The sequence below is a fragment of the Pinus tabuliformis genome, chromosome 2_1 (genome assembly GCF_031772625.1).
Source record: "Pinus tabuliformis cultivar Carrire ecotype Pingquan chromosome 2_1, CPIR1, whole genome shotgun sequence".
NCBI lineage: Eukaryota > Viridiplantae > Streptophyta > Pinopsida > Pinales > Pinaceae > Pinus > Pinus tabuliformis.
The window spans coordinates 667,737,028-667,881,206 of NC_142299.1; the positions used below are offsets into that span (position 1 = coordinate 667,737,028).

Below are 144,179 nucleotides of genomic sequence, written 5' to 3' on the forward strand. Positions count from 1 at the left end.
AAAGGGAGATGAAAGGCCATAGATTTGCATGAGAGGGAAATTGAAGGAAAAATGAAGGAAAATGAAGAAAATAGAGGCCTCAATGATAAAAAGGCTTTTGCGGATAAGTTCACAGCTTTTGCAAGTTAACCTTTTTGACAGTTTTTGGTGGAGCTCTCTTCTATTTGCTCATTCTCTCACACTCTTGCACACTTAGAGAAATCTTGGAGCATTCTTGGAGCACTTTCACATTCACTTGGATTGGAGAAAGAAGACAAAGGAAAAGATGAAAACTCAAGGGAACAGTTGGATCAACAGCGACAACTGGATTTCTCTACAAGTAGCAAGTTGCATGTGTGATTTCCTTGTTTATTTATGGATGTGTGGTACATGCATGTGATTTTTTGGTTCTGTGTTTTCATTAGCATCGATATTTCCTAGATTGACAGTGGTTTTAGCCTTGCCTTGACATTTCTTGGATAGCCATGTGTTGTGGGTTTTTCCACTTTATTATTTTATGATTGGTGCTCAAAATTCCTTATGGCTATGAGTTGGAACAAATGCTCTAGAAGCCCTCGAATAACTTGGATTGAGTTACTAGTCCTGGAGCCTAGGTTGGTACAAACGATGTGGAGCCCTTGGTGGGTTGAGTTACTAATCCCTGAAGCCAGGTTGGACAAATGCTCTGGAGCCCTGGAAGGTTGTGGGTTGAGTTACTAGTTCCTAGATGATCCGGATTTAAACAAGAACGCAACAAATTACAGATATAACCATAAATACAAAGATTCAGCAGAAATAATGCTTCATTTCATTAATGTAAAATACTGAAATATGCTTACAAACAAAAATGGAAATAAACCAGCTAGGGCGATGGTAGCTTATCTCTAAGAAGTGATGTGGCGACTACATGCCTCCAAACTATCTTACAATGAGGCTCGAAGGCCTATTTATTGTTGAGAAACAATGGAAAACCCTAAACATCCAAAAACCTAACCCTAGGAGATGAAACACCAAACTGTGGGCCCCGTTTGGGTAAATTGGTACATCAACTTCCCGGGGTCGTAACTTTGGCATACGATCTCTGTTTGACGCGCACAATACCTCGCTAGAAAGATCTATCTGAGGACTACAACTTTGGGAAGAGCAACATCGGTCCATGGACCCATGTTGCTCCTAGTTTTCCCAAAAAACGTCGTTTAGGGCCTCAAAACGGCTCCAGAAGTTCAGGACCCAAAAAACTGCTAAAATAGTAAATTATGCTACAATTAAGGAAACTAAAAAACTAAAAGAGACAGTTGTGGGGGTCCAAGTGGGATAGGTGGGTGGCCACCAACATCCACCTGGATCATTCCTCCCCCCTTAGGAAGCAATGGTCCCCATTGCATTGAGTTCCTCCATGAGATGAGGAAACTTCTGCTGAACTTGGTCCCTGGTGAGCTGTTCTGCAACCTCTGATGTGTCCAGTAATGGTGGGAAGCTTGGTCGAGGGCGGTCCACATTGAACACTCGGTGCAAGTGAAGGAATGGGGGAATGTTGTGCTCCAAATCATTATTTCCCATAGCCTTGGTACTAGTGTAAGGACCATATTAAAGTGGTATGAGCTTCTGATGGGCTCTTGTAAGGCGTTCTTTCTGCAGATGCAACCAGACTTTGTCACCCACTTGAAACTTGTGTGGTACCTGATGTTGATCATGTCGTTGCTTGTACTTGGCAATTTCCAGAATGGAGCAGCGATATATCGACCCGTTGGGTAGAGGTTCTCTAGGAGTCAGATCGAATGAATGCTTGACCTAACAGTGCAACGGTACCCCTGTGGGTGAGGAGAAGATGTTCCTATCTTCTTTCATGACTGTATCCCTCTTCTGTTGTTGCTGCTGCGTGGAGGAACCCTTCGCGAGGGTCATGGATGTGGCGACAATCTTCCCCTTACTTTGGGAGTGAACCAGACAGAAAATGAATTTCCTAGTCTGGGAGATGAGCTTGTTGCATTTCTTAGCAGTGATCAAAGAGGTGGCGGTAGGTGGGGCTACCTCCGGTATCCTGTATAATGAATTACCCAAAGAAATAATAACAGCGCGAGGCCTTGACTCATACACAGCATGTCGCCTCCATAAGTATGGTTGGCCTAATAGTACATCATAAACATCCAGAGGTGCAACATCACACAATACCTCATCTGTGAAGGGCTTGATGCTGTAGGGAAGGCGGCACTACTGGCAGACTCGGAGATCTCATCCTTGGTGAAGCCACCCAATACTGTATGGTTGCGGGTGTGGTGTAGTCAGTAGGCCCAACCACTTCACGACCTCTACTGAAATGAGGTTCTTTTGGCTCCCACTGTCAATAATGAATTGCAGCGGCGAACCCTTCACCCACATCTGTGAGTGGAAAAGACGCTCCCCCTCCTCTAGATCTTCAGGCTCATTCTTCTGGACCTTGGCAGTGGCAACAGTGGTGCTGGGCTCTGCATCAATGATTTGCTTCCCTTTGTCATTCCCCTTGTCAGGTTCTGACTCAAGGTCGGAACATGCATCTGATTTTGAAGCCTTCAACTCAATCACCAGCGACTGCTTGGTCCGACACTCACTTGTGTTATCAGTGGGGCTCTTATGGAACTCACACCTCTTTCCTGTGTCCTTCTTTGACTTCGCGGTGTTGTTATTTTATTACGGCTTCGACGGGTTGTCTTGGGTCACCCCGCCTTGGCTTTATCCTTTGTTCTTCGGATTCGTAGATCCAAAGTCTCGCTTCTTTTGTTTAAACTTCTGCTCAATCTTGACAACGTATCGGTATGTCGTGCCAAGCGAGGAGATGTTCAGGAACTCCATCTCGTCTTGGATGTACTTGTGTAGGTAGCTGCGGTATTTGAGTACCAAATGCAGCTCAGAATCCTTGATACCCAACTTTGTGCGAAGGGTATGAAAAATATTTGTGAACTCCGACACATCTTGGTCCCTTCCTTGCCGCAGCGTGGTCCACTTTATGTATTTGTCCTCATAGCATTTGACAGGGTAATACTGCTCCTTGATGGCATGCCAGAATGAATTCCAAGTGGGTGAGGCTAAAAACAGTGAGTTCATACTTTCATCCTTCTGCTCATAACAGGTTTCCCACCAATCCTTGACGTGGGGGGCTGCTTTGAGAAGTGAAAAAGTGATCTTTTGTTGGATGGAAAAATCATGAACAAAAAAAATACCATTCTAACATATTTAACCATTTATCTATGGCATCTGCATCTATCTAACCCTCGAATATGGGGATTTCAAAATTAACTTGTACCTTAAAGGGTGTGGCATTTCTAGAGTAGTTGTTGGAAGCCAATGCGTCGCCTCTAGGTAGCCGCTGAAGGATCTGAGCAAAGTTGTCCATCATCACATTGCTTTGTCACTTGAGGGCTTCTTCGAGCAAGATTTTGATAGGATCTCCTGCCCCCTCATCTTTCTTGTCTTCCGCCATGGGAGGTCGTCAGGATTTGTGAGGCTGGCCTTGCAAAGGTTCGACTCGTTCAAGCCCTAACTCCTTATATCCCGACCTCGTTGGGGACATGCAAAGAAAAATAGAGAAAGAGCAGACTGCTATGATACCACTGATCTGGATTTAAACAGGAATGCAACAAATTACAGATATAACCATAAATACAGAGATGCAGCAGAAATAATGCTTTATTTTATTATTGTAAAATACTGAAATATGGTTACAAACAGAAATGGAAATAAATCAGCTAGGACGATGATAGCTTATCTCTGAGAAGATATGTGGCGGCTACATGCCTCTAAACTGTCTTACAACGACGTTCGAAGGCCTATTTATTGTTGAGAAACAATGGAAAACCCTAAACATCCAAAAACCTAACCCTAGGAGATGAAAAGCCAAATTGTGGGCCCCGTTTGGGTAAATTGGTACATCAACTTCCCAGGGTCGTAACTTTGGCATACGATCTTCGTTTGACGGGCACAATACCTCGTGAGAAATATCTATCCGAGGACTACAACTTTGGGAAGACAAACATCAATCCATAGACCCGTGTTGCTCCTAGTTTTCCCAAAAAAACATCGTTTAGGGCCTCAAAATGGCTCCAGAAGCTCAGGACTCGAAAAACTGCTAAAATAGTAAATTGTGCTACAATTAAGGAAACTGAAAGAGATAGTTGTGGAAGTCCAAGTGGGATAGGTGGGTGGCCACCAACATCCACCTGGATCGCTGGAGCCTTGGACAACTTGGGTAGAGATCGATCTGGTTGGTGTTAGTGATGTTCGACCATGAGGTGGAATCATTGGTTGAGGGTTGAGGTGTTTTGGCCTCTAGAAGCCCTGGTTTGGTTTGTATTGGTTTATTCCATGAGATCCCAAATTCATGCTTGAAATATGGCGTGAGGATGATTAGATGAAAGAGAGATTTGGTTCAGCCCATTCTATGGTTGGGTGTTACGTGGAAGCCCCTGACTTGGTTGGTATTTTCCTATGTTAACATGAGATATTTCCTTATTGTGATCTATGAGCATTGTATTGATTATGTTGGCGATATTATGGTTGAGTTTCCATGGTTTCTATGTTAGTTATTTATGGTTATATCTTGGTTATATGATGTGTACCATCTATGGCTCTTCTCATCAATCATTGATTTATTGATTGATTGATGAATATATGAATTAATAAGTGTTGTTGCAGCTATGTGGAGAGGGAATATGGCCTTCTTGGTGATCCTCAAATGAATCTCAGACTTATATGATCATATATGCATTCATGACCTATAGCTTCCATGTTTTCCATTTGTTTGACAAAATGTCTAGTGTGTTCTAGGCAGTCTAGGTCAAGTTTTGCCTCTAAGTTTGTATGTTTATCCTTGTCGTTATGTCTATTATGATTCCACACCCTCTAAACTAGACATTTTCGGTTATAACTGCATGGAAGCAGTGTCATTCGTGTTGTTTGAGCCCTATAACCGCACCCTTGCAGGATTGTGTGTGTAGTTCAGAGTTAAGTTGTGAGAAAAGTAGCTTCAGCTCAACGTTTGGTAACCTGAGGTGGTTCTTTGGCCCCTGAGTGTCCTGTAAGCCTCGAGGGGTGTCTGTGAGTTGTCAGTGTCTTTCCCACTTCCATAACTGAAGATTAAAGGTCAGGTCATGTCATAGTAACTTGTAGTCTCATGTTTCCCCTGGCAGGTCAGTGAAATTTTGTAAATATGGGAGGGGGTGGTCACTGATTGGTATCAAAGCTTCCAGGTTCAAACACTTGGAATGGATGTGCAAAATGTGTTTGTCATGCATGCATGTTAGTTGTCTATGTGTTTGTTATGCATGTGTTATGATGGTCATTGTTGTGGTTTTGTGTTGTCATGTAGAGTTTAATGATGTTGATGTTGAGATGATTGATATGTTGATTTCAACATATATACATATGTTGTGCTAATCTAGATTGACTATGCATACTAGATAGCCTCCCCTAAACTTCACTAAGTTATGTTGGTTATGTTTATATTTGATTATCTAACATGGTATGTTTACAAGAAGAAGATCAAAGATGATAAGCAAAATGGTGGATTATAGCTCACATGACTCTCCTTATAAATTAGATGAGAAACACATAGATGAGTACTCTGATGTCATAGTAGATACCTTGAGAATTTTAAAGGAGGAAATCAGAAGTTGCAAAGCGAATAATGACAAGATCATTCAGTCACAGGAAAGACTTGCGAGGGCACAGGAAAAACAAACAAAGGTTAATATAGTGATTCTTCAGAGTTTATCAGAATTGCAGAGACATGGACAACCACATATCAATTATGGATAGGAGGAAAGGAAAAATGGGGCATATGGTAGCATGTCTCATGGAGGGCACAGGTCGAATAGAGATGACACAGTCATAGCTGGTTGATGGATGGATACACCTGACAGGAGAGGTAGTGGTTATGGATTCTATTCTAATTATGGATCAGAGAGACATCATGGTCATTATTGTTATCATCCTTACAGGAGGAATAAGAAGGGGTACCTGTCGGATGAGTTCAAGAAAGCTAAGACTCCTACATTTGATGGAGAGCTGAAGAAACTAGAAGATGCAGAAGCATGGTTACTTGGGATGAGGAAGTTCTTTGAACTACAAGAATTATATAAAGAATATGAAAGCCAGAATAGCCATTTTTAGTCTCAAAGGGAAGCAAACATATGGTGGTAAGATGTAAAGCATGTTAGAGGTATCAAGATAGAGGAGTTGAGTTGGCATGAGTTCAAAATACTCTTCATAAATAAGTACTTGTCAAAGAGATACTATGATGGTAAGGCTAGGGAATTATATGAGTTGAAGATGGGATCTATGATAGACGAGGAATATACGACTAAGTTTTTGGAGTTGTTGAGACATGTACCATATCTTAAGGATGAGAAGATGAAGGTTCAAAGATTCATTAGTGAAATGCCATTAGCATTTAAGGATCAAATTGAGTATGATGAAACTCAAACATTGGAGGAAGCAATCGAAAAGTTGAAGCATTGTTATGAGCAGTCTAAGTGTAAGTCGAAAACTAAGCAGGGTTAGAAAGGTAATGCCAAGACTAAGGAAAAGTGGGATAAGAAGCGAGAAAGAACTCAAGATGCAGGTAATAAGGAGAATTCAATGCCATACAAGAAATTCAATGTAGTTAACAGAGGACAAGGATTTCAATTTGAGGAGCAAAACAAGGGTGATCACAGGAAACCTTTGCCATGTTGGACCTGTGGTAGAGAGCATCACAAGAGATATTGTCCACAACATGAGGGTGGAAAACCGCATATTTACAATGCTTAGGAGGCACAGACAGTTGGGGATGTTGGGGAGAACATTCCTTGGATTTATGCAACATTGTGTAATCTGCAGGTTGATCATCAAGCATCTATTATCGAGATGGAAGGTAAGCTTTGTGATCAAGTTGCTTTTATTTTGAATGACCCTTGATCTAATTATAGTTATATCATTCCTGACCTGGTGGATAAGTGTTGCTTGAATAAAGAAGTGCATGTAGAGCCTTCATTGGTACAATTGGATACAGGTATTAAGAAAAGAGTTTATCATTGGGTAAGATCTTGTGCATTTGAGCTAAATGATATGTCTACACCAACACATCTAAATGTGCTTCTGTTGGGATCATACAATATGTTGTTGGGTATGGACTGGTTGTACATACACAAGAATAAGGTAGATTACTACGATAAGGCTATTGAGTTCCTGGACAATGATGGGGAAAGGAGAATCTTGCAGGGAAAGAAGAAGCCTACATCAATGAAAATGGTTACAACTATGCAGGCAAAGTGCAGTAGCAGGAAAGGGTGTGTATTATTTGCAGTTCATATTTCCAGTGACAAAGGAAATGATGTTGAGGATGATGAAGTCTTGAAGAGGTATCCAATTTTGTAGCAGTTTCAGGATGTATTCACAGTAGAGCTTTTAGAGTATAGGGAAGTGGACTTTTCTATTGAGTTGATTTCGGGAGCAACACCAACATCCAAGGCACCTTACAGGATGAGCACTATGGAGTTGGTGAAATTGAAGTTGCAACTTAAGGAAATGTTTGATAAAGGATACATTAGGCCAAATGTGTCACCTTGGGGTGCACCAATGTTGTTTGTGAAGAAGAAGGATGTTAATCTCAAGTTTTGTATTGATTACAAGTAGTTGAACAAGGTGACTATCATGAACATGTATCCTTTGTTGAAGATTGATGACTTGTTTTATCAGTTGAAGGGAGCAATAGTGTTCTCGAAGATTGAATTGAAATCAGGATATCATCAGGTATGCATTGAAGAAGAGGACATCTACAAAACCACATTTCATACAAGGTATGGGCATTACGAGTTTGTTGTGGTTCCTTTTGGTTTGACTAATGCTCCAACTACTTTCATGTGTTTGATGAATAATGTGTCGTGTCCTTATCTAGACAAGTTTGTGATAATATTCATTGATGACATATTGATATATTCTAAGAATGAGGAAGAGTATGCAGAATATCTAGCAGCAGGGTTAAGATTGTTGAGAGAGCATCAGTTCTATGCCTAGCTTAGCAAATGCAATTTCTTTCAGACAATTACTTGGGACATGTTGTTTCCAAGGAAGGTATAGCAGTGGACTTGGAAAAGATCAAAGTTATCATGGAATGGTTAGCTCCTAGGAATGTGGATCAAGTCAGATCATTCATGGGACTGACAGGTTACTACAGGAGGTTCATCAAGAACTTCTCATAGATTGTCTATCCCATTACTTTATTGCAGATAAAAGGAAAGAAGTTTGAATGGACGGAGGAGTGTGCAGCTATTTTTTAGCAGTTGAAGCAGTTGCTTACAAATGCTCCAAACTTGAAGATTGCAGATCTAGACAAAGAGTTTGTGGTATGTACTGATGCTTGGAAGAGAGGACTTGTGGAGTCCTGATACAGGAAGGATAGGTGGTATGATACGATTCAAGGAAACTGAATTAGCACGAGTAGAACTATGTGACTCACGATCTTGAGTTGGCAGTTATCATTCATGCATTGAAGATGTTGAGACACTATCTTCTTGACAAAAGGTTCATCTTAATGAGTAGTCATAGTGGTCTAAGGTACTTATTTGATCAACCAAAACTGAATGTCAGGGAAGCTAGGTGGTTGGATACTCTCAATGAGTTTGACTTCGAGATCAAGTACATTAAGGGTAAGGAGAATAAGGTTATAGATGCTCTTAGCAGAAGAGTGCAAGTAAATCACATTGCAGTTATGAGTTCATATGGGATAGACTTGCAATAGTGGATCTTGCAGGCAGGACAACAGGATGACAAGTACCAACATCTTAAGCACAAGCTACAACAATAGAGTGCAGGTGATCATAATGTGGATTATCATCTCATGATAGATGGTTTGGTCAGATTTAGGGATAGGATTTGTGTGCCAGATGACAATGAGCTCAAGAAGCTTAACTTGAGGGAATTCCATGTCAAGTCGTATTCAGGTCACCCGGGATATCAAAAGGCTTTGACAGCCGCAAATAAATTCTACTACTAGACGAACTTAAAGAAATAGGTGGTTGTGTTTGTTGCAAGATGTTTGGATTGTCAGTAGGTAAAAGTAGATTTTAAGCATCCATGTGGTTTATTGCAACTGATTCCCATTCCATAATGGAAATGGGAGGTGATTTCCATGGACTTCATTACATGTTCCATCATGGTTGTGGTTGACAGGTTGACAAAGGTAGCTCACTTCATTGTGGTTAAGTCTACTAATTCAGCTAGTGAGGTATCTCAAGTCTTCATCAGGGAGATAGTGAGATTGCATGGTGTTCCCAAGAAGATTATATCTGACAGAGATGCCAAGTTCACTTCTAGGTTTTGGAAAGAGTTGTTTGCAATTTTGGGGACAAAGTTAGCTTTCAACACAACTTATCATCTACAGATAGATGGACAGATAGAGAGGGTTAATAGGATTCTTTAGGACATGTTGAGGATGTACATCATGCATCGACAGAGGAAGTGGGAAGAGTATCTACCACAGGTAGAGTTTTCTTATAACAATGGGTATTAGGAGTCCTTGAAGATGATTTTATTCGAGGAACTTTATGGGTGGAGTTGTAATACTCCTATCAGTCAAAGTGATCCAGTGAAAAGGGTGTTTATTGGACTGGATATGTTGGCAGAGATGGAATAGGAAATTCGGGTTATCAAGAGGAATCTAAAGGAAACACAAGACAGGAAGAAGAGTTATGCAGATCAACACAGGGTATTCAAGGAGTTTCAGGTTGGGGAGCATGTGTACTTGCGCATCAAGCCCAAGAGGAGCTCCTTGACGATTGGGTCATGTGCCAAGATGAAACCTCAATATTACAGGCCTTTTGAGATCCTTGAGAGGATTGGATCGATGGCCTACAAACTTGCATTACCTATGACAGTGAAACTCCATGATGTTTTCCATGTTTCATTGCTTAAGAAGTACATCCAAGATGTTGATTATGTGATTGATTGGTTTGTATTGTCGGTGGAACCAAAAGGAGAATTATATCTGGAACCTCAGTGCATACTGTAGTGGAAACAACTCATGCTCTGGAATAGATCAATCGAGAAATTTAAAGTGTAGTGGAATCAAAGGTCAATATAAATCCATACTATGTCGAGATAAATGCTCTAAAGTTGAATCACTAGTTACAGCAACTGGAAGTGTATTCCAACATCCATCAACTTTTGGAAGAATAGAAGATCTCATTTGCACGATTGAAATTAGAGGGCCATGCCCTCACTTGGTGGGAGAGCCACATAGAGACCCTGAAGTTGGAGGGAGAGCCACTCGGAGACCCTGAGGTTGGAGGGAGAGCCTCGAGTGACTAAGTGGGAGGACTTCAAAACCCTCATTACGTCACAGTTTTACCCCATTGGGTACTCAGAGGTCCAGTGGATCTGGTGGAACTACTTCATGCAAAATCCAAGGCAAAGTGTGCAGGAGTACACCACAGAGTTAAGAAAGATGGCCATAATGTTGGGTATCCCCCCAAAGAACCCAGATGTACTCCTAAAGTATTTGGGGGCTCTACATCGCCATATACAAGAGCAAGTGATGTTTTTTAAGCCCAAATTAGTAGATGGGGCTTGTGTATAGGCACAATACCTAGAGAACATGGGCCTAAATAGAGCACAAACAATTGGATCGAAGCAAAAGGAGCAACAAAATGTTTCTAAGGAGGGGAAGAAGAAGCAAAAAGGGGGTAAAGATAAAAAGACGATAGCCACAACACACCAGTGCAAAGATCCCAATAACCACTGCAACATTGACAACCATACAAAGGAGAAGTGCTAGAAGTTGCATTGAGGGCTAAACCCAAAGAACAAAAAGAAAGACAATAAGAAGAAGAATCTCATGGCCACGGATTCAAGCAACCAAGTTGAAAGAAACTTGGATGAGGATGGGAAGATAATTTGTAAATCAATGTAGAAGGAAGTGAATCTTAGTAGCCTTTAGCAATAGGGAGAGAAAGAAATGACCTAACTCTTCCATATAAAGATACAGGCCAAGAAGACCAAGATTGACGGCTTTGTTTGACTCAGGATAACAAGTGAATCTCACTGCAACAAAGTTGGTCAAGAAATTGGAATTGGAAGTTCATAATCATCCAAGCCCATATCTACTGGGCTGGGTAAATAAGGATGCAGAGCTTAAGGTAACAAAATAGTGAAAAATTAGGTTTGTTATCAGTGATGATTTTATTAATGAAGTAGAACTAGATGTAGTGCCCCTTGATGTATGTGGAGTCGTGTTTGGGAGTCTCTACATGTACATAATGCGGAGAACCAACCAATATCGGCCCGTTAAGGATGGAAAATAATTCATCATCAACACACACAAAGGAAAGTAAAAAATTTCCCTGGTAAGTGCCAACCAAGCCAAGAGATTGATCAGTTCTAGCAAGAAGTATGTTTTATTGTTTTTAAGAGAAATCAATCAATAGATGAGTCAGTAAGAGGCAAAGTATCCCTGGAGGGGTGTACTAAGAAATAGAAACAACAACTGGAGGAATTTTTGCATGCATACATGGATGTGTTCAAAGAGCCTAAGGGGTTACCACCTAAGAATGAAATGGAGCATGAGATCCAACTATTGTCGAACTCTCCATTTCCAAACATTTGGTTGTACATGCAATCTTTTATAGAAGCAAGTGAGGTGAACAAACAGTTACAATAACTGCTGGAACAGGGTGTCATTTGACCGAGTACATCACCATGTGGGTCACCCAACATCATTGTGCCAAATAAGGATGGGACTTGGCGGACGTGTATAGATTACAGAGCATTGAACAAAATCATGCTTAAGAATAGATACTCCCTTCCTAGCATAAATGATTTGTTGGATCAGTTGCAGCAAGCAAAATACTTCACCAAGTTGGACTTAAAGCCTAGATATCACCAAGTTTGAGTTAAAGGAGAAGACACCTGGAAGGTTGCCTTCAAAACTAGGCAAGGTTTGTATGAGTGGTTAGTCATTCCTTTTGGCCTATGTAATGCACCAACTATGCTTATGAGATTGATGTATGATGTATTGTGCCCTTTTATAAATTCATTTGTTATTGTCTATCTGGATGATATACAGGTATACAGTGCTACCTTGGAGGAGCACATCTCACATTTGACACAGGTGCTAGAGGCATTAAAGAAGCACCCACTACTATAAAATCTCAAGAAGTGTGAGTTCGCACAACAATCTTTGGTGTATCTGGGGTATGTGATAGGTGGAGGAGAGTTGAAGATATATCCTACCAATATGGAGGCCATCATGAAATGGTTGGTGCCTACTAATGTTTCTGAGGTCAACAGTTTCACTGGGCATCACAGTACCTGAGGAAATTCATAGCCTCATTTTTAGTAATTTCAATACCATTCCACGCCATAACAACAAGTGGCAAGAGTTTCCAGTGGGGAAAGGGTCAACAGAGGACTTTCAAGGAGCTAAAAAAGAAGATCATTCAAGCACCAATTCTAACATTACCAAAATTTTTGTGGCCCTTTGTAGTGGAGACAGATGCAAGTGGGCATGTTATGGGTGTTGTCTTGATGCAAGGAGGAAGGCTTGTATGCTACCATTCTAAAATATTTCATGGGGCAATTCTTAACTACCTTACCTATGATACTGATCTATATACCCTGGTGCAAGTTGTGAAGAAGTGGAAGCATTATCTAATGGGAAAGGGGACAATAATCCACACAAATCACCAGCCACTACCGTACTTGCTGACCTAGAGTAAGCTTCAACAGACCATGCATTACAAGTGGATGGGATTTCTACAATAATTTCATTTGGTGATCAATTACAAGAAGAGAAACACAAACAACTTGGCCAACATGCTTTCAAGGCTACCCACAAAAAAAATCACAACTTTGGGAATTCTTATGCACATGGAACCATTCATCCATGATTCATACTGAGGCATATTTAGAGGATGGGGACTTTAAGGAGGTGTTTTAATAGTTGCAGAGTCAGAGTCTTGTGCATGATGGTGACAACACCGTCGACTATAATCTCTAGGATGGGTTACTGTATAGGTTGGATAAGCTATGTGTTCCTAAACATGATCGATTGCAGTTGATTAGAGAGACTTACACCTCTGAAGTTGCAGGGCACTTTGGTGTAGGGAAGACTATGCCCAACTTGCAGAGGTATGTGTATTGGCCCTAGATGCAAGAACATTCAACTAATTTCATAAGAGGATGCATGATTTGTTGTACCGGAAAGCCTAGAAATAGGAAACAAGGTCTATATCATCCCTTACCTATACCCATTTATCCTTGGGAAAGCATTTATGTGGACTTTGTTGGAGTTTTACCAACAACCAGGAAGGGACATGACTACTTATTTGTGGTAGTTGACAGGTTTAGCAAGATGTGTGTTCTGATGCTCTGTAAAAAGACCATTAGTGGGAAAGAAGCAAAAAACTTGTTCTTTGGACAGGTTTGGGTGCACTTTGGAATACCAAGGAGCATTGCTTCAAACAGTGATATGAGATTTTTCAATGCATTGTGGGAGAAGATGGACACAAAGTTGACTAGATCTACAACATTCCATCCACAGACAGATAGGCAGACATAAGTAGTCAACATGACTTTGGTGCAACTTCTGAGGGGATACAACCAAAAGCATCCAAAAACCTAGGACAAAAATTAGGTATATATACAACATTCTTACAACATAGCAGTCCACACATCTATATGAAAGTCCCCATTTGAAACGTGTTTTGGATATTTGTCACCTTCAACTTTGGACATTGCATATCGACAATAAGGAGGAGTGAGGGAAGATCTTAAAAGAGACGCTTTGAGGGCTAATTTTTTTATAGACAATATCAAGCAGATCCTTCTACAGGTACAAGAGACACTGCAAAAGTCACAGGAGAAATATAAGACCAAGCATGATCAACATAGAACAAGAAAAATGTACAAGATGGAGACAGCGTACGGCTACAGTTGAACAAGGAGAGGCTATAGGGGCCTGGTAAGAAAATAAAGGCTCTGAGGTATGGTCCCTTTGAGATATTGGAAAAGGTGGGTGCTAATTCCTATCGACTCAGTTTACCACCATATATGTGCATTTATGCATATATGGGTTTTCCCTTTTGGGTTTTCACGTTAAAATCCTCTATGTCATATGTGTATGATGCTCATGGTGTTGTGATGTGTTCATGTGCTATTTTATATTGTTGCTACATGACATGTTGTTGATGGTCACATGAATGAGTTCCAAGTTAAAATACAAAATAAGAATTGGTATTAAAATCAAATTAACCGTACTACTCATACCCCCCCCCCCCCCACCCCCTCCCCCCCTGCTCTCAGTATTAGCATGGTTTCCAAGAGTTTATAATGAACTCTAGAAGCAAGGGTCAAGATCACAGATAAGGCTACTTTTAGCTTTGGACTATGAAAAAGGACAATTGAAGATGGTAGTTTTAGAACCTAAGACTCAATTTATTAAAACTACAAAGGACTATAAAGCAACAAAGTTCACCATTGATATGAAACAGAGACATGTAGTTGATCAAATGGACTTACATAGTCAAACAAAATAAATGTTATATAGGAGCTCAACAAGCTCTTCCCTCAATGCTTTAAAACCAGAGAAAATGCTGGAAAAATGCGACTAGTCAATTAAAATAGGAACACAATGCAACAAGGACCAAACAAATGAGAATTGATCATTTGGAACAATGTATAATCAAGTTGGGTGCAGACTAAAGTGATTCTTCCTCAATCCAAGCTCTCATAAAATCCAGAGACATAGAAATTCAAATACTCAAAAAAAAAAACTCACGATGCCAACTCTCGGACATGTTCAAACACATGAACTAGAAGCTATTGAAAAAGAGAAAGAACAATTGTTATCTTTGTTAATTGAGCAGAACAAACAAATTGGAAATCAATTGAGATCTTAATAAAAGAGAAGAATGAGCATGTTTGTCCCATCAAATTCATCTACACCAGCAACAACAGAACCAACAACACTAGAAGTTGATTCCTTAGAATAGTTGGTTGAGACAATGCCAAGCTTAAGTATTAAAGATTAGGAAATTGAAATCTAAAGAAACTACTCATCATAAAGAATTTTGAGATAAACAATCTCAAGGATGAATTAGTTGAAAGTAATGTAACCATCCATATTGATCAAGATCTTAAAGCAAGACTGCAAAGGGTAATAGATTGGTCAAGAAAATGGCTAATTGGCAAAGAATCTACGACTAAATCAAGAAGATCACTTTGGGTTGATATAGTAACTAGTGTTGCATAAATGTGGGAATCATTTGTGATTACTAGAGAAAAAATAGATCTACTTCATACATATGAGTAGTCTATCAACCAAATTCAAGCAGAATAAGGAGATAATCCATAGATTGCTACAAGGATAGTTAATTTTCTAAATTCAAGGAGTAGAGAACAATTGAGAAATGCAGATATTCAAGACAAAACCTACATTGTCATGGAAGTTAATAACACCAACACCAAAAGGTATTTTGTACAACAACTAAAGGACAAATGTTGTTGAAAATAACAACAAGAAATGTTAAAAATAACATCTAGAAATTCTAATTTAATTTGTCCTTGAATTAAATTAGGAATAAAATTGAAATTCTATTCTCATAGCAACTTGTAATAGTTAACTAAATTAATTTGACTTAGTTGGCTTAGGAAATTTGAGTTGGAAGTCTATCTATGATCATGTAGAGTGATCCCTAAATTTTAGGGGCACGGGTTGAGTTCTATTGAGTTGTAATTAATTAACTCGGTCTAACTGAGTTATAGTCAGTTAAACTAGTTCCAACTATTGGAGGAACTAGTAGGCGGTCTAGTAGTGGGGACAGACACCAGTGCAGGTTCACTGCTCCACCAGTTAATTGAAGATTCACTCATAAATAACTCATGCATGTTAGTTCAGAGGAAGACCCGGTTGAGATTAGAGTTCAGGGACATTGTACTATCAGTTGTATAATTTTATGAGTTGTACAGATGGTGCATGCAATAAGTAGAAGGCCTATGATGGATTGCGCAGTTATGGATGAGGAATTTCCTAATTAAATATGGGCTAATTCTCTCAAGAATTGTGCAAGGAAGTAGGGGCTTAATAGGCAACAAATTTGGCTAAGTGTTGGCTTGAGCTAATTTGTGAAGCAGAGAGATAGATTGTACTTGTGCAGGAATTGTTTGGGTTGAACAAGCAGTTGCTTTCCCCATAAAAATATTGTGTTATGTGCAATTGAAATTTTTCCTTTTCCGCTTATTATTTTCATCGATCAATTTTGGTTTCCGCTGAAGAGTAGAGTATATTCTTGTCTTGTGTTTTAGCATATCATATAAGTTGTTGAATATAAAGTAAAAATCTACATGATATCAAAGATGAAGACAATATAGAAAAGGAGAATTCAAATTTGTTGTGCAGGAGAAATCAAATTTGCAAGTTCATACTTCAAAGTTAGCAATATGTAATTCTATGGTTTGAGACTTGAGTATGCCTTGTGTCGACCAGTGGAATGGAACTTGATGATTATATGAAGACTCCATGCCCAAGGATGTACCAAAGGACACTTGTACCATCAAAGATCATCAGTCAACAGAGTTTTTAAACTCTACTTATATTTCTCATCTTCTTTCTTATACCCAGATTCCACACCCCGCGAGGAATTATAATAAGTGATACTAGTAATGATGAGTTTTGAGTCTGTAACATGCCTAGGATGTTGGGACTCGATCAACAAACAAGTACACCTTGGAGTGTTTTTTTTTATCTTGCTAAATATTCCTTCTTTTTTAAAGGCAAATAATTTTCTAGTTTTTTCCCTCACTTTTAACCTCAAAGCCGGGGTGACGGTTTGAAGGTTGAGCTCCTAACACATCTTAGTGTCTAGATTCGATGTATATTACCATACTAGATCACACAAAAAAATCGTGGAATTTGGTTAGGTCTAGGTAGTCATTTTTTATTTATTTTTTTCGATTTTCTACAAATCTAAAATTTCAAATAAAATTGTATTTAAATTGTAATAACTGTAGTCTAAAGAAGTTGTAGAGGGTATGAGTAATAAAAATTACACCTCTCACCCTCAAGTTTCTACTATGACACACTTTGAGGGGTTAATAATGTGTTTTGGACCCTCAAAACCCACATTTCCTAAGTTAAGTGGAAATTGTTGCATTTAACTAGGCTAGAATTAAATAAAAAAGAGAGAAATAAATTAGTCTATGTGACAAAATGACGTGGAAATGACTTGGAAATTATCCTAAGTCAAAGAATTGAGTCAACAGACATGTGGAAGATGACTGAGCACATTGCATCATAAATACACCATTATTTGGCAAAATCGAATTTCCCAGAGATAAAGTAGTAGTTGCACATGTGGAAAATTGAATTTATTAGAAGAACTCATGCACTAAAGTAATATTCTATGGAATATTTAGACTGAGGATTTCGTGGGGCCTTATCTCACTATTAGCTCGAGTGCTTCTACATTTAGCACTTCACATGGAGGATTACGAGTTTCACTTGGAGGAGATCACACGGTTCTTAAGGATCTGTGCAGAGCATCTTTGGGATCATCATCTAAGGTGGAAACACTTGGTTCGAGTTTGATTTGGTTTGATGGGAGTTATCTCATTGCTTTGGTTCACTCATGGATATGTTTACTGTGCTATATAGAGAAATCGTTTTTCTTTGGGTGCCACATGAGGAATTCGATTTGCCTTGGTGACTCTATTATCTCCACTTGGAACTCGACTTGCTCTTTCTTGGGATTTTCTCCAAGTTTATTTGTCACATGCATTCTTCCTTAGGATTTTCTCCCAACTCTCCATATAATTAGGTTATGGGCTCTCATATTATATCATGTAATGCAAGCTATTGTGCTTAAGGATACACTGCAGAATTGTATTCACTACTTGCAATATAATACAACAGTCTTTGGGGTAAATCGTGATGGTGTTCTTCTCTTTGCATATGTGGTAAATTCTTGACTTGTTGTTATGCTTCTACTCATTTCCTCATGGCATTGTTTCTTTCATTCTTGTTTCAAGTTATGTTAGTATGCAACTATCTCATATCAGCATTAGAATTACTTTTTTTCTTTAGGAAAATAAAATTTCTAGTGGATGTTAGATGTATCTTTAGGAACTCTTTCCACTCCACTTATTTAATTTCATGTGGATTTAATGATTTGTGGTGAAGTTTTGTAGAGGAGTCATTCTCTGGTCAAACTTCTCAAGTGTGAGGGGAAATTCTCAAAGGAATCAACCCATTCTTGAAAAATATTCAAGGAGAACCTGCATGTATTGAATTCCAAAGTCTCATCTATATCTTATTTATGTCTTGCAGGGATTTTTTCAAGTTTCTTAAAGCTCTTATTTATTGCATCAAAATATCAAACTTAAAATAATTTTATTTTTTACGTATTGCACTTCATTTATCAATATTTGGCTATTTCAAAGAGCCAAGTCATGGTTAGTCAAAGATGAGAGCTTGCGCATACTCTTTGGCCTAATCTCTTGTATATTATTTTGTAATATATTTTGTATTTTTCCTGAGCTAATATGGCCTAGTCTCTTGTATATTATTTTGTAATATATTTTGTAGTTTTCTTGAGCTAATATTTGTTGTGTTGTTGTATCCATTTCTAGCATGTTCTCTTGCAGCTACTTGTGAGATTCATCATCAAAAAACTACTTACAAGTTTGCATGTAGGAACTTGGGGCTCAAATTTAGTGACTACTTCCACCTTAAGGCCGAGTTCTTCTTGGATAAGGTTGTGTTCTTCTTGAGGGAGGTCGAGTTCTTTTGGCCATCTCCTTCTCTCTCTTGGCTGTGGCGATAGAGGAGGCTTATCTTCTTTTCTTCTTCAAAAAAAATCTGCATTTTGTTGAGCCTTTGAGGGCCTCAAACTGCAAAAAATTTCAGCTTAGAAAGGTCTATGGTTTGAAGCCAAAGTGTTAAGACTTTCCTTGGATTTTAGAGAAAACTTCATTGTCTTTTCCTTCTTGTAACAACTAATAAAATTTCTGATTTTGGGAGTGTGGGTTTTACTCATTGATATCCCTATCTCTCCACATTTTGAAGATTCTTAATGGTTTGATTTTATTAGTTTATTTCATTTTACATGCATATCATCTAATTGGGAAATTAACACAACATGCATCACACTCATTTTGCATGCACTTTAATTTAATTTACAACACATTTTAAATCCATACCAAGTTCAGATTTTTTGCATGCATGCACTTTTTACTTGATCTTGTTTGGCTTGAACATAGTTCCAAGTTTACTTATGCTTCACCATTAAACACATCTTACATGCATCAAGTATTTGGACAAATTTTCTCCATAAAGTAACATTCTATTTCATGTCAAGCAAGTACATTTCAAGTTGAAGTTAATTTTCATTGTTTGGTTAATTTACTTACATGCCCCAAGCATCACTAAAACTTACCTCCAACTTAAGTTGGTTGAATAAACTTTTAAGGACCCTCTACCTCTATTGACTCCTCATTGTGAGATCCAAATCTTTGGGCGAGGATGAGGTCTGAGGACTAGAGTTCAATTGTAATTCTGCTTTAGCGTTAGTTAATAAAATAAACCAAAAGCACCATTTCATTACATTTACTTTACTTGCAAAGTTCTTAAATTTCTTGCTATCTTGATGGTTAAAAGTTTCACATGCAAATCTTATGTCAAGAAGCATTTTGGATGCAAGCATTGTAATCTCTTAATTCTGCAACAAGTTTAGTTTAACTTTCTTGTGCTTGGAAATTGGTTTACCCTTGAAGCTTAATTACATATTGTCATTTTGATGGTCATTGATCTCACTTTCAAGTACTCTTATTTTGTTGCAAACTTAATTGCATGTTGTCATCTTGGTCTAACATTTGAGTTCTTTTTATCATCTCATTCTCACAAGTAGATTTCTAATTGTGTCATTTTGAGCAAGATAGTTCCCATGCTTTGATTCGTAAACTTGTTCATCTTAAAAGCATTGATAATATCTTGTGCTAACAGTTTATTGTTTCACTTTTCAAGATTACTTTAGCTTTCCATTTGAAAGCATTTCACTTCATTTTAAGCAAATACAATTTCATTTCTTTAGATAAATATATTTAAAGGCATTGGTTGGATGCTCATGTATTGATGGTAATCATATTTATTTGATTTCATATTTCTTATATCACATTTGGTTATAAATCTCCAAGAGTGGTCCATAATATTATAACACTCTCCTAGAAACTCACATCTTTATCTTAGTTTTCCTTTAGGGACTGCCACCCTTAGCTAACATAGGAGATAGCTTAAATGAAGAGAGTCGGGATTAGTGTGATAGCCCCTTATCTGAGTTCCTTGCCACAAACCACACCTTATGGAGTTGAAAGATTTTCTAACTAATCTGTAGGTAGGTGTAGGCACAAGAGTAACACCCTGGAGGGAAACTCGAATTACATAGCTTGGAAGGACATGATGGAGGCAGTGTTGGAAGATAATGGCCTCAAGTAATTCATAGATCATGATATTCTGAATCCTCTAGCATCTGATGCTAAAGATATTTTTGAATGGAGAAAGTGTGTGGAAAAAGCGAGAAGGATTATCCAGGAAGGAGTTCAAGATCACATTGTCTTGAATCTCCACGGTAAGGAAAATCCATTTGCAATGTGGAAGGAATTGATAAACCTGTTTCAAAATAGCAATGACCACAGGAAGCTAACACTGAAAGACAAACTAAAAAAGATCAAAATGGAGAAGGGCGACTCAATTCCGAATTACTTGACCAAGTTCACCCTGTGTCAGGATGAGCTTGGAAGTGTTGGGATTACTATTTCCGAAGATGATCTGGTGAGTTTAGCACTTCTAGGACTTCCCAAGAGCTGGCACAGTTGCTAGGACTCAGTTAATGGGAGGGAGAAGCTACCAGAGTGGGAGTGTTTGTGCTCTAACTTGGTATAGGAAGAGATCCGGTGGAACACCAAAGACAGATACTCATCAAAGCATGATGATGAGGAGAATTGTGCCTTAGCGGGTAAGGAAAATAAAGGGAAGGGGAATTCATCCCATTCCAAATCAGATTCTTGTCAGGGTGGCAAGAAGAAGGACATGTCGAAAGTCAAATGTTTTCACTGTCACGAGCTAGGACACTTTGCCACAAAGTGTTCGCTCAAGGAGGCTAGTAAGAAGCCCTCAGAAGAAGCGGCAGGTGAAGCTCTTACTTCACAGTTCGAACTAGACTTTACCCTCATCGCTTGTATGGTGTTGGGTTGTGTCATATTCTTTACACGACTAGCCCACGGGGGGGGGGGGGGGGGGGTTACAAGGGGGGCAGTATCCCCCCCAGTACGTTGCGTCGGGCGCTGCAAGAGGGTCATGGGGGGGTGCCTAACACCCTTGTCGGGGTGGCAACCCCCCTGCACGAGGTTCGGGGCAGTGCCCTGCGAAATTTTTTTTGGACCCTATATTAGGTGGGCAAACCTACCTATGGTTTTGTGCATGGATTTCGCACACGGTTTTCAGCGCGATGGTTTTCAATCCATGGTATTTTGTAGATCTGGTCAAGGGAACTATGGTTATGTTCTAATCCAGGGTTAATGGATTGGATTTTATGGATGCTTCTGCATGTATATATATGTATTGTAACATTGAAAGGAAAATAATGAAAAATCAATTTGATAGTCCCGATTTTGGGATCTAGGGGAAAATCTGTGTATATTTGTTTTATGTGTTATGCTCTCGCCATTGTTCATTTTCAGTTTTTAGAATTTGTTGCAGGTAATTTTTGTATGGGGTTAAAACCTACATTTGGTATCAGAGTTGTTTTGGATTCAAGGGGATGCCTTTGCTACTGAGGGGTTTTGCTCAGGCCTGTGGTAGATCCTGTTTAGTAGGAGATTTGCAGGATTGATTCTTATGGTGAAAGAAGATGGCGAGTAGTGGAAAGATAGAGATCGAGAAATTTAATGGTCAGAGTTTTGAGTTGTGGAAACTCAAGATGGAGGATCTACCGATGGATAAATATCAATGGATCGTGGTAGATCTAGGTACTAAACCAATGACGGTGTCTGATGAAGAATGGAAGAAGTTGGATCGGAAGGCAAAAAGCACAATACGATTATGTGTCTTTGATTCAGTATTGCTGAATGTAATAGGGGAAGTTATGACGAAGGCTTTGTGGGACAAGTTAGGGACTTTGTACCAATCTAAGTCTTTAGTGAATAAGTTGTTCCTACGGAAAATGTTGTATAACATGAGAATGAAAGATGGAGACTCGATGACAGAGCATATGAACGCATTTAACACTGTGGTAAGCTAGTTATTATCTGTTGATATTAAAATTTTAGATGAATATAAGTGCATCAATTTGTTGTGTTCTCTACTAGATTCGTGGGATAGTCTGGTTGTTGCAATAGGTAGTAATGCAACTACCTTGCAGTTTGATGAAATAGTCTCATCCTTGCCGACGGAGGAGATGCGACGAAAAAAATATGGAGAGCTAGAATGGTGATGCCTTGTCTGTACAAGGACGGTCCCAGAATAGAAACAAAAATAAGTCCTCAAGTGGGAGATCTAAATCTCTAGGAAAACCTATAAAGATGTGCTGGAAATGCAGAAAGGAAGGGCACTACAAAAGGGCTTGTAAATCTAAAGCTCCTGAGAAAGGAAAGGGATCTGATGATGCTCCTTCTGCAGAGGCGAAAACCACCTCAGATGAAGGTGGGGATGTGTACTTGACTTCTTCTTCAAGTACACATGTAGATCATGAGGCATGGTTGATTGACTAAGGTGCATCCTTTCACTTCACCCCCCATAGAGTGTGGTTCTGTGAGTATGAGAAATATGATGTTGGTGATGTCTTCTTAAGGGATGACAGGATGGCTAGAATCATTGGTCACGGAAAAGTCAAGTTGAAGTTGCAAGGTGGAAGGATTAGAACACTTCCGGGTGTTCTGCATATTCCTGCATTAGCTAGAAATCTGATTTCTGTAAGAAAGCTAGATGATGCAAGTGTAAAAACAATGTTTGAGAAATTACCTGCAAGATGGTTCGAGGAGCATTAGTATTGATGCGGGGAGTTCGGATTGGAACTCTGTACAAGCTGCAAGGTAGCATTGTTAATGATGGGTGTGATAGTTATGTGGTTCCTGAAAGTGGAGCAGAAAATCTAGTGGTCTCTGGAGAAAAGATCATGATATGGCATCAAAGGCTTAGACATATTAGAGAGAAGGGCCTTTAAATACTTCATGGTAAATGTATGGTAGAAGGTATGTCTAATAGCTCTCTGGATTTTGATTTCTGTGAAAATTGTGTATATGGGAAGCATAATCAGTTGAATTTATCTTCTGGTGGTAAGAGGGCGAAACATATATTAGAGCTTGTGCACAATGATGTGTTTGGACCTGTGTTGAGTAAGTTTGTGTACTGTGTATCATTTATAAATGACTTCTCAAGGAATACGTGGATATATTTCCTCAAAAAGAAATCTGAAGTCTTTGACATGTTTAAAGAATTTAAGACTCTAGTGGGAAACTGGACAAAGAAGAAGATAAAGGTGTTGAGGACAGATAACAATGGAGAGTTTGGCAAGAAGGAATTTGAAGAGTTCTGTAAGAAGTGTGGCATAGCACGGAAAAAAGCTACTCCATACACACTTGAGCAAAATGGAGTTGCAGAAAGAATGAACAAGATGTTGATGGAAAGGGAAAGAAACATGCTCAGTGTTGCCAGGTTAGGACATGAATTCTCGGCAGAGGCAGTGGAGACTGCATGTTACCTGGTCAACAAATCACCTTCATCAGCGTTGGAGGATAAGACTCCACAAGAGGTATGGACTGGTAAGAAACCCTCTCTTTCACATCTGAGAGTATTTGGATGTGATGCATATGTACATGTTCCAAAGGAGACAAGAACAAAGTTGGATAGTAAATCTAAAAAGTGCATTTTTATTGGGTATAAGGATGGTTTAAAAGGTTATAAGATTTGGAACCCAGTAACAAGGAAGGTTGTGTACAATCGATATGTGGTGTTTAGAGAGGTGAAATATGTTATTAAACATGAATTCCTACCAAAGGAACCTGAGAAGATAGAGTTTGAGCTAAAGGAGGAAGAATCAGACTCTACAACAGAACAGGAATCAGAAGAGGAAGAGCCACAAACTCCAGTTGTGAGAAGATTAGTTCGAGAAAGAAGGCAACCAGAAAGGTATAGTCCATCTGCTTTCTGTTCAAATTTTGCTTTATCTATTACTGATAATGATACCAGAACTGTGAAGGAAGCAGTGGATTCAGAGGATGGCAAAATCTGGAAAGAGGCCATGGTTGATGCAATGGCATCTTTGCACAAAAATGAGGCTTGGAATCTGGTGGAATTGTCAGCTGGAAGGAAACCCATTGGCAGCAAATGGGTTTTCAAGAAGAAGATGAATGCATAAGGAAAGGTGGAGAAATACAAAGCTCAATTGGTAGCAAAAGGTTATTCCCAGGTGTCGAGAATTGATTTTGGTGATATTTTTTCTCCTGTTGCCAAGGTAGATTCTATTAGATTACTTCTATCTGTTGTTGTTGCTTTTGATTTTGAGGTAGAATAGATGGTTGTGAAGACATCATTTCTTCATGGGGATCTGGAAGAAGAGATCTACATGAAGCAACTTGAAGGCTTTGCGGTGAAGGGTAAGAAAAAACTAGTATGCAAGTTTAAAAAGTCTCTATATGGGTTAAAACAATCACCAAAGACGTGGTATTAGAAATTTGATACATTTATACGGGGACTTGGCTTCATCATAAGAAAAGTAGATTACTGCGTATATTTTAAATTAATTGGTGACTGTGTTATTTATCCGGTCTTATATGTGGATAATATGTTGCTGGTTGGAAATGACAAAGAAATTATCCAGGATTTGAAGACCCAACTATCCTCCAAATTCGACATGAAAGATATTGGTGCTGCAAACTATATTTTGGGCATGGAAATTAAATGATATTGGGCAAAGAGGAAGCTCTAGTTAAACCAGAGGAAGTATGTCGAGACAATATTGCAGAGTTTTAATATGCAGGATAGTAAACCGGTGAAGGTTCCTATTCATGTAGGTGTAAAGTTATCTGTTGAACAGTGTCCCAAGACACAAGAAGAGGAAGAGGACATGTCCCGTGTTTCATATGCAAGTGCAGTCAGTAGCCTGATGTATGCGATGGTCTATACTAGACCAAAAATTGCACATGCAGTGGGAGTATTAAGCAGGTTTATGTCAAAATCAGGGAAGGAGCATTGGACAACAGTGAAGCGGGTTTTCAGGTATTTGTGTGGCACTAGTAGTTATGGTTTGTGCTACCAAGGAAGACTATGATTGGACAGAGTTTTGGACATCCATGGATTTGTTGATGCAGACTGGGCTGGAAATCTGGACCAGAGAAGATCTACAAGTGGATATGTGTTTAACCTATTTGGAGGTGTAGTCAGTTGGATGAGTAAGAGACAATCTGTAGTGGCACTTTCAACTACAGAGGTAGAATACATGGCAGCCACTCATGCAAGCAAGGAAGCAGTTTGGTTGTAGAGATTGTGTTCAAGTATGGGGTTAGTACAATGAGCTAGACTGTGACAACCAAAGTGCAATTTTCTTGACAAAGAACCTTGCTTATCATTCAAAGACAAAGCACATTGATGTTCAGTATCACTTTGTGAGGGATATGGTAGAAGACAAAAAGGTGTTGCTAGTAAAGGTGGACACTTTGAAGAATACTGCAGAAGCATTGACAAAGTCTGTGAGCACTGAGAAGTTCCCTTGGTGTAGAGAAACAATGGGAGTTACAGGGTTGGATCGATGACTAAGCTCTCTTGTGGCCCCATGTGGAAAGAAAACTACAAGTGGGAGAATGTTGGATTGTGTTATATTCTTTCCACGACTAGCCCACGCGCGAGGGGGTTACAGGGTGGGCGAAAGCCCCCCCTGTACATTGCGTCGGGTGCTGTAGGAGGGCGACAGCCCCCCTACACGGGCTCCGAGGCAGTGCCCCGGGGAAAATATTTTTGGACCCTATATTAGGTGGGCGGACCTACCTATGGTTTTGTGCATGGATTTTGCACATGGTTTTGGACGCGATGGTTTTCGATCTATGGTATTTTGTAGATCTGGTCAAGGGAACTACGATTATGTTCTAATCCAGGGTTAATGGATTGGGGTTTATGGATGCTTCGACATGTATATATATGTATTGTAACATTGAAAGGAAAATAATGAAAAATCAATCTGGTAGTCCTGGTTTTGGGATCCAGGGGAAAATCTCTATGTATATTTGTTTAATGTGTTATGCTCTTACCAATGTTTATTTTCGGTTTTTAGAATTCGTATGCAGGTAATTTCTGTACGGGGTTAAAACCTACATATGGTGTCATTGATGATGGGTAGTGTGTGGTACCTGGATAGTGGAGCTTCTTTCCACATGACCGGTAACAAAGAGCTCTTCAGTAACTTGGAGGAGAAGGATCTCCAGATGCATATCAAGATGGGTGATGATGGGAGGTATAGTGCTACCGACATCAACACAGTTACCTTTTAGAGGGAGTTAGGTTCTCCCCTCACTTTGTGAGATGTTATGTATGTTCCTGGTTTGAAGAAGAACTTGGTATTTGTTGCCATGTTGGAGGATAGAAGCTATGATGTGATATTTAGTAAGGGAAAGACATTCCTTCATCACATAGCCACAGGATAGGTGAAGAGGATAGGGGTTCAAGTGAAGAACCTCTACAAGTTGGAGGTAGAAGATTGTGTTGCCTTGAGCACTAAAGCAGAGAAGGTGCAGAGCTAAGACATCGGTGAGTTGTGGCACAAGAGATTGGGTCACTTGCACCATGGTGCTTTGAAGATCATGCAACAAATTTCTACCGGTCTTCCCAAGGGTACACTAGAGCAGGTAGACACATGCAAAGGGTGTACATTAGGAAAGTACACCAAAGCTTCCTTTCATGAAAAAGACAGTCAAGCACAAGCGATCCTCGATCGAGTTCACTCAGATGTGTGTGGACCATTCTCGACAGCATCCACGGCCAAGCATAGGTATTATGTGATATTTGTTGATGATTTTTCTCGTAAGTGTTAGATATTCTTCATGCAGAAGAAAGATCATAATTTTGCTAAGTTTTGTGAATTTAAAGCACTTGTCGAGAAAGATACTAGTAGGAAATTTAAAGCTCTTAGGAGTGATAATGGTGGAGAGTATGTGTCGAATGAGTTCAAAAACTTATGTGCATCAAAAGGCATTCGATGGGAGTTGATAGCACCTCATAACCCACAGTAGAATGGGGTGGCTGAAAGGAAGAATAAGAGTGTTGTGGGAGCGGCGCAAGCGATGTTTCATGATCAGGGCCTACCATTACACTCGTGGGATGAAGCATGCAACATAACTGTTTATTTGTAGAACAAAAGCCCTCATCGAATTCTCGGGATGAGTACACCGAAAGATGGTTTTTCAGGGAAGAAACCAAATGTGGCACACTTAAGGATATTTGGTTCATCAGTCTACTTCCATGTTACCAAAGATGCACTGAAAAAGTTAGAGCCTACAACACATTTGGGTATATTTGTGGGGTACATTGATACACCTCACAATTATTGGGTGTACCTGCTAACCAACAGGATAACAATGGTTCGCAGAGATGTAAAATTTGATGAAGAGAAGGCCATGAGATGTTACCTTGAGAGGGAGCTTCAACTACATGTAGTTGAGGAGCTTTTAGCTCCTAAGGAGGAGCCTCAAGATGGTGTGGAGCAACCACATGCAAAGGAGCAAAGAGTGGAAACACACACTCATGCAAAGTTTTCTAGAGATGGGAGAAAGTGCACCCGAGAGGCTGATAGGATATTACATGATGTTAGAGAAAATGTTGGAGCACCCACATCACAACACAGGCAGAGGAGGTCACCAGAGAGGTACACTGGCTACATGGCTCTGATGAGCGGATGTGTAGAGATTGAGCCATCCTCTTTTGAGGAAGCAATGCAGCAACCAGTTTGGGTTGATGCCATGGTTGAGGAGTATGACTCCATTGTCAAGAACAATGTTTGGGATGTGGTCCCAAGACCGACAAACAAGTCAGTGGTGAGTTCTAGATGGCTTTACAAGGTAAAACAAACAACATATAGGAGTGTGGAGAAACACAAGGCCAGGTTTGTGTTTGGAGGGTTTTCTCAGGTGGGGGGATTGATTATGATGAAACTATTGCTCCTGTTGCAAGGTACTCATAAATCAGGTCCATTCTAGCACTGTTAGCGCATATGGGATGGAAGATACATCAGATGGATGTAAAGACAACATTCCTCAACGACATGATTGAAGAAGAGGTGTATATTGAGCAACCTGAAGGATTTGAGACCTTCAACAGAGAGTCGCATGTGTGCTGACTCAAGTGAGCATTGTATGGACTGAAACAAACACCCCATGCTTGGTACACCAGGATCGATAGTTATTTCACTGGGTTGGGCTTCACCAAAAGTGAAGCAGATGTGAATCTTTACCATATCGTAATTTGTGTTTGAGAGTAAATTGTTGATTATTGTTTTATATGTCAATGATTTGATTCTAATAGGTGATGATAAGTTGATCAAGTCTTGCAAAGAGGATCTTGCAAGAGAGTTCGAAATGAAGGACTTGAGGCTCATGCACTACTTTATGTGGATGGAAGTATGGCAAGGTAATGAGGAACTATTTGTCTCTCAAGGCAAGTATGCCAACGAGATACTAAAAAACTTCCACATGGAGAGAAGTAAACCCATGGAGACTCCTTTAGTTGGTAACTGGAGTAAGGAGGATGCTACTTTCGGTGAAGTAGTGGAAGCTACTATTTATAGACAGCTTGTGGGTTAACTCATGTATTTGGTGAACACACAACGAAACATGTGTTATGCAGTTAACCAACTTTAGTCAAGCGATGGTTAAGTCAACCAAGCTGTATTGGAAGGAAACCAAACATGTGTTGATATACCTTAGAGGCACTACTCAATATGGTCTTTGCTATAGACAAACAAAGGGAGTGAAGCTTCGAGGCTTCACCGATGCATATTGGGCAGAGAGTTCATCTTACAAGAAAAACACATCAGGTGGGATCTTCAGTATTGAGTCAACAACTATTTCTTGGTACAGTAGGAAACATAGATCATTTACACTTAGTTAAGCATAAGCAGAGTACACGGTTGCTAGTCAAGCAGCTTGTGAGGCTATCTGGATGAGGAAGATTCTTTTTGTTTTGTTTGGTCAGTAGATGGATCCAACTGTGATTTACTATGTCAATCAGAGTTGTATCAAACTCTCTGAGAATATAGTTTTTCATGATCGGTTCAAGCATATTGATATCCGATATCATCATCTTCCAGATTGTGTGCAGAGGATAATTATGTTGTTGGAGTACATTCCCATAAAGGAGAAGGATGCAAATATTTTGACAAAGGCTTTGTCAAGATGCAAATTTGAGTTTCACAGAGGTACTAGATTGAGATAGAGTTGAATTCCTTTCTTATTGAGAGGGAGTGTTGAAAATAGCAACAAGAAATGTTAAAAATAACATCTAGAAATTTTAATTTAATTTTTCCATGAATTAAATTAGGAATAAAATCGAAATTCTATTCTCATAGCAACTTGTAATAGTTAAATAAGTTAATTTGACTTAGTTGGCTTAGGAAATTCAAGTTGGAAGTCTATCTAGAGTCATGTATAGTGATCCCTAAATTTGAGGGGCCCGGGTTGAGTTCTTTTGAGTTGTAATTAATTAACTCAATCTAACTGAGTTATAGTCAGTTAAGCTAGTTCCAACTGTTGGAGGAATTAGTAGGAGGTCTAGTAGTGGGGACAGGCATCAGTGCAGCTTCACTGCTCCACCAGTTAACTAAAGATTCACTCATAAATAACTCATGCATGTCAGTTCAGAGGAAGACCCAGTTGATATTAGAGTTCAGGGACAATGTACTATCAGTTGTATAATTTTCTGAGTTGTACAGATGGTGCATGCAATCAGTAGAAGGCCTATGATGGATTGCGCAGTTATGGATGAGGAAGTTCCCAATTAAACATGGGCTAATTCTCTTAGGAATTGCGCAAGGAACTAGGGCCTTGAAAAACAAAAAATTTGGCTAAGTGTTGGCTTGAGCTGGTTTATGAAACAGAGAGATAGATTGTACTTGTTCAAGAATTATTCAGGTTGAACAAGCATTGTATTTTCTTCTCAAATCTTTTGGTTAATGCAATATAGATAGTCGAGGTTTTGAGCAATTGTTTTCCCCAAAAAAATATTGTGTTATGTGCGATTAAAATTCTTCCTTTTCTGCTTATTGTTTTAATCGATCAATTTTGGTTTCCGCTGAAGAGTAGAGTAGATTCTTGTCTTGTGTTTCAGCATATCACATAAGCTGTTGAATCTAAAGTAAAAATCTACAAATGTAATCCAATCAGAATGGAGGTAGATATATTCATTTCCAAGTTCAATGTTTTGAGGGTCATGGGGAACATTCATGCAAGAATTAAAATGTAAAACTAAGGTCTTTGGATGCATACAAGGAAATTTTAAGAACCAGAGCTGACTCCAACAAATTTTCAAATACGATTGGAGCATTTAACAGGTTAACAATAGTTGATAAGCTATTGAATGACCTTTTGCATTCCTTGTACAGGAGGGATGTTATTTTCCACTATGCCAACATATCTAAATTACAAAAAAAATAGATACTGCTTATAGAAAGATGGTGTCATACAATTATCCAATGCGGAAAGATTGGGAATGATTGACTTAGTTTACTCCATGATTTTTCTTGATGTCAACAATCAAATCCAACAAAAGAAGGATGACTGGTCACTAGTTATTTGAACAATATAAAACTGTTTCTATTTTAATTTGTTTGTTCCTAAAATGTTGCTCTAATTGTTGTAGTATTTTTGTATAAATAATCAAAAGGAACTCATGAAAGGGTTTGAATTTTGAGAGTGAATTTGCATTTTTGTCTCTGAGGACTATTTTAATCAACAAATTCTTTTACAACTACTAGCAGAGTGTTATTTTTTGTGATTGTTCTTCTTTGGAAGTTTCATATTCAGTTTTCATCTTCGCAATTATTTATATTATTTGAGATATTGTTCTTCTCTGTAAGTTTCATATTCAATTTTCATCTTTGAAATTATTTATATTATTTGAGATACCTGGAGAGGTTTAATTGAGAATCAATTTCCCTTACGTCATTAGCGACGTTATATTCAACACAAATATTTATGATTTGTGTTTTTTTATTTATCATACCTCTATTAAAGGTTATGTTATTATCGATATCTCATTTAATTAAAATTCTTGTTCTATTATACAACCATTAGAATATTATTACGTTTTCCATTGTAATAGATAATGAATGTATTTAATGAATATTGTAGAGTCTGTTTAATTATTCATCCATTCTTCTATCACCACTATCAAGCCTAATTAGTTTCTTCCTTATTAGAAATCTAATTGTTGGTTAAATAGCTAAGAGGTATTGTGATACAACCTAAAAACCAAGGAGCTGAATAAATCATAACCTCCTTTTTAAAGAAAAACTATCAGCAACCTATTCAAACAAATCTTAGAGGAGATGTGGATATTGTGAGACGGGTTGCTACAAAGCTTACTGTAGGAGATAATTTACAACAAATTATTGATAATAGGATGTTAGGGGGTTCCAAGAAACAAATGTTATTGCTATTGAGAATAGGGTTATTGTGCACCAATAGATTACCATCAAATCGTCCATCAATGAGAGAGGTAGTAAGAATGTTGTTGGAAGTTGGAACTCATGATTATCAAGTGGGCATCCCTCCAACTCATATATCTTAGACGCATACAACTATATACTAATCATATAATTGTCGATGGTCTAAATGACTTGAGTGTCCTTTTCATCCAACATATTGAGAGTCTTACTCATACTTCTCATTGATGATTAGTAGGAATGACTACATATAATTTCTTACAAAGTTATTGTATTATATTTAGGGCCTCCTTAAATGGTTATGTTGTCATTTATAGTTTCTTGATCCAATGTTACACCATGAATCTATGTAGGACTTTTGGGTTTTTAAAGTTGAAAATCATATATTTGTTGAATGTATGATATGGACCCAAAACTAAAAGCAAGTGCCCAAAAATTTCAAGTATAATAAAAATAGAACTCGTTCATTTGAAGATATAGGAAACGTGAAAAGAAACATGTCAATCCTCGTAACTAGTCACTGAAGTTAATAATACCCATCAAGCTATTTGTCTTCCAGAGATTGAAGTTTTAAAAATGTCTATAAAATATAGTTAAAATACGAATGCAAAAGAAGAGGACCTATGAGAAATTTGTCTTACCTGCACCTCTAATAGAAACAAATAGCGGATTCGTGGTGGATGAACAAATGAAAGAAGCTTAAGATGATGTCCTGATCTTACTTTTGGAAGACTAATGAACCCCTCGACCGCTAGACTGATCAAATGACTTGAGTGTCCTTTTCATCCAACATATTGAGAGTCTTACTCATACTTCTCATTGATGATTAGTAGGAATGACTACACATAATTTCTTACAAAGTTATTGTACTATATTTAAGGGCCTCCTTAAATTGTTATGTTGTCATCTATAGTTTCTTGATCCAATATTACACCATGAATCTATGTAGGACTTTTGGGTTTTTAAAGTGGGGCATCATATATTAGTTGAATGCATGATATGGACCCAAAACTAAAAGAAAGTGCCCAAAACTTTCATGTATAATAAAAATAACACTCGTTCATTTGAAGATATAGGAGACATGAAAAGAAATATGCCAATCCTCGTAACTAGTCACTAAAATTAATAATCCCCATCAAGTTATTTGTCTTTCATAGATTGAAGTTTTAAAAATGTCTATAGAATATAGTTAAAATACGAACGCAAAAGAAGAGGACATATGAGAAATTTTTCTTACTTGCACCTCTAAAGGCAACAAATAGCAGATTCGTGGTGGATGAACAAATGAAAGAAGCTTAAGATGATGTATCGATCTTACTTTTGGAAGACCAATGAACCCCTCTTGACTGCTAGACTGATTTGAACCCCTATGCTCAACAAATAATGCCCCCTTAGAACTTTCGTGTATAATAAAAATAACGATCGTTCATTTGAAAATATAGGAAACATGAAAAGAAATATGTCAATCCTTGTAACTAGCCACAAGAGTTAATGAATACCCATCAAACTATTTGACTTCCAGAGTTTGAATACCTCCGCTCGTCAGATGAATCTAACCCTGAGGTGTGCCAAAGTAATATATATATATATATATATATATATATATATATATATATAAAAACCTTTATACCCAACAATATAACACAATATATTGTTTTTCACTTTTGCTCTTTTTTTATTCCCCTATATGAATATATGTGTTATGATATTGTCCATCAAGTGAAGTCCCCATGATAATGCATAACATCCATAACAACCTTAGCTTCTTCATTAACTAGCTAAGGCTTTGAAGAACCAAAATCCTTTTAAATATAAAAATCTATAGTCCACCCCCTTCAACCCTATGAGACTAAAATAAGAACCACATATATAAAGGGACATACTAGCTTTGATAATGTAACAATAGGTTGAAATAGATTAACCTTTTGATTTTCTGCATCCTAAGCATTTCGAGAGAAATCCTTAATCTACAATGAATTATCAAGAATAATAATGTTCAAAACCTCTAATAGTGAATTACATGCCTTATTTTCCAGTGATTAAACCTACCTAGGGTTCAGAATAATGGATTGAACCAAACCACCCTTCGTCCATTCAACATGTTGACCATATTCGTGTCTTAAAGATAACATCGTTTGCTTTTTCGTCCAATATTTTTGAGCAAAAGGTGAAGGGTAATCCACAATAATATGCCCATAAACATGACAATGAACACATTTATAGGGTATTTTCTCATTATATAGATGTTGAGAAGGAGCTAAATTTCTAACCATAATCTCTTGTAAGTCTTACGACCCCTCACTAATGTTCATTTCAATTGAAAACCTAGCAACAATCTAATATCAACTATACTATAAGTATATTTCAATATATAGGGTCTTCCCTAGAACAACTTCGATATTTTCAATATTTTTTAGAACACATCTCCCAAGGAATACCTAGAAGCCTCAACCACATTGAAATTGCTTAATAACCTCAGGCCTAGGTTCAATACATATGGTGCAGGGTTTGAGAGCCAAGTACATAGAGCCCCAGTACCAACACCCCTTCAATTTTTTTTGCACATCAATCTTTGAATGGAAAAGGATACCTATCCATCCTCTAGCCATGAGATGGAGGATTGATCCATACTTCAACATAAGAACCCAAACCTTTTGCATCTAATCGTTGAAGTTATAATCTAAAATACACTAACCATGGACTTTTCCAATTAAGACCTTACCTGAATACTCTAATGCTTGCTCTAGCACAAGCATTGAGAACCATCTTAACATGCAATCTCCTCTTATTAACAATTTTACAAGCCTTCTTCCTTTTACATCTTGCTCCTATAGGCTTAACATGACCTTCCTCCTTTGCCACCACAATTAGAGCCTTAAGATCTAAGTGTTGACCTATTAACCTTAAACCAAAACATGAATACCCTTTTCAAAGCATTAGATCTAGATAGTTTGGACAAGTATGGATGATCCTTTTTTCATGAGTATTTACATTAAACACCACATTAACTACCTCTTGCAGATTTTGAACAAAATGTTTGTCCACATTAACTTTACATTAATATCTAAGATTCTTGAACTAACCTCTTGATCCATTAGCAATTTGTGCTTGTTTTTTAGAGTGTAACAAGTTACATGTGCATTTAGTGATTTTCTTTGGCTTTGCCACATTTGATAAGCCCAAATATTTACTCACCTTGAATGCATAAATTAATATTTCTATTAGTAAACCATCCAAACTTGTAGTCACCTTGAATGCATGATATGGACCCAAAACTAAAAGCAAGTGCCCAAAACTTTCAAGTATAATAAAAGTAGAACTCGTTCATTTGAAGATATAGGAAACGTGAAAAGAAACATGTCAATCCTCGTAACTAGTCACTGAAGTTAATAATACCCATCAAGCTATTTGTCTTCCAGAGATTGAAGTTTTAAAAATGTCTATAAAATATAGTTAAAATACGAATGCAAAAGAAGAGGACCTATGAGAAATTTGTCTTACCTGCACCTCTAAGAGCAACAAATAGCGGATTTGTTGTGTATGAACAAATGAAAGAAGCCTAAGATGATGTCTCGATCTTACTTTTGGAAGACTAATGAACCCCTCGATCGCTAGACTGATCAAATTACTTGAGTGTCCTTTTCATCCAACATATTGAGAGTCTTACTCATACTTCTCATTGATGATTAGTAGGAATGACTACACATAATTTCTTACAAAGTTATTGTACTATATTTAAGGGCCTCCTTAAATGTTCATGTTGTCATCTATAGTTTCTTGATCCAATGTTACACCATGAATCTATGTAGGACTTTTGGGTTTTTAAAGTGGGGCATCATATATTAGTTGAATGCATGATATGGACCCAAAACTAAAAGCAAGTGCCCAAAACTTTCATGTATAATAAAAATAACACTCGTTCATTTGAAGATATAGGAGACATGAAAAGAAATATGCCAATCCTTGTAACTAGTCACTGAAGTTAATAATACCAATCAAGTTATTTGTCTTTCATAGATTGAAGTTTTAAAAATGTCTAGAAAATATAGTTAAAATATGAATGCAAAAGAAGAGGACATATGAGAAATTTTTCTTACTTGCACATCTAAAGGCAACAAATAGCGGATTTGTGGTGGATGAACAAATGAAAGAAGCTTAAGATGATGTCTCGATCTTACTTTTGGAAGACCAGTGAACCCCCCCGACCACTAGACTGATTTGAACCCCTACGCTCAACAAATAATGCCCCCTTAGAACTTTTGTGTATAATAAAAATAACGATCGTTCATTTGAAAATATAGGAAACATGAAAAGAAATATGTCAATCCTTGTAGCTAGCCACAAAATTTAATGAATACCCATCAAACTATTGACTTCCAGAGTTTGAATACCTCCGCTCGTCAGATGAATATAACCCTGAGGTGTGCCAAAGCAATATATATATAATTTAAAAAACCTTTCTACCCAACAATATAACACAATATATTGTTTTGCACTTTTGCTCTTTTTTTTATTCCCCTATATGAATATATGTGTTATGATATTGTCCATCGAGTGAAGTCCTCATGATAATGCATAACATCCATAACAACCTTAGCTTCATCATTAACTGGCTAAGGCTTTGAAGAACCAAATCCTTTTAAATATAAAAATCATTAGTCCACCCCCTTCAACCCTATGAGACTGAAATAAGAACCACATCTATTAAGGGACATACTAGCTTTGATAATGTAACAATAGGTTGAAATAGATTAACCTTTTGACATTCTGCATCCCAAGAATTTCGAGAGAAATCCTTAATCTACAATGAATTATCAAGAATAATAATGTTCAAAACCCCTAATAGTGAATTACATGCCTTATTTTCCAGTGATTAAACCTACATAGGGTTCAGAATAATGGATTGAACCAAACCACCCTTCATCCATTCAACATGTTGACCATATTCGTGTCTTAAAGATAACATCATTTGCTTTTTCGTCCAATATTTTTGAGCAAAAGGTGAAGGATAATCCATAATAATATGCCCGTAAACATGACAATGAACACATTTATAGGGTATTTTCTCGTTATATAGATGTTGAGAAGGAGATACATTTCTGACCACACTCTCTTGTAAGTCTTACGACCCCTCACTAATGTTCATTTCAATTGAAAACCTAGCAACAATATAATATCAACTATACTTTAAGTATATTTCAATATATAGTGTCTTCCCTAGCACAACTTCGATATTTTTCAATATTTTTCAGAACACATCTCCCATGGAATACCTAGAAGCCTCAACCACATTGAAATTGCTTAATAATCTCAGGCCTAGGCTCAATACATATGGTGCAGGGTTTGAGAGCCAAGTACATAAACCCCTAGTACCAACACCCCTTCAAATTTTTTTGCACATCAACCTTTGAATGGAAAAGGATACCTATCCATCCTCTAGCGATGAGATGGAGGATTGATCCATACCTCAACATAAGAACCCAAACCTTTTGCATCTAATCATTGAAGTTATAATCTAAAATACACCGACCATGTACTTTTCCAATTAGGGCCTTAACTGAATACTCTAACGCTTACTCAACCACAATCATTGAGAACCCTCTTAACATGCAATCTCCTCTTATTAACAATTTCACAAGCCTTCTTCCTTTTACGTCTTGCTCCTATAGGCTTAACATGACCTTCCTCATTTGCCACCACAATTAGAGCCTTAGGATCTAAGTGTTGACCTATTAACCTTAAACCAAAACATGAATACCCTTTTCAAAGTATTAGATCTAGATAGTTTGGACAAATATGAATGAGCCTTTTTTCATGAGTATTTACATTAAACACCACATTAACCACCTCTTGCAAATTTTGAACAAAATGTTTGTCCACATTAACTTTACATTAATATCTAAGACTCTTGAACTGACCTCTCGACCCTTAGCAAATTATGCTTGTTTTTGAGAGTGCAACAAGTTACATGTGTATTGACCTCTCGACCCTTAGCAAATTATGCTTGTTTTTGAGAGTGTAACAAGTTACATGTGTATTTAGTACTTTTATTTGGCCTTGCCACATTTGATAAGCCCAAATATTTACTCATTTAATACTTTTCTTTAACCTTACCACCAATAAACCCAAATATTTACTCACCTTAAATGCATAAACTAATATTTCTACTAATAAACCATCCAAACTTAATCACCCACACTAAATAACTAAAATTAACAATTAAACTTGCAGACTTAAAACTCCTAAAGATTTGCATAACTTCATATAAATCCAATAAAACAAACTAAAAGATTTTCATAACGTCCTCCAACACTTTTGCCAACAAATATATTTACTTACGATCCTTTGTACAAGGTAAAAGCTATTTCACTCTCCACTTTCCACCACACTTACCAAACAAACATCTTTGCCTAACGCTACTATGTTAGAATCTGCAATACTTTCAAAGTTAGAATAAATACTTTTATTGCCATGCTTCTAAATATATAATATTTAGCTAGAAGGAATCAGAAATCTAAATAAATTATATGTTTAATTGATGATGATGATGATGATGATGATGGTTAACGTCCGCTGAGACCAAATAATGATCTATCGGACCTAAAAAGACAAATTATTTATTTTGATTTAAGATTTTATTCCTATGCTCAAAAAGTTTGGAGAGAAGCCTCCCGAGTTCACTATAATTTTGGCATTGTAAAAGGCTAGGAAGGTCAGTATTGTAACAAAGGTTGTGAAATTGAGATCTAATGTGGTTGTATGCAGGGCACTCTAAGAGGAAGTGGTTTTCATCCTCGATGCTCCCATTCTCACAAATATGGCAGATCCTTTCCATCCATGGCGTTTTAGGAACTACCTAGCGGCCAGTTTCGCTATGGAGCTCATGAGAATTCGTTCTAATCTTTGCTATATTAATTTTCTTTTTTGAGCTAGTTAGAATAGAGAGATACTTTTGATCTTCAAGGGTGGGGTTGATGACCTTTTTATAATAACTTAATTTTCTTTTAGACGCTAAATCTTTCTCACACCACAATTTTTCTTTGAACTTAGAAGTAACAATATCTTTAATGTTATTTATGTTTTGCAAAGCACCATTCTCATTAATCTCCCAATTATTTAGGTGATCGAATTCACAACCATAAAAGATGGCACGAGACCGACAATCTTCTCAATTGATATCCAAAAGCGTACACCACAAGATATATATTGATATTGCGGATATCAATTGTGGTGTTGTTTTGAAGTCCATCATGGCAATGACCATTCCGTTGTGTAACTCACTCCCAACCACAGCAATCTTCTCCTCAAAGAGGTTCTTTGTAGCCAAGCCTGGCCACAAGAGGTTCTTTGTTTGCGCTCTGGGACTTCCCTTTTCTTGTCCAACCAGTGACAACGGCTATGGCAGACAAGAGGTCGCGAAGAAACAGCTGGCTGCGAAATGCCAAGCTCTCAGGGATGGCAGCCAAGGCTCGGGCACCGGGGTTTATCAAGGTGTTTACGGTCCTTGGTCTATCGAGGAATCAGACAATCGCGAGGTACTTGCAGACCATTTTTCTTAAGAAACCTTTGGAATTATTTATATAAGTTAAAAATTCATGTATCCATATCTTTTTCCGGTTGTCATCACAGCACCCCCCCAAAAGTAGTGCTTATTCAAGCTAGAGTGTGTCAAGAGGATCTAGGCTATTGCCTTCCTTCTACTGATTGCTATATCAAGATGAAGTTCACTCTGTGTTTGCGGGTGAGGGTTGAAATTTGAGAGTCAGAACCCTCGACCATTGGTTGAGTGTAAAGTCAGAGATGAATTCTCTTCAATGCCCAGTTGGATCAATTGAGAGATTGACCCTTGCTTCTTGAAGTTGGGAAAGCTGCAGCTGCCACACGGATCAATTCGCAGCTCGAGTTCCACTATGCAAACCTGACCCCGGATCTTCAAGCAGAGGTTGGCACATATTAGAGCACTATCATACCGGGTAAACTCGCAGCAGTGCTGAAGATTTTTAGATACACATCGATTTTGTTTTTTTTCCCAATGAAAAACAAAATTTCTATCCTTGCTAAGTGCCATGTTGCGTGGAAGTCGACAGCCCAACGGAGTTTATCGCCGAGCAGGGCGGACTTCCAGGTGATGGTGGCAGGGAGTAATTGCCAATAGAGGTCTGAAGCCCACTCCCAGCGGACTTAGCAAAAGGGCGAACCAAAGCTAGGCTTTTACAGTCTATTCCTAATAGTAGAAGGGGCATTTGGGTTTGGGTCGAGGAAGGCCACCCATTATGAAAGTCTAGGTTAAAAAGGCCTTTTTTTAAGTTCGATATATGGCTTCTAGACAATTTAGAGTCAAACCAACCAAGTTGTCTATTTAGAAATTAGAAGGCAACTTCCAGGCTTTGTTGAATCCGACATTCAAAATGGGATTTGTATTCAACCAATGATACCTATTACTTTCCACCTCTAGTCTCACCGGTAGGGGACCAGGGCTTGCAGGAGACGCTTGAGAAACAAGTAATCTGGAATGAGTTCTTGAACAGTCTCTATGATCAGCCTGTCAATGCTATCCTAAATGAATTCAGACTTAAAGGCAGATCAACACTTTCAATCTGAGCCTGAAGATCATAAAGGTCAACAGTCATGATGATACCCGGCTTACGTAAGCTTTTGCCTGAAAACCTTTGTATTGAACAATAGGTGACCACCAGATGCAGTGCTCTTTGAAAGACAACCTAGTCCTCAATGAGTTAGTTTTTCAAGTTAGACAAGGTTTAATGTCTTCCCAAGCTTTCCTTGTAATCTGCACCACAATCAACCCTTTGATCTGTCCCTGAGCTAGTGGCATGCATTTTGTTTTGATGCCATTGAAGGGTGATTCTTGGAGCAAGATAACTACCAACATTTACCCTAATGGATGAGTGCAGCCATTAGGGTTCTAAACATGTTGATATTTTTTTGATTGCATAGTTGAAGTGCATGGTTCAAATTGCTTTGGTTTCTAGGGAAACTCACATAATACTTTCCATCATTCCTAGGTGTTGAGAAACCAAGGGCTAGAAGGTAATGATTGATTTCTCTTACTTGATAATTACTTGTGAATGTTTGTTGACTTTTTATTAAATTTATGTTCTCTTCCTCAAGCAATTACCCAAAAAATAAAGATCACAAAGAGACAAAGGACACTGGAAATTAGGTTCCAAGCCAGGGTAAAACCCATGAGGGGGAAAACCCAAAAAATCCTCTTCTTATAGAATCAGATCAAAGTGAGATATCCAAGGCCCAAGACCTAGACCAAGATTGCCACAAAGACCCAAGTCAACCCTCCCCCAACCAAGGCAAAGTTAACAATAGTCAAGTTTGGTCAAATCTTTGAAATCTGGTCAACTCTTGAAATTTTGGCCCCATGTAATTTCGGCCTTGTAACAACCTTTGAAAAACAACAGAAACTTTGCACGTGTGAACAAAATTAGGGCAAAAACAACTCGTCTTCTCTCTCCTTTGTCTTTTGCTGATTTATCTTCATTTCTTGGCACATAAATCAATGTGATGATGGCTGAAATTGATTGGCTCCTTAAGTGGTCAAATTGACTTATATTTATAGTTGTGTAGGAGGTCAAAAAGATGCCTCTTGGGCTGACTAGTGAAGGAGGGCTGACTTGGTCTTGTCATTGACAATTTGACTTTGACTTAAGACAAAAATAAATTTCCTTTTCTTACAAGAAGTCCAAATGGGATTTTGACTCAATAACATTTCTTTGATTCATAATAATTTCTCTTTTGACTCAATTGAGACCCTATAAGCATGAAGAACAAGCTTTGACTGGAATGGATACAAATCCTCAAAGAATATTGGTCCTCGAGACTATTCTTATTGTGGATATAAATACTTAAAGAATATCGGTTCTAGATGCTTATCCAATCCACCATTCTCCGTACCAGTGCCTTTACTAGGCTTACGACTATTAGCCTTGGCCATAGTACATGACACATGGAGAATATGGTGTCCACCCTCAATCCCTCTCAACCAGGGAGGAGATCCTTACTCCCTCTTCTCCCATGGAGAAATGACCACAAGCCTAAGCTTGCCTCAAACATAATGCATCTGCGATCTGCTATGACAATGGATACATACTACTGCTACAGAACTTCATCTTGCATCATGTCACGAATCATAAAGTACTTCAACCTTCCTTTAATTAATAATCGTAGCCTTGACAAAAATCGAGTCTAACATGTCATCAAATAGTTCATATTACATAAAACATTTTGCTTCACAACTGACTGTACCAATTGCCACATTTTCTGCCTCATGAATGTGCTATGTATCCCATAATGTCTCTTCTTAACATTGCCAAATCTATTGATGTTGCTCCAAATTTCAACTTGTAAGATCCTTTAAGTCATTTTCTGCCTCTAGCTCCCTCTAAACTCGACATTACTTTCTTCACATTATCTAGCTTCACATTCTTGAAGAAATCATATCAGCTTTCAATCATTAGTAGTATCTCCCTCATCATCAATGTTGTCAACCCAATCAATATGTTCTTGAATCTAACCAATTAGAGCTCCCTCTTTCTAGTTGAGGTAAGTGAAGTAATTTTGTGCTAGCAACTAATCGATTTATTTTGCCTCCTTAATCTTCACGCTTTGCCATGTTCTTCTATTTGCTAATCAAGCTTAGATAGATCTTATCTTGACTTGCAATCTTTATTAGAAGACTATGAAAGAACAAAAAGGCAAAGTATAAAGACAATAGCAGTAGTAGTATGTAGAGTACTTATCTTTTGTGGAAGGATAACTCCCTCTTAATCGTGGAACTGTTCACCAACCTTGTTCTCACATTAGCATGATATCATTTCTGTTATCATCAAGGGTTAGGTCTCTACTCCTTACAACATAAACGATTAGATAGGGTTTTGTTCCTAGGGTTCTCTAACTCAAACCTTAGCTAGGGTTTACAAACCCTAGATTCTCAAAGTCTTCAAGATCTGCCATTTAAGAAATTGCAAATTCTACAAGCATACTAGAGAGTTATTTGCAAAACCTTAGAGACATTGACAAGCCTTCTATACCATAGATTTCATTTCTTGACCATAAAAAACTAGTCCTTATATGCAGGGAGAGATTTCAAATGCTATATCAACGAACTCTAACATATCTAAATATGACACTAACTTTCAAAAGAGCATAAGATCATTAACTTTTTCCTCATGTGAGTTCACCATAATCTAGAAAACTTAGCATTATATGCACAATAGTTTGCAAGACAACTATGAAATGAACAAGAATGATACATACCTCTTTTGACCTTACCTTATCTTTTCTTGCAAAGATCCGATCCTTTGACTTTATGCACCAACTTTCTTTCAACAAAGGTGTCTCAATCCTTCAACCATTGCACGAACCACATAAATTTCTTTGAGCTGCTAGCTTTGTCTTGGCTTCATAGATAGGTTGGCTTCATTGATGTCATTCATTCTTCTATTATGTATAGGAAAGGAATCTTGGTAGCATGGCTGCTTCACATACTAGTGCTTCATAAGACTTCAGATATCTTGTTACAATTCTTCATAGAGTTTGCAAGGTATTAGTCTCTAATTGTTTCGGTTTCTATAGCAAGGTGACTTATGTACATGTCACCAACTTTTTAGGAACTTGCATATAGTCATAGTGCCTCATAAATGCATATAGAGAAGAATTTCTGGACTTAACAACTATGGATGTCTTTCTCAATGTCATCATAGATGCTTTGACTCTTTGAAGTGTGTTGCCACAATGAATTTTTTGTCAACATGAACTTGTCCATAGAGATAGTTTGCCACGTCATAGAGATATAGGTGTCATGAGAAGCATGCTTTATTGTAGGAAGATGTATCACTAGAACTCGCATCAACATTGAGAGATATGCTACAAGAATTTACATCACTTCCTTTCTTTATGTATAGGAGAAGGTTTTCGAAGGTATCGTTGCTTCACATCACATAGATGGGCCTTATATCTAATTGAACTCAGATTCTTTGATGACTCAAAATTTTAGATGCCTTCAAATCTTGAATAAATTATAGATGCCTTAAATCTTCAAGAATATGTTGCTGCAATAGGCTTCAGATGTCTTAGCACAAAGAAGAAGTTTTAGAATTTCGCTTGTACAATCTTCAATCCTTTTATAAAGATGACCCTTATAAACTTGACCTTCAACCTTGAGCAAGAATGAGCTAAAAGAGGCTTCACTAGATACTCTTCATCTTCCTCCACAAATTCCAGAGAATTAGATGTTCAAGATGTATAGATAGTTTAGATAAACAAATTGGGTTTCAACACAGTGCGTATCTTTGTTATATCACAGAGACTTTGGACTATTGTGACACACAGTTCTGATCTTTTACAACAAATAATTTGGATTACTTATTTTCTAGAGTATCATCATAGGTTACAAATGCTACCATAGGTTCAAATCTTTAAGCCTCAAATTTTGTCCTCTGTCTAGGGTTACCACAATGTCTTCGTATGTCACAATGCTATAAAGACTTTGCATATTACAAGACTTTGGATGCTTTGCACACCACAGGAAATTGTTTCAGAGATTTGACGTGCCTATCTTGCTTGAGCAAGTGCATATATTCTTACTTCTAAAACTTGGTCTTGAACTATATCTCGAATAGTAATATAATTTGAGCAAGAATATTAATTTTGGACCTTCCACAAAGTTATAAAACTTGGACAAAGAGTAGACCTTCACATAGTACTATGCTTAGGATGCCATAGAGATAAAATTTATGTACTTTTACACAATAAGCTTCGGTCTTCTATAAATGGATGTCATCTGATTGGGAGTATGAGGATGTCTCCAAGAATATTGATTTGGCTTCTAGGGATGTCCTTGAGTGATGGTTGCTACAAAGATGATGGTCTTCAAGTCTTCTTCTTTAGCCTTTGATAGAAAGAGATATAATTGCTGCAAGGATATCTTCAAGTGTAACTGCTGCAAGAATGTCTTCAAATATGCCAACAAGATGTGATCTTCAGACTGCCTTTCTTTCACCTTAGCTTTGATACCATGTTGAGAAACCAAGGGCTAGAAGATAATGATTGATTTCTCTTACTTGATAATTACTTTTCAATGTTTGTTGGTTTTTTATTAAATTATATTCTCTTCATCAAGCAATTACTAAAACATAAAGATCACAAAGAGACAAAAAACATAAAAAATTAGGCTCCAAGTTAGGGCAAAACCCACAAAAGGGAAAACCCAAAAATTCCTCTTATAGAATCATATCAAATTGAGATATCCAAGACCTGAGACCAAGACCAAGACTGTCACAAAAACCTAAGTCAACCCTCCTCCAACCAAGTCAAAGTCAACAATAGTCAACGCTAGTCAAATCTCTAAAATTTGGGCAACTCTTGAAATTTTGGCCCTCTGTAATTTTGGCTCTGTAACAACTTTCGAAAAACAACAAAAACTTCGCACATGTGAGCAAAATTAGGGCATAAACAACTCGTCTTCTCTCTCCTTTGACTTTCACTGATTTATCTTCTTTTCTTGGCACATCAATCGGAATGATGATGGTTGAAATAATCTCATTAAGTGGTCAAATTGACTTATATTTATAGTTTTCCAAGGGGTCGAAAAGATGCCTCTTTCGCTGACGGTCTTGTGGCTGACAATTTGACTCTTTGACTTAAGACAAAAATAATTTTCCTTTTCTTACAAGAAGTCCAAATGGGACTTTAACTCAATTACATTTCTTTGACTCATAATAAATTCTCTTTTGACTCAAATGACCCTATAAGCATGAAGAACATGCTTTGACTAGAAATAATAATAATAAATACATCAGTAGTACATTTGAATTACATTATGAAGACCGACACTAGTTATATTTCCAAAACAAGGATGGTACCTTGAGTAAACTAGATTTTGCAGAAGTTTGAGGTTTTGTCAACAATATGCTCATTTAAGAGTTCAACATGTCAATCACTTGAACTTGTGTAGGGAGGATACACTCCTCTTAACTACCTAGGCAAGGCTGAACTTGGTTGGACTAGAGCTGGAGATCTCAGAGCAAAATTTGCCTCAAAATATATGTTCAAACCCATCGAGTCCATTCTCTCTTTGTGTGTGCAAGCAATTTTTTTTAGTATCACCACACTGGCTGATCATGAAATTTCAATTATCATAGTTTATCCACTTATTTTAATCATCACTGCCCATCTCCTTTCTATGGTTAGAGTCTGTGCATGGAACATTGGTCTTCAAGTCTTCATCTTTAGCCTTTGATAGAAAGAGATATAATTGCTGCAAGGATATCTTCAAGTGTAACTGCTGCAAGAATATCTTCAAATATGCCAACAAGATGTGATCTTTAGACTGCCTTTCTTTCACCTTAGCTTCGATACCATGTTGAGAAACCAAGGGCTAGAAGATAATGATTGATTTCTCTTACTTGATAATTACTTTTCAATGTTTGTTGGTTTTTTATTAAATTATATTCTCTTCATCAAGCAATTACTAAAACATAAAGATCACAAAGAGACAAAAAACATAAAAAATTAGGCTCCAAGTTAGGGCAAAACCCACAAAAGGGAAAACCCAAAAATTCCTCTTATAGAATCATATCAAATTGAGATATCCAAGACCTGAGACCAAGACCAAGACTGTCACAAAAACCTAAGTCAACCCTCCTCCAACCAAGTCAAAGTCAACAATAGTCAATGCTAGTCAAATCTCTAAAATTTGGGCAACTCTTGAAATTTTGGCCCTCTGTAATTTTGGCTCTGTAACAACCTTCGAAAAACAACAAAAACTTCGCACATGTGAGCAAAATTAGGGCATAAACAACTCGTCTTCTCTCTCCTTTGACTTTCACTGATTTATCTTCTTTTCTTGGCACATAAATCGAAATGATGATGGTTGAAATAATCTCATTAAGTGGTCAAATTGACTTATATTTATAGTTTTCCAAGGGGTCGAAAAGATGCCTCTTTCGCTGACGGTCTTGTGGTTGACAATTTGACTCTTTGACTTAAGACAAAAATAATTTTCCTTTTCTTACAAGAAGTCCAAATGGGACTTTAACTCAATTACATTTCTTTGACTCATAATAAATTCTCTTTTGACTCAAATGACCCTATAAGCATGAAGAACATGCTTTGACTAGAAATAATAATAATAAATACATCAGTAGTACATTTGAATTACATTATGAAGACCGACACTAGTTATATTTCCAAAACAAGGATGGTACCTTGAGTAAACTAGATTTTGTAGAAGTTTGAGGTTTTGTCAACAATATGCTCATTTAAGAGTTCAACATGTCAATCACTTGAACTTGTGTAGGGAGGATACACTCCTCTTAACTACCTAGGCAAGGCTGAACTTGGTTGGACTAGAGCTGGAGATCTCAGAGCAAAATTTGCCTCAAAATATATGTTCAAAACTTCAAACCCATCGAGTCCATTCTCTCTTTGTGTGTGCAAGCAATTTTTTTTAGTATCACCACATTGGCTGATCATGAAATTTCAATTATCATAGTTTATCCACTTATTTTAATCATCACTGCCCATCTTCTTTCTATGGTTAGAGTCTGTGCATGGAACATGTAAACGCTTTTGAATTTTTACATGTAGCTTGGAATTGAGAAGCAAAGGTGTTGCCTTTGGAGCTGCAATCACAACTTTTTCTAAATGCAAGGTTGGCTTAATCGGTGCGTCATGAGTATGACACTATTGGTTGGAAGTCATTGGGTATGTACCCTATGTTTCCAGTGTTAAATCTCCTAATACCAACCCATATTTATTTTCTCATGACAATTTTTTTTGGTAAGTTTGTAACCTTAGAAAATCACGTGAAAACAAATACATCCATCAAGCATCATCAATGTATGCGTTACTGGGTAGGTGGTCTCAGTGTGCTTGATGGGAAACCAGATAATTTTGACCACCTATCTATAGAATAATTGGTCCAAAACTCAAGGAGTATCAACATTACAATCAGCAAGGCTATCTATGAGTGCATTGTAAAAGCAAAAACTAAAAATAAACATGAAAACTCAAGTATTTGAAGAAGTGACTAGGGCTGTGTCTCTAACACTTGATCTTGGTGGAGCATGAGTATCTGGTTTACACTGAAAATGAAGCTCGATGTGTGCAATCCTCTCTTCAATCCTGTCTAGATAATAATTTGATTGTGCTGGTATCTCTTAACATCCTCCAACCCAGCAAAGACGTTGTACCTCTCAACTTGTTTATCCATCAAGATTCTGCCTTAACAGAGTCTTCATCTTCCAATGCAAATTTATTGCTCCAAAATAATGTTTCCTTCATCCTAGGGTGTTCCCTGGGTCAGGGTCCAAGTGGCTACATCTTCTAAGATCTCAAAATCCGAGAAGACTTGTCTTTCTTGAACAACTCGAAATTCTAAATTACGAAATTCATTCCAACTATTAGGGGGAATTGTTGCATGATAGCTATCAGGAGTCAACAGCTTCCTAGGCCTGCTGTTGAGCTCCATTACACCCTTGGGGGCCGTGGCCCCCTCCCCCGCGCTTGCTGCGCATCCTTTGATGCTCCATCTTCCATAGATGGGAATATTGATGATAGACTCACCCACAAACGACTGTTACAGGCTGTAGAGAGAATAAAACCATAATAAGAGGAAACTGCACCTACCCATAGAGAACCCCTGAATGAGGCCGACTACCAACAACAACTTAGGGATGACTTTAAAGGTGAGACCACACAGACATTGACCTCCATAGTTCGGCAGACCCCAAATAACAGAAAAAAGGTGAAACTCTAAAGGGTTTTCAGTTCACTAGAAGGCTGTTGGAAGCATCACCATAAGGTGCACAGGCACACGCAATTGGCTCAAACACGAATTCACAGTTGAGAGCCCACAAACTGATCAAACCATCGCAAGAATTCCACTATATCTTTTGGTAGATAATTTTTTTCCAAAGACATACCATAAAAAATGCAAAGACTTATTCTGAAGCTTAAGAAAAACCTAGTAAAGATGGAAGGGTACCCTTTCAATACAGGTCCATAGGCGCCTCCCTCCAGGAATGGATCTTTGCATCCAACTCGACCAAATTGAGAGGCCCTTTGCAATTGCCTCTGTCTACGTCTTCCTCTATCAACTCCAATAGCTTCCTTTGGTTAGCCCACCATGCCAAGCACAAACGAGTACTCCAACGCCTCTTATCACGAATACCTTCAAAGCTTTCGCTTTGTACGAGCTCCCAAAAGCATGTTATTCGGTTCCCATCAATTAATTATTGAACGAAAACACGGCCAAATTTCTAACACAAAATATAGTGGAAGCAAAAAATTACTTAATTTGGATCACACACATATAAACAGGTTTTTGCCCAATCAACAATTCTTCATTAATAAATTAATCACAAAACTTACTTGGGCTCCTGTACCAGGGATAATGGCCCAACTGAGAAAATACAATATTGATCACCAACCTCATTGCACTCTCTTAGACCTAGCACATGCTCACTGAGAAGCCTCTCTCAATCTTGTGCCGCTGTTGTGTCTTAGCTCCTCACTTTAGGCTCAATTTATAACTTTCCTAAGCTAAGATTGATGGCCAAAATTAGCTCGTCAAGTTAATAGAAGATAAGTGACTTTACTTTAGTTAACTATCTTGTCTTAACTTTCTCTACTTTGACTCAAGTACAAGTTATAAATTTAGCTTGCTTTACACGCACATCTCATGCATGTCACTTGCAATACATTCACATGTGTGCAACTCACTTGAACACTCTGCGTGTCGCATGCAAGCTCCTAAAGAGGCAAATCAAGGTCCTTCTAGTCAAGGCACAAGATTAGAAGTACCTTTTGAACTACAAAACTCAACACTCCCTCTTGGCGAGGGAGGTACTTTTGGAAGAACCTCCTCCCCCAGAATCTATCTCCAAGCCCATCTTAGTATTTGCAGTTGCTCCCTCTGACACTGGAGTCTGTGCTGCTACTTGAGCTGAGAACCTGTCAAATCCAGCCATGCTCCGAGGATCCTGCTCCTGAGAACCTAACAATGTCATATCATACCAGTTGAGGCTCCTGGCAGTACTTGGAGAATCACTCTTCCTTGCCACCTGCTTCCTCTCAGTAACTGACATTGTTCATGTATCCAAGATCAACACGGATATCCCCACATGTTGTCTAAACAACCTGTATGACTGGCACTGCTTGATGCCAAGCACTACAACTGCATCCAAGGTCGCTCCCTCTGAATATAACAACACCTGCCCATCCCAAAACAAAACTCTATATCTAGCATCCTCCAAGGCTAACACTGAGGGCACGTGTACCATCAACCTTGGAACAAATAACATTCCTTTCATCTCCAAAAATCTTCCTGACTCTAGCTGGAATCTAACACATCCAACCCCTTCATTGCATGCATGGTACTAGTCCCACTAAACACACTGTAGTCTGAGCCTGTCTCTAAAATATTGTGGAACACTAAGCTCATCCCCGTCATGTGATTGGATGCTCCATTGTCCTCATACACAACAATACTACTGTCAAAAACACAAGAAAATAGAGAAAGTTCCTTCTCAAATTTCTTCGTAAAGTCATCAATCTCAGTTGATGCCGATGTAGCCACCTGATCCTCCTCCTTCTTGTATGTGTTGAGAAATCTAGGGCATGAAGATTAGGTTATTTCTCTTTCAATGATAACTGGTTGCGAATGCTTTTTACTTCTTTAGATTAGGATCTTCTCTTTACTTAGATTATTATAGTATTCTTCTTCATCAAACAATCACCAAAGCATAAACAATAAAGAGACAAGAGATGCAGAATATAGGTGATCAGATAGGGCCAAAACCTCTCCAACTTGAGAGGAAAACCAAATGAATTCTTCTTCTTATAGAGATTTCAATTGACGAATACCAAGACCAAGACCAAGACCCTTGATACAACAACCTCTCCAAGACCAAGTCACAAGCCTTCTAGATTCAACTTCTTCTTCCTTGAGACAACGATAGTCAAACTTCTTCCTTCACCCACTAGCTCGACTATCCTTCAGATTTTGGTCCCTTAGATCAGTCCTACAGTTCTCGGCCCTACTTCAGAAACCCTAGCACGTGTGATTGACCAACTTTAGAACCTTGATTCTCTTCGCTCTAGTTGGAGGTTTCTTCTTTGTCAACTCGACTTGAGATACACCTTAATCTTCTCCTTGATTTGACCTTCAAGTGTGACTGTAATACCTCGGCTCCTTCTGCAGTTTGGACAACATAAATTCTTCGCACGTGTGGAGTGAATAAACCCAAAATAGATCAGAAAAATGGATCGGTTGTCTTCCTCTTTCCTTGCTTGGTGATGAGGGTTCTCTCTTCTGATCTTCACACCTTTTCTTGGTTCAGATTGCCTTGACTGAAATTATGTCTTCAAGTGAGGCCGAGCTGTCCTATTTATAGTGGTTTGAGCATCCAAAATAAGTTGACTTCTCTTGGTGACAAGGCCGACACGCCTTTCTAAATTTATTCGTAGGCCAATTTCAAGGGGAGCTTGTGACAAGGTCTTACAGGGTTTGTGACACAATTAACTTTGCCTTTTACAATGTATAACATGCCCAAATGGGTCTTCATCCTTTGACATTGACTCAATAGACTTTATGACATGATGACCAACCCTAAAGGCTCACAATGGGAACCTTAACTATAAAATAAAATTCCTTGATCATGAAACCCATGATTCAAGTATTACAAAAATAATTTTATTTTCTTCTTTACATCAATTACATGAAATCACAATTACACATGTCATTATGAAGATCGAACCTAGTTACACTTTTCAACACTCCCTCTCAACTAGGGAGGTATTCATAATCCATACAAGGTACTTGGACATTCTCAACCTGAAGAATTCTCATAAGAAGAGTCAGATTGGTAACACATCTATATAACATCATATCATCCAGCATTGTCATATAGCAAGGCCTTAACTAACAACTCTATCTCTCCACAAAATCAGAGCTCAATGCTGGTGAGACCAATGATTTATAGACACCTTCATCATTGTCTCTCTCAGAACATATCCCACCTGGGTTCTCTCAGAGTATGTTCCACCAGGACTATTCTTATCTTGGATTCCCAATCCTCAAAGAATATTGGTCCTCTACAACTACTCTTATCTTGGATGCCCTAACTCATCCTTAAAGAGTATTAGATGCCAGATGTTTACCCAATCCTCCATTCTGTCTTCCCAAATGAAGACAAGAATGATGTGTTTATCTCTCCCTCTCAACTTAGGGAGGACATACCCATTCCACTGAAGGAATGTATCCATTCCTATAAATAGGAATGTACCCAAGGTCCCTCTTAACTAGGGACTTGACCAGGCTCCCTCTTGATCGAGGACTTGCTTTCAACAACTCTTCAGGTGGAGATCAAGGGACAACCAGTTGCTTGTAGAACTCCTTCTTTTGATGTCATGAATTTCTTCTTTGTTATAGAGTCTACATCTTTTGGGACTTCTTTGTAGGGCACAAACCATCCATCACTTTCATCCATAAGTCATGTCATCATTTCTTTCATTGGAAAGTGATCCATTAGTCCATATCTGGCCTTACTTCATGCCATGATGCCTTCTTCATGTCATGTTTCCTTAAGGACTTTTCATCCTACCACATGATTGTTAGTTGTAGAAGACTTCCATAGTTCTTCCCTTAGCAACCTTGCATAAGCCCATCCAGATATCACTCAAAATAAGAAATGAACATTAAATCAAAATTACCTTTGTGATGGTCTTTCAACATGACATCTCTCTGTTTGCATCAGCGTCTGACATACATATTGACACATCTCCAAAAGATGTATACTGTCAAGGGTCTCTTTCTTTTTCAGACTTCATCAGGGTCTTCATATCTTACATGGAGATATCATAGTCAATTCTTTTAGTCCTTGGATGTTGATAGCCTCTTCCATAGTTGTATATTTCATGATCTCTTCCTTTCTTTCTTCACACATTTCTTTTTCAGGAACTTCCAATCAGAGTTCTTCTGAATTTCGTCAACCACCTCATATTTCATATGAGGACATATTATGTTGATTTCATCTAGTCGATGTGTGACCCATGCCTTCCTGCATCCTTTCAAAGGAGGAGATCCTTTCTTTTGATCATGCTCTCGAGATAGAGCATTTACCCATGTTACCTGCAACCATATGACATGACTCTTCAAATACAAGCATACATACCTCATTTTCTTTTAGGTCATCTAGGCGTCCTTCAACAACTTCCTTGATTGAAAGATCTTCAATTCCTTGATCTGCTTCACTTCTTTTGACATCATACCATCCTTCCATGAATTCCTACAAGTTGGAATTCTTGATGAAACACTTGCTTCCTTTTGATTGGTGAACCTTCCAATGAAGATTCCAATAGAGGATCTTGAGTATCCTCATCCAACAAATGTTTCCTTTTAACTGAAGTATGATGAGCTTTGTACTAGATGACTTTTTTCTCTTTTTCCATATGTACCACTTATGCTTCTAATGAGGTTACCAAGAGCTATATCCTTCCATAGGTCACTGCCATAGACTTCTATTTCCGCTGTTTTTTATGCTTCTCTATGATGACATCACGAGCTCTTGTTTTGAATGCTTCTATGATGCATCATATCATACTCCTTGGAGACTTATGATGGCCATATCTTACAACAGAAAACTTGAAAAGAACTAGATGAGGAAGACCATCTCAATCATAGTAGAGATCTTTTACTTCCTCTTTCTTGGACTTCTTCTTTTCAGCTTCCTCCACTTCTTTGGTGATATGGGCTTCCTCTCTTCCCCTATTGTTATCGTCCTTCTTGAGCTTAGGACAATCTTTCTTGTAATTCCCATATTCTTGACATCCATAGCATTGACCTAAGCCATGTTCTTCTTCCTTTTCCAAAGACCAAATTTTCCAAACTTCCCTTTTCTCTTTGCCATAGCAGCATATGCTTGAGATTGCTCATTTGATCCTACATCAGTTTTTGCCTTCAGCCTGATTTTTTCAATCTTGCATAGTGACCATAGATCCTAGAATGGACTAGCTTCTTTCTTTTCATAAATGCTTGAAGTAAAGTTACCCCACTCCTCTGGTAGTGCATTTAATACTACGGTGGTCATCTCCTTGTCAGAGATTATTTCTTCCAGATATTGAAGTTGATCCCTTATTTCAGATATCCTCATAAAGTATGAGGCTATTCCTTCTTCTTTTGATATCCTTAGCTTGTAGAGTTCTTGCCTTAATGAGATAACTTCTCCTGTAGTGCTTATGGAAAACAACTCTACTAGTTTGTCATATATTTCTTTTGAAGTTTTGAGTTTAGATACATATGGGATGAGGGGATCCTTGATGGATTCTATGAGAATCCTTTGAGCCCTTACTTCCCTTTCATAAACCTTGCAAGTGCTTGAGCATCTTCTTTTGGAGGTTTGGTGATTGAGCCCTTAACATGTTCCATGACCTCATTCTCAATGAGATTCAGATCTGTCCTCTTCTTCCATGCAAGAAAGTTTGAAGTCCCAACCAATTTGTTGCTTTCCTTGCAAAAAGACATTTTGACAGATTCAAATGTGGACATAAGTATACTTACTTGTGAAGATGCTTCTTCCACTTGCTGCGTCCTTGAATTTGATGAAGATATAGATAATAGAAAACTTCCTATCGATGAAGATAATTCTCTTCAAGAGTGATCCTTGGCTCCACAGAAGGGGAGATCACCTTAAATATTTTGATGATGATCAATGATGACTCCTTGATGATGTCTTGATGCTTCTTGGATGATCTTTTTCAAGTGTAAGGATCTTGCTTCAACGAGAGGGAGATTGTCTTAGAACTTTTTTAAGTTGATGACAACGTCCTTGATCTTGCTTCTCTTGGATGAGTAGTCTTTAAGTTACTTTGATTTGAATATCTCTTCAACTTGAGTAGGGTCTTTGTGGCCTTTTGAGGATCCCAAGACTTCTTTTGGTGCAAAATTCTTCTTCGATCTAGAACTAAGTTGTAGGAAGTGTGGGTCTAGGGTTCGTTTTCGTACAGAAACGAAACCGAAACGGGGAAACCTGTATCGTACGGCCCGGAAACTCGTTTCCGGCCGTACTGACCCGTTTCTCGAGGAGGAAACGTGGCCGTACGACAGAGTTTCCTCATGCAAATTGACCTTTTCTTATGTTTTTTATTTTTTTATTGGGCGACTAAAGTGGCTTCGAAATTTAATCATAATGTTTAAATGTAATAAATTATAATGTATCATGTATGCTTTATGATTGCACATAACATTTCTTAAATGTCCTAAATTCTAATATATATATATATATATTCGTGTTTCCCCGTTTCCAAATTTTGGGGGGGTCACGTTTCGTACCTGTACCCGTTTCCCTGTTTCGTGCAACTTAGATCTAGAATTTTGACACATCTTTGTAGATCTTGACTTTGCTTTGATTTCCTTCGAGATTTGATCCTTGAGTGCTTGTGTAGCCCTTGATGAGACGCCCTTTCCTTGATTTGTCACCTTAGCTCTGATACCATGTTGAGAAATCTAGGGCATGAAGATTAGGTGATTTCTCTTTCAATGATAACTGCTTGTGAATGCTTTCTACTTCTTTATATTAGGATCTTCTCTTTACTTAGATTGTTATATTGTTCTTCTTCATCAAACAGTTACCAAAGCATAAACAATAAAGAGATAAGAGACATAGAATATAGGCGATCAACCAGGGCCAAAACCTCTCCAACTTGGGAGGAAAACTCAAATGAATTCTCCTTCTTACAGAGACTTCAATTGACGAATACCAAGACCAAGACCAAGACCAAGATCCTTGACATAACAACCTCTCCAAGACCAAGCCACAAGCCTTCTAGATTCAACTTCTTCTTCCTTGAGATAATGATAGTCAAACTTCTTCCTTCACCCACTAGCTCGGCTATCCTTCAGATTTCGGTCCCTTAGATCAGTCTTGCAGTTCTCGACCCTACTTCGGCACCCTAACACGTGTGATTGACTAACTTTAGAGCCTTGATTATGTTCGCTCTAGTTGGAGGTTTCTTCTTTGTCAACTTGACTTGAGATACACTTGAATCTACTCCTTGGTTTGACCTTCAAGTTTGACTGTAATACTTCGGCTCCTTTTGCAATTTGGACAACATAATTTCTTCGCATGTGTGGAGTTAATCAACCCAAAACATATTAAAAAAATGGCTCGATTGTCTTCCTCTTTCCTTCGGTTGGTGATGAGGCTTCTCTCTTGTGATCTTCGCACTTTTTCGTGGTTCAAATTGCCTTGACCAAAATTCTGTCTTCAGGTGAGGCCGAACCGCCCTATTTATAGTGGTTTGAGCATCCAAAAAAGCCGACTTCTCTTAGTGACAAGGCCTACATGCCTTTCTAGAATTATTCTTAGGCTGACTTCAAAGGGAGCTTGTGACAAGGTCTTGGAGGGTTTGTGACACGATTAACTTTGCTTTTTACAATGTATAATATGCCCAAATGGGTCTTTATACTTTGACGTTGACTCAATAGACTTTATGACATGATGACCAACCCTAAAGGCTCACAATGGGAACCTTAACCATAAAATAAAATTCCTTGATCATGAAACCCATGATTTAAGTATTACAAAAATAATTTATTTTCTTCTTTACATTAGTGACATAAAATCACAATTACACGTCATTATGAAGATTGAACCTAGTTACACTTTTCAAGAGTATGAACACTGACTCGCATAGTAACTAGTCTTGTGACACGCAAAGCACTTTACTTTGCTCATGTCCTTTATGGAAGCATATCCCCAACTTCACTTATATATATATTTAAAATGGGCACTCTTTTCTTTTTATGTTTTTTTTAATTGTACTTTTTTTTTCAACTAAAAAATATTGCCCATAAAAAAAAAAATTCCTCTCAGCCCTTTTAAAAAATAAACCTCACCGCCTTGATAAAAAAATTTCCGTTCATATGATCCCAACCAACCTGGGTCTCACGATTCAACACAAACTCGACACCTTATGGTAGACCAATGCCTAATTGTTAAATTATTGTATGTTCTATGCTTAGAGCAGTTTACTTATTTTTCTTCTTATTAGCGATAGATTAGCAATCACATGTACATTAAGTAAAGTGCAGATAGAACATTAAATGATCAACAGAAAACAAGGCAAGACAAGAGACACAAGATGTGGCGGCTAGCCAGGGACAAACCCCAATGCGAGGAAACCCTTTGATCAAATCTTCTTTTATCTTCAATAGTTCAGCGGAGAGAAATAGTACAAAATTTGAATTCTGTAATTTTATATCAGCAGCAACAAACCCTAGATCAACAAAGTCAAACTTGGTCAAACTAGCTGAAATTGATCTCTAAAATACTTGGTCAATTTCCGGTCAACTTGTCTTCGAACAGCCTGAAGAAACAACCCTTGAACAGCGCCAAAAGTTCAGTCAATTTGCAGATTTCTGAAGTCAACTGCAGCCCTAAACTAGGGCAGTCAATACTAGTCAAACTAGAGGTCAGATCACCTCGATTTTTGTGCCAAAAATTGTGGCTTGCCTAGGAGAGGCAACCACACCCAATCCACACTTCTGGAAGGTCAACGTTTGGTCAACGCTGGTCAAAGAGATGACCTGCTGCCCTAGCGTCCTTCTTCTTCCTTTCAGCCACATGTGTGAGAGAGAGAGAGGTTCCTTTTATGCGTAGGGGAGAGAGAGAGAAGATGAGTGCATTGAATTGTCCAAATGAGGAGAATGCTCCTTGTATTTATATGCAAACATTGAGGTTGAATAGACATGACTGTTGGGCTTCTGAGCCTACATAAGTTTGCTGGCCGACCTTGACAATTTGTCCATAATCAAAATAAATTCATATCTCCATAAATACTTATCAGAATCGGATGATATTTAGATCAATCCTACACCTCTCGATGAGAGGAATCTAGGAAAAATATCAGAAACCATAAATAAGGTGATCCACATGGAGTTTGGCCCTAGTTGTCAATTTTAACACTCCCTCTCAACTAGGGAGAACTTCATCTGCAATCTATCAGACCGTCGTTGCTATCCATCCATCAAATGCACTGTCTTGTTCAACTTGACCCGACTTTGCTCTGCTCTGCTATGCTCAAACCATGAAGAAGAAGAAATGATCGAGGATGTATTATACCATCCTCCATTGACCCAAAGTCAGTCTCAGAGTGTGAACCACTCTCACTGATCCCAAATCAGTATCATTGATCCCAGATCAATGGAGGTCATCCTAGCATAGGGAGTATGGTAGATACAGCGATGCGTCCATCGATAGTACTACTATGGTCCCTATCCTCATTTCCCTGCTCATTGATCAGATGAGAGGTACTTCCCATGAGTCCCAGACTGCATGGGTAGGATGCCTCAACAGGAGAACTAATCATCCTGTCCACAGGAGAACGAATCATCCTGTCTAGTGGATGCCACGGAGAACTAATCATCTTGGCCTACAAGAGAACTAATCATCCTGCTCCACAGTCGCCACGGAGAACGAATCATCCTGGCCCACAGGAGAACTAATCATCCTGTTCCATAGTCGCCACTGGGTGTCACAGGGGAAGGTTGAACCTTTATCCTGTACATAGTGCACCACCAGGGGATGGTGAGACGCCCTGTGGTCACATGTCGCTCCAAGAAGTACCCTGCGCCCCCCTGGAGCTCCCAGAGCTCAATATATGCATCATACACGACCCTCATAAGAGGGTCTCTCAACGACACCAAGTCGTTCTCGGAAAGTCAGGAATTTGACCTTTCCCAGGGGCTTTGTCAAAATGCTGGCGATCTGTTCATCTGTACCGATATGTTGGAGCTTTATTGCTCCTCGTTGCACCATATCTCGAATATAGTGGTACCTGATATCGATAGTGGTACTTGATATCGATATGCTTGGAGCGATCATGAAATACAGGATTCTCTGATAAACGGATCCCGCTCTGGTTGTCACACAGAATCACGGTGGTATCCAATGTAAATCCAAATAACGCACTGAAGAGCTTTCGCAACCAGACTGCCTCACAAGAGGCCATGCTAGCAGTAATGTACTCTGCCTTGGCGGTGCTCAAAGCCACCGACTTCTGCTTCCTGCTCATCCAGGATATCGAGGCGGATCCCAAAGAGAAATAGCACCTGGAAGTGCTCTTTCGGTCCACCACACTGCCTGCCCAATCAACATCAGTATACCGAAGTAGTCTCACATCTCCGACAATGTATCTTAACCCATGAGTGATTGTGCCACGAAGATATCTCAACAGATTCTTGGCACTAATCCAATGTGAGTGGTGAGGCTCAACCATATGTTGACTCAATGTGTTGACTGCAAAGCATATATCTAGACGGGAGTTCACCAAGAACATTAATGCTCTGATGAGTTGACGATATTCGGTAGCATTTTGTAAAACAGGTCCGGCAGCACTACCGCTTAACTTCTTGAAGTCAAGCTCCATCGGGGTAGTTACGGGCTTGCAGTCCACCATGCCGAATCTCTCCAATATCTTCACCACATATTTTCCTTGAGATAGGAAAATCTCCCCTGGTTTTTGCCAGACTTTCAGTCCTAGGAAATAGTGCATAAGTCCTAGGTCTTTCATCTCGAACTCAGAAGCCAACTCCCTCTTACATTCGTGAATGAGAGGGTCTGCACCTGTTAGAAAGAGTTGGTCAACATATAGCACCAGCATGAGAGGCTTGTCATCTATAATCTTAAAGTAAAGGTTAGGGTCGGCTTCACTCCTAGTGAATCCCAACTTCATCAATTAGCTATCGATCCTCTCATACCATGCTCGGGGTGCTTGCTTTAGCCCATAGAGGGCCTTCTTCAACCTGCACACATGAGATTCTCGATCATAAATCTCAAATCCTTCGGGTTGCTCCACATAGACCTCCTCTTTGACCGAACCATGTAAGAACGTAATCTTGACATCCATCTGATGTAGGTTCCATCCTTGCGAAGCAGCAAGGGCTATGATCGAGCGGATGGTGGTATATCGGTTAACAGGTGCAAATATCTCGTCATAGTCTATACCTTCCTTCTGGGGGAAGCCACGAGCGACAAAACGAGCCTTATACTTTTCCGCACTTCAATCAACTGCATGCTTTATCTTGTAAAGCCATTTTGAAGTGACAACTGCTTTGTCCTGGGGTCTGGGGACCACATCCCAAACATCATTTTTCATAATGGACTCATATTCCTCGGTCATAGCATCCTTCCATACTTGATGCTTGACGGCATCTGTGAATAACAAAAGCTCACTTTGGATGATCGTGCTCATGATGGTCAGGTATCCCTGATACCTGTTCGGCTTCTTACTTTCACGGAAGGTTCCTCGGAGTGCAATGTGTCCTTCAGCATCGTCAAGTGTCCCCCTAAGCCATGAAGGCCTCTTCCTAGAAGAGGAAGGCTCTTGCAAAGGAGGATCAATAGGATCCATAGGTTCTTCCACCTCGGGCATCGTCTCATCTTCCTTTTCCTTCGGTTCCCTGGTGTCAGCTTCTTTAGATCCCCTTAAAGTAGGAAGATTGTCTATCTTGCTAAGAGCCATATCTTCATCAAAGGTGACATCATGACTAATTTAGACTTCCTTTTGATGAGCTACATAGATTCTATAGCCCTTAGTATTTTCGCTATAGCCCACGAAGATTCCTTTCTTTCCAGATGCACCCAATTTATTCCTTTTTTTCCTTAGGCACATGAAAATATACAGGGCTTCCAAAAATTCTAAAATGAGATACGTCAGGTTTCTTACCGGTGAACATTTCTTTGGGAGTCTTGGAACCCAATGCTTGATGAGGGAGTCGGTTTTGTACATATATGGCGGTATTTGCAACTTTGGCCCATAGAAACTTCAGAAGTTTTTGATCATGGAGCATAGCATGGATAGCTTCCATAATTGTACGATTCTTCCTTTCTGCCACACCATTCTGCTTAGGAGTATATGGTGTAGTAGTTTTGCTCTTAATGCCAGCCTCTTTACAAAAGTCATGAAACTCATTGGATTCATATTCAGTCCCATTATCAGTCCTTAAGGTCTTGATCTTCTTTTCGGTTTGATTCTCGATCAAGGCTTTGAAGTGTCGAAACCAGGAGAACATTTCATCCTTCTTTTTCAAGAAGTATATCCAAGTCTTGCGAGAATAATCATCTGTAAAAGTGAGGTAATATAAATATCCTCCCAAGAAGTTCACAGGCATCATATCGGATATGTCTGAGTGAACCAACTGCAATATATCGGAGGTCTTTTTTTGGCTTGAGGGGAATGGTCCCCTTTTGAGCTTTCTATCGGCACATCCTGGACATACTCCTTGCTCTAATCTGAACTCGGGCATCCCGGTCACCATTTTTCTTACATTGGGTAGAGCTTTATAATGAAGGTTAGCAAACCTCCCGTGCCATAGTTCGGACTGAAGAGATGTGTCACAAGACATGACACCCAGCGGACTTCCTCCGACCTGATATAATGAATCAACTTGAAACTCAAGAGTAAAAGCATCTTTAAAATTCTTTTTCCATACATGTACCTTGCCATCGCTGAAAGCCACCTTGTAGCCTTTGTCTTCCATTGCCGAAATGGACACCAGGTTCTTTTTGAGATCAGGTGCATATAATACATCTTGTAAGTGAATGGTATTACCCTGATTCAATTGAAGAGTGACATTTCCTACGCCTTTCATGGAATTATCTCCAAGAACAATTTCTAGGTTGGTTTCCTTCTCTATCAGATTATAGAAAGCTTCTTTGTAACCAGTGAAGTGCCTTGAGGCACCACTATCAATAAGCCAATTTCCCAGCGAGTCTGGGGGAGCAGTGGTAGATAGAACAGCTGGTAGATAATATTCATCTTGCTTATTGTTAATAGTGTTAGATTCATACTTGGAATTTCTTGCCTTGAATGATTGTCCTCTTCCTTGATTTCCGACACTTCTTTTACCTCTGCCATTTGACCTGCCATTCTTTTGACTGCCTTGAGAGGGATTTTGATCATCGTCCCGGTGTGAGTCCCTTTTATCAGGGCACTCCCTTGCATAGTGACTCGTTTTATTGCAATTGTAACATCGTCCTTTTCTTTCACCCTTTGGTCCAACCTTTCCTTTGAATTTAGCCCTAGAATTGTTTCTTCTTTTAGTATGAGAAGAAAAGGCAGAGGGATGACCTTTAAGTATGGGCATTTCTTGCTCTTCCATCCTCGTTTCTTCTTGAATGCATCTGGCCATTGATTCCTCAAATCCAGGAATTACGTTATTGTTGAGAAGAGTAGTCCTGAATATATACCATTCAGATGGCAGTCCTCTAAGAGTTGTGAGTGTCATTTCCCTGTCAGGAATTATGTTAGGTCCCTATACTACTAGCATAACCCCTTATTGTTTTATTTTTTACAAGATCGGTTAGATGATATATTACCAAAAAAGGATGTAGAGCAAGCTCCAATTACATTCAGCTATATTGCGATAGTAGACTAAGCAGCGAGACGAGATCGCAGTCCCTTCTCCTGTGCTTAATTTCCAAACTTCATAGATTTTTTTAACTATTCTAGGATACTGCCGGACGTATTGACCTACTAAGAAAACAAATTTACATAACATAATTTCTCATTGGGTTTATGGTTTGTTGACTGAGTATTCTTGGGCTGCTTCATTCATGTTGTTGTTGTTGGCTGAGTTTTTTCCTTCACTGCTCATATTGTTGCTCTTGTAGTATTCTACTGCTTCCTGCAGATGTTTGCACTTGGTTTTCAGATCCTTTATCTCATGTTGTTGCGCTGCCATATTTTGCTTCTGAAAGCTGTACTCCATTCTCATTTCACTTCTTAGATCTTTGAGAGACTGCTGCAGCCAATGTATCATGACCTTGTTTCCTTTGCATGCTGGGCATGAGTCGTTCCTGGCTGCCTTCTCAGTGGGGTTAAACTCCATCTGACTGTTGTTTCCCCTTGCTTTGTTGTAGCTGCCTGTGCTCCCTTGATCCATCGTTGTTCTGATTTGATGGCCTCTGCTCTGAAATTCTTGAGTAGCTGTGGATATTGCCGCTGAGCTAGATAATATGAGAGAGGGCCTGTATTTATGAAGAGGGGGATGAAAATTGCAGCGAAAATTATAACTCTGCAATAAGAGCTGGATGAGGGTAGGTAATAGCTTGATCAAATAAAAAGGCTGCCTGCTGAATAGTGTTTGCAAGGGGACAAGGAGCAGCGACGTAGTTGAGTAGAAAAGCTGGTGAGCAAGGGAATTGCGTGAGGGAGGGAGGCTGAGAAGGGGCTGCGTGGAGAAGGCAGCTGAGCAAGACAACGTGGAGGAATGGGAGCTGGGGAGGGGGATGCGCAGAGAATACAGCACAACAAACTACGTGAGGGAGGGAAGCTGGGCAGGGGTTGCGTGGAGGGAGGCAGCTGAGCAAGATAGCGAGGAATGGGAGCTGGGGAGGGGATTGCGCAGAGAGGACTGCATAGAGAGCAGGGGACCATGTGGAAGTGAGAGGGAGGGGATTGCATGGGTGAGTGAGGGAACTGCGTGAGGGAGGGAGGGGAGTGCGTAGGTGCTTGAGGGAGCACAACCAACTGCGTGAGGGAGGGGAGCTGGGCAAGGGCTGCGTAGAGGGAGGTAGCTGAGCAAGAAAGCGAGGAATGGGAGCTGGGGAGGGGACTGCGCAGAGAGCAGGGAACCACGTGGAAGTGAGAGGGAGGGGACTGCATGGGTGTGTGAGGGAGCGTTGCTTTGATGCAGACCTGGAAGCGCCGAGGGGAGATGAATCCTCAGGCCAATGATAATTTGCACTATGCACTCTTTTTTTAAAGCTTCTGCATTGCATGCTTGCCTCCAAGCATGTGGTTGTAGCGGTCCCCCATGCGTTGGAGATGAGAGTTGTCTCTTGCACACTTTTTCCTTTTCTGGCTCGGTTTCCTTTTGAGCTGAGCTTTGCTTGCTCATGAGCATTTTGACTTTGATTGAAGTTTCTGAAGATGATCCTTTTTATTTCCATTTTTCCTTGCTTTTTCCTCTGTCTTTCCATGATTTTCTGGGATTTTTTTGGGTTGTCACTTTTTTTATTTTCTTTGTTTTTTGTTTTTGTTTTTTTTTTTTTTTTTTTTTTTTCCATAATTTGTCTTGCTTTGCCCCTTTTTTCCCTACTACATTAATCTTTTCAAGTTCATTTTGATCTTATGGCACAGAGTGTTGGTATTCTTCATTATTCTCCCGGGCTCTTCCTTCATTCATCTCCACTGCTTGATTTGCGTGAAAATCCGCCTGCTGATTATGAAGTCTCAGAATATGTTTGAAAGTTACACTACCAGAGTCTTCTAGATTCCTTCTTATTCTTTTGATGATTCTACTCATAAACTCGTTGCTTGGACTTTTGGTTCGGTTCATTGCCTCAATTATGATGGCTGAATCTCCCAAAATTATTGGATTTTGGATTCCTCTTTTTTTAATTATTTTTGTCCCCATGAACAAGCTATACGCTTCGGCCTTATTATTTGAAATTTGACCCAATCCCCATTCATATGTGACAATTTTTTTCCCACTTGGGTCAAAAATTATCCCGCCTGCTCCTGTCTTTCGAGGATTATTCTTGGAGGCTCCATCAAATTGCAAACAATATCTATTTTGCTGTCTTTTCCAACTTTCAGTTTCTTCTTCAGTCATTCTCAATTTCCAGGTCTTCCCTGGGCTTTCTTTTCTCTGTCCCTTTTTACCATTGTTGCCTATTATGGCTTTGCTAAGCCATTCTCTTTTTTCTTGTTGAAGAATACTATAATCCATTGGGGCAGTTCCTTTTTCATTGAATATTTCTGAAGTTAATCCCCATACTTTTGATAATGTTTTTCCAATTCTAGGATTTTGGTTTTTAAAGATACACCTGTTTCGAGTCAGCCAAATTTGCCAGCATAGGACTGTTGGAATGCATTTCCAGATTCTTATAATTGTGACTTTCTTCTTTGTTTCATATGGGTAGGCTTTCTCCAACATTTTGAGGAATTCCGACTAAGGTTTACCATAATTTATATTTACTTCCAACGAGCTCAAGAGCCGCTCCCAGCATTCTCTTGAGAATTTACAGTCCTGAAATAAGTGTTGAATGGTTTATTTTGCTTGCTGGCATAATGGGCATCTTGATGGCCCATGGAATCCTCTTTTTTTAAGGTTTTTGCCAGTCAGGATCTTTCCTTTTAATAGGGTCCAAATGAAAATTTTTATTTTAGGCAAACTTTCTGATTTCCATGCTATTTTCCATGGTTCCCATTCTTGCTGATTGGTTTGATCTTGAAGAATTTTATATCCAGTTTTGACTGTATATTGCCCATTACTTGGGTCCCAGAGGTAATTGTCTTCCTCGTCACGATGAATTGGTGCTGCCCCCTTTAGATGCTGCTTGAGTTTATTCCATTGTCCTTCCATGTTTGCTGGGATTGCTGGCCTTTTCCATTCCTTCCATTCCTTCTGATTCCACAGGGAGATTGAATGTAAGGTATTAAAGCCTTTCCCTCTCATCCACTCTTGAATGCCATCCATTTCCGGGTGATCTTGTAATGGGTCTTTTCCCATGATTCTGTCTTCCCATATCAAGATTTTTTGTCCATTCCCAGGAGTTTTGGAGATGTGGTTGCCCATTATTGGAGTGACTCTTTTGACTAGCTTCCATACTTGGGTGCTTTGTCTTATTGGGATGTTCCCATTCAGCAGATTCTCCTTGGAGCCATTTAGATATTTGTTTATGAGGGCTTTTTTCCACCAGCTCTCGTTACCTGTTATGAGTCTCCAGACAATTTTCATTCCCAGGGCTGCATTCATGAGCCTAGGCAGCCGAATGGACAAGCCTCCTTGTTCATATGGTAGCACTACTTGTTCCCACCTTACCAAACTAAACTTTTTGTTTTCCTGCTTCCCACCCTGCCAGAGAAAACTTCTTAAAATTAATTCCATCTGCTTGTGGGCACTTGTTGGTGCCATGATTAGTGCATATTGGTATATTGGTAATGCAGCAAGGAGAGCTTTAATTAATATCACCCTTCCAGCCATATTTAACCACATCATTCCCCAGTTCTTTATCCTGTCTTGCATTTTCCCAATTTGTTTTGTCCATATTTTTGCCTTCATGATCTCTTTTGATATTGGTAATCCCAGATAGAGAAAGTGATTCCAATTTTCCTGTGCTGGGATTTCCATGATTTGGGAAATTCTTTGCATAGTTCGTGGTGGAATGTTCCACCCATAGATCCTGCATTTTGTATTGTTCAAAAGTCCACCTGACACCTGCATAAATGCATCCATTATTTTTTTGAATCTTCTCGCTATTATTGTTGATGCTCCTCCCATCAACAATGTATCATCTGCAAACAAGGAGTGATTTATGGTCTTTATTCCTTTTGCTATTCTCAGTCCTGTGATAGTTCTTTCTTTCCTCTGTGTTTCCAATGCTCTACTAAGAGTTTCTGCCATTATTATATATAGAAATGGTGATAGAGGGCAGCCTTGCCTGAGGCCTCTTGTGCTTTGAAAAAATTCACTGGGTCTTCCATTGATGAGGGGGGCTATCCAGGGAGTGGATATGCATTCTTGTATCACTTCTATTATTTCTTTTGAGAAGCCCAGTTTCTGAAGTACAACCAGTAGATATGAGTGGCTGACTCTATCGAAAGCGTTTGCCATATCTAGTTTGATTATCATACCTTTTTCTTGCTTTAAGATACTGGAGTGGACAACTTCCTGAACTATGATGACATTGTCAATGATTTGTCTGTTTGGGACAAACCCTCCTTGGTTTTCTGAGATGATTAAGTGCAACACTTTCTTTATTCTATTTGCCACAATTTTTGTTATTATCTTGTAGGAGGAATTGCACAGAGAAATGGGCCGGAACCTATTGAAGGTGGATGGATTTGCTTCCTTTGGAACCAGAGCAAGATAGGAAGATCTTGTGTGGCCTCCCAATTTTTTTTTAAACATTCTTTGCCATTCTTAAGAAATCCTTTCTGATTGTATACCAATGATTTCTGTAGAAGGCTATTGTGAATCCGTCTGGCCCGGGCGCTTTGTCCGGATGCAGGCTCCAAATGGCCTCCACAATTTCTTCTTCTGTGAGGTCCTTACACATGTCTTTGTTTTGTTCTTTTTTGATTTTCTTCTTTGTGTGCTGCAAAATTTCTTCATATTTAGCCATTTCCTCTATTGCTGACAATAAGTTTTTGAAGTGCTTGTAGGCTTCTTTTTTTATTTCTTCCGCTCCTTTGATTTCTTGATTTTCCACTTGTATTTTTTCTATCTGGTTTCTAGCTCTTCTGATTTTCATAATGTTATGAAAAAAGGACGTATTCTTATCTCCTGCCTTGAGCCAGAGGATTCTAGATTTCAGTCTTGCCTCTTCTTCCTCTTTCCTGTTTTCCCTATATAGCTTCCAGAAAATTTCTTTCTCTTTAAGGTAGTCTTGCTTGCTTTCTTCTTTACATTCCTTTTCAGCCTGCATGCTGTCCTTTTTTTGTTGTAGCTCTTTTTTGTTTTTGTTTTTTTATTTCATTTAACCTTGCCCATTCCTTTAGCTTGGTTCTTACACTTTTTAATTTTGTCTCCCATATGTACTGTGGTGAGCCTGATATTCTTGGTGCCCATGCTGCTTTAACTAATTCGCTGATTTTTGTGCTGCTGTCCCAGATTGAGCTATACCTGAACGAGAGTGGGCCTTGGTTTTCCATTTTGCCCATTGCTATTACAACCGGCTTATGATCAGAAGCTGTGGTGTGAATGATTTTGGATTTGATAGAGCTGTACAATGCTGCTATGTTGTCTTGAATCAGGATTCTGTCCAGTCTTTCTTTTATGTTACTTTTACCCACTCTCTTGTTATTCCAGGTATATTTTCCATTGTTTGGAGGAATGTCCAGAAGGCTATACTGTTCCATTATTTCTTCTAAAGAGTTCCTGGATGGATCCGCTTGAAAGTTTCCTCCAAACTTTTCCTCTATACTTCTAACCAGATTTAAATCTCCTCCTAAAATTATTTTTCCAGCTTGTGTTTCTTGTAATACTTCCTTTATTGTTGCCCAACATTGTTCTTTCTCCTTATAGTGGTTGGGGGCATATATATTTATCACCCTGTATTTCTCTTATGTGTTGGTCCTCCTAAGATCCGTTAAAATCCAGTGCTGCCCTGTTTTTCCCCATTAATTCCCACCTTCCTTTTTTCTAGATTGTGCATATGCTCCCTGATGCTCCAGTTGCCTGGATTGCTTCCCCTTCATATTGCCTGAACTTTTTTTTAAGATTTTCCGATTCTTGGTTGTTTACTTTTGTCTCCTGGATCATAAGGATATTTGGGTTCTCTTTTGTCAAAATATCTCTTGTTGCATTTTCCTTAACAGGTGAGCCCATTCCTCTGCAGTTCCAGGAGACTATTATCATTATTTACTTGTTGGGTGGTGCATGGCTCCTTTCCCCTTATGCTGGCTTTTCTCCATATTTCCTGTACTTTTCCCTAGATAAGTGTCCATGGGCTGTTGTGTTCCTAGGGCCATTTCTTTTGCTGCTGCTTCATCCCTTACTTCTTTATTTGTCTTTCTTCCGACTTTTTTTTGGTTTTCTGCATTTGGGAATGCTTCTTTAGCTTGTTTTCTGGTTAATATCTTGTCTACTGAGGGAGGGGGAGAGAGGTGAATTGAGTCTTTGGGGGAGAGGGGGGACCATTGGGTGATTGGAGAGCGTGGGGTTCTAGATCTAGATCTAGATCTAGCTTTGGCTCCAGGGGATGGGGGGTCTTTTGTAAGCAGAGGATCAAAGAGGTTTTGGCTAGCTAAGTTTGCTTTTTGCGAGAGGAAGAGGGCTTAAGCAGATTGTGAGGGCTGAGAGGAGAGTTGGACTGGTTGTTTGTTGGCTATCTTCTTTCGTTTGACCTGTTCCCATTTATTTTCCAGATCCTCAATCTTTTCATTTTCATTTTCTCTATTTTTTGTACATCTATTTGCAAAATGACCGTATTCATGAGATACCTTACATTTGAAGGGGATTTGCTCATAGTCCAGCTATTGTATGTGCGTCCATTGATCCATTTTTATTTTGATAGCTTTAGGGAGACCTTTGTCTAGATCCACTTGCACGCAGATTCGGGTGTATGCATGCATGTTTTCTTTAGGCTCACATCTGTCTATGTATTTCCCAACTGCGTTTCCTATTGTTTTGACTGAATTATCTCCCCAGCAGTGGAGAGGTAGATGAGGCAATCTTACCCATACTGGAACAGCATTTGGGATGTCTATTTCTGGGTCAAAGTCCAGTGTCCATCTGTTCAAATACAGTCCCCTTGTATCCATAAAATATGGACCATTCCTGAATATTAGATCTCAGTGCTCTTTGGTTTCAAAGTGGAAGGTGTAGTAACCTCTACTACAAAATCTGATTGAGATCTTCCTAGATATTGCTGCAGCCCAATTTCTTTCTACCCACTTTTGCACAGTCTTGGGTGATGGCTACAACCCAGTGAATTGCCCTACTAACCCTCGTTCTGCCAGGGAGAGTGCTGCTTTTCTTGGGAGTGCTGGAGGGAGAGATATTTCTGGTATTTCTTCCATTTTTTTAACAAACTTTGAAACTGACGGTCTGTTCTTTGCTGGACCCATTGCAGAGATGAGGGAAGCAAAAGCTTTTTCTGTTACTTCTGATTCTTGCTGGTGATCTGTGTGATGATGATCTTCCTCTTCCGGTGGATCCATATTGCTCAAACCCCAGCAGCAGGAGGCCGCTGAGGGCCAATACGATCTGGGGCAGTATCTGCCTGCCGAAAACTGTAGCTGCGATCTCGCCTTCCTCTTTCTGCCATTCTGACCTCAGCAGCAAGGGCCACTGAGGCGCAGCGAATGCTGCTTCGCGCTGGGAGCTGCAGCAGCAGCTAGGGCTGCATGCAATCCTCAGCTGCTCTCCTCGCCATCTCAGCGTAACCCCTTATTGTTATTAGTACAACCCCTTTATTATATTGTTGTGTCCATGTAGTCCCCATATTGTTATTATTGTGCCCCATAGAAGTCCACTATTGTTATTATTGTGCCCTTACATTATTATTGTTATGTTGGCTCCGATTATATTATGACCCCTTAGACTCCTATATATAGAAAGGAGGTCTTGTCATTTGTATCATCCAAGAATTGTTCATTTGTGTAATGTAAAGGAGGTTGCCCCCTCGAAGAGGCTTATTTCTAAGGCGATCATCTATCTTTTCTGTCTTTTTGTGAGCTGGTTTCATAACATTTGGTATCAGAGCTTTGGATTTTAGGGTTTTCGCTGCTCCAAACAGGTCATCGTGGCATTTTCGCTATAACTTTATTTTTGCGACGTTTCAGAAGCTAAAAATAAAACCCATTCGAGACAAAATCTCGTTAAACCTCGGGTTCGAATTTGAGAGCTGGTCTCGCTATAGTTTTGGCGATATGATCTGATGAATTTATAGTTTTTGCAAGCTCCAGAATTTCATCTAAAACAGGTCATCGTGGAATTTTGCTATAACTTTTTTCCTGCGGCGTTTCAGAAGCGACAAAAAAACCCATTTGAGACGATATCGTGCTGAACCTCGGGTCCGAATTTCAAATCTTGTCTCGCTATATTTTCGGATATATGATCTGAGAAATTTAGGGTTTTTGCAGACTCCCGAATTACATCCCAAACAGGTGACCTGGGGAAAATCGTCATAACTGTCTCTCTGAGCATCAGATTGAAATTTTGTAAGAATTTACGGAAAGAGGACGAACTTTAGTTTCTTGTATATATTTTTCAGGTCCGAAGGTCAAACCAGTGACACATGGCACTTCCTACAAGTTCACTCTTTTGAAAAGGTATATAATCAGGTCATCTTAGGATTGTGCATAACTCTTTCTTGGAGAATCCAATTTTGATCAGACTGTTGGCATTGGAAAAAGGACGCAGAGGGCTACTACAGGTGGCGATTTCAAAACTTAAAGATCCGAACGTACAAAGTTACAGTTGTTTCAACATCGAGCTCCTAAAATCAAGAAAAAGCGAGATGAGGAAGTTTGATGGCAAGGATCCGTTAAATTGGATACTACAGATGGAGAAATATTTTGATCTACATGGTGTACCACTGTTACAAAAGTTATGTATTGCATCTTCATATTTAGAACCGGATCAATTTTTATGGTATAAAGGGCTTTGTTTTCATAAAACACTTGTTACGTGGTCAATTTTCATAGAGGAAATGATAGCACATTATGAGGATACAAAGAGAAACACCTTCTTTAGCCAATCGATAAATGTCAAACAAAAGGGTTCAATGGCAGAGCACATTGAGGACTTTCAAAAATTGAATATAAGGGTAAATGATATACTAGAGAAACAAAAGATAAATAGTTTTATCTATGCCATGAAAGCTGATATCGATGGTATGAAAGCATATTGGAAGAAAGGCATGGAATATTTGAAGAAAGACATGGAAGGTTTGAAGGAAGGTGGGACAAAGATGCTACAAGAAAGGCCTCCTAATGACGAAAAGGATCAAGGAACGTCAAAAGAAGAGGATATACACTGGGAACCAACCCTAGAAAAGGAACAAATGAATCCGACCATATCTTGTATTGCAATGGCAGGGATTACCACTCCTCAAACTCACAAGATAGAAGGACATATCAAGAAGAAAAAGGTTCAAGAAGTGAAAGATATAAAAATGAAATGAATCCAACCATATCTTGTAATGCATTGACCAGAATTACCAGTCCTCAAACTATCAAGATAGAAGGACATATCAAGAAGAAAAATGTTGAAGAAGTGAAAGATCACATCGAGCATCAAGAAATGAATCCAACCATATCTTGTAATGCATTGGAAGAAATTACGACTCCTCAAACTCTCAAGATAGAAGGACATATCAAGAAGAAAAAGATTCAAGCAGTGAAAGATCACATCGAGCATCAACAACAAGTTCTCCAACTTTTAAAAGATAACGCCACTTTGGTGCAAAATTGAATGAAACAACGGGTAGATCAACATCGCAGTGAAAGAAGTTTTGATGTAGGTGATTGGGTATTTTTACAGCGACATCTCAAGCAAGCTATTTATGAGAAGGAAATGTTGGCAATACTACATGCACTTAAGAAATGGCGACCTTACATAATGGGAAGACACTTCAAGCTAAAAATGGATCATGATAGTCTTAAATACTTTTTAGAACAAAGATTATCTTTGGAAGAATAGAAAAAATGGGTCACAAATATGTGGGGTTATGACTTTGAAATCATCTACAAAAAAGGGAAGCAAAATGTTGTCGCAGATGCACTCTCAAGAAAGGGTGAGGATGTGGAAGAATTGTTTTCTGCTATTTCTATTATCCAACAGATTGGATAAACGAAGCAAGGGATGAATGGAAGAAGGACGAAGAAGTGTGGCCACTCATTCAAAAGTTGCAAAAGATCCAAGTTCAAACAATATTGTCAGAACTTGACGAGGAAGGAAAAATCATATTGGAGCCTGGAGTGGTCATAGAAACAAGAACCCGACAGCTACAAAATCGATCAATTTCAGAGTATCTCATCAAGTGGAAGAACTTATCTGCTGAAGACTCCACATGGGAGAACAAGAATTTTATACAGAAGCATCAAGAACTACTCAAGCGTTGAGGACAACACTTTTTGAAGGAGGGGCATGTTAGGTCTCTATACTACTAGTGTAACCCCTTATTGTTATTAGTACAACCCCCTTATTATATTGTTGTGCCCATGTAGTCCCCATATTGTTATTATTGTGCTCTTACATTATTATTGTTATGTCGGCTCTGATTATATTATGACCCCTTAGACTCCTATATATAGAAAGGAGGTCTTGTCATTTGTATCATCCAAGAATTGTTTATTTGTGTAATGTAAAGGAGGTTGCCCCCTCTATTTTTTCGTGAGCTGGTTTCATAACAAATTACTTCCCCAATAGATAGGAGATCGTTCTTGATCTCGGTGATCCTTAAGAAATATGCTTGCATACTCTCATCTTTGCCCTTCTTAATTTCCTTAAGCTTATTTCTAAGAAACAAGATTTGATTTGCATCATTAACTTTAAATAAACTCACCAGTCTATTGTAGATTTCCTTTGAAGTGTTCAGCTCGGAAACATAGGCCACCAAGCGCTTGTCGATAGAGTCTCAGATGATCTTCTTTGCTTTGACTTCTCCCTTGGTCCATTTGTTCTTAGCAGCAGCGGATGCATTTGATAGAGGCTCAACAATCCCGCCTCTCTCATGGTCCAACACTTCCTGCGCTTCTAATGTTAGATCAAGAGACATCTTCCATCCGTGATAGTCAGACTTCTCACGGAGTTTGTCTTCAGCAGGGAAGTGTGTTGAAGACCCCATGATTTCTTTTTAAGATAGCCTTGCCAACCTTCTCTTCGGTGATTGTTCTTGCTCTTGCTTTTGCTTGGGCTTTGTCTTCACCTCAGCTCCGATACCATGTTAAATTATGGTATGTTCTATGCTTAGAGCAGTTTACTTATTTTTCTTCTTATTAGCCACAGATTAGCAATCACATATACATTAAGTAAAGTGCAGATAGAACATTAAATGATCAACAGAAAACAAGCCAAGACAAGAGACACAAGATGTGGCAGCTAGCCAGGGACAAACCCCAATGCAGGGAAACCCTTTGATCAAATCTTCTTTTATCTTCAATAGTTCAGCGGAGAGAAATAGTACAAAATGTGAATTTTGTAATTTTATATTAGCAGCAGCAAACCCTAGATCAACAAAGTCAAACTTGGTCAAACTAGCTGAAATTGACCTCTAAAATACTTGGTCAATTTCCGGTCAACTTGTCTTCGAACAGCCTGAAGAAACAATCCTTGAACAATGCCAAAAGTTCAGTCAATTTGCAGATTTCTGAAGTCAACTGCAACCCTAAACTAGGGCAGTCAATACCGGTCAAACCAGAGGTCAGATCACCTCGATTTTTGTGCCAAAAATTGCGGCCTGCCTAGGAGAGGCAACCACACCCAATCCGCACTTTTGGAAGGTCAACGCTGGTCAAAGAGATGACCTGTTGCCCTAGCATCCTTCTTTCTGCGTCTTCCTTGCCCTAGGACGTCTTCCTTTCAGCCACACTTGTGAGAGAGAGAGAGGCTCCTTTTATGCGTAGGGGGGAGAGAGAGAAGATGAGTGAATTGAATTGTCCAAATGATGAGAATGCTCATTGTATTTATATGCAAACATTGAGGTTGAATAGACATGACTGTTGGGCTTCTGAGCCTACATAAGTTTGCTGGCCGACCTTGCCAATTTGTCCATAATCAAAATAAATTCATATCTCCATAAATACTTATCGGAATCGGATGATCTTTAGATCAATCCTACACCTCTCGATGAGAGGAATCTAGGAAAAATATTAGAAGCCATAAATAAGGTGATCCACATGGAGTTTGGCTCTAGTTGCCAATTTTAACACTAATCCTTTGGGGAGATTGGAGTCAGGAAGAATATGAAGATAGACTTTGTTTCTAGGTCAAGGAGGCTCTAAAACCAACTTCGCTTGTCATTAGGACAAAGGAGAGTGGCCTTAAAAGCTTTTATACTTCGTTTTGCAAAATGAAGTGACTTATCAAGATAAATTCAACCATAGAATTATCCCTAGGAGAATTCGTTCAATATACATGGCCCATACATAGAGATATGCTATATAGAAACATAATTCCACAATTCGTAGTAAATGCATGCAACAACTAGCCCTAGTATAGCGAAAATCTCATTATCAATGCATGTGACAAAGTAAAAAGAATAATGGCGTTAAATTTGCACTTATATGTAAGAGAATATATCCAACCACCAATAGAATTGCCAATCATGAAGCTCCAAGATAAGAAAAGGCAATCCATACATCAAAATTCATCCATGCTCCAAACTTTCGTCCACCAAGAAGCAATAACGAAAATCTCAAGAGAGATACAAGTCCAAACCAAGTAATGATGAGAAATGTACTCTCATCATTTGTATTTATACTCTTCTAATGAGTTCGATTTAGCTACTTGAGCCTGCATTAGCCCCTAAAATAAAAATAATGTGTAAATAACAAAATTTTGGTAACAAGCCCACCAAACTAGCTCATAAACAAAATAACAAGCCTCTCAAGAGGTAGAATGATTAATAATACATGTCATTGGGCCTTTTAAGAAATCTGATGAAGTCCATAAGTGCCATAATAACGAATAGGACTTCCAAAGTAATGGACAATGGGTTGGCCCATTGTTCTCCACATAATAAACTTGTGGTGCTTCCAATGGTTGTGAGGGCACACAAGTGACCTCATGGGTCTCCAAGTAAGTCGAAGATGCCTGTAGACCATCTACAAGGGCTCAGATGATGGTGTAAGTGATACCACGTCAACATACAAGTCTTGGGTCATCTGCCGAATGCATGGTGCAACTGTGGGGTTGGCTGGGTAGAGGTGAACCAGGTGCATCTTCCTCGTCCAATAGGTGAATCTCGAGCAATCTCTGAACATCTCGGGGGATCCATGGAGTGCTGTCTACTGCTGTGGAGGCCCATGGATCTCAACACACACCCTACATTTGCCAATGTAGCCCTCTGGAGGGTTAGGACCCCGTATAGGGAGACCAAACTCAAAATGGAGACCACTTCCAATCCCGCATAAGATCCAATTCGTCCCCTAGCTTTCTAGTACAACAAGTCATCAAGGAAATCAAGTAAAAGAGCGTACACACCTTGGACAATAGGTGGGGACTTCATAATGACATGCCCTTCCATAGTGGGCTTTGGCATGTGCTAATGTCTCCAAATTCCAAATGGGGTTAACCAAGTATCTTATTAGGTTGTTTTTATTTCTAAAGGGGATAGTATGTCCAAGGTACATCCTTCAAAAGGTAGTGGCATGTGATAAAGAGATGAATGGAGTAGGGAATGAAAATGGGCAACCTTGGGCCACACGCTGGGGTATAAGGGTAGCTAGAAAAAGGGAAGTCCACACTTAGGTATATAATGTATAGGAGGGAGCAATCGTGGTACATGAGGTGCCTCGACCTTGATTTTTCCACCCTTCTTTATATGCCTTTTGCCTTTATGGTTTTTCTTTAATTAACTGCTTGGGGTTCAAGGGGTAAGAGCATGATGTGTGAGATATAACAGTGGATACCCCCTTTAAGGTAGGGTGGTTCATTGCCCACCAGGTGTTGGGACAATCATAGGTTCCCAAATGATAAAGGAGGCTCATAGAGCCTGTAGGAACGAGGGTAATGGCCATGATTATGGGGTAGAGCTCATGTATTGGCTTTTGCCCACGTGGCAAATGTGTTTTTCCCAACCATATTTTGCATTTTGTGGTATATTTTCCTGTTGAATGTGGCCAATTATGCTTTTACTTTTCTTTTTAGCTGCATCAACCTCTAGGGCATCATTTTAGGCCCGACCTAAGGTGTGGGCAAGGGGAAGGGGAAAGCTAACCTTATGTGGACCTAGTGGAGGAATGTGGACCCAGGTTGGAGAAATGATGAATGAGGTTATAATGAGTGGCAGTAATATATATGGATGAGGGGGCGGGACCACGCAACCAAAATCGGGGTTTCCCATGTGATACCATCCCTAAAGCCGAAGGGCCAGTAAAAGAGATCCCACGGGACTAGAATCCAAGGTTGACATCCAAGAGGGGTCTAGGGGACAAGAGCACAGACCTAGCCCATTCTTTCCGCCGAATCCCCCCATTAATCCATGCTCAGAAGTGTCCATGATAAACAAACTACAATACTCAAGTACCAAATGACAAGGCATACCTTTAGGTTCGGGAGGCCCACTTTCAAACATACGATCATGGCAGATGGGTGAGGGGCCACATGGCTGGCTTGGGTGGCGGAGAAATGGCACAACGAGCTAGTTGGTGGTAGCAAGGGGTTGTTAATTGCCAGCTGAGGACCATCTTGGAGAATTTTTTTTCTCGTAGAGATATCACCCACAAAATGGTGGGTAACATGATTGAAGGAAGATTACTCAAACTCTAAGCATTCTCTTGTAAGACCTTTCGACCCCTTTTCGACACTGATTTCTTGAGGAGGTCGTGGATTAAGAGAGGGCTGCTACTTGGCAAGGCTGTGGGCATTTGAGGAGAAATTTCTCACTTGGTTTGGCTGTGGGCATTGAAGAATAGTTTCTCTCCTTTGCAAGAATTCATCATCCACTGGAGACTAATCTTTTGGACATCAAGAGACACCTAACACCTTCATTGAGAGCATTCTTGTTGTATTTTCTGATTTTGACTTTCAAGAAGGAGATCTAGTGCTTGAGAAGCCTCATATATTGTAAAGATCCCTCTTGAAGCTTTAGTTGAGATCCTCTTGAAGGTTTCTCATCTTTGTAATCATTTAATAAAAGCTTAGTGTTTCTTGTGGGAGAGGCATCCTTTGCTCCTTATTTTAGGAGGAGTATTTTGGGTGGATTGATCTTACATGTTTTTTTTTAGTTTTCATTTTGCATACCTTAAGAATTAACACAATCTCACCATCACAATCTAATTCTCTAGATTTAATTTTGCTACTAGTTTCCATTCTTATGCTTGACATTTCAAGTTTCTTTGCTTTCAAGTATAATTTGGGATTTTACTTTGGAACAACTTATTTTATTACATGCAAGCATTTCATTTCATGTGTTAAAGTTTATCTAGTTGATCTAGTTAGTTTATCAATTTGCTTCAGGTTGGCCTCACAATAGGCTCATTGTTTACATGTTCATTTATTTTTAAGCTATTTGCTCATCATATATTAAAAACTTCATTTCATTTCTTTGCTTTAGTTGGTTATTGATGTATCATTTGTCAAAGCATTTACTTTGAGCAACTTGAAATCTTATGTGCTTATGAAGCTTATTTTCTTGTATCTTGCATTATTTTGAGCAATTATCCAAGTTATTTTGTTGAGCATATTTCCATTTAATTGAAGCATTTCCCTTTATACAAGCACGAAGAAACTTGCTTGCATCCCATTTAGGCATATTAGTATAGTTGCATTTTAATTTAATTTACCTCCAAGCATAAGCTTGGTTGAAAGACATTTCTTAGGGACCCCTTTCTTTTCTCAACTTGAGGGACATAGACCCTCTTATGTGGTTAACATGGTGACCTTGCAGTCGTCAGAGCCTCAGTCTCTGCAGCACGGGAGACATTGGGTGTGTTGGGTAATCCAAGGAAGGTATCGTTAATATAGCCTTCACCATCTTTCTTTGGACCCCTTCCACAACTCACATAAGAGACTTGTTTCAAAACAGTGGAAAGAAAGGTCACATCTAGACTAGGCATTTAGATTAAAATCTACCAAGATAATTGCACTCAATCTTAGTTTAAGTGCATTTCATGCTAACACATCTTGCTATTTTACTTGCAAATTATTTTATGTACTTTTCATTGATGCAAATATCTTGAAGTTGATTATTTTATTTAGGCAAGTATCATCTTGTTTCATTTTTGCAAGTAAAGTTTAATTTTTCCTTTGCAAGTCACTCTATATTGCTTCCATACATGCTTTGGATTTGTGAATGATTTTATGTTTGAAAGAATTTATTGAAAGCAAATTTTATATCTTGTTAACATCTTTTGTTTGATTGATAGGGTTACTTTTGTCTCAATTTGAAATACTTCATTTTTCTTGAACAAGTATTATTTATTTTAAGCAATATTGAAGGCACTGGTTTTATATATGCAAATTTTTTATTCATGTGTTAATGATTAGATATTTCATTTCATAATGCTGATCATATTTGCTCATAATCTTAAAAGTAATTCAATTCACTCTAACATCTGCTGGAGATCTCAGATCCTTTTAACTTAGTTTTCCATTTAGGGACCACCCCCCTTAGTTGACCTAGAAGAGAGCTTAAACGGAGAGAGTTGGGAATAGGTGACAACCCCATCTCTTTAATTTGGCACCAACCAAACCTTGTGGGGTTAAAGGGATTTTCTCACTAACTCAGGTGTGTGTGATAGGCGGCAACACATCCTCCCACTGGCAGTGAAGAGGAATTTGAAGGGCTTTGGTGTAGGCATTGAAGTCACCTAAAAGGATAAATTCCTCAACTGTGAATGTTGGGTGATACTGGCATACAAATCTACAAAGGGATCCTCGTCAAGCCCATGAATAGCAAACGACGAAGACGCTGGAGGGAAGTAATAGACTGCAATGTAAATGTCCTTGGGAAGCAGGGAAATGCCTCTAATCTAAACCCATTTAACCTAGCGAACTCATTTGTGGCCACCAAAGATATCTTGCTTCGAGAGAGTGTCTAACGAAACAAGCAAATATAGCCCTAAAGCTCCTTGTTTCTTGTTTGTGTGCGAAATATTGATGGTATCTTGTGATGGCCAGGCGAGGACGAATAGGGCTCTCACGAGTCTTGGTGATATATAGGATCTGTAATGACCTCAAAGCATTTGTACAAGAGACTTGGTGATGACCAAAAAGACCCATTGTCAGTGCAATAGCAAATGGAGATGGCTACACTTTGTCCCCTCTCTTGTCGGGCCTATGATTTGGAAACCTTAGGACGGGATTCCCACTTAGGTGGAAAAGACTCCCAAATAACTACTCTAAGGTTTCAAATCACTACATATTTCGTTAGACATGGGATTTGGTTTTGGAGTTGTTCTCATAACAATTTCTCAATGATTGTGATAAGACAATTTGCTCACTTTTTTGTTTCTAGTCGAGATAATTTTTACCATTTATTTTATGAGACTCAAACATTATGAAATTATTAATATTGGCCATAGTTTCTTATCACTTCAAAAAATTTTGCTTCTAACTCCAAAAAATCAGAAACCTTGATAACTCCCATTTAAAAAATTTACAACTCCTTAAAAAAAGGAGAGACCCTTATGCTTTCTTTAAAAAATATTTATGCCTTCCTTGAAAAATCAGATTTAAAATTCTTCACCGTTCACACCACTTTAAAATAGTAAGGAATTAAAAAACGATTGTCCGATTGGCACCTTTACCATCTGTATGCTCAGCCGCCGTTGTTTGTACTCTCAGCGACTGAATTGAACTGCTGCATGATTCTGATTTTAATTCTTTTGCCATCCATACACTCAACGGTCAAATTGGGCTGCCATACAAACCAATACGATCCATCCAACTCTTAAGATGTGTTGGGCCAAAATTCGATCTACCCAGCATGTCGTTAATGGGCGCCTTGGAGTCACCATAGATGTGGATGTGATGAATATGTTTTACTCTGGCGAACCATAGCAGCCCCTAGAGAGCCAACACTTCAGCCTTGGTGTTAGTGCCATTACCTTCCTGCCAGTGTAGTTTGTAGGAGTGTGGAGAAAATCTGATCCAAGTGCCGCAACCACGTATACCCGCCTGTGCAGCCCCATCAAACATCCCTGTTGGAAAAAGGATAGTGGGATTTACAATTCGTGACCTAGACACCTGTTTTGACTGAGCTTCACCAACTAGGTGATCCACCCATGCAAAGATTTTGGAGCATATGCGGGCAATGTTGACGAGGCTGTCATTGAAGATCCTTTGGTTCCGCGCTTTCCATAGTTCCCACATAACAAAAAAAGAAATGATTTATGTGTGTCCCCAAAGCGAGGTCCACCAGTGAAGGCGTTGTTCCATGTTCCATGGAGATAAAAACTCTATAAGGGACTTTAAAGCTTGGAGAAATTGTTCCAAACCTGCAAAGAACTGGACATTGTAGGAGGAGGTGTAGAATAGTTTCACTAGAGCTAGAGTACAGTGGAAACCAGCCCGGGTCTTGGTGGCCCCTTTTGGCCAGTTTATCCCACGTCAAGATCTTGTTGTTCCAAGCCAGACATATGAAGAGAATGATCTTAATAGGAATAGGTTCTTTCCAGACAATCCTGTACCACCATATGTTAGAAAGAGAAAAAATATCGCTGATAATATACTTGTAAATCTCTACCACCACCACTGAGTCATGTTGTACTCTGCCGAACCAAGCAAGGACATCTCCCCTCTCGTCTTTGTATAACCCTGCTTGTCTGAGCCCCATCAAATAGTCTTTCCAGCAATCCGCCTGAGGCCTGACCAACCCCATGTCATTCACATCCTTCCAGACAGGATATCGACCCCTAGAGAAAAAGAAAAATAAACCCCTGGAGTGGAGAATAGAAATAAAATCATCCAAAATAGTATTGGATGGTCTATTCCCAACTATGTTATCGATGCCAATAAGAATCTTAGACTCGGCTCGAAAGGACCATCTCATAAGATTGAGAAACCTATTGAAATATGTAACTAGGTCCGGTCTTCACAATGTCAAATGTAATCATGATTTTATGTATTTAATCAAAAGAGAAAAATAAATTTATTCTTGTAAGTCTTGAGGCATGGGTTTCATGCTCAAGAGAATTCATTTTTATAGGTCAAAGCATCCATTGAGTGCTTTTAGGTTTGTCATAAATTCATCGAGTCATTGTCATGTGTGAATGACCCATTTGGGCATGTTACATATTATAAGAAAAATTATGAGTCAAATTAGAGTCAAAAGACCCTCCAAGACCATGTCAAATGTGCAAGCATCAAGTCGGCCTCATGGAGCAACAAGTCGACCTAAAAGAATGTGTCAAGAAGTTTATATATAGAGCCATCGACCTCATTTGAACATCACTCACTCAAGCATAAGAAAGTTCGATCAAGGGACAAGAAGAAGCCTCCTATCCATCAAAGGAAGAAGAAGGAAGAACTGAATTGTCTTGGCCTGTTTTGGATCAAAACTCTCACACGTGTGAAGGGTTAGGGCATCTCCTTGTTGCAGACTAGACCAAGATATTACAGCTACCATAGGAGGCCAAAATCTAGTAAGAGAAGGTCAATTGTGCAAGTCGAATTGGTGAGGAAGCAACCTATATCCAAGCGAAGGAGGAAGGAAGAGATCTTGTCCATCATCCAATTGATTTAGGGTTTCTGCAGTACGAAATTGCAGTCACATTGTAGATCCAAAGTTTCAGTGTTGCAGAGTCAAAGTGCAGTAGCAAGGTCGAAGTAGAGTCAAGGTCAAAGTTGCAATTGCAGGATTAAAGTTGCAAATATCAAAGGCAAGGTTGACTTGGTCTTGGAGGGGCTTTGGTCAAGGGTCTAGGTCTTGGAATTTGTCAATTGAAGTTTCTATAAGAAGAAGAATTCGTTTGGGTTTTCCTCTCAAGATTGGAGAGGTTTTTGGCCCTGGCTAATCCCCTATATCTTGTTTCCTTTGTCTCATTGTTCTTTATGATTTGGTAGTCATTTGATGAAGAAAACTCTAATAATAATCAAGAGAAAAGAAGCTAATCTAAAGAAGTAAAATCACATCACAAACAATTATCAAGCAAGATAAGTCACCTAATCACATTGCCCTAGATTTCTCAGCAAAACCATCCTTTAATTATTTGTAAAACTCTGCCATATGAAAGAGCCCTTTGAAATGCCAATTTCACCTTGTCTGAACCATTCCATAAAGTCCTGCTCCCTCAGATACTTATTCTTGATTATATCCTGCCAAATCCCACAGCCAAAATGGCCCTCCAAAGTGATTTAATCAGAAGTGCCCATCCAAAAACCTTTGAATCGAGTAAACCCCAACCTCCAAATTCCTTAGGTCCTGCTATCTTTTCCCATTCAACCAAATGGTATTTAAAATTCACTTTGTTACTAGACCAGAGGAATCACGTAAAAATGGATTGTATTTTCTTCAAAACAGTAATTGGGAGGGCGAATAAATGGGACCAATATACAATGATCTGTTGTAAAACCGATTGGATCAAAGTATATCTCCCACCCAAGGAGAGCCTCTGGTGTGTCCATCTGTCCAGTCTATGCGGAAACTTATCCAGAAGCCAAGTCAAGTCTCTAACCTTGTAGTAAGTCATGCCATCCTCGACCTTCCTTGTCCCGACACCAAATAGACAAGCAATATTTACAATCTCTTGCATTTCCTCATTAGAATATAAAAGAAAGGAATCATTACCATTAGCAATCAGGCCTGAAGCCTCTCCAAACCTCTTAATAATAGCATGGAGTACTTCCCATTGTGTTCTTGAAGCCTGTCCGAAAGCAAGGGCATCATCAAATGAGTAACATCCACTCGGTCAGCCATTTTGATACCCTGAAAGAGCCAGAGCCTCGTGCCATCTTAATCTTTAGACTGAGGTCATCCGTGACCAAAATGAAAAGTAAAGGGAAGAGAGAGCACCCTTGTCTTAGACCTCTGCCTGCCCGGAAGAACTTTGTAGGAAAACCATTAATTAAAACAACAAAATTGGCCGAGGAGACACAGGCCATAACCCAATCTGTAATGCGAGCATCTAAGCCCACCTTGATGAGAATATGGTGGAGAAAAGCCCAGTTTTATGCCTTATGTAAATCTAACTTTAATATGACAGCATCCATCTTCTTTGTAAGAATGGAATGTAAAGACACCTGTGTGGTGGCGATGGTGTCATGTATCAGCCTGTCTGACAGAAACCCAAACTGTTCACGGGAAATGTGCTCCTAGAGATAATCTTTAATGCAACCCGCAATCACTTTAGATATGAGCTTATATGTGATATTATAGAGGGATATGGGATGGAAATCTTTGTATAAATGTGTTTAAATAATTATCATAAACAATTTTTGTTGTTATCTATATTTTGAATTTGTTGTATTCTTTATATACTTAATATTTGGGCCGGGGTCCTCTATTTTAGGGACCTTGACGTCTCCTGAAATTTGGGGGATCTCTCCACATGTCCCAATGTCCCCATGTTCCTGCATCCCCAAAACATGGTGGAATGCTTTTCACAGTTGTTGTTCATAGACCCTCAAGAACAAAGTAGTTGGAGTACAGAATGATGATTCTCAAGCATTTTTTGTATACAATGTTGTATTATGAGGAACACAACATGCATATGACTTCGTATAAAACTGTGTCATATTTTATGAATTTGCATGTTATTCACATAGGTACTTGAAAGCTGAAACTTGGGTATTTTTGGATAAATGTACTCCGGGATGCTGATGTTACGTTTGAGCAGGTGATATTGTATCGAGGAGGACTGGTGACTTCTGCACTATCATTTGTAGTGGCTGCTTCAAGTGCCTTCCTACCAGATGATTCTCTTGCAAAGCCCCTTCTACAACAGAACCTCGACACATTATATGCTTTGGGAGCCGGAGGCTTAGGGCTTTCATTAATTTTGATTCATATTTATGTTACTCCTATAAAGCGCACCCTTCAGATATTGTGGGCATTGGGTATAATTGGATCTCTTGCTACATCTCTAAACCTTGCACTACCGGTGGGTGAAGGATTGGTGCAATATGTGATAGAAAACCCGGTAGCCGTATGGTTTATTGGACCTCTATTTGCATCCTTGACTGGGCTTGTTTTCAAAGAAGGTAGATAATCCTTTTCATGTACGTAATGTAAATTGCCTAATTTCTTTTGCATATGGAATGTTGTGAATGTCCTCTTAGTTTGATGAATAGACTAAAATTTGATATTCCTTAGTAGAATATAATAGTTTAGGCTGTGGCTGTTCAATGTATACCTTCTTTAGGTTCTATTTATGTGTTTATGCACTGTACGAAAACCGATTATTATAAAATTTGTTAGCTTCATAATCATGTCTTGCAATAAAACATGTTTCTCTCCCTTTCGGACTTGTATGGACTGCTGGAGAGCATGGAAGGAAGAAATTAGTCTTGTGGTTCTACTGTTTTATTAACCATTTTGAGTTTTGATCAGTTATGACCCTGAAAAATGGTCATGTTTTGCATGCAGGTTTGTGCTATGGAAAATTGGAAGCTGCCGGTTTAACTTTGGTCATCCCCACATTACTTCTGGGCCATTTGGTATGATTCTTGGCATTTTATTTTGCTACCCCTACACAGTCCCATTGGACTCTTCATTTCTCTGAAAAGTACTGGCTTGTGTAGAAGTTTTGAAATGTAAGAATGCTGACTAGTCTATTAGAATTGGAATTTTCATTCCGTACAAAATGAAAAGTAGATGGAACATGTGCACCAGGATTCTCACGAGTCAATGCACTGGATAGTATTTAAAGTTTTAAATATAGTCGCTAGCAATTAATATACATGGTCTTTCAGAAGCCAAAACTCCTTTCAGAAAACTCTTTCGTACTAAGAAAAAGGTTTACTAAATATATGAAGATTTCTGGTCGAGCATGTGTTTAAAATAGTTATAGTAACTTGGAAAATTGAGCTGTTATGAGGCCTTAAAGGGTGGTGTTATGTGTTCACAAGTTAAGTCGTCATCTTTCTGCATCTACTGAACTTTTACGATGCCATTTTACAGACAGGGTTAATGGATGATCAGTTCAAACTCGCATTACTTGGAATATGGATGGCCCTTTTCACCGTATTTGCAGCTAGGAAGTTTACACAACCGATTAAGGTAATTTTTTTTATTGTGGACTGATATAAAGTTCAACAGACCGAATGATCTTGGTATTTTTGTTAACATCCCATATTTAGTGGAAAATGAACACTTTTTTACTTTGTCAGTACTAAAAAAATCACGTTTCTGAAGTTTCATATTATGTGTAGCTTTGCCCAACTTATGTTGTTGAAATTTTGTTGCCTAATATCTATCATTTTGCTATTCAGGATGATATTGGTGATAAGTCAATTTTCATGTTCAATGCTCTGTCCGAGGAGGAAAAAGCAGCCTTTATTCGGAAGCGCGAGGAGGAAAATGGCCGAAGTTTCGTTAGAGATTAACATTATTATAAACATCGAAGGGCTTCAAGATCTTTTTACTTCTTGTACTGCGAAACAAGATGAGTAGATTCAAGAGTAGGGATTTTTGTTTTTAATCTATCTGCACACTATAGGGAAATAAATAAACGGAGTAGATGTAAATATATAGCTACCCTAGTAGTATGCTACCAAGTTCACGGAAAGTCCTGTGGAAATTCTTTGTTTCCACGGCAATCACAACACCAAATCAATGGCATCTCAAAGATGAGACATTTGTGTGTCTTATCATTATATATTGTATTATAGCAATTTTTCATTTTTAAAAGTAGAACGTTCCTCTGAATTTCGTGGTACTTGGGAGACGGGACCCTTTAATAAACTTGCATGCTTGAAAACTAGGTCAGTGCATCATAACATTACTCTAATATACTTGAAAACTAGGTCAGTGCATCATAAGTATCATTACTCTAATAATAATAGTGTAAAGGAAATGCATCATTTGGATAAACATTGGTACCCAATTTGTTACATTGAAAGAGCCAAGTATGAGGAAAGAGTTCAGTACAAGGAAGATAGAGCCCAGTATGAGGAAAGAGTTCAGTATAAGGAAGATGTATAATTTTTTCCATGCTCAGCTTGGAGTTAATACGTCTTTTTTTTTAAAACAAAAATAAACACTCATTTAAAAAACACTATTGGTTATAATAAAAAAACAAAAATAAATATACATATTTAGTTAGTTTTAATTAAAAACATTATAAAATATCAATAATTTCACCCTCAATGTATTTGTTCGGTTTGTTGATTGATAGTACAATCTAATATGAAGGGAATATGTAATTCGTTTGATGCTCAACATGGAGTTGATACATATACACACGTAGAATCAGTGTAGATCCATTTTAACTTTGAATCTAGCAAGTGTTGAGAGAGATCAAATCTCTGGAGGTGTAAATGTTTTTTCAAGTTTTGCACTTCAAAAGTTTGCATCTCAAGTGATTTGAACCCTTTCGCACTTGATAGATCCAGGATTGAGATGGATCTACATTGGTTAAACTCAAAACTAATCTAAACTTGCCTTTGAAAAATTGAAAGATGAAACATAATGCATGTAAGTTTTTATAGTAGACAAATAATCACTATACAATTCCATCATCTCATAAGTCATTGCATGGATCTTTGGTTTACTATTATATAAAGATAATAATTTGAATTTTATACCCTAACAAAGACATGGAGCTGGATTTTGTTATCAAATTAAACTAATTTTGAAGTATAAATATGAAAGCTTTGAAAGTTTTGTGTATATGCTGCATTATGATATATGGTAAATACAAGATAGAAGAGGATAATATTGCACAAATAGTTTAAAAGGTTGCATCGATCTTTGGTTCACTATTATATAAAGATAATAATCTGAATTTTATACCATAACAAAGACATGGAGCTTGATTTTGTTATCAAACTAAACTAGCTTTGAAGTATAAATATGAAAGCCTTGAAAGTTGAGTGTATATGCTGCATTATGATATATGGTAAATACAAGATAGAAGAGGATAATATTGCACAAACAGTTTAAAAGGTGAAAGCTAAAGTATCAAGGAACATGAGTCAAACTATAAGTTTAATTTATAGAAACATTAACAGAGCATCTCACTCCACTTTGAACTATGTGAACCATGTAGGCGTTGTAAGACTTTTGGCTAGGTCATTGTGGATATCATACAACATCTTTTGGGAGGGAAAGCGGGGTTAAGAAGGAGAAGACATGGAGGCACGAAAATTTTATGAATTGTAAGCCAAAGACATGAAATTTATAACATATTACTCTCACACATGAAATTTGTAACATATTGCTCTCACTCCACTTTGAACTATGTGAACCATGCAGGCTTTGTAAGACTTTTGGCTAGGTCATTGTGGATATCATACAACATCTTTTAGGAGGGAAAGCAGGGATAAGAAGGAGAAGACATGGAGGCACGAAATTTTATGAATCGTAAGCCAAAGACATGAAATTTGTAACATATCATTAGTTGCAACAATTTTTTCTACTGAAAGTGTGGGCAAACCATCAAGTTTTACTACAACTTCTATGAAGAGAAGTACATATTTCAATTCCCTTTCTCAAATTTTCTTTTCAAATAGTGTGTATGAGTGTTCACATGATCATCAAATTTGAATGGCTGGTTCAAATAAGCTTTCTATAAATTGTTGTTCTGTTTTGAATCTTCAAAACTATATTTGCTCTTCATTTGCTTCTTTTGCTTCTTGAATGTAACACATCATGCATGATGATATTGGTTTGTTTTTTGTTTGTTATTATATTTATAAGTTATATTTATTTATTTAAGTGTCAAGTCAAACATATTGATTTATTAATTATGTTTAGCTATTATATGTTCAAAATTTACACTAGGCAAAGTTATGTTAATGTTCAGAAAATCATTTAAAGCATTTATCATATGACAATTGTTTTATACGCAAGTGTAGATCTATCTTAATCTTGTATTTATTGAGTATTGAGAAAGATTAAAAAAGAAATCAAGAAATCGAAGTGTACTTGTTTAAAATATCCAAGTTAAAAAATTGTATAAAAGATTAGAGTTAGATCTATAAAATTTAAGTGTACTAGTTGCTTAAAATATTCGAGTTAAAAAATTGTTTTAAAGACCGAGTTTAGATAGATCTATGCTTGCTTATCTAATAAATATATTATTGTTTAATATTATAGTGGAGTATTTTAATATTATTTTTTCATTTTTATGATGGATTCTTTAAAAATATTTATTATTATTATTATTATGATTGGTTTATCTTGTTTGATTTTTAGATTATGGACTTCCATTCTTTTATTTATTTATTTATTAGTATTATGTTATGTTATGCTACATATCTCATCCATGTTATGTTGTAGAGTACACTAAGAGATTATATCATGTGTCCATAATACATATCTATTGAAAGCCATTATAAATATAATATGGGTTAAGGTCTTTGTTAGATGCAAATGCCCCTCATTTCTTATAGTTAATGCCCATAACTAATGGGTGATGAAATATTTTTTTTTATTATCAAACCAAACTGACTAAACAGGGCATTTGACTAAAGGGGGCATTTGATTTAGTGATATGTTGGCAACATCAAAACACCCTTCATTGTAAGTAGGTGATGTCATTTTGAATTAGGTTGCACTCTTTTGCTTTTACTATTTCACATTGTAAGAACTTGAATGCTAATAATGATCAATGTTATAGAGTTGGATTATGTACTCTTGATTATTTGAACTAAGCACTTTGCCACTTTTTCTGACAGGTTTCTAGGTGGTACTTAGGTTTTCCCACTTAAGTATTGTATACAATGATATTGTCTTGCTTATTCTTGGTTTTATGGTCTTAATTGATTAGAATAAATCCTAGATAGATGCATATTTTATATTAGTGATTAATTTGTTTATTTAGTACTGACAATGATAGATATGTTTTGTTTTCATGGTTCGTTAATTGATTTTATGCTATTCATATTATCACATTTTGTTTAGATAAGGTTATGACTTGTTCTTTGTCTATCCTATGTAATCATTGTTTTGTTTTTGTTAGGTATTGAAAAGCACTAATATCTATACTTAGGTGTTTGCCTCTAATAGTGTGAACTTTTAGCTATGGAAGAATCAAGTTGGTACAATTTTATTTTTTATTTTTTATTTTTATACGACTAGATGAATTGACAACATGGATGATTTCATACTTGCTTGACATGGGGTCAATTCCAACTGCTACAACTATAACATTTAGGTGCCTATGTACTTCCCTTTTATAAACACGAGAAATCGAGGGGATTTGAACCTCGAAGCTCTTGGTACATAACACTTCATTATCATGACGATCACCAATATAACTACCCCTTGGGTGCTATTAAGTTGATTAGATCACTTGTCTGGAAACATTGTTTTGGGCATTATGATTGTTTATGGGTTGGTGACTAATTTGAGACCCAACATTTGAGGGGCATCTAATAAGTTCACAAGGACCTTTAGGGAACGAGATCAAACTACTAGTTGACTCAATAGGATTTTTGGGGGCAAGCCTAGAAATGGTGTGATAAGCAAGTTGAAGCCTTAGAAGGATGGCATTAGAGAAGAATGTTCAAAGCATAAGGTGACTACCTCAACTAGAGCTAAGAGGTGGAACAAAACACAAACATACCCAAATTCAAGAAGGGAGAGAAATCACCTAAGCTTGGACAAATAAATACCACAACAATGGTATTATTACCTACTCACATACATGGGTAACCCCAGGAGAAAATTTTTCTCCTATGATGCAACTTGCCAATCAACAACTCCTATTATGGTCTACATATAGCTAGCCTCAAATGCTTCTCACCCATTCTTCAATTGCTACACATTTATCTAGCCTAATCATTTGATGAAGGCGGGTCATTTATTGTGAGGTACATTAACCATTTTTGCATTAAAGTGCTTTCATTTGATGCTTAAGGCATTCAAGTATGAATCACATGTTGAAATTTGATTATAGACCACTATTGGTTGTGTACTTGTTCCCTTCACCTTGGTGGTTATCATTTTCCTTTAGTCTTGTGTGACCTTCCTTAGGTTCTTTCTTTCATTGTCTAAGAGGGGCACAAATAGGAGACTCTAATGATGGTAGCACTCTATGTTATTCATGCTTAACACATGTCATTAGTCCCCTATTTTTGTTATCCCATCTTTTGATTGGTTTTTGTCAGTTGCTTGTATTGGTTTCTTGTTTCTTGTGGGCCTTGTCCTATGAGAAGAAGTGGTTGAAAATGTCAAAAGTTGATCGCGGCTTTAAGAAAAGAAAAAACATTAAGCCAAATGTTAAAATACAAAAGAATAGCAAGGGATGTAAAGCAATCAACAACCAATTATAGTTTGAGCTCTATCACCTCTTATATAGCCACTTATCCCTAAAAGTATCTATACATGTGCATACCAAAGTAAAAGGAACTCTCAGTGAACATCCTGACCCCAATGAAGTGATAAATTATCCATCATAGAAGGGGATTATATCAATATTATCACACAACGAGTTGATAAAACTTGTTGAACAAGCTATATTAAAGCAATAAAGGAAAATGAAAAATTTGAGGCTTGAAAAAAACAAAGGTGGGGTAAGGTAACTCAAGTGGCTAAATGCTCCCTCTTCAAAGGTGCTCATGGACAATGGTTTACATATCCTATTATAATGTTGCGATACCTTTCATAAAGTAAACCCCAAACCATAACACTTATTACTTGTACCTATCATTTGAAAGTGTCCCTAGGAATTGTTCCTCCCCTTAGGGTTGGAAGCGCCTAATAGGGTCGTGTGGTAACCCACCCATACCTTATGGTAACCTGTATGCAATCATAACATAGTAAGACATTTGAAAATGATACTTGTGTGAAGTACTTTGATGGCTTTGGCATTGAATATGGTCCACCTTGATTCTCTCATGCTTCTTGTACCCATGGTGTTGATCTCACTTGATTCTTTGAGTATGTGTTAGATGATTTTTCTAGGTGCAATTCATAGGGTCCATTAAGAGATGAATAATGCTTCTCTGGCTCTTCATAGATATGTCTAACATGACTTTTATGCTGATGCAAAACACTTTAACAGAGGATGTTGCACACCTTTTGATGGACATTGACCCTGAGGGTGACTTGGTAGAGTTGATGAGACCCTCCCTCAACCTTAGGACCTTGGACATTAGTTTTACAAGCTACGATGTTGGTTAGAGATTAGGTGTGCCTAGGAGTTGAAAGGATGTCCCAGGAATAACACTAAACCTTTTTGATAGATGTTTCTTTTCTCTTGGTGATGATTGAGGATGATAATGAATTGGTATCCCTCCAGAGGGGATTTCATACCTTCTACCCTAGTGATGTCATGCTCTAATATGATGACATCACCCTTTTGATGTAGTTGATGATGAAATTGGCTTTTTAGATGATGACATTGGTCTTGAGAGAGTTTTTTTTTTTGGGTGATGAGGCACCATTTTGATGAGGAGACATGATTTTTGGGATGAGATAAACCCCTTGGGCTCATTCACTACATCCTTTCATGGAGAGACATGCATTTTGGGAGATGACATCACCCTTGGAGGTTTTAAACTCACCCGTATGGGTTAATTGAGGCTTATTTTCATGTTATTTCATTATTTTGGTTATCTTTGGAGGCCGCCTTGATGACTTATCCATCTTATATCACGGATTTAGTAGTTTTAGGGCTTTTAGCCTAATTTAAAGGAAAACCAACTTGGTTACCCTCATATAAATAGGGGAGTTGATTTCCTTGTTGGATCATTGTCACGCTGGGATTACAACTTCTATTCATTAGTGGTTTCTCTCTCTTGTGCATAATGGAGACCTAGTTTCTTCGGTGCGTCTTGTGATGTGATGTGATCTCTTTTCATGGAGGCTTAAGGTGGATCTTGAATGTTGCAAGGTGATGCAAGTTAGGTTATTTGCTTTATCTTAATATTATGTTACATGGGATTAACATTTTTGTGCCAAGTTAATTTATTTGTATTTGCTTCATCGTCCCTTGTTGAGTTGAACCCATCCTCCAAATATTTGAGGAATAGAGATGTGTTTTTCTTTCCCTTAATGATCCAAAAAGTTGTGAAACTAATTTTCAAACACGAGGGTATGTTAGTTTATTTACTCCAATTTTGTTTGGATTTAAAGTCAATCCAAAGAAACCCTAGAATTGTTTGTATCCTAGACTCCTTATCCCCTAGATTGAGAAGGCACTAGTCTATCTCACTTGTGGCACACATCTAAAAAATAAAATTCATGTTTTAAATGGTAAATTAGGGTTAACTTGTAGCAAATCTTGTATTTTTAGTATATAATGAATTGATGTATACCCTAGTGTTAGGTCATGTTTAAAAATGCATTGGAGAAGTGAATATGAAACTTTTCATGTAGTTTTCAACCATTTTCAAGGGACAAATTAAGTTTTATTTATTGTTATATGGCTTATTAATCGTCAAAATTTGTTGTAATTTTGTCCCTAGTTTACTCGCAAATTTAACCTTCATTACACGTAGCTTTTATACAATTTTAATGGTTAAATTTGCTGTTGTTAGAAACTATTGTTTTACTGCAATTTATTGACCCAAAATCCTAGATCATAACAACCTTGAGTTTTTATTGATTTGGTTCATTTGGATAACCTATTTGAGTCTCCTTAGGCTAACACTATGCTTTAGATTGACCCAAAAATCCCAGGAATTGAAATCTTGAATTTACTCTATTACAGACCACAAACCCTAGTTTGTTATGCCTTTATTGGATTTTTGTTGTAGGATACTTAGGGGGCATTTAGCTTAAGATCCCTGGGTTACTTCATCCCTAATCCCTACTAGGGAAGCCTCCCTTGTGTTGAATTGTATCCTTCAATAAGGAGAGGGCAATAATTGCTAAGGTGACAATCTTAACAGTGTTGTGTGTTACACATTATCTAGGTCACCTAGTGAGGTTTTGCACTGTGCTAAATTTCGCTGTAATAGGGACAAAGCATGAGAATGAATTAGAATTTGAACAAGAACACATAGGAGGAAACATTTGATGCTTAGATGGAGCCATATGATTTTGTTGGGGATTAGTAGGACTACAAAAACAACATTGAACATGCTTTTGGTTAGTACAAAATTAATTATTATGAGAAACATTAATGAAGCCAGAGCAAGAGAAAACATGAACTTTGAATATCCATGTTGCACACTTTTGATGGGGTAAGGAACACACAATATATTTTTTACACTTTCATTATGGGAAGTTGCAAGAGGAGTGGATCCTTTGACCAAATGGGTAACAATTAAATGCACTTACTTGGTATTAGAACATTGATAAACACCTATCCTTTAGAAGTAGGGATGTAGTGGTTAACCAATATCGAGGAGCATACACATATTTTGATGGAAAATCCTTGGCCTTCACAAAACTTAGAGGAACTAGATAGTTGCATGGAGAAACTATCCAACATCATCTTTTTTGGTTGAAAGAGCTATTTGGACAACAAAAGTATCAAGCTTTAGAACTTGTACAAATTGATTGGTTTAACTTGGATCTTTGGGCACCTGAACATAATTTGGGAGAGCCATACCTAAGTCATATTAGGAATCCCTTTATGCAACCAATGGAATGGAAGATAAAATAGATTCTATTGCTTAAGACTAGGAGCAAAGGATGTAAGAGTGGTATGAGAAAGCCACAAATTAATTGGTTTAACTTGGATTTTTGGGCACCTGAACATAATTTTGGAGAGCCATACCTAAGTCATATTAGGAATCCCTTTATGCAACCATTGAAATGGAAGATAAAATAGATTCTCTTGCTTAAGACTAGGAGCAAAGGATGTAAGAGTGGTATGAGAAGGCCAAAACATGAAAAATATGACAAACAATAGGACAACCAAAATGGGTAAACCAGACAAAACTCAAAGGAGTTGAACATGAACAATTTTAGTTGCAACACTAATAAACATTGTTGGAACAATTGTCCATGTAGGTAGAGGAACCATGGTCATTGTCACACTAGAAAAGGAAATCATGGAAGTTTTTGAAACTCTTTCAACATACGAGATTGATAAAGGGAACTTCAATTACATCAAACTGTTTTTTTGGAGCATAGGCACAAGGAAACAATGTTCTATCATGACCCTTCTGGGAGGAAGGAGGGTGTCCACATGTTCTATCATGACCCTAGTCATCTTAATTTGTTCCTCAATGGTAAATCCTTCCCTTCCCTGGTTGCTCTTTACCCATTCCAGAAGAGAGTTCATTTTAATCCTTTAAAAAGAACAGCATTCAGAGTACCAAAATCAATAAACAGATGACCCACCAAGAGAGCTTTACCTTAAATCACTTTCTGGAGATTGAAATTTCGCTGGTCAAAGCGCCACGATTTCCAAGAACTCGAATCTAAAATAGAACTGATGTTTAAAACTATTCAATCTCCTGAAAATTTGAAATAGATAACCAATCCAAGCAGTTATCTACCAGACTGCAGCTAAAATAACATCTAAAGATACTTTTAGAAAGCCCTACCTGCTTATCCACTCCAGCGAATACGCTTCACAAGATTTCGAAACTCTGACTGTCTATCACCTGCTCTATAGCCTACAAGAAATTAAAATCGGACATGTTTTCTCTGTTTCTCAGAGAAGAAAATGGCAACATGTGTACCCTCGCTACCTCCAACCGAAACGCCAGCTTCAAATAGATTAGGAGAAACGGCCATTGAAAGAAAGATAGATTTTCCCCTGCAGAGAATGTGTACCTATGATTCAGACAATGACAATGAATGACAATAATCATAAGACAATTTACCTAAATAAGGAAAGACTGAAAGTCACTTGTTCTTATTCTCGAATTTTGATGTGCCTCAGAAAAAGAAATATAAAACCGGAGTCACAATTTTCAGTTTCATCTACTTATTATTTATGGCAAAATAGCAGAGAAAGATTTCAGATAGAAAAGGAAAAGGAAAAGGAAAATGACGAATGGAAGATGGAGAAAAAGAAAGAAGTAATTACCTGTGTGCCTATGCAAACGATTTAACAAATCATAATCAAGATGATGATGACCCCCATTTTTCCACAACAATTACAGACAAAATATCTCAATACGGAAATACCGCGACTCCAGAAAATAGAAAGAGAGAAACACAAAAGATACAGAAAATGATAAAAACACAAAAACACGCCTGCTCAGTGCTCACTCATCCATTCCAGAAATGCAAAATTATGCCAATTCATCTCTGCTCGTCTATCTTCAGCTCTATGTTCTGCGTTATGAAATAAAATCAGTCGGCCAAACAATGCAAATAAACACATACCGGAGAAAAGAAAAATGGACCGACCAAACATTCGAAATACATGAGAAAAAAAATCAAAGAGAAAGGTGGATCAATCAGAAACACAAACCCCAACCACACTACAAATGGAAGACCATAATAGACTATAAAGACATCAGTGGACCAAACAGATATCAACGATAAACAAGCCAGGCCAATGCAATTGCAGAAACAAAAGAAAAGAAACTCAGTATGCTTGGTGTCGAATTGCATTTTAAATAGTCACCTCTCTGCTTATTTTGAAATTTGCTTGTGCGCAATTATGATTATAATGAAGTGTTTTATGTAAAAGGCTGTTATATTTGTTTAAAAAAAGCATATAATTTCAAATTTATAGATTACTTGCATTAAATTTAGTTTAAAATTACACTGTAATTAAATTATTTTAGTGTAGTTTTAAATTGTGACCACAGTTTGCTTTTGTTAACTGTCAGCATCATGATTCATAACCATGTCAGCGTCTATTTGTCAAATGTCATTATCGAAACCATCCTGTTTGACGGAAAGAATAAGATACATCAAAACCACGGTGGCATTTTTCGTTTACTGTCCGGATTTGAAGAATGTCCGTCAAGAAAGGTAGTTTTTTCCATTTAGGGTTGGAATTTCACGAATGTCCGTCAAGGTGGTAATTTTATTATCTGAATATAATTTTATTGCCATTTATAGTTGATTTTTGTGAGTGGGTATGGGATATTTTTATGATATATTTGTTTAAAATTTGCGGGATAAAAATGATTTTATTGAGTGTTTTAAGATTGATTTAATAATGCATAATTTTAATGATGGTTCGCTTAATTTTTTTCATTTAATATTGAGACGAACTTCATTGTCAACCAATATGAGAATTAATTCTATTTTTAATTAACATTGAAATTAGCTTTAATTTAATATTAATTTAATTGAAAAAATAAAATTATTTTTATAAATTTTATGGTAAAAGTGTCTATTAATATACCATAGAAGTTGTGTTTTGAATATGGTAGGGTGGATATAGTGTTTTTGATAGTAATTGAAATTGTGATTTTTTTTTAAATGTAATTTTTTATAGGCCATGGAGCATAAAATAGATGATAATAGGGTGTATTGAAAAAGACACTATGTGATGTGAAGGTCACAGGTTCGAAATTCCATGGGCAAAATCCAATCATGTGGCCTAAGCCGGGTGTGATTCCTGAGTGATTTTGATGGCTTAGATGCCCTCGGGTCACAGTTTCTCAAGCTAAAGGTTAAGCATGCAATCATCTAAGGACTCATACAACTTAGCAAAAACAAAAATGTAAGTTTTTATATTCCTAGATGGGGTGATTAATGTGGCAAGGGGGAAGGGGGAGGTAGGACGCCGCCACCCCACCTAGCAAATGCACTAGGAGATGTGGCATCTCACCCTCAGCGAAGTTAAATGAAGTGATGGGCGAGTTATACAAACAATTAACTGTGATGGGAAGGCGATGGTAACAGGATATGACCGAAGGGAGCGAGCGACATAATTGTGTGATGGAAGAGGGAGTTATCACTCCGTCGAGGTTGTTAAATTTTCCAAGAAGGAATATTGGTGTTTTGAATGCGGGCAGAAGGAAGAAGGTGGTGAAGGATGCATCAGTCGCACTAGTAACTAGGGCAAACAAGGGTGTCCTCCTCTAGGTGCGACGACTTCGTCTGTTATCCGGTATACATGTGTTCAACTTTTGAATTACAATTTTAAGTTAAGTTGGCAGCGTTGTAGGGATCTTTGTGGTGTCCAGGCGAGGTTGGTGGTTATTTCTTTTTCCCTTTGTGCACTCTTCTCCTTGTTTTATTGAGCATAGCTTTTCTTTTCCATTTCCTGACAAGTCTTTGAGTTTTGTTTTTAGCTCGTTGTCTTGGTCTTTGCCTGAGATTTATGTTCTTGCTTTTCTCCCCTTCTGTGTGAAGTTGTTTTCTTTCACACATGGAAGTTGGCCTATTATAAGGGGAGTGCCATCCTGATGGTTTCTTGGCCACGCTAATGGTTGGTGTTGGGTGGGGAATTTGTGGTTGGTGAGTTATTTTGTTGCTTTTCCATATCTTGGTTTTCCTCTTCACTCCTCAAACAAAATTTTGGGTGGTATCGCTAGCCCACTACCCTTGTTGTTGTCTGAATTCTACGCTCTTTCCTCTTCCTTCCTTTGAGTGGTGTTGTATCCTTGGTTGTTTGTTGGCTTTCCATCTCTCGGGGAATTATTATCACAATGGCTAACTAGTAAATATGCTGCTTTCTGTTGGACTGGGAATTAGAGGCCAATGGTATCTTTTGGCGTTTCCTTATATTCTAGGTTGTTTGGAGGTAATGTGTTGGGCAGTGGTTGCTTAAGGAAACACCACTGCTCCTCTTGTAGCCAGGGTCGAGGCTAGTCTCTTTTTGAATTTCTTCTACTTGTGAGTCTGTTCCCATGCCAACCAACGAGCTCAAGTCATAAGAGGGGCTACTTGCTATCAAGAGTGGTCCCACAGAGGTCACACTCGTATGCACCACAAGCTAGAAGGTGTTGCTTCAAGATACTGTGAGCTTACACAAGCCAATGTTCATGAAGAACTCTCTCAATCCGAGGGGGAAGCATCCTCTCATAACATTACTCTTTTGAACACAAAGGTTCTAACTGAATGAGCTGATTGGATCCTGGACATAAGGTGCACTAGGGGACAGTTCAACTAATACACACAGATTGTAGACATCTACTGGTGGTTGAAGTTTTTACTAGGACAAACTATCTTGGACTGGCACGAGAATCGAATGGATATCTTGTACTCCCTCGAACACTTACATATGCATTTCAGTGATCTCGGTCAGAGAATGGAGAGGATTGAACAACACCTCGACATCCCTCCAATGGCAGGAGGTACCACAAAGGACCCAAAAGCACCCATCCAAGTTGTAGTATCAGATATAGATCCCTCAACTTAAATATGATATGACATTGCTCATGGTCTTTTTGTTTTTGTCCTGATATATCTATGTAGAATGCCACTTAAGCCAGTTTATAAGTTCCAATTAATTAAATTTTGTCAATATTAGAACTCAATTGTCCCTCTCCTCTCTAATAAGAATATATTTATAAATATAATCGAGTCTCCGTGGTGAGAGACTAACCTAACAATATACATTTTACTCTATAAATTTCAGATTCCAAAAATAATGCAATTCACCTTTAATAAATATATATATAAATATAAATATAAATATAAATATAAATATATAAATAAATGATTTAATAAATTGTGCTTGGAATATAGTGAAGATATTATAGGGTTATAGAAGTAAATATATGAGTTGAAATTGAGATTTCTTTTCAAAATGTAAGCTTTTATATTTATTTTATTAATTTTAAAATAAAAAATTATAAGATATAAAATATTAGACATCACAATAAAATATGTGACAACAAAAAAGGGAATGGATATTTTATCATTATATTTTTGTGTAAAATTTAAAATGCAAATGATTAGATTGGATGAATGTTTTTTACTTTTTATTTTTTTTTAAAATAAAGTTTTAATTGAAATAATTAATTTTTAATATATAAATGACGATAAAGTTATAGTAATTATTTTTTTATAAATAATAATTTTTTCCTTAATTAGAATACATTTTAAACTTAATATTTAAAATATAATTTTTTGAATTTTTATTTAAATAAAAATAAAATTTTTATAATTTTATAGTGAAATGAGATGTGTGCAATTTTTTTAAAGGCAGTAAGCTAAAAAAAAATAGTTATATTTATAATAGTAAAAAGATAAAAGATGAAAACTATTTTAAAGTTTAGTTGTTTGTTTGTTTGTTTTTTTTTTTTAATTTGTATTTTAATTTTTTTAATTATTTTTAATTAAAGGTGGGTGATACTTTTATTTGTTTCTAGTGTGATTTTTTGGATGCTTTTCCTGTGGGTTTTTCTGTTTAATTTCTCTAAAATCTGGTAGGAATTTATTGAAATCACAAGTTTGATGGGTTACCCCTGCACAATAGAAGTGCTCTAGAAATTTTTTTGTGTGCTGAATTCATATATACAGTAAAAAAACCAGCTTAAATAACACAAATCAAAATTTCACCTCAAATTTTTCCGATGGATAACACAAATCAAGATTTTACCTCAAATCTTTTCAATAGATATTCGCACCAGAAAGTCCAAAAAATTACACTAAAAACAATTCCTTTATCTTCTGAATAAAATAATTTGAGAAACTAAAAAAATTCGGTCACATTGACTCTATAATGTGGTGTATGCACGAAGGAGAAGCATTCACATTCTTGTGATATAGATGAAGAGGGTTATTGAGCTAACCAAGTAGCGCTTCAACCGATTAAAATATTAAAAGCTAAATCCATAATGTTGTGTGGGGTTGTCTTTCGACTTAGTTTCAAAGTTAAAGTGATGGAGGATTTTAAAGAAATACTGGAGATAATAATGAAAGTTGATACACAACTTCCTATAATCTAAAAAGCTTTTAATTTTTATGTAAAACTTGTAAATCATTATGTCACAATACAATATATAATATTATTTAAAATTTATTAACAACGTGCGCGTATACGTGCGTGCATGCGTGAGCGCAAGCGCAAGCGCGTGTTTTCAAAATTAGAGTGATTGACAATTTTAAATAATAGAGATAATAATGAAATTTGATACATAACTTCCTAAATTTTTTTATTTTTATGTAAAACTTTTAAATCATTATTTCATAATATATTACATAATTAATATTTAAAATTTATCAACAACGTGTGTTTTATATTAATTTTCAGATTTAACATGATTATCAAAATCAAATAGTTTGATTATCAACATGATAATAAAGTCTTACTCTCAATTTTTTTTACTTAAACCTAGATGTAATACTTTTAAGGAAAATTATATGTTTTTTGTTTAACAAGAATGAGTGAGTATGATTTGCATTAAATATGTCTCAGATCACAACATATGCTTGGGAAAGTTTACAATATGAGCATCCTCATGTAAGTCCATAAGGTTAAGGAGTTCTGATGACATACTTATCAAATTATATACTACATTAGATTTCAAAACATTCATGAAGCTATATATATTTGAAAAAACAATTGAGAAAAAGAAAAAATTGCAAGGGAACATGCTTCAATTACATTTATATTCCTCCAAGTTGCTAGTCGATTTAGGTCGAAGCGTTGCTCTTCTTGAATCCAAATTGTGTCTTCCCTGTCGCTAAGCTGGGTTTGCGGTAGATTAATTTGGTCCTAGAGATCAATTAGTTGGCTATGTAAGGCCTCCACCTCATCAATTTTTCTTGGCCAGTTTTTCTTTTAGAGACTGGTTTTCCTCCAACACTTGTACCATGGACAAACTGTGGTCCTTTAATTTCAAATTAAGTACCATTAAATCCACTTGAAACACATCAATTTTCTTCTTCAGTTGAGTGACTGCACTCAGACAACCAAAATTCATTCTCTCAGCACCATTGCTACTACCTGTCATTTCTATGGGGCCTCTCCACATTCTGTCCCCAACGTGTCTCCTAACTCCCAACTCCTACAATCTTCCCCCATAGTCATTATTTATACCAACGTGAGCAAAAGAATTATGCACTGCCACTTCAAGGTTAGACCTTCGCAAAGGAGAAAAAATGTAATCCACTAGACCTAGTAGAGTTCCACTTTTGCGATACAGAGAGGAGGAATACGAGAAAATGCCAGCCCACAAAAGCTAGGGATCTTCGATGAAATTTAACATATCAAACAAAACAAATAGATTTGTGAGACAATCTATTAAACTATGAAAATTCCTTAGCTGACATCGCCATGGAGGTCGCTGAGAATTCCCTCGATGCCGGTAATTCCACACTTAGGCGGTCAATCTCAAACCATTTGCCACCTTACTAGACTTGCATGTTGTGTTGAATTCCAAATGTTGAACCTATGCCCAATTAGGAAAAAGCTATTCCCGCTGAGCTAGAAGGACTTGGAAAACCCATGCTAACCCAATTATGCAGATACCCAGTCCACAATCTGTAGACCATCCAAACATGACACATAATTAACAATGAGTCTCATAGGCATAAACAAAGCCCCCCCACCTAGCATTGTCATTGTAATGACCCCGATCATTATGCAATTACGTTAATTGTCTTGATCATTATGCACTCATGTAGATACGTTAAAGGTTGTCTTAGTTACTTTACATGGCCCTTGGGTTAACTTTGTAAATATTGTCTATAACTCAAAAATGGTAAATATAAATATATGCCTTACCTCTTTGGTTATTTTTGTAAATATTACCTATGATAAATACACTTGCCTCCTTGGCCACTTCGCAATAGTGTAAATAATTGCTAGACATGTCCAAATCATGAGTGGGGAAATCACTGTCTTGGAGTTAACACATAAATACATGCAAATTATTGTAAACCTCATGAAAAACATTGCAAGAAAAAAATCTAAAAATCGAAGAGGGGAATTTTTTGTTGGTTCAAAGGAGTTGGACCAAGCTGGACCCTAACTAACCATAGGCAAAGAGCGAACAACAAAAAAGAAGGGGAAGGGAGTTGGGAAAGGACATAAGAAAAAAATCAAAGGAGATAACAATAGAAAGAAAAAAAGAAGAAATTGAAGGACATAACTAAGAAATGATGGGGAGATAGAGGGTGAGACACAAGTGTTGTTCTCGATGTAAACCAAGGAGGATTGTTGCACATGGGACAATGTAATAGTCAGGTAACTAGCATTAAATTTGTAACCCTTGGAATCACATTTTCTTAAGGGACCGTGCTTGGCTGAATTTGACTATATACTGAAATTGTAGTGACCTTGATCCCTTATTCATTTGTAAATTCATTATGTTTTTTTTTTTCATTGCTGCATTCACTTGTGTGTTTGCTTTGGTGGTTAGACAAAATTATTATCAACAAGACTGTGTGACACTGGTTTCTCACTGTGTATTTGCACATGATCATTACTGTGTGTTTTGTGTATGTTTGCTTTGGTGGTTGGAAAAACTACTGTCAATAAGACTGTGTGTTACTAGCTTCTCACTATACATTCTCATTCCTACATTTGCTTATACGTTGGCATAATCCATATGACTTTGGTTTTTGGGAAAATTATGGTTGTTAAGACTGTGCATTCACTGGCTCCTCGCCTTGCAAATTTTGTGGTATTTTCGACATACATGTTGGGGATGGCTTCTTTTACGAAAGTCTGCAGGTAAATGCAATAAAATGCATATCTCCTATCGATGTATTTAACTAGTATTCGACCTAACTAGTGTCGTAACTCTTAAAGAGTTGTTTAGAATTAGTATTGGCATATCAGGTCAATTACAACTTGGGGATAATTTTCTGATACACATACTCGTGGAAACAAGTCTCTCAAGTCCCTAAATTAATTGAGGGTGGAGGCTCTTACCTTTGGAGTCCCTCAGTGGCTAGTGGGTGGAGTACGTGGCTACCCTAGACTAGTATTCCTTGACCAGAGTACATAGAATCTTGCAATAGAGTTACTACAACAACATATTTAGGGTGGATGAAAACCTTTGGATTTCCTGAACTGCATGAGGGTGGAGGCCTTCACATCTAGAGTCCCTCATTGGCTAGTGGGTGGATGTGACCTATCTCTAGAGTCCATAGAATGGAATGAATCTGAGTGCTTAAATACCAAAAGGTGGAGGTGTGATTGACCTCTGGAATCCTTGGTATATCTGGCAGTACAATCATTTGGAACAACCTACACAAGCGAGGGGTTGACAACTGCATGAGAAATATGATAAAAATATGCCTATTGTTGGGAGGTGAAAGTGGTGTCCCTGTTCGAATGTTGATTGAGTATAATGGATGTAGATAGTGATGGCTTACTTATGAATACCATCTTGGTTAAGATGTTGGATACATGATTAATATTATCCTTCTACAACTAGATGTTTTGTTACAAGTATCATTATGAAATTAGTTATTAAGCTTGGCAGACCATCAATGACCATCAAATTTAATGAGTTGGGTTCTTTAGATATCTAGGAATACCCTATGGGCTAGGTATGGAGGATTTGTATGTCCTTGTCTTGCAAATCCTAGTACATGGAATGTATTAACACAAGGAATATGTATGCAACCTTTTCTCTTTGCAAATATCTGTCACAAGGAGTGTAAAAATGTCATAACAATAGTCTATATGTCATACTAATTCAAGGTTTGATACCATCACTTGGAGTGATGCACTCAGTGGCCTACGTAGCTATTGTTATATGACTGAGCTTACATTATTGGCTAAGGACTATGGACAGGACTTAAATACACCAAATTGATAGTACAATTAAATAATTAAATATTCAGTTCAACATACACCAAATCTGAAGCATAACTCAAAATAGTCTAAATCAACTTGAATTATGCCTACTTCTCATTACATAAGGTCTCTGGTTACTTCATGTTATTTTATTCAGAACTGGTTACACTGTGGTTGGTACAATTCTTATTACTATTGAAAAGTGAGTTATGTGCTTCCCTCTACAAAAACGAAAGAAAATGTTCATAATTCTCATTACAGGTTATTGAATGGTACCAATTATCTCTTGAGTCTAGCTGTGATGCATGTATAAATATAACTAATAGCAGCCTTGAAAAAGCATACACTACTTCAGTACAATAGGTGAAAATACTTACAATAAATAAAGTATTTCTTCCTTCAATTAATCAATAGAAGCGTCTATTTGCACTCTTTTTGGATTATCGTTATGCTCCCTAGACTAAATTACCATGGGGATTGATGCCCTTATTTGGTTACGGGAAACGTCTAAGAATCTTGGCAAAATAAATTAAAACATGGATGACATAGTACCATTTTTTCCTTTGAAGTTAACCCCAAACCAATGCCGTGTTTGAAGGGATAGGGAACACCCTATGATGAATATTGTTTACAACAATATGCTAAGCAATTTCCTAGACAATTGCCTCCATTCCATATAGTTGTACTATTTTGAGATGCTCCTATGTCAACAAAAGATGATAGCATCAACACCGCATATAATAGTGAGCACATGATTTGAGACCCATGCACAAATATTGGTGCACTCAATTACACTAGTTGTGATTCAGTGAAGGGTTTTTAAAACAAAAATGATGTTAGTGCTAGAATTGCATTCAAATATGACAATGTCGATGATCACATTGTACAAAATGACATGCAATTTGGACTATCATTAGAATAGATTGCACATAAAGTTGCTTGTTCCGGTCTAGCACCTATACAAGATGAATTCCCCCTTGGGTTGACTAATACTAAGCAAATAGTTGCAGTGGTACATAAACTCATGGCTTCACTAAAACCAACTTTCTATTCATCTCTTGTAGATTCCTATGGCTGATTAACACTGTTTGCATGATGTCTTTCCTCTTCAATTTCAAGGAAATTGAAACATGAATGCCATAGTAAAGAATAACTTTTCATATTTGGAGAGATTGATGTATATTCAGTATGACCTTTTATATTTTGAGAAACATAGATGAACAAAGTTAATATCCAAAAATAATGGAGCCTTTGTTAATCAGAAATCAAGTTGTACAATATAACACAGATTGTGTGTCTTCTCTCCTTGTTATGGAATATCTAAATTTTGTTATAGTCAAGAATGTTTGGGGTGCAACGAATTCAAATGCTCTTGCGAAACATAGGGAGAAAATAAATATTTCACATCTCTTTTTTCAGAATTGATTTATAGGATCACACATACTCTTTTCTTCTCAATACAAATTCAATTTCAATGTAGTTGCATAATGCATAATATAGTAGAGAGGACCTTTTATATTTTTTGAGACCGATGTATAGTGAAAAAGCATGTGCATAAATGGAATTATCGGTTTGTGAATGCATAATAATTCTAGGTAATTTTGTATGCTCCACTTTGGAAACTTCTAATTGTAACTAGAGATTTGCCATGATGATTGAAGGATTGCAACGCCTTCAAGGTTGTTCCTAACATGTGGCACTGTAAAGGTGGCATAAATGTGAAATTCTTGTAAATGCGTAAATCCAATATAATCTCAGAGTACTTTTCATTCTAGAGGAAGTCAGACATTAATTCAGATAGTATTCAGTCAGAAAAATTATCATCAAATTATTAAGCTTGCTAGAGTTTGTAAACCAATTCCATTATAGGATTGTAGTTTTAGTGATTTGATAAACTCCATTTGTTTCTGAATAAAAGTCCTATATGACCAAAATAAAATAAAATTAGACCCCATTCTCTTGAGAACACTTTGGGAGTCAAGTCTACTTAAGAACTAGCTCCTTTGTTTCAGAAATGTAAGGAGTTGTGTTACAAAGTTGTATCAGAGCAAGGATTCCAACACTAGACCTAGGGGTAGAAATAAGTCTTTAGAGTTGTAGCATGTTGATCAAGTCATTCCAATGTGATAGAAGAAGTGATTGTTTTATCAAGAGGCATCTCTAATATCCAAATCCACATACACATTATGAATGATTTTCTCCCTTCTATATATCAATATTAGGTATCTCATAGATTCACTTGTGTCTATATTGCAATCACAAAAAAAATCTTTTTGGAACCAAAATCCTTGTGAGTGGTGCCCATCTCCCATAATTTCAACGATCACTAGCAAGGGTCCAATGCTGGTTGGATCTCCAACATATCTAAAAGCTTTGTGACATTGAAACCATTCAAAGGGACTGATTTTATTTCCTTTATCTGTTCCATAATTTTCCCCATTTGATCACAAGAAGGCAGGCTCATGTATCTTCCCTAAAGATGGTTCTTGTATTTTCATGTATGTTTGGAACATATACAATGTCTCTAGAATATATATTTCAAAATCTGTTGATTCTTTGTGGTTGGGATTAACTTGATCGGAGACTAGAAGCAAGCAGTGGTGATTAGTTTTCTAATATTGGCACTATGTGGATCTTCTATCTCTATGTTTTTATCTGGGTTTGAGATAACACGTCAGCCTGTGATCAAGGGGTAACTGAATGGCCAAAGGCTGATTGTTCATGGCTTAACTTCAATATTGGGCCCAACTATATCCTTTACATCTAGAATGAGTTTTCTACTAATCCCTTGCTCAAACTTGCTTAAATTCAAATTTGGCTTGATGTAGGCATCGATAAATGCCCTGTTTTTGGATCTACAACAAGTGGTTCTAATGTCCTTAAGAGAACTGACATTATAGTATTCAAAGGATGGGGTGGACAAGAGTATGGGCTAAAACCTAGATACCAAGACCTCGTAAAGAGATCAATTCCCCCCTTAGTAATGACAATTTCTCCTTCAGTTTTGGAGACAAATTTATTAAAGAAACCACTTAACACAGGGGTGGGTCACCATGTCAAATATTTAGGTCTACATATATATCAACATTGACCATACATAGTTGAACTTGCATATTAAACCTCGAGAAAGGTAGAAATATTCTTCCACCTTGACCCAAGTTGGATGAAGTCATGCCTACAACACTATGGTTTTGGATCTATGCAAAAGGATGCTACTATTGGATCCTTTAACAACATATTTTAAAGGAAATGCTCTAGGACCATCCCTACATTTATTGGGATAAAGCGATCTAAGGAAAATTCATACCTATTTTTTTGCGACCTCCAACAATATGAGAGGAAGATGAGAGAGTTATTGGGTTCTTTAGAAGGGTTTATAGCATATCTAAACTTCCAACAAAAGAAAAATAGGTATACTACTAAATGAATCACTTCCTACTAGCCATCCTCTATTTAACTGAAACCATAGTCTACGTGAGAAAGTCATTGTTAAAAATATATCTAAGAGTAGCCTAGTTTCTATGAGAATAGAAAGCAACAAAGATGTGCTTGAATGAACTTGCAAACACTTTGAGTTCAACTTGAAAGGGGCCTCAACAAGAACTTTCAACATTTCCCTAACTCACAACATGTGTGCATGTTGTGGTCCTTGGTCCTTGCTAACATGTCCCTAGAGTCTTTTGTATAATTAGCCATTATTGTGGAATTGCCATTGTTGCATTGAGTGCTAGCTAGGATGAAATGAAAAGTCCTAAAACACAATAGCTAGTGTTGTTAATGGCATCTTCGGTCAGAATTGTTTGTTTTATAACCTAGCTTATGTTAATGTGGGCCTATTGTCCCTCAGACTCTAGTACTTTTCCCTACACAGGTTCTGTGGAAGCATGCACCTCAGTATTCATTGCAAAAATTGTATTTACTACACCAACTATTTATTTTTATAATACAATTTTGGAACTCTTGGCCTTCTAGAAAGTATGCTACAATCTTGTTGTTTACCTTAAGATGAATTTTACTAGATAGTCCACGTTAATTGGAAACTAGATGGGGACGTCCAGTTGCTAGAAAAAGGGAGCTATGGTATGATAGGGTATCCCAAGTGTAGATGTTGGACTATGGACGGTGCATGTCATTTTGGTGGCATATGTGGTATCATAATACAATATTGTTGTACTAGAAAATGAGTTGATAATATGATATGTTTATTTAAATTCAACCTTGTGTCATAAGCCTTATGGAAGACATGGTTCGGTTCTTCTAAATTGCTTCCACGTAAGACTTGTAAAACCTAATTCTATTTTGTTGGTTGATTGATTAGAATGGAATCATCATCATCGCATGGCTTTTCCATAGTTATCAAACTTACAAGATGAAACAATGACTCCATGGGACTTGAAATTGAGATGATTAAGATTAACTATAGCTCATGAGTTTCCAATGTTTGTACCATTTGTGCATAATATACTTCCTTAGTATTGGATTAGGAATTTGTAACAAACATGTAACACTTAGAACAGAGCACCAAGGATACTATCATGAGTGCTACACAAGAAGAAAAGTTGCATCTATTCAAGTATGCAAGACTTTGTGGCTTGTGCAGGCTCTGCTCTAGCACCTCCTTGTACCAACTCTGTTGTTATTATTGGCCATTATTTTATAAGCAAATAAGTCCCATTCCTTTTCTACTCCCCTTTCCTCTAGATTAAATACCTATGGGAAAGGATACCCATTTGTTCCATGCAAATGATATAACCATTTTAAGGGGAGTAAATGCATCCTAACAGTGGGGCTTATGCACTCTGCATGTGGTGAACATTAGTTATTTATTCTTCACTTGTCAAAATTAAGCTCATGCCACAAAACAATTATAACATAGATTTGACTCATATTATAAACCACCTAAGTACGTCATGAAACAATAGCTTCAACAAATATTTGATTCCACAATAACAGATCTTGATGAGTTAAAGATTGACGAAAAAAAAAACACATCACCCAAAAGGACGTACCTTAAGGAGAACCACAAGATTTAATTGTCTCTTGGAGATACACAACAACACCTCAATTTCCCTTCACATGATCCTTTATGAATTTTTCATAACCTCTTTAACAAACATCAAGGTAGGCATATTTTCTATGTTTTAGGGCATTTGGAAAACTTCAAAGCAATTTAAGCAGGTTTCATTGTCACAAGTAGTAAGAAGAATAGTTTTATACCATTAAAATTCAGAGTTAGATATGTCTGTGCAGGATGGACTAATGCACCCACAATATGATGTTGATGTGGTGAAGTGAGACAACAAGTTGACGTAGTCAAGGTTAAAGCACATTAACTTTATTGATGTTTAAGAGCGATCATCCTCAACATAATTCTGGGAGCACCAACAATTAACAATGTAAAGACCAAGTCAACTTTGATCATTGATCAATCTAAGACAGTAAATGTAAGGGTGAGAATCCTGATTATGATTAGACAAGTTAATTATGGTTGCTTTGTGAACCACTCATGTCACAATAATAGAGAAATATAGCAGAGTAAATTTGTCTTCATATGTTGAATATGGAGATAGTGAGCTTGTAGAGGTTATATGTATGGGACAACATAGCCCTAAAGATTGAGAAAAACGTTAATTAGTCATAGGTTGTACATGCAACAATTTGTTGTTGTAGCATATGTATTGTATTTACAATAGTTTAGGTAAGTGAAGTAAATATCTTTTTTGTCAATCTATTGAGCAATAATTGCATGAATTTGAAATTTAAGTTCTTGTTATAGGTACATGAACAATACCCTTCTTCTTTTAAAACATTGTGGAACTGCCATTTTGAGTTTAGGTCCATTTCATTTCTAAGTGTTTCCCGTCTAGGGTACACTGTGCACCGATGCAATAAAGGATGTTGGTTGGGTAATTTTTGGTATTAAAAAAAAGATATAGGTTTGCTACCTTTGAAGAAGGTAATAATTGCTTAGAGGTTAGGCACAAAGATATATGAGCATTGGAACCACTTTACATGTGTCGATGAGGAATGCTTGAGTTGAGGGGGAATTGTTGGAGGATGACCATTTTGCTCAAAAGAGTGCTTGACATGTAGACATTTGGACTTGGAGAGCACACAACTTTGGTTGTACAAACCCTTTTATGCCTTGTGCATTTATGCTTAGTGTAGCATTTATGATAAGAATTATTGTACTAATTTGGAATGAATTGAGGTATACTACTTTATCTAATATATCATTATAATGAGGAGTTCTTCCATTGTTGTCTTAAATTCTCTTTTATCATGGATCTAATATTTAAGTGTTTTGGGAAAGATTCATGGTTGTTTAGGTGTTCTAGTTTGATGAACCAACAAGATTGAAATATTGAGTGATGTGACATGCCATTAGTTGACCAACACAGATCTGAAATGTGTTATACTTTTGTTGTCCATGAAAGTAATTTTTTTATTTACATACTTAATTCACTGCCCCCTAAGGGGTTATTGTATTGATACAATTTTGAAGCATTTTATTTGGTGTTTACCTACTTGAACTTGCTAAGACTAAGGTATGCATATGAAAATACTATAGTGCAACGCTAATTTTAGAATTTTTGTGTGATAAATTCATGACCTAATTTAAAGTGAGGTGGCAATTTCAGAATTGGGTAGGTTTTCAAAATTTCTACAAATGTTATTAAGACATTGGAGTAGGTTACTAACGCCCCAAGGAATAATTCCGAGTGGGTTAAACTACTCCCCACATGGCAGTCATAGAATGGAGCTGTTTCATAACATCCAAGGGAATTTATTTCCCCACAAGAAGATATGGAATTGATGATGAATTGAGAAAATGTGTGACTCTTGCCCAATCGGTGATGCATTGAAAGTTTTCATCTAACAATATACTGTGATGTCAAGTACATTTAAGCATTCCCTTCCAATTTGAGAGATTTATTTGGATTGTAATATTATTTTGGTCCAGTATTTTACAGTCTACTAAGGCCACAACGAGTGTGCATGGTCACCTCACCTTCTGCCTTGAAGACCAATTTAAACATTGCCTTCCTTACAAGCCCAATAAAGAGTGCATTTTAAATAAGCATAACACCATATCCTATGATTCTGGAGCTCGTTTGACGCGAAATTTAGATCACTGGAATCATCTCAACGAGATGAACCTAATGGCGAGGTTTGTTTTAAGTAGGTTTTTATTTTGTTTTACATGTTCATAGAACACCAAGGATGATGTTCCTCCAAGGGGGAGGGCTTGTAATGACCCCGATCATTCTGAAATTATGTTAATTGTCCTGATCATCATGCACTCCTGTAGATACTGTAAAGGTTTTCTTGGCTACTTTACATGGCGATTGGGTTAGCTTTGTAAAAATTGTCTACAACTCGAAAATGGTAAATGTACATGTATGCCTCACCTCTTTAGTTATTTTTGAAAATATTGCCTACAATAAATACACCTGCCTCCTTGGTCACTTCAAAATAGTGTGAATACTTGCTAGACATATCCAAATTGCATAAGTGTTGTAAAGTGTATGTATTTAGCTATATGTGTGTGAACTTTAAAATTGTCGGGGAAAATCATTGTCTTGGAATTAACACATAGATACATGCAAAATATTGTAAACATCATAAAAAACATTGCAAGAAAAAATAAATCTAAAAACCAAGCATAAAGGGGAATTTTTGGTTGGTCCAGAGGAATTAAGCTAGGTTGGACCCTAACTAACCATAGATAGAGAGAGAAAAAAATAGAAAAGAAGGGAAAGGGAGTTAAGAAAGGACACGAGAAAAGAAATTCAAAGGAGAGAACATTAGAAAGAAAAGAGGAAGAAATCAAAGGACATAACTGGGCCACGATGGGGAGATAGAGGGTGAGACACAACGATTGTGCCCAATGTAAATCAAAGAAGATCATCGCACAAGGGGCAATGTAATAGCCAGGTAATTAGCATTAAATTTGTAACCCTTGGGATCACAGTTTCTTAAGGGACTGCACTTGGCTGAATCTGCCTGTATACCGAAATTGCAGTAACCTTGATCCCTTATTCATTTGTAAAGTCATTATGTCTATTTTTTTCTTTTCATTGTTGCATTCACCTATATTTTCTTTGGTGGTTGGAAAAAACTACTATCAACAAGACTTTGTGACACTAATTTCTCATTGTGTAGTTGCACATGATCATTATTACGTGTTTCGTGTGCATTTTCTTTGGTGGTTTGACAAACTGTTGTCAATAAGTCTGTGTGTTACTAGCTTCTCACTATACATTCTCATTGATCATCATTCACCCATGTAGATACGATAAATTTTATCTTGGTTACTTTACATGGCCATTGGGTTAACTTTGTAAATATTGTCTACAACTCAAAAATGGTAAATATACATATATCTTGCCTCTTTGGTTATTTTTGTAAATATTACCTATGATAAATACACTTTCCTCCTTAGTCACTTCGCAAAAGTGTGAATACTTTCTAGACATGTCCAAATTGCATAAGTGTTGTAAAGTGTATGTATTTAGCTATATGTGTGTGAACTTTAAAGTTAGTGAGGAAAAACATTGTCTTGGAGTTAATACATAGATACATGCAAATTAGTAAACCTCATAAAAAAAACTGCAAGAAAAAAAATCCAAAAACCAAGGACAAAGGGGCATTTTTGGTTAGTCCAAAGGAGTTGGGCTAGGCTAGAGCCTAACTAACCATAGGCAGAGAGTGAAAAACAAAAAATAAGGGGAAGGGAGTTGGGAAATGACACAAGAAAAAAAATCAAAGGAGAGAACAGTGGAAAGAAAAAATGAAGGAATCAAAGGACAAAACTAGGAAATGATGGGGAGATAGAGGGTGAGACAAAGTTGTTGTGCCCAATGTAAACCAAGGGGGGTCATCGCACAGGGGACCATGTACTAGCTAGGTAATTAGTATTAAATTCGTAACCCTTGGAATCACATTTTCTTAACAGAATGTGCTTGGTTAAATCTGCCTACCAAAATTGCAATGACCTTGATCCCTTATTCATTTGTAAAGTCACTATGCCTATTTTTTTCTTCTCATTGTTGCATTCACTTGTGCATTTGCTTTGGTGGTTGGAAAAAACTATTGTCATCAATATTGTGTGAAACTAGTTTCTCATTATGTAGTTGCACATGATCATTACTGCATGTTCTGTGTGTGTTACTAGCATCTCACTATAATTTCTCATTCCTACATTTGCCTGTACGTTGGCATAATCCATATGACTTTGGTTTTTGGGAAAATTATGGTTGCTAAGGCTGTTCATTCAGTAGTTCCTCACCTTGTGAATTTTGTGGTAGTCTCCACATACATGTTGGGGATGGCTTCTTTTACGAAAGCCTGCAGGGAACTGCTGCAAATTTCATATCTCTTGTCGATGTATTTCACCAATATTTGACCTAACTAGTGTCGTAACTTTTAAAGAGTTTTTTGGCATTAGTATTCGCATACTAGGTCAATTTCAACTTGGGGATAATTTTGTGATATACATACTCGTGGAAACATGTCTCTAAATGATCTGAAATTAAAAATTGAAGGTTTCTTCAAAAGGTTTGCAAGATAGTTTATGTCTTATGGGATATGATTTGGCACCAGTTTTGGGAGAATTTGATCACTTTGATTTTTGAACATATTTTTGGTTTCTTGGATCATTCCTCTCCACTGGATGCTTTTGGACTGTAACAACCCTGGTAAAAAATCCATGTAATAAAGTTAATAAGGACAAAAATAAGACCAAGGTCATGGGACACATATTCCAAGATGAATGTTGGGAAAAACATCCTAGTGGGTGTTCGTTTTGGTTATTATGGCTAAAGGAAATTGGAAAAGGCAATGACAAAGGCTTTGAAAAGGAAAAGTGGCATTAATTGGAATTTTATTTATGAAAATAAAGGAAATAAGGAGAAAAGGAAGGTGAAATGTCACATGTTTCATGTGAGGAGGAAAATCAAGGAAAATAATGGAAAATTGAAGAAATTAGAGGCCTCATTAATAAAAAGGCTTATGAGGATCATTTCATAAGCTTTTTGACAGTTTTTGGGTGGAGCTCTCTCTCTCCATTCTCTCTCTCAAAAACTTAGAGTATTCTTGGAACATTCTAGCATTAGATAAAGAAAAGAAAAGGAAGGACAAAGAAGGCAAAGGGAAGCAAATACCAAGCAAGGAAGAGCAGGATCAAGCGACTACAACATGATTACTTGTAGGTATCGATTTTCATGTGTGATTTCATTGCTAGATTTGGCATGCATGGTACATGCATGTGTGTATTTGGTTCTCTTTTTGTAACTAGCATGGGTTTTTCCAGGTGTTACAGTGATTTTTAACCTTTCCTTTCCATTTCCGAATAGCCATGGTGTGATGGGTTCTTTGTTATTTGGTTAAGCTGGATTACTGGATGGTTTCGAAACTGAGTGAGGTGGTCTGTGAAGAAGAACACAAGGCCTTGGAATCCCTAGACTGGAGAAGGTGGGATTAAAGTAAAGTCAAATTTTGTGTACCTCGGTGGGCCTTGGAATCCTCGATCAGTGATTGGCGGGATATATGGTAAATCCTAGAGGTGTGTGCCCTCGATCAGGCTTAGGAATCATCGACTGGTGAATGACAAGATGTTATGAAACCAGCTCAAGAAAAGAGAGAAAAGATAGATCAACGCCTTAGAATTCAGCCTCTTCGAGGGGGCAACCTCCTTTACATTACATAAATGAACAATTCTTGGATGATACAAATGACAAAACCTCCTTTCTATATATAGGAGTCTAAGGAGTCACAATATAATCCAGCCGACCTAACAATAATAATATAAAGCCACAAAAATAACAATATAGGGATTCTATGGGGCACAGAAATAACAACATGGGGGTAATAGGGGCACAACAATATAACTAAGGGGTATAACTACAATAGTAAGGGGTTACACTAGTAGTATAGGGGCCTAACATGCCCCTCTCCTTCAAAAAGCGTTGTCCTCAACGCTTGAGTAGTTCTTGATGCTTCTGTATAAAATTCTTGTCCTCCCATGTGGAATATTCAGTGGGTAAGTTCTTCCACTTGATGAGATACTCTGAAATTGATTGATTTCGTAGCTGTCGGGTTCTTGTTTCTGTGACTGCTTCAGGTTCCAATATGATTTTTCCTTCCTCTTCAATTTTTGGCAATATTGCTTGAATTGGGATCTTTTGCAACTTTTGAATAAGTGGCCATACTTCTTCGTCCTTCTTCCATTCATCCCTTGCTTCGTTTATCCAATCTCGCTAGATAATATAAATAGCACAAAACAATGCTTCCACATCCTCATCCTTGAAGAGTCTTCCCATTCGGTAAGGTCGCCATTTTTTAAGTGCATGTAGTATTGCCAACATTTCCTTCTCATAAATAGATTGCTTGAGATGTAGCAGTAAAAATACCCAATCACCTACATCAAAACATTTTTCACTACGATGTTGATCTACCTGTTGTTTTGTTTGATTTTGCACCGAAGTGGCATTATCCTTTAAAAGTTGGCGAACTTGCTGTTGATGCTCGATGTGATCTTTCTCTGCTTGAACCTTTTTCTTCTTGATATGTCCTTCTATCTTTCGAGGAGTGGTAATTTCTTCCAGTCCTTTACAAGATATGGTCGGATTCATTTCTTGATGCTCGATGTGATCTTTCACTTCTTGAACATTTTTCTTTTTGATGTGTCCTTCTATCTTGATAGTTTGAGGAGTGGTAATTTCGTCCATTGAATTACAAGATATGGTTTGATTCATTTCTTCTTTCTCTGGGGTGGTGTCCTGGCATATATCCTCTTCTTTTGATGTTTCTTGATCCTTTTCTTCCTCCTCTTCATATTCTATGTAAAATAATTTCTTCTCAGCACACCTATGACCTTTAGTGCATTTTCTATCACAATTGTTACAAAGCCCTTTTTCTCTTTTTTCTTCCAATTGTTGTGGTGTAACCCTTGTAGGTTGTGGAAGGCTGGGAGAAACAACACTTCCATCTTTAAAGTTGTGAGGGGTATGCTTCCTAGTTTCCATAATTTTGCTTTCCATTATGTCACAAAGCCCTTTTACTCTTTCCAATTGTTGTGGTGTTGCTTTAAAGAAGGTGTTGCTCTTTGTATCCTCATAATGTGCTATCATTTCCTCCGTGAAAATTGACCACGTAACAAGTTTTTTACGAGAACAAAGCCCTTCATACCATAAAAATTGATCTGTTTCTAAATATGAAGATGCAATACATACCTTTTGTAACAGTTGTACACCATGTAGATCAAAATATTGCTCCATCTGAAGTATCCAATTTACCGGATCCTTGCCATCAAACTTCCTCGTCTTGCTTTTTCTTGATTTTAGGAGCTCGACCTTGAAACTACTGTAAATCTGTACTTTCAGATCTTTAAGTTCTGAAATTATGAACAATAGTAGCCCTCTCTGTCCTCTTTCCAATGCCACCAGTCTGATCCAAATTGGATTCTCTAAGAAAGAGTTATGCACAATCTCCCAAGATGACCTGATTATAGACCTTTCCAGAAGAGCGAAATTGTATGAAGTGCCACGTGTCACTGTTTCAACCTTTGGATCTGAAACATGCATACAAGAAACTAAAGTCCATCTGATTTCTGTACCTTCTGACGAAATTTCAATCCGATCCCCAGAGAGAAAGTTATGACGATTTTTCCCAGGTCACCTGTTTTGAATGTAATTCAGGAGTCTGCAAAAAGACCAACTTCCTCAGATCATATCTCCACAAATATCGCGTGAAAAGCTCTGAAATTCGGACCCAAGGTTCAGCGCGATTTCTTCTCAAATGGGTTTTTTTTTCGACTTCTGAAACATCACAGAAACAAAGTTATAGTGAAAATTCCACGATGACCTGTTTGGAGCAGCGAAACCCTAGAATCCAAAGCTCTGATACCAAATGTTATGAAACCAGCTCAAGAAAAGAGAGAAAATATAGATCAACGCCTTAGAATTCAGCCTCTTCGAGGGGGAAACCTCCTTTACATTACATAAATGAACAATTCTTGGATGATACAAATGACAAAACCTCCTTTCTATATATAGGAGTCTAAGGAGTCACAATATAATCCAGCCGACCTAACAATAATAATATAAAGCCACAAAAATAACAATAGAGGGATTCTATGGGGCACAGAAATAACAACATGGGGGTAATAGGGGCACAACAATATAACTAAGGGGTATAACTACAATAGTAAGGGGTTACACTAGTAGTATAGGGGCCTAACACAAGATATACGGTAAATCCTAGTGGGTGGAGTCTTGATTAGGCCTAGGAATCCTCGATCGGTGAATGGAGAGATATACGGTAAAGCTTAGAGACTAGGAGATAGGAAAATTCCTCACAGTGTAGGTGGATATATCAAGAGGCATTCATGCTTGTTTAGGGCCTAGTGATCTGGTGGGGATTTCGGTAAAGCCTGAGGAAACCTGGTTTGGTTTTGTTGTGAGTCCCACATTCATTCTTGGAATATGGCACGAGGGTTATTGGCTAAAATAAAGATTTGGTTCAACCTAATCTATGGTCAGGTGGTACATGGAAGTCCCTAGCTTGGTTGGCTTTTGCACATGTTAATATGAGCTCTTATCCTCTTGTGTTCAATGTGTAAATGTACTTGTTATCATGTGGATTTATTGGTTGTTATATCATTGATATATCTATGGTTATTTGTTGGTTATAAGCATGTTTTATGACAATGATGATGTATGGCTCTCATCATGTTTTAATTAGTAAATGAATGAATGATGAATGTATGACCTAATAGAAGATAATGCATCTATTATGAGAAGGAATCAATCCTTCTTGATGAATTTTAGATAAGTATCAGACCCCTATGTTTAGATGTGTATTTATGACATGTATATTTCATGTTCATGATATGTTTGATGGAATGTTTGTCATGGATAGGCCTTGTTAGGTCAAGTTCCTGTCTAACATTTGTATGGAAGAATTTGTCCTCGTGTCATTCATGGTTATGGAAAGTTTCATTAATTTTTGGGCAGAGGTCTGGATCTTATCCTGAAAACATGGCTTAAATATCACGCTCACAAGCACAGAACTAGGTGAAAAAGGCTACAGTTTCTCCCTTGTATGCATCATGCATGAGAATGGAGGTTTTCAGTCAAATTAAGTGGTGCTATGCAAACGTATGGGAGATCAAGGCACTGAAAAAAGAGGTTTAATTCAAGGTTTTGGCACATGGAAGGGTGGTTTAGCTCTTGGGGGTCCTATAGCACCTAAGAGTGAAGTCCTTAACGGTTTTGGTTTGTTGATTCCACTTCCTTAAGGTGATCTAGGAGGTTGAATCATATCATAGTAACTATTCGTCACATGTTTACCCTGGTAGGCTAGTAACTTGGGTAAATGTGGGAGGAGGGTGTTATATGGACCAAAAAAAGTATGTTTTTCCTCAGCAAGTAAGTGAGGGTACAAATCCCTCACTTTCCTGATCTCAATCCACCTTACTTTACTTGGATTGGTACCTTTGAGCCCCATTTGAAGATACTCCACATTTCCTTTGTGTGAAGTCCTTATCCTCCTGTCAAGAATTTAGCCTTCCCGCAACTCATTTAAGTATTCATGAGAAAAATATTCTATAGATGGAATCTAAAAATTCACTTCATGATCATCAATCATTAGAGGCTCATACAATCTCAAGCTTTCCACATTCACAACAAAAAGTTGGAAAATCTAATCGAAAAGAGTTGTTACCAATATTCTCAAAATTTTTGAAAGGACCATATATGATTGGCTTGATATTTTTACCTTCACCTTGAAGTCTTTCCTTACTGATATATAACCAAACTTGATCTCCCACTTGTAAATCATGATCAACCTGATGCTTCTCATGTCTTTCTTTGTACTTGGTTTTACTTTTCTCTAGTTTCTCTTATACTCTTTAATGCACTAGCTGAATTTGTTCATTGAAATGCTTGGCTTTGTCCACATCAGTATGTCCATCTACTGCAATATCTTTACCAAAGATGAAATCCAAAGGAGACTTTGGAAAATAACCCAAACACACTTCAAATGGAGATACATGCGTAGATGAATGCTTGGAACGATTGTAGGCATGTTGGATGTAATGAAAATGCTCATCCCAAAGTTTATGATGTTTACCACAATATCCTCGAAGGAGATGCACTATTATTCTATTCACCACTTCTGTCTAGTCATTAGTTTGTGGATGAAATGCATTGCTCTTCTTCAACTTGGTGTCCACCAGTTCCCATAAAGTTGACCAAAACTTCCCAACAAATCGAGAATCTCGATCAGAAATAATAGAAGTGGGTAACCGAAAGTGAACCCATACATTTTGGAAGAACATATTTGCGTTATGTTCAGTTGTAACTTATTTCTTACATGGCATCAACACACACATTTTGCTGAAACAATCCACAACAACATATAGATAATCATGACCTTTCCTAGACATTGGTAGCCCCCCTACAAAATCCATAGAAATACTTTCCCAAGGACGAGAAGGAATAGGAAGTGGAGTGTACAAACTAAATTTCCTATTGCTAGGATTGCTGGTAGCACACATGGAAGATCCCTTTACATATCTTGAAACAATTTCATTCATGCAAAGATAATAAAAATACCTCTTAATTTGAGGAACTATTTTACCTACACCAAAGTGAGCAACAATAAGAGAAGTGTGGGCTTCCCTTATGACATTGACTCTTTCACCTCGTGTAACACATAAATTTCCAAGATGATACAAAAACTTGTTATGAACATGATATTCCAACTCTTTAACATGATTTCCTTGACTCAAATTTTCATAGACACGTTTAAAATCACCATCTTGAGCATACTGTTCAATATAAATTTCATGCATGATTGAGTTATGCTTAAGAATAACAGATGTGTTAACAATATGCCTTGATAACATATCAACAACTTTGTTGTATATACCTTTATTTTACCTAATTACCAAATGAAATTGTTGTAGGAATCCCATCCACCTGAAATGTCTAGCTTGTTGTAGCTTGGCTTGCTATTGTAAATATTGCAAAGGTTGATGGTCAGTATGAATAATCGTTTCTTTACCCGTCAAATAATGCTTCCATTTCTTCACGCATTGTTCCAAAGCAATGAAATATTTATCATAAGTTGGATAGTTAATTACTACATTGGTAAAGGTTTTGAGAATGATAACAAATAGGCTTACCATGCTTCATCAAAATTTCTCCCATATCATAATTGCTTGTATTGATTTGAATCTCAAATGGTTGCTTAAGATCTGAAAGTGCTAGAACTAGTGCTATACTAATTTTCTTTTTCAAAGTGTCGAAAGATTTGTGTTTCTTGCCTCCCCACTAAAAAACCTATTTCACACTTGTCAAAGCATGTAATGGTGCTACAAGGAGTGAGACGCTAGCTATAATTTTTCTCCAATATTTGGTTTCTCCCAAAAAGCTCCTAACTTCTGTTACATTGTTGGGTTTAGGCCAATTTTCAATAACATCAAATTTTGAGGGATCAATCTTCAATTCACCCCCTCCTACAATATGACCTAAATAAACGAAATAGGTTTTCCCAAATTCACACTTAGACATATTCAAATACAACTTCTCTTTTTTCAAGACATCTAAAACTTGTTTCAATTTCTTGACATGCTCTTCACGAGTCTTACAAAAAATCAGAATATCATCTAAGTAGACTATGAAATATCATCAAGGAATGGTCTCAACACATCATTCATAACTCTCATGAATGTTGCAGGTGCATTGCAAAGCCCAAACGACATAACTAATAACCATTCAAACAAACCTTATTTTGTCTTGAAATTAGTTTTTGTAATGTTCCAAATTTTTCTTCAATAAATTGGAACATTAAATTTTGTCTAAACTCATTTAGGAGATGAATAATTGGGTAAGGAGGCCCAAAGATAATAAAAACATAAATAAAATCCCTCTAGTATGAAAAGGGATCAGCCATGGAACCAAATTTCACACCCTCATGTGTGAAAGGAGATATTTGCAAAGAGGTTTGACCAAGTCAACCAGTGCAGGGTATGAGTTGGAAAGCACTACATGACAACATAGGAGGGAAGCTTCTAGAGGAAGGGCCCATGAGGAGTCTCCAATTGCTATATAAATGGAGGGGAGGAGAGCTATTGCCATTCATGCATATGTTTATGATATTGAGTTGGTCATTTCGACTTCTTGAGCACGCTGGTTGTTTAACTAGTCTGCAACACTGTTTAGTGCACCGAGTGTCTCCGTTCGGAGATCTCACCCTCAGCCCCGGGGGACTTCGAGTGCCTGCTCGGGTGAGGTTGTCCCATCGTTATTTTGGCTCAAGACGGAAGCATCATCCTCCAGGACAGCGTTATTGTTGCAGCAACATAATACTGTGTTGTAGGGTGTTGTCGTGGAGACTCCACAACACCACTTCCATTGCTTGTTTTTTAGAGGGAGAGTCTTTCTTTCCTTTGGAGGATCAGAGTGGAAGACATTGGATCTGATTTGTAGATCTTGGCATCAGGCCAATGTGTTCTTCATGGTATACTGCGCAGTTCTTTCCCCAGATCTGCATTATTGCTGAAGGAGCAGCGTTCTAGGGTTTTTGGCATCCTTTTGAGGCTAGATCTCTGATGTGAAGGAAGCCTCCTTGCATCAAGGTCCTTGGATTGGACAACCAATCCAAGTATATTTATGATCTGATACATTTAATGAAGTTTTTGCTTCAGAAATTATGAATCATTCTATAGATCTGCTGTAGTAAAACTCAGATCTACTCCGGCATTTTCATGTATTGCTAAAATCCCCAAGGGGAATGTAATAAAGAGCCCTTTGGGCATTTGGTTTCATTATAGATCTCTGTTTTCATGTATTTATCAGTTGAAGATCTGTAATATAATAAAAATAAGCTTCAGCCTCCTGGAAATAACGCTGAAGGGTTTCTGGGTCATTCTCTTGTCTTGCAGCACCTCAATCTTGAGGGATTTTCTATGTAAAACTGTTGTTTAACCTTGCTTAATGCCTATTCCATGTTCCTAAACTCATTCTATGATTTTTCATACTTTTTTACATCTTATACCTTTAGAAAATACGCTTCCCTTGCTTCAGTAAATTTCTGCATACTCAAAGTCATGGGAAATCAGGGTTTTTCTTGACTAGTCGGGAAGGAGGAACTGTTTAACTTAGTAAAACGCCTTTGTTTTTTCTGAAATTCGACATGCATATCCCTCTTGACCTAATATAACATATTCCAGAACCTTGACCCTTAATTTTACGCATATTTTCTTATACACTCATTTTAGGGCCAAAATCCTCACTTTTCCCCACCTTTTTGCCCATAAAAGCTGAGTAAAGGTTGCTGCAGTATTTGGAGTGGGTTTCTGAGTGTTTTTAAACACTTTTTATGATAGATGAAGCCCACTTTCCTGAAAAATTCGTTTTTCAGGCATGATTTGCTGAGAAATCCATTTTCGGGATATTACAGTGGTATCAGAGCATAGTTCTGGCTCAGCCTGTGGAGCTAGTTATCTACGAAAAATATGGGGATCTCAAAACAGTGTGACAAGCATTCACTAGCCTTCAGTAGGCCAACCAGGATCACAATGCCTACATTCTTACCGCCAGTACTGAATGAGAAAGGGAGGCAGCATGATCATATACCCTTTGGAGACTATTTCCGTAAATGGCAGTCCATGGGGGAAGACTTCAGAGCAGATTTTCCTTTCAAAGATTACTGTCAGCTCAGGTAGGATGAAAGTGAATGGAACAATGGGGGATCTAGCATGCAGAGTTCAAAGTTGCAGCATACCACTGGGAGGTCACCTTTTCCCATGTATGAGGGATCCACTGATCCCTGTGAGTCTAAGCCCAAGAAGATCAGAACATTGAAAAAGATGAGTTTATTCTCATCTATTTTCAGATCCAGAGAAGATGCATCCACCTTTGAGGAGGTCAAGAAGATTGAAGAAAAAGAAGAGGAAGTACCATGCACTTCCTATTCTCATCAAGAAGAAGATATTGAGCATGGAAGATATTTGGATCATGAGATTCTCAGTGATTACCTTGTTGAGTATAGATCTCAACCTAGAGCCTTCAGGGAGACTCTAGATTTTCCTCATTTCATCCAGCTGAAGGAAGAGAAGAGGCCATGCAGCAGAAAAGAAATCAAAGGCAATAGAATTTTGTTGTCTACCTTTGATGGGTCATCTAATGCAAGAACTTGGGTGAGAAAGTTGGAGGCATTTTTCCTACTACATCCTGTAGCAGGGAAAGAAGTTGTTGAAATCTCAGCGCTGCACTTGGAGGGTGAAGCCTATGATTGGTGGTGCAGCCACTTGAGCCATGCAAGGGTGAAGACTTTTGCAGAGTTCACTCAAAGTTTGATCCAAACCTTTGATGGAGAAAGAACAAAGAAAGAAGAGATCACATCACCTCTTGAGGAGGCTTGTGATAACGCTGTCACACTCAGGGAAGAGCAGCCACATGCATCAACAGTTGGGGCAGCCAACACTTTTGAGGAAGGGACTCTTGTAGCCCTACAAGAAGTTCCAAATGCACATCAAGGTATGAAAAGATTTCCACATTCCATTGTTGCAGCAAATTCTTTTGGAGATTTACTTTTGCATGACCAAGAGTCAAATCTCATTGCTACTATAGAGCAGCTTGGTTGCACTGCGCTGTGCAACATGGAAACACTCAAGAAGGAATCAAGCCATCATTCTCATGAGCCATTGTTGGATTGTACATCACATTGGAGGTTGGGGTTTGAAGCCTTGAAGATTGATGGTAGACATCTTGGAGTAAGAAACCTTTTCTCCCTTCAAGATGACACTTTCTCAATGAGCTCTTCTCAGCTCAAAGAGGAACTTCTACTTTCAGATCCAAGACCTCATTGGTTTTGGAAGACTATGGATGAAAGGGAGGTCTCAAGGAGAGATCTCATTGGAGATGCACTTCGACACACCATGGAATGCAATGCTTTTCTTCCCTTCTCACAAGAGCAGATAGAAGATGGAGGACATCTTAGGATGGATAACATCTCTCATGCTTGTGTTGGACATCCCTTGAGCCATACACATCATGATGGGAGGTTTTTTCCTACCACCTATTTGATTCTTGATAGGGTCTCATTGATCCTTGAGAAGCTTACATTTCAAACTCCCATAAAGTGCAAAGACAGGAATTTGATTTGGGAGGATGGTAGCCCTCATGGGAGGAGTACCAGGATAAGGAGAAGAAGGAGGCATCCACAGGTGATTGAGTGGATGTGGTTGATGAGCAAGGAACTAGGAGGCTACTTACAGATCTATGATACAGGGCAGCAGGAGGCTTGGCTGCGCTGGTTACTCTTGAAAGAGTTTGGCCATCACTTGGAAAACACTCTTCCTAAGAATGGGAGGATGGAGAAAAGATGGCAGGATACTTGCATCATTGAGCAGCATAGAGAATGGATGCATGATGTTGATGTGTCTTCATCACATGAGATGTATGATGGAAGTATGAGGAGGCAGCAAAATACTTTGTTGCTTTGCTTGGGAGAGCAAGGGCAGATTTGCTCTCACACTTTGTATGATGTTGCAGGAGGAGGGGATGGCACTATCTCCTTGATCTTTGATGATGATTGGGAAGCACTTCCATCTTGGGAAGTATTCCACATTTGTTGCAGCATTATTGGAAGAATCTTTGACAAGGAGCATGTCAAAGAACATAGTTGTATATTGACAGGAGCTTATTTGCATAAGCTCACAGCGTTGTCACCTTGGAGTAAAGACTTATGGATGAAGTGTGCCCAGCAGAGATATGGTGGATCCATAACCCATAGGTCCCAGGATCACTTCATATTTGTTGCACTTGATGAACAAAGAGGAGGTAATGATGATAGAGACATCTATGGCATATTCTTCTTGACTTGGGTTTTCAAGCATAAGGAGGATTATCTTTTTGCAGCACATGGTTCATTCTTCTTCATAGCATGCCAAAACACTATGAAGGACTCATGTATGGACCCATGTACCATCTTACTTCCAGCATATGGTGAGAAGCTTGTTTATACGTTCATTGATTTGCACACTCTTACCATTCTTATGCAGTGCATTGCTTCACAAGAGGGCAAGCTCGTCAAATTGCTCCATGAATTGTATTGGGCCAATCTACATGATGGAGGCAGCCATCTCTTTTGTGGCCTTGGGCAAATGTTTTATCACCACATGTATGTTCAGTTGCTGACATGCATGATTAACCATGTAAAAAGAAACATTTTGCCATGTACTTTTATCAAGCAGCAACTTGCAAAACTGCGCTGTCACTACGGGGAAAGCTGTTGGTACCTTCTTGCATCACTTGTAACCTTCAACATTTTCTTTATTTTGCTGCTGATCATGTCTTCATTTGCTGATATAGATCAGATTTGTATGGGAGGCTTGATTATGAGGGAGACACATGAGCTGGATGTGTCCGTGAGTGGGAAAAATTCTCACAATTTCTGCACTACATGTTCTAATGGGAGCATGAGAGGAGATATGGCCAGCACAACCAAATGTTTGTTCTCTTTTGAGGTGGGCCATAAGATTGATATTCATCCATTGTACAACCATGGGCAAGTGCTTGATCATGTATTATTGTTGTTACACTCAGCCATTTACTATCCTTTAGTAGATGTGATGAATCATGGACATTGCTTGCCATGTAATTTTCTGAAGTTGCAGTGGATGAGACTGCGTTGTATCCTTGTGAGAAATTGTTTGCATCATGTATCATCATGTAAAACCTTCAGCAAACCTCTCATTAGGATGTCCCATGATGACCATGTCCTATTCTTCATGGATGGATTGTTTTGGGCCAGCTTGTTCTTCATTGTTGGAGGAGCCTTCTTTGGAGGATTGTTCTTCACTTTGCCATTGGAGGGAAATAATTTTGCAGCCCAGGATCAGCATACACTCTACACTTGTCATGAGTGGAGAGAAGGACAACATGGGGTAAGCTATGATGCTTGCCAAGTTCAGATTTTCAGCCCACCTTCATTACCGGAGCTTGAGGTGGAAGGAGATTTTCAGGAGTTGCCTTGTTGGGAGGTGGCTAATTTTGTTTGGATGATTGCTTGGGGATGGAGGATCCACATAAGGGAGATGTTCCTCATTATATTCCAGACTCCATGCCTTGAGTGGCGATTCTTCAGTTCTATCCTTGCAGTTGCTTGGGGACAAGCAACATTTGGGAGGGGAGGATTGTAATGTTCCAAATTTTTCTTCAATAAATTGGAACATTAAATTTTGTCTAAACTCATTTAGGAGATGAATAATTGGGTAAGGAGGCCCAAAGATAATAAAAACATAAATAAAATCCCTCTAGTATGAAAAGGGATCAGCCATGGAACTAGATTTCACACCCTCATGTGTGAAAGGAGATATTTGCAAAGAGGTTTGACCAAGTCAACCAGCGCAGGGTATGAGTTGGAAAGCACTACATGACAACATAGGAGGGAAGCTTCTAGAGGAAGGGAAGCTTCTAGAGGAAGGGCCCATGAGGAGTCTCCAATTGCTATATAAATGGAGGGGAGGAGAGCTATTGCCATTCATGCATATGTTTATGATATTGAGTTGGTCATTTCGACTTCTTGAGCACACTGGTTGTTTAACTAGTCTGCAGCACTGTTTAGTGCATCGAGTGTCTCCATTCGAAGATCTCACCCTCAGCCCCAGGGGACTTCGAGTGCCTACTCGGGTGAGGTTGTCCCATCATTATTTTGGCTCGAGACGGAAGCATCATCCTCCAGGACAGCGTTATTGCTGCAGCAACATAATACTGTGTTGTAGGGTGTTGCCGTGGAGACTCCACAACACCACTTCCATTGCTTGTTTTTCAGAGGGAGAGTCTTTCTTTCCTTTGGAGGATCAGAGTGGAAGACATTGGATCTGATTTGTAGATCTTGGCATCAGGCCAATGTGTTCTTCATGGTATACTATGCAGTTCTTTCCCCAGATCTGCGTTATTGCTGAAGGAGCAGCGTTCCAGGGTTTTTGGCATCATTTTGGAGCTAGATCTCTGATGTGAAGGAAGCCTCCTTGCATCAAGGGTGATCCTTGGATTGGCCAACCAATCCAAGTATATTTCTGATCTGATACATTTACTGAAGTTTTTTCTTCAGAAATTCTGAATCATTCTACAGATCTGCTGTAGTAAAACTCAGATCTGCTCCGACATTTTCATGTATTGCTAAAATCCCCAAGGGGAATGTAATAAAGAGCCCTTTGGGCATTTGGTTTCATTATAGATCTCTGTTTTCATGTATTTATCAGTTTCATATCTGTAATATAATAAAAATAAGCTTCAGCCTCCTGGAAATAATGCTGAAGGGTTTCTGGGTCATTCTCTTGTCTTGCAACACCTCAATCTTGAGGGATTTTCTATGTAAAACTATTGTTTAACCTTGCTTAATGCCTATTCCATGTTCCTAAACTCATTCTCTGATTTTTCATACTATTTTACATCTTATACCTTTATAAAATACGCTGCCCTTGCTTCAGTAAATTTCTGCATACTCAAAGTCATGGGAAATCAGGGTTTTTCTTGACTAGTCGGGAAGGAGGAACTGTTTAACTTAGTAAAACGCCTTTTTTTTTGCTTAAATTCGACATGCATATCCCTCTTGACCTAATATAACATATTCCAGAACCTTGACCCTTCATTTTACGCATATTTTCTTATACACTCATTTTAGGGCCAAAATCCTCACTTTTCCCCACCTTTTTGCCCATAAAAGCTGAGTAAAGGTTTCTGCAGTATTTGGAGTGGGTTTCTGAGTGTTTTTAAACACTTTTTATGATAGCTGAATCCAACTTTCCTGAAAAATGCATTTTTCAGGCATGATTTGCTGAGAAATCCATTTTCGGGATATTACAGTTTTCCAAATATCATCTTCAACAATCATTATATGATGATAACCACTTCTCAAATCTAACTTAGTAAAATAAAAATCTTTCTTTAATTGATCTAGCAAATCATCAGTGCGAGGAAGAGGATATCGATTTTTTACCATGATCTTGTTAAAAGCTCTAGAATCCACACACATGAGCCATGTACCATCTTTCTTTGGAACCAAAAAAATAAGGGACCCACAAGGAGATGTGTTAGGCCTGATGACCCATTTTTCAAGCATCTCTTGAATTTTATTCTTGATTTTTGCATTCTCCAAAAATGACATTATATACATGCCAATATTTGGAAGAGTGGATCTTACTGCAAGTGAATCTCATGTTGGATTCCTCTTTTAGGAGGTAACCCTTTAGGTTGTTGAAACATATTATCATAAGTGTTAACAAATTCAACCAATTAATGCTTGAGTTTTGAATCAAATCCCATGAAAGCTTTAGATTCAACAGTATCTTTAGCTTTAATCATCAACAACACAAAATTCTTACTAGCATTTAGAAGCCTTTTCATCCGACCAACACTTACAAGAGATAAGTTCATCTTCTTGTGATGTGATCTAACAATATACTCAAATCCATCCTTAAAAAGATGATATTTGTTCTCATGATGATAGAATATGGATTTTCGACCATACAAGTATGGAATCCCTAAAAACAATTCCACATATGTCAAGATGTACAACATCAAGCTCTACATCATCTATAAAATTCACAGTGATGCCAAATTTCAGTTTACATTTTCTTGTCACTTGCAATTTGGCATCATCACATACCTAACCCAAAGGGTAAGTTTCATTATGAGGTGTAGTTTCTAGATTTAGTTTCTTGACAATTGCTTCAGAGATAAGATTTACTTGGGATCCACTATCAAACAACGTATCAACATTTGTATGTTTTGTAATGACCCTGATATGAAAAAGCTCACTTAATTCTTATCATTTTGAGACTCAATAGGCTTACTAGTAGAAATAATACTTGCATTAGAAGATTTACCCTTTATTCCCATGGTTATGATTTTGGTTTCATCCCCTGAATCAGATCCTAGATCTTGTTGAGTTGTAGCAGTAGTCTTTTGTTTCCCCTTGTTATTGAACTTCTTTGGTCTCATTTTTGGATGTAATTTCTAACAATGGGCTTCATCATGGCCTTCTTTTAAACAATGTTTACAGGTAATTTTATCTCCCTCTTTCTTAACTATAACATTCTTTTTTCCTTTGCCTTTAAACTTCCCCTTTCCTTTGTCTCCATATTTGGAAGGTTCCTTGCTAGTCTCTTGAGGAAAATGATTTCCTCTTGATTCTAAATGAGTTGCCTAAACACATACTTCATCTAGATTGGTGGCATTAACTATAAGTATAGTATGTCTCAAATAACAATGTAATCCACCTATGTATTTAAGGAGAGAATCTTGTGAAGAAAAATCAACACCCAAGATTAAAGCTCTTCTTCTAAATTCTTGTGTGTAACTTTGGACACTATAACCTTTAGCTTGTGTAAAATTTTTCTAATCCATAATTTAGTTTTTCATGTAAGCTAATGGATAAAATTGCCTTCTTAATGCAACTATAAAATCATTCCAAGAAGAGATAATCTTACCACTTTTCTTCAAATCTTCTTGAGTTCTTGCCTCCCACCAGATGAGGGTTTCACTTTCCAAGTTAAAAGAAGCAAGCTAGATATTTGTAACATCATCATCAATCTTTTGAATCTTGCAATAGACTTCAATTTTATGAATCCAATTATCCAACTTTTCATCATTTACTTCCCCATTGTACATAAGCAATTCAAACTTGACATCAATCTTAAGCAAAGGATACTTAGCATGTCCTTTTGGAGATGGAGGAGGAGTAGGTTTATGAGATGAAGGAGGTGAGGATGGAGGTGAAGATGGAGGTGAAGGAGGAGGTGGAGGTGGAGGCTTGCTATCATAACCACTATTACCTTTTGGATAATTTGAACTTTCTCCTTGCAACCTTGTTTTCCTCTCATTTTAAAACACTTTAACCATCTTAGACATATCATAGAAATCCTTTCTAAAATATCTCTCATCCTTAGACATCAACTCTTTTCCTTCTTAATGCGCCATGAATGATGGAGTTTGTGGATTTTATGACCTCCTTGAATCAATTTGAGGGTTTGGTTTTTCAAGCACTCCTTCTCCTCTTCTCATTTTAGATCTTGTAATCATTTAACACTTTTAAAAATTTTCAAACCTTCAAAACAACCATGCTCTAATACCAAACTAATTTGAAATTAAAAATTAAAGGTTTCTTGAAAAAGTTTGCAAGCTAGTTTAAGTCTTGTGGGAATGGATTGAAATTGCAAAAGAACATAAACTTATTAAACTTAGTTAAGTTTTACAGATTTAAACAAAGAAAAATGGACAATATTCAGCATAAAAAAACAATAATTTGATGATGGAGTGCACCCATCTTGGGCTACATCTCCAAGTCTAGCTTTCAATGTTGGCCCTTTAAATTATATGCTCAAAATTCCAATTACATCAAAATAAAATGCCAGAATCACACAAATAATGCTTCCATTGTGTCTAAAACACCCAGAACCCTTGCGTAGGCTCTTCTTAGGCTCAGAAAGGCTAAAAAATGGCCAAGTTAAGCCTGCTTCTTCCTTTTCGTACTAACTGTCTTGCAAAATTGACCATCTGTCAAAACTTGTAATGAATTCTACCTTTGGCAGTTCTGTAAGGTGACAGACTCTCACGGGCTTGGTGACATTTCCGCTGAAAAAGTGTAAGTTTTCAAGTAATTAAGCGTGCCAATAGGGCCACACTCCTATTCCTTCGCTCCTTGGTCATATTAGGTGGCATATGGTTGCGGGTTGGGTGCCACACGCCAACCCTTCCAAAATTCCTACCGGCAGTCACGTGGAGTTAACAGAACCTAGGGCTAGAGCCTTACTCCCCACCCTTTCTGCCTTAGCTCTCAATCATGCATTATGGCACGAGAGATGGTCATATGTCACACGCCCATCCCACTGACTGCGACCTTGTATTATCGCCATATGCGCTTAACCCCTCTCTATCGTCGGTGGTCATATATTATAACAAGAAACCATGGGCCAAGATGGTCAGGCGTGCCGGCTGGCCCACCCATCCCCCCAACTGTGAGAATAGTTGGCAATAAGTATAAGGTGGTGGTTATGGTTTAATAAGCAACATGTTTAGTGTAACAGTTTGACTCTTGGCTTCTTAATGGTAGGTCTATTATTCGATCCCCATGACATCTGGTTCGCCAAATTCAACAAAATTTTCCCTCATCCACAGTGCCACGTGGCACCCTAGGATTGGGCCATGTGTCACTCCATGATTGGACCATCCTAAAAATCTCAATGAATCATAGCCCACTGGTGGGCTCCAGTATTGTAGCAATAATGCTACAACTCCTGGAGCTTCCTTCTTTAATTTTATCAACGCGGTGGTTCGTAACAAACTTGGAAGCGATGGTGCTGTATGCACAAGTACTAGCTCTTGCCGCAGCTGTCACTTGGTCAGCTGGCACAAGTCCGCTAGGGGCTCAAGCCAACTTCTATGAGCTCTTAGAAGAAGCTTTTTAATTGATGGACGAAAGCTAACTCAAAGGAAGCTGATCTACTTGCAGAAAGGAACTGAAAGCCAACAAGAAACGCAAACCCTAGCAAACCCTAATTCTACCAGCTAGTCTTACTGATGCAAAGATGGGAATGCAAACTACTGAAAGAGATGCCATTACTTCTATGAAGGTAAAATACATGTGTCTAGACTACCTCTATCTGAAGAAAACATTGTTTGTATTTTTGTTTCAGTTATTAGAATTATCATGCATGTGCTTTTAACTAGCTTTTTACTGTGCAGAGGTGGATCAAGGAGGAGAAGGGCTTGGAGAAGGTTGGGAAGGTTCAGAGAGGGTCTAAGGGGTTCCTAACACCCTTCCAGAGAGTTTCACAAAGTTTGGCTGCCAGAAACCGAGTTTATGAGCTTCTACAGGAAGTCTGCAGGGGTTCTACAAGATGTTTCAGAATTTCTACAGGATGTTCAGTAATTCCTACAGGATGTTCTACGATTGGATTTTGGATGATGGGTGAGTGGAAAAGGCTGCATGGATGGATAGGGAGATAGGAGAGGGGTTTGTAATGACTTAGTGACAGGGAGGTGAGGTGATGAGAGGATGTGGAAAACTAGTTTGTCTTAAAGAGGGTAGAGGGAGTGGAAGGCCGAGAAGAGAGGTAGGATGTCGTGGGCAGTAGAGTAATTGAGAGACAAGGGGTCAAATTTGGAGATGAGCAGTTGGCCTGGGCAAGGCTTAGAAGGACGAGAGAGGGATGGAGTTGCACTGCACAATATAAACTAAACCAAATCATCCACGTCCTGCACATAATCAAAACATTCCTAATCTGTCCTAACTGTTTAATGGAACCAATGAACAACAACGTTATTTCTAAAGAAAACCATGTATGGTACTGAAGCAAAGAAACATTCCAAGAGGTCTGAGCACATGGACAACTACTACAAACGAAAATATTGCACCAAAGATTGCATGAGTACGTAAACAAATGTTTTTGGTGGGTAACACTGTCTGCAATTCCAGCCCCTAGAAAGAGGTGAAAATGAGAGTACAGTCAACCCTTTTTTGGAGCTTTTATCAATTCTAATCTCTTTACTCTATTCTAAACATCTGGAGCAACTCTATCTTCTAACAATGACCTACTTAACCATACCACGAAATCTAACTCAACAAACTGCATTTCAAATGCATGTAAAGAGAACCATAATGCTGAAAGAAAAGATAACAATATAGAAGAAGGAGGCCTTAGGCTCTCAAGTTGGGCCCAACCCCGAGAGCTATGGCTCCTTTTAAAAACTCAGAACTGAGATCAAATCTGACTGCTTCCCATTAAGAAATAATAATCATAATTCAAAAAGTATGCCAATAATGGCTACAAAAGAGCAAAACCAAGCTAGCAGCTCGTAGTGCAGAATGTGAAACAATGTTTCAAAAGTCCTCTTCGAAGGCTAAAGCCTTATCATTTATACATCACAAGGCCCCAAGCTGGCCTCCTAAACCAGTGGGACTTGGTTGACCAAACTAGGAGTGAACAACTGCTTCCTCAAAATCCGTTTGGCTGCCTTCTAGATCCAGTTGTGATGGCTGTTGGAGCTCGGAGTTGGGGGTGAAGATCCTGAGGAAGGCCATTTAATGCTGTGAACAACCCTCCTACGAATGCTCAACCCCATCTTGGCTGTCTCCTGGCCCTTATCTGCTCGGTTTTGTTCCAATCATGTGTCAAAAAACCTGAAATGAGCACGTGTTAGCCACCTAGGAATAGTGACTGCCCTTATTCGTACAAATGACATAAACATACTAAAAAATGATGCATAAGTTATGAAAAATGAAGGATTGAGCAAAGGTAGTTAGGCCAAATGAGCCCAAAATGTTACCAAATTTGGGGCTCATCACCCACCACGTGTCATCTAAGTGTCAAATTCTGATTAGCCCCATACTACCTTGTCAACGGATGACATCAAAATGATGTCAACATGATGTCATCATACAGACTGCCTAGTTAGCTCCCAGTCACCCCTGCAAGTTGACTTTTTAGTTGTTTACCAAAAACTTCAGAACATGGTAACTTTCTCATACAGTGTTGGATTGAGGCGATTCAAGCGTCGTTGGAATCAAACTGATGAACTCCATGATTTTGCACCGGTTTAGGGACGATTTGAGCACTTTGATTTTTGAGCATATTTTTGACCCCCTGTATCACTAAAGTCCCTAGATTAACTAAGGGTGGAGGCTCTTACCTTTGGAGTCCCTCAGTGACTAGTGGGTGGAGTAAGAGGTTGTCGTGGAATAAACTTCCTTGCCTAGAGTACTCAGACTGTAGTAGAGTTACTACAACAACAAATTTATGGTGGAGGGAAGCCTATGGATTCCCTGAATTGCATGAGGGTGGAGGCCTTCACCTCTGGATTCCCTCATTGGCTGGTGGGTGGAGGTGACCTACCACTGGAGTCCCTAGACTAGCATGAATCTGAGTACTTAAATAACTGAAGGGTGGAGGTGTGATTGACCTCTGGAATCCCTGATATATATGGTAATATGATAATTTGGAACAACCTACACAAGCTAGGGGGTGACAGCTATTGGTGCACTAAGATGTATTTTTATGGACAATCTTAATTCCTACATTAATTGTCAACCCAAGGTAAGTCTTTTTATTTCAAGAGTGTCAACACTATATATGAAATGAATTCAGAGGTTAACTAATAATAAATCGTTGTAATTTCTAATGACTATCTCTTCAAACTCAATCCAAATAATTCTGAAAGAAATTCGTAACACACTTTTCAATTCTACTTAACCTATTATGAAAGCAGATGAATCTGAATAAAACTATAAAAATCACACTTGGCAATCTTAAATGGAATTGAAACTAACTCACTCAATCATTAAAGAGAACTGCGACAATTGAACAATAAATGATAATTGAACAACAAATCCTAATTGAACATCAACTGATAATTGAACAACAAATGATAATCAAATGATATATGAACAAGAAATAACTATATGAGCATATTACGGAAAGCGATCAATTCTATCTCTGAAATCTATGATAACATTACTTGGAATGAATCAACGATCTAATGCTGGAACTAACACAACCAATTCAATCAGAAGCATTACTCATTTTTTTCCCATGGAAAAATTTGTAATTTCATTAATAAGAAAGAAATTACATTTTGTAGATGCATATGCATATTCTGATATTTCTATCGATATAAAACTGCTTCCTAAGAAACATCAAATCCTACTACCTATATCACAGTGAGGTAGTATCCCAAATAGAGTCAGAGAAGAGTCCAAAATTAAAACAAAAGTACAACATTGTAAATATTATCTTAATCCACGCAGGGAGATAATACCAAAAATATGTACTATGCCAATCATAAAAATGGCCGCATAACAGTTCATAAACAACAAAAGAAATATGTATAATAATCTAAAAACAATGTCCAATGATTAGTCCAAAATGCGATAAAAGGTCTGTGATAGTGCTGGTAGAGTTCTCCATCGATCTTTTCACTGATCAGCCAGATGCCCTGCTCCCGGATCGCGCCTTCTTTGGAAAGACGGTCAGCCTCTGAGTTCTGCTCCCTATAGATATGATTATATGAAAAAAATCAAAATTGGAGATCAATCTTAATGCTTCATCAAGTATGTGTCTCAATGAGAAAGACCAACAATAAGAACACTTATTCAACCAGTCATAGGCAATCTTAGAGTCACTGGACAGTTGTAGAGCATGACATTTCTTCTCCAAGGCAAAACGGATGATATAAAAAGCTGCTGAAAGTTCTGCAAAGTTATTTTTTCCCCTTCTTAATCCCATAGTCAGACTGTAAGAGTGCCTCTTAGGTATGTGCAGGATAGCACCCCCCCACATCCATCATCTTGGGCAGCCCCATCAAAATATGCCCAGGGTTCGTTGGGGTCAATCATTTCTTGAGAGATGATCTGGGCTCTAGTGGGGGGTGAGTCATTAGGGATCAGGTCATAATCCGCTTTGATCATGGCAACAATGATAGTCCACCTAGGAGGGGAATTTTGAAATATTAATTGATTACGAGCAATCTAGACAACCCAACAAAACAACAAGGGGAGGTTTCTCAATTTGTGGGGAATGACAGAGGAAAAACAAAGGTTCCAGGAATCGACCAGTGAGCCCGGTTTCTAGTTACAATTTGAGGGTACAGCGGCAGTCACAAGATTCCATAAATGGCGAATGACTTGGCAGTTCAAGAATATGTGGGAAGCAGATTCACCATCCTTGTTGCAAAAATGACACCAGTGAGGGCCAAAGAAGGATCGCTTCATCAGGTTATCCCCCGTGGGGATTTTATTTCTCAGTATGCACCACAATAATAATCTGGATCTTGGTGGTGCCTTGAGCTTCCAGAGGTGTTTCCACCACTGGTGAAGTATGTGAGGCTTTCGCGGATCCGCCAGAACAATGTAGCCCTCCTTTGGTGTATATCTCCTTGATTTCGCCAGTGCCTAGATAATCTCGTCATCACCTTCTGTTAATTGGATATGAGCCTCTAGGAGGGCTTGTGTATAGTCCCTCCAGTTCTGCTGCCATGGAGGAGGAATGTTGAGTTGAAGATTTGTTTTCCATGCCTGTTGAAGAAAAGAGGAGTTGAGCTCATCAGCAATGTGAGCAAGGTGTGTAACATGTTTCTCCCTCAGGTGCATTAAGAGATCTAGAGGTAATCTGTGCATGTTCCCATATCCAATCCACGGGTCTATACCAATGGATACTCTATTCCCCGAATGGATTCGCCAAGTGATGCTAGAGCAGATGGGATCCAAAGCTTTCAGGAGAATCTTCCAAATTATCGAAATATCGGTATAGAGTCTAATCGGTCTTCTGATCCATTCCAGTACATGAGTGGGGGCGATATATTTCGAGTAGGCCACCCTTGTCCACAAACTGTTTGAAGCTACCAATTGCCATCCTAGCTTTGCTGCCAGAGCTGAGGAAAATTCATCAAGCTTTTTGAGTCCCCAACCTCCCCATTCTTTTGGAAGTGTGTGAGCATCCCACTTTTCCCAAGCATATATTCTTCCCAGTTGATTACCCCTCCATAAGAATCTGCAGCAGATATTTTTATCCTCGAAAAAATGCCACAAGGGATCCAAGCCAGAGACATCCAATACACCGGGGTCGCTTCTAGGACACTCTTGATGAGTGTCAATCGGCCTGCCCGAGATAAGAATCTTAAGTACCATATGCTGAGCCTTTTTTCCAGCTTTACAATGAGCCAAGTCCAATCTGGTATCTTGTATCCTATTGGCTTTAACTTGTATCCCAAATATTTCAGCCCCTCCTCTAGAGCAATCGATGTAAAGTTAAATCTATGGAGAGCATAGTGAATTTTGTGTTGTGAGCAGGCTGTGGATTTTCCTTCATTAATGATCATCCCTATGGCCTTCTGAAATAAGGAAAATATATCTCTGATCGAAGTCAAATCCCCAACGCTTCCATTGAGAAATACCAGCATGTCATCCATGAACAGTAGGTGTGTAAGCGTGCAATCATCTGTAATCTTAATACCAATGAGTCTGCCTCTTCTATGATCTTCCATTATTATCCTCCCAAGTCCTTCCATGATCAGGAGGAAAAGCAGTGGTGAGAGAGGACACCCCTGACGCAAACCACGAGCTGAGGTGAAGAATGGGGATGCACTCCCATTGACCAATACACTGAAAGGTATGTTAGTGATGCATCCCATAATCCATTTAATGAAGATAAAAGGGAAACCAAGGTGGGTTAGAAGAATTCTTAGGTATAACTAATTCACCCCGTCAAAAGCTTTAGATAAATCCACCTTCATTATCATACCTTTGCCTTTTTTGCTGTGGAGAGAGTGTAATACTTCCTGTGCTGTCCCAATCGCCTCATGGATTTTCCTGTCCTTCAGGAATGCAAATTGTTCAGGCAAGATGTGCTTTGATAAGATTGGCTTCAATATGTTTGCTATAATTTTGGCTATTATCTTGTACAAATAGTTACAAAGCGAAATGGGGCGGAATTCATCAAAAGTGGACAGATTGTTAGTCTTTGGGATCAGGGCAATGAATGTGGAGGTAATGGCCGCTTCCAATCTACTCGAAGCCCTCGACTCCTCCACAACACTGAGAAGATCCAGACCAATCAACTCAAAAAATGCCAAATAAAATTCGATGGACCAACCATCAGGTCCTGGGCTTTTGTCCTTGCTGAACCATTTTAAAGTGGCCTCCAACTCCCCCAAAGTGACCTCCTGCACCAAATCCTCCTCATCCTCTTGCTCCACATATCTAGGGAACAACTGAGCAACCCTGATAATTTCTGCTAAATTAGTCTCCCTGGGGTCACTATAGGCATTTTTAAAGTGCGAGCTTGCAAGTGAGGCGAGCTAAGGGAAAGTGTTTGCTGACCTTCCCTGTTCATCTTGCATTTTCCAAATAGTGTTAATAGCTTTCCTCCCATTAGCAAACTTTTGAAAAAAAATTGTATTTGCATCCCCCTCCTGTATCCAGATGGCCCTGCTCCTCAATCTCCATTTGTCTTCCCTTTCTTTGAGAATCTTACCACGGGCTGAGTAGAGGGATGTGATGTTATTCTTGTGCTCCTCTGATTTGTATAGACCTCCCAGCTCATTTTCAAAAACCTCCAGTTCATTCTCAATCTGTCTCAGCGCTTGATCATCCTGTATTCTTTTTTGATGGGCCCAAATTTTGGACATCTTTTTTAGCTCTGCTAGGTTGCGAATAAACCCAGCTGTAGTTGAACCTCTAACCCCTGGTGGGTTTGTTTTCCAGAAATCAGTGACCATGCTGATATATGATGCATCCTTAAGCCAGGTTGAACTGAATTTGAAAGGACCCTTCGGCCTGTCCCTTCCACTTTCCATTTCCATATAAATAGGCAGGTGGTCTGAGAGCCCACCTGTCCCAACCCATTGCCTTATATTGAGTCCCAAATCCATAACCTATTCCTTGACAAGAAATCTGTCCAGTCTCCTTGCAAGTCCATTATCCCCAACCCTATTGTTCCTCCAAGTGGCCTGTAATTTTGCAGCAGGAATGTCTATCAGATGGTGTTGTTCCAATATGGATGAGAAGTAGTCTGAGAGGGAGTCCCTTTGTGCACGATGTCCCCAAGATTCAGCATGACCTATGGAAAAATTTAGGTCCCCTCCTACTATCAGATTATCAACTGAAAATAGTTCCAAACCAAGAAGGCGATCCCAGAAAACAGGGCGATTCAGGAAAGGCCCATAAATATTGATAACTCTGAAGGGGATCCCCATCTCAGCTGAGTGTACATCTGCCCCAATATAACCCTGTCCTCCCCAACAGTTGATTTCCTTGATAGTACGAGTGTTTAATCCCATTGCAAGTCCTCTAGAACGGCCATGGGCATCTAATCTCAGAAATATCCAACCTGGCAGAGAGTGTTAAAGAGTACGAGCTATATCATTTGCAGAACCCAAGGTCTCCTGGAGGAATATGATGTCCAAAGAGTCGGCAGAGAGTAACCGACGGAGTGCTAGTTTTTTGTCGGGTCTAGCTAGCCCTCTGCAATTGTAGGATAGAATCTTCATGGAGGGGGTTCGGATGGGGTTGTTCTTGCTCTAAGAACCCTAGTGATAGTAGATTGCTTGCCCAAAGCAATGTCTACATCAGCTTGTGCTTGTGCGATTTTGAGATCAGAGGGACGGCCTCGAGAGGCCTTGGAAGGGGGGGGGGGGGGGGGGGGGGGGGGGGGATGGAGAATATCCAGTCCAACCTGGTCCTGGACCGAATTCCTCGATCGAGATCGAGTATTGTATCTTGGTACTAAGGCGCTATCAAGGAGGCCGAGGGCTGCGGAGGAGGGGTGCAAAAAAGCATGGGGGGAGTGGGGGGGAAGGAGGTGTGGGGGGGGAGCGATGGCACATAAACTTGGTACAGGGGACTCAATAGGGAAATCAGTACCCAGACCCAATAACTATTCAGATATTGAATTATGAATATCAGAAAAGCATTGTGTGGTGGGTAAGTGAAAGGAATTCATACCCGATGTATTGGAGTCACCTGAGGCTGCCACAACAGTGCCAGGTACTGGAGGAGGGGGGCGATGAGGCGGTCGACCACGCTTCCTTTGAGTATTCTGGGCTGGTTCCGCAAATCGCAAACCAGGGCTTGAAAATGTGGCTATTCCTCCAGAGTGAGGAGTAGAAATCCTATGAAAATCCTCAGAGGCACGAGACTGTTCCTCTCTAGCTGGGTCTCCATGCGACAGAGCTTCCTGTTCCTGTGATTCCTGGGTAAAATTTCTCGCTGACTTCCTGCTATTCCACTTGTTCAGAGGGCAGTCTTTAAAAAGGTACCCCACCTTGTGGTAGCGCCTACATTTGAAAGGTACCCCCTCATAGTCTAGCATTTACTCCTCGCTACACCCCTCCACTAAATGTTAATATACCCCAGAAGCCCATCCGAGAGGTCCATGTGTAGTAATATTCTGGCATAAGCCATTCTTCTTGTCGAGATAAAAGAATCATCATGAGTAAGGTACGAGCCCATGGCGTCCCCAATCTGTTTGAATATCTGCTCTGTCCAGAAGTGACAGGGAAGACCCGGAAGCCATACCCAAATCGGTCCTGCCCCCGCCTTTTCAGTTTCTGGATCAAACATCAGTGTCCACCTTTGAAGGAGGACTGGTGCTTGATCAATGTGCCATATTGTAGAGAGGACCCAATTAGTGTGAGCAAGGCTTTTGAAACACAGGGCAAACCATCCCCTAACAAAGGTTTGTACTCGAGGGGGTTCCGACAGATGGTGTCCCCAAACCTCCATCATCCATTTCTGAAGCCTCTCCATGTTGTAATGTTTGCCTCTAACACGGCCCACCATAACCTTTTCTACCGAGTCCATTTCCTCACAGAAAGGTGTGTCCTCGGCAAGTTTTAGGAAAATTTCGTTGCTGCTCAAAGGGAGGCATTTTTTCCTTGTTGTAATCCCTTTTTGTTTTTTGCTCGTTCCTGCCGCCACCCTATCCTCCTGTACATCCGCAAGTGTGGCTGAGTCCTTCTCTTCCAATGGTCCTTTTGCCCTTAGATTGTTGAAATACCCTGATATAATGCCTAAACCTGTGAAGTTTTCCTGGGGAGGGTTCCCCGAGTCTAGTGGAGTAGAAAGAACCGGCGTTCGACAATCTAGTGTTGAAGGAAACCCCTCCAAGGGTTTATCCATCTCTATCCCCGCAAGATTCGAACCCAAATCTGGCCCTAGGGTTTGTGCGTCTGGCGCTTGCCCGCAAATGACCTCCGATAAGGTTTCTGTAGGAGAGGAGGGCCTGTGTATTCCCGAATGGCCGAAGCTTCTAAAGCAATCAAGATGGAGGGTATATGCTGCCGAGAGAGAGTAGGTAGGGCATCGACCTCTGCAGCAAGTTCGTGCTCAAATGTTAAATAATCATCCACAGTGGACCCGGTCTGAGGCCATATCAGCAGATTTTCTGAAGAACCCACGGAAAAAACGTCTTTGACCTCCATAACTGTCAAAAACCTGAGCTGATAGCTGCCTGCAGGTATGTCGGTGGGGGACTGAAACCGTCCAGGGGAAAACAAATAAACTAAACGGCCAAAAACTGAAAACAGCTATAGAATACTGTGAGGTTGCCGTGAATGAACCATAAACTGTAACGGGGTCTCCTTCTTGTTGTTCCCAGGTCCTCGTATCAGGGTCACTCACTGTGCTCGATGCCCTAACCCCAGTCGCCTGTATGTCCTTCGTCTGACCTCATCTCCGTTCCTACTCCATTCATCAGAAGCATTACTCATATATAACACATGGTTAAATTTGAATCTAAATGAATGGCAAATGTAAATCAGAATCGACAATCCTCACGGTAATCAAAATGATATTAATTTAAAATTAACAAACAATAAAAGAATAAATAGAAAATATTATAGCACAGGTGAAGCAGTAGATCTTCTATTGAATAGGTGATCCAGGTGGATCTTTAGACATCAGTGGCATGGAAAAGGTTCAAAATTCAAAGTGGCAGAAAGACGATGAATGTGACATTAGATCGAAGTGCTCATCGCCCTGATTCCAACGGTGTGAACGACACTCCAATCCGAGTCCGGATGAAGGAGATAGAGGTAGTCAAACTTGGGTTGACTTTTGATAACTGGGCAAGCTTAACAAAGACACAATTTGGCCTTTTCCAGCGGATGGAATCTGGCCAACTCTGGTCAGATTTTGGGAAAAATTGTGGCAGAGTTAAAATGACCGCTTCGGTCACCAAAAATTGTACATTTTATTTTAATATGACAAAAAATATAAAAAAGGGGGTGGCAGGCCACCGACCCTGCCACCCCAACCCATACCAAAGCTACAACATATATATTTATAGAGGGGCAGGCCACGACCCCCGGCCCCTCCCCACATCCCACGAAACCATTGCTACAACACAATGGGTGGTGGGCCGGTCCTTGGGGCACGGACCCAACCACACCCACACAAAAACACAACCACCAGCCATTAATTAATGGAGATTGGTGGAGGTGGGTATGGTGGGTGGGCTGCCCAAGGTGGGCTTGACCCAATCATAATTTAAATTTAAGGGGTTTGTTTAAAATTAAAAGGATTCAGTGTATAATAAAAGTAGGAGGCGGGGTTTGACCGCCTGACCTCCTCCTTATTAAATAGATCTCCAACCAACATGCCATAACAGTTTCATCGAAAAATCTGCCACCCATTTTATACTTAAATGCAGTTTGTCAGTGCGCCCACGCAGAGGAGGCAGTGCAAGCAGTTCGAGGCAGAATTTTTCAAGAGGGCCGAATTTTCACTTTGTCAGAATTTGACAAATTTTATATGGTTTCAGCACTTCTCGATGCCACGAACGCAATGGCGCTGTCAGTTTCTACATCATAGTTATGCATTTTTCGGCCATTTTTTAGTATTGAGGTATAAAATCCTTTTTTTGTAACTGATGCTTGTACTCTTCTTTCTCATGCCACTTAATGAATGAAGGCCTCTCCATTGATCGAGCAGGGCCTAGAAACGTAGTCCAAGTCAGACAAACTCCGTTATCAAGTCTTGTTGTCTTCTTTCATGCTTTATGTGTTTCTTCTCTTCTCTCATGTGCACATTAATTTTTCTATGTTAAGGTACAATTTATGCATGTAATTCTTTAACGCATCTATAAGCAAAAGATTTTGGATCAAGTGGTATCAGAGCAGGTCTTTTTAGATGTGAATTTCATGTTTGTATGTTAACAAGAAACAAGCTTCGAAGAGGCGAAGGGAAACTAAAGTCTTTTGATCCCGAAGCGGGGCATGCACATCGAAGGAGAAACATGGGAGATGAAGAGGCTCGTCGTGAATAGGAGCACAATTTCCACAAAACCTTCAATACAATGGCAGAGAATGTTGGTCAGTTGCTTTCAAGGCTAGAGAAAGCAGAAGAGAGAAATCCAGAAGAACAAGGTTCAGTGCATGGAAATGGTGGAGAAGAACCCCCTCCTTCTCCTTCCACGAGTGAAAGTTATTCTTCCTCTCATCACCATCATCATAGAAATTCAAGGGATGCATTTAAGAAACCTTTCTTTAAATTATATGTCAAATTTTATCTTCCCATGTTTAACGGCAAAAGTAATGTAAAAAAGCTTAATAACTGGATTAGGCAGATTGAAATCTACTGCAGGATTCAACAGATCGAAGAGGATGAGGCAAAGATTCAATTGGCCTCTCTTTGGTTGAGTAGCACCGCTCTTGTCTGGTGGGAGAGCAAATTGCGAAGCAGTAAGAGTGTGGGTAATCTTCTTTCCTCATGGCCTAATTTCATTTCTGCATTAAAGGAACAATTCTATCCCTTGGGTTACAAACAAAAACCTTAATGGATTGGCAATACTTAAGTCATGGAAGAGGTCAGGATGTTCAAAGTTTTAAAGAGGAATTTAGAAAGAAAGCACTTAATTTGGGCATTGCACTTGACTCACCTGAAGTAGTAACTAAGTATATTGGATCATTACATAGTTACCTTAGACATTCATTATTATTGTTTTAACCAACTACTATTGACTCGGCCAGTGTGAAGGAAATTCATCTTAAGAACAGGGGAAAAAATGAAAGAGATGATCATTTCAAGAGACCACCTTTCAAACTTCCAAATGGCAAACCAAAAGTGAAAGGAAAAGGAAAGGAGAAGAGGAAGACATCAACCAAGAAAGATGAAGGAGAAAGACCTTATTTCACTCACTACAAAAAGGAAGGTCATGATGACGATCATTGTTGGAAACTGTACCCGGAAAAGAGATCAAAGAAGTATGGAGGAAAAGGCAAGCAAAAGACAATGGCAATTGTGCAAAAAGACCTTGGATCCGATTCTGGAGATTAAGCATTGATCACAACAGTAGGAACAAAAGGTACTCTTACACCTCATGTTAATTCTGAATCACATGAAGGCACTAGTTCAATAGATGAGTCTCTTCGTAATGAACGAAAGAGAATTGAGCTATTTCATATTAGAGTTATCATAAATCATACAAAAGTGGAAACTCTATTTGATACCGGATCCCAAGCAAACTTAATTTCAGAGTCCTTGGTAAAGAAGCTATTCTTAGAAACCAAACCACATCCAAAACCTTACCCACTTGGATGGATACATGATAAAGCAAAACTGAATGTAACTAAGCAGTGTAAGGTTAAATTTGTGATCACTTCTAAATTAGTGGATGAGGTAAAACTTGATGTGATACCATTGGATATCTGTGGCATGGTGTTAGGGAGTCCATATCTATATGATAGAAAGGAAATATTCTTCTGTCATGAAAACAAATACCAAATCACAAAAGATGGGGTAGAATATATTGTAAGGGCTCATCAAATTAAAATCAATGCCAACCTTGTAAGTGCAGGACAAATGAAGAGGTTGGTGAATTCCAGTAAGGGTTGTATGCTTATGGTTGCAAGGGGTAAAGATGCAGAATTATCTGATGCTTTCCAAGGTTGTGATCATGTGCATAAAAAGGAATTATGTGAATTAATTTCTAACTATGATGAGATGTTTCAGGAATCAAAGGGATTACCTCCGAAGAGGGAAATCCAACATGAGATCCATTTGCAGCATGACGCTCCTTTACCAAATATTGTCATGTACAGGATGTCAACCATTGAGATGGAGGAGATCAAAAGTAGGTGCAGGAACTATTGAACC

The 144,179-nt window shown here is 38.3% G+C and overlaps 2 protein-coding genes across 2 annotated transcripts; one reads left to right on the plus strand and one right to left on the minus strand.

The window, feature by feature from the left end:
- Window positions 1–38,887: 38,887 nt before the first annotated feature.
- LOC149202369 (integral membrane family protein) lies at window positions 38,888–85,699 on the plus strand. The gene is made up of 5 exons (XM_089403157.1): window positions 38,888–39,214; window positions 83,670–84,033; window positions 84,419–84,489; window positions 84,953–85,051; window positions 85,264–85,699. Exons 1-5 carry the CDS (start codon window positions 38,930–38,932, stop codon window positions 85,375–85,377), a joined length of 933 nt encoding a protein of 310 aa, XP_089259283.1. The 5' UTR covers window positions 38,888–38,929; the 3' UTR covers window positions 85,378–85,699.
- Window positions 85,700–136,777: 51,078 nt separating this feature from the next.
- On the minus strand, window positions 136,778–137,956 carry LOC149202370 (uncharacterized). The gene is made up of 2 exons (XM_089401571.1): window positions 137,406–137,956; window positions 136,778–137,285 (listed from the first exon to the last, which is right to left on the minus strand). The coding sequence occupies exons 1-2, from the start codon at window positions 137,954–137,956 to the stop codon at window positions 136,778–136,780; spliced, it is 1,059 nt and encodes a 352-aa protein (XP_089257697.1).
- Between the last annotated feature and the right edge of the window lie 6,223 nt (window positions 137,957–144,179).

Coding starts and splice junctions, on each gene's coding strand:
- LOC149202369 (XM_089403157.1), top strand. CDS start 38,930: ATGGCAATGACCATTCCGTTGTGTAACTCACTCCCAACCACAGCAATC. Junction 84,034..84,418: donor TGGGCTTGTTTTCAAAGAAG/GTAGATAATCCT, acceptor TTTTGCATGCAG/GTTTGTGCTATGGAAAATTG. Junction 85,052..85,263: donor AGTTTACACAACCGATTAAG/GTAATTTTTTTT, acceptor TTTGCTATTCAG/GATGATATTGGTGATAAGTC.
- LOC149202370 (XM_089401571.1), bottom strand. CDS start 137,956: ATGGATTTGGGACTCAATATAAGGCAATGGGTTGGGACAGGTGGGCTC. Junction 137,286..137,405: donor ATGCAAGATGAACAGGGAAG/GTCAGCAAACAC, acceptor GTTGTTCCCTAG/ATATGTGGAGCAAGAGGATG.